The sequence below is a fragment of the Mesoplodon densirostris genome, chromosome 2, assembly GCF_025265405.1.
Source record: "Mesoplodon densirostris isolate mMesDen1 chromosome 2, mMesDen1 primary haplotype, whole genome shotgun sequence".
NCBI lineage: Eukaryota > Metazoa > Chordata > Mammalia > Artiodactyla > Ziphiidae > Mesoplodon > Mesoplodon densirostris.
This window is the reverse complement of record NC_082662.1, coordinates 41,097,453-41,227,131: the sequence shown is the minus strand read 5'-3', so window position 1 is coordinate 41,227,131 and position 129,679 is coordinate 41,097,453. Positions and strand designations below refer to the sequence as shown.

At 41.5% G+C, this 129,679-nt stretch overlaps 2 protein-coding genes across 3 annotated transcripts in view; one reads left to right on the top strand and one right to left on the bottom strand.

Moving 5' to 3' along the window:
* Positions 1–9,240, bottom strand: part of SLC5A9 (solute carrier family 5 member 9) — a 20,124-nt gene extending 10,884 nt beyond the window's left edge. The window contains exons 1-8 of one of the 2 annotated variants that reach the window (XM_060083302.1): positions 9,079–9,240; positions 7,009–7,080; positions 3,533–3,637; positions 3,327–3,389; positions 3,068–3,232; positions 1,586–1,691; positions 692–772; positions 160–365 (exon numbers count right to left, since the gene is read on the bottom strand). In XM_060083302.1, coding sequence (XP_059939285.1) covers positions 160–365; positions 692–772; positions 1,586–1,691; positions 3,068–3,232; positions 3,327–3,389; positions 3,533–3,637; positions 7,009–7,080; positions 9,079–9,240 — 960 coding nt within the window. The remainder of the gene's footprint in view (positions 1–159; positions 366–691; positions 773–1,585; positions 1,692–3,067; positions 3,233–3,326; positions 3,390–3,532; positions 3,638–7,008; positions 7,081–9,078) is intronic. The other variant, XM_060083312.1, reaches the window with a different exon arrangement.
* Positions 9,241–35,761: 26,521 nt separating this feature from the next.
* LOC132502878 (selection and upkeep of intraepithelial T-cells protein 1-like) lies at positions 35,762–100,830 on the top strand (the record flags this gene model as incomplete). Its single annotated transcript, XM_060119139.1, is given in 9 exon segments — positions 35,762–36,128; positions 37,717–37,950; positions 37,953–37,991; positions 39,990–40,106; positions 41,746–41,853; positions 45,689–45,811; positions 98,178–98,384; positions 99,770–99,990; positions 100,681–100,830. Coding segments are annotated over 9 exon segments (1,566 nt in total), but the record flags the coding sequence as incomplete, so codon positions are not given.
* Positions 100,831–129,679: the final 28,849 nt, after the last annotated feature.

The following is a 129,679-nucleotide window of genomic DNA, read 5'->3' as shown; positions in this document are numbered from 1 at the left end:
CTCGGGTTTCTCTCGGCTCCGGCGAGCCCCAGCATGGGGACTGTGCCCCATACCTGTTCCCGAACCAGTCCCAGCCCTCTGTGCATCCACATGCCCAGTTTGCCCGCAGGAGCCACCCCAGTTTGTGGTGGGCTGGGCCAAGCTTGGTTAGGGCATCACCTGGTCAGTGCACCAGCACCATGTGGCCAGCACCGTGAGCCCGAAAATGAGGCCTGGCCAAGGGATGTCTCCGCTCACAGGGTCCCGGAGCATGTGGAAGGCGTCGGGCTGGGGGAGGTGACAAGTGGTGTTGGGGACTGTGACATTAGGGATGGCCTGCCTGTACCTCTGCTCCAGGCCTGGGTACCAGCCCACCTCTTGAAAGCCTGCAGGGAGAGACCACTGCGAGTGAAACAGCCCTGAGGCCCCACTGGGTCTGTCACATGCCCCAACTCGCTGGATCCCAGTGCTCTGTGGGACCCCTGAGCTTGGAACTCATATGGGACTTGGGAATGAGAGATGGAGTGGCACTCAGGCTCAAGACCCCTGGTTTGGAATAGAGGGAATCCTGCTGTTTGGGAGGCCTGGCCTGGAGGGGGGACCTGGCTCTGTGCTCTGCAAAGTTCTGATCAGACCGTGATGGTGACAGCCAGAGAGAGATCAGAGAGGAGTTTACAGGGGAGGGTGGGATGTATTCAGGACTCTTCCTTACCCAGAAACATGAGGACCAGGGCTCCCCCCACCATGATCACCGTCTGCAGAGTGTCTGTGTAGATCACGGCCGTGAGGCCCCCTGGGGACCCAAGGAGAGGGCTCATCAGCACCAGCAGGGGGTTTCTCTCAAGGTGCCCGCCCTGTGCTGGGCCACACTGGGGAGACCAGAGAACACATGGAGTCCTCAGCGGATGGACCCTGGCCACTGCCTTCTCCGCCTCTCGTGCTCCATGGGCCCGCCCAGAAGGTAGAGGCTGGTCCAGCCACCGGCCCTCAGGTCCCTCTCTTTCCGTCCCGACGGCCTCTGGCTGTTGTTGGGTAAAATATCCCAAGTCTTTTCCTTTACTGTGCCGTTAGCTCCACCAGGAGGCCCGCCTCCCTCCCCACCCCAATGCCCATTTAAACTCCCCCATCTTTCCAGGCCACCTCAGCCAGGAGTAAGTCTGCCGGAGCCTGTGTCCCGGGAGCCCAGGCCTGTGTGAGGGGCTCTGGAGGAGACGGGAGAAGGCATGCTTTTGGCTCTTGTCTGGAGCAGCCCGTGGTGACTCTAGCCCGGGTGACAGTCCCCCGACCTCCACCCTATTCCCTGCTGTCGGTCTTCCTCTGCATCTCCTTCCCTGGCTCTCTCGGGCTGGCTGTTTCCTCCTGTTCCTGCCCTTCCTGTCTCCCCTTTTCTCGGTTGCACTGTGTCTTTCCGCCTTTTCCTCTGATTCTGCATCTCTGTCTGCCTCTCTCTTTGTTCCCTCCAGTTTCTCTTTCTCACTCTCCCGGTCAGTTTTCACTCTGTTCCTCCCTGGACCTCTGTGTCCCTGCCACCCGGGGCTTCCCTCTCCACCTGTCCCTGTCTCTGCTCCTGGCACCTGCACCCGACGTGACCTCCCCTCAGCCCTACCTGTGATGGTATAGACGGCCGTCACCACCAGCAGGATCACAGTGGAGAGGTAAAGGTTCCAGCCCAAGGCCATCTGGATGAAGAGGGCTCCAGAGAAGATGTCAGTCTGCAGAGACAGCGACCCAGGAGTCCAGGTCACCCAAGGCCCTCCGTGTGGTCACCGGGGTATGTCACCTTCCTGCTCAGCAATACCAGGTGCTGTCGGCCCACACGGTGCGATGAAGATGAGCCTTACGTGCCATGCTCAGGAGGATGGGCTTGGCCTACAAACACTGAGGCGCTGTGGAAACTGTAAAGCAGAGGATCACCGTGGACAACTCTGAGCCTGAGAACCGTGTGATCTCGCAGCACTGCCAAGGTCATGTGCTGGCGGGGAAGGGATGACGTGGCACACCGAGGAAGTGAGACGGGACCTGGGGTCGGGGGGCGGGGGAAGAGGCCACTGCGGGAGAGGGCGGGAACCTAGGGGGTTCCAGACTTGTCCCTGAAGGAGCACCAGCCCACTCAACTGCCAGATGGGCCCGTGGCTGACCTGACGGGCAGGCGCCCCAGTGCAGATGACACAGGTCCTGGATACCCACATGTTTGGGTTTATTGGAGGACTTGGGGTCGCAGCCTTTGCCTGAGCTGATTTAGGGTTATTTACAAGCATTGATGGAACAAGAGGCTGTAATTTTTCCAGCCCTGGACCTGGCAAACCTGAATGATTCAGTTCCCTTCAGGACATGCTTGCTGGTCCCTTTACATGAGTGTTTTGTGACCCATGACAAGGGCTACTACATGAAAAAGCCTCAGGAGACCTCAACTTGGCCACAGAACCCAAACGTTAGTTCCAGCCCCAGAGCTAGTGCTCTGTGTGGACCTGGGCAAATCGTTTGACCTGGGTTTGTCTTCTGAGTTTAGGTCAACAGAGGAAGAAGAGGTCCTTTCTAATGGTAACATTCTAGGCAATTAATGCTCGGTGTTGAATGAAGAATCAATGAATGGGAAGATAAATGAGTGAATGAATTCTAGATTGTGACTTCTTTGGATAGAGGGACTCTCATTCACTCAACAAACATTTATCATTCATCTCTAATTACCCTACTGCTGAGGGGGGGCATGTGAGGAAGGGGTGTGGATTTTTTTTTTTTCGGTACGTGGGCCTCTCACTGCTGTGGCCTCTCCCGTTGCAGAGCACAGGCTCCTGACGCGCAGGCTCAGCAGCCATGGCTCACGGGCCCAGCCGCTCCGCAGCACGTGGGATCCTCCCGGACCGGGACATGAACCCGTGTCCCCTGCATCGGCAGGCGGACGCTCAACCACTGCGCCACCAGGGAAGCCCAGGGGTGTGGATTTATCCTCCCTTTCTATTATCCTTCCTCTTCTAACCATCCATGCATTCATCCATCCATCCATCCATCCATCCATCCAGCAACAAGCCGTGCCCTCTCCTAAGCATTTTCAGAGAGACATGATGGCCACACGGGAGCAGGTACTCACTGAAATCTTGGTGAAGATGTAGAGGATGAGAGAAAGGACAGACATATACACCTGGATCCTCTGGCCCCCGAATCGCTTCTTCAGGTACTGCGGCATTGTGACCACACCGGCTGTGATGTACACGGGGACGAAGACCCAGCCGAGGGCCAGAAGCAGCCAGGTTGCCTGGGAGAGTGGGGAGAAGAAGGGATCCATGTTCTAGGTGCAGAGGGAGGGGTGGTCTGTGCAGAGGAGAGCCCTGGGCGGCGAGGTAAGGGACCAGAGGCCTGATATCAGTCCTGTGTGACCTCTGATGAGGTCCTCCAGGCTTTGGTTTCCTCATCTGTAAAATGGGTTCTCGATTCAGCATGCAGCTTCCCCAAGTGCCTCTGAGGTTCCTCTTAGCACTAAGGCCGGGGAGGGGGTGGGGTGGGGTGGGTTAAGACCCCCGTTATCCATGAGAATCCTCCAGGCCAACTTCCTTACATTCCACTCAAAGCCACCCACAGCAAGGCCTCCAGCGGCCCCTGTCCCAGCCAGGCCGATGAACAAACCGCTGCCCACATTGCTGGACATCAGAGATGCTCCGATCTGCAAGGCACAAGTGGGGTCAAGGGTCAGAGGTCAGTTTTCATTTGAATCGATCTGTAGTCAGGACTATGGGCTTCAGGATCTGGGAAAGAGGCAGAGAGAGAGCAAAACCTGAACTCAGGAAACGTGAGATCAGAGGGAGGAGATGCAGTGGGGGAGCAATGAGAAGAGGAATGGAACTGATATTTATTAGGCACTTACTGTATGCCAGAGAATGTGCTAGGCATTTTATAGGCACGAATACACTTAATCTCCACAAATATTTAGAGGGATGGGTATTTTAATATTTCCACTTTACAGAGGAAGGAGCTAATGTTAGGAGAAATGAAGTCACTGCCTCCAGGCCACCCAGTGAGGGAGAGGCGAAGTGGGAAAGAAGAGAAGCCATGGGAAGCAGGGTCCATGTAGGGAGGATAAAGCTCTGCTCTGGGGCCATGGATCTAAGGGCCTCCAGAGAGAAGGAAGCTGAAGGGAGAAGGGGAGTCCCCCACGAGAGGGATGGGGGAGGCCCTCTGCCACCCGGTTCCGGCAGGTCACAGGGCAGGGCCAGGCAGCGGGAGGAGCCGCGGGGTTGAGCACAGCCCAGGCCGGTCCCCCAGTTAATTCTTCTCCAGGAGGCAGCCAACTCCCCGAGGCAATAGGAGGCAACACCAGTTAGATAGACGATGTCCACAGTCCCAGCAGCCAGTACTTGAATGGCACGGCCAAGTGCCTGCTTCTGTTCTAAATACATTAACTCACGAACTCCTCACGCCAACCCCATGAGGAAAGTTCTGCTATTATCCCCATTCTACTCAGGGAAACTGAGGCACAGGCAAAAAACTTGCTCAAGTTCCAGAACTGATAAGTGACCGTCGAAATGAGGATTTCGACTCTGGCCATCTGCCTCCTGTAATCACTGCTTGATGGGTGCTAGGCCTTAGTAAGCATCCATTAGCATTATCTGTTATTGTCAGATGGGATCCTGCATTGGGAGGGGTGAGGAATGGGAGCTGGAGGGGAAGAGCCTGTCTTGTACCCTGTGTCACCTTAATACAATTGTGGGGCTGGGCAGTAGAAAGTGAGAACAAGGGGGCTTCCCTGGTGGCGCAGTGGTTGAGAGTCTGCCTGCCGATGCAGGGGACAAGGGTTCGTGCCCCGGTCCAGGAAGATCCCACATGCCGTGGAGCGGCTGGGCCCGTGAGCCATGGCCGCTGAGCCTGCGCGTCCGGAGCCTGTGCTCCGCAACGGGAGAGGCCACAACAGTGAGAGGCCCGCGTGTCACAAAAAAAAAGAAAAAATAAATAAAAAGAAAGTGAGAAGAAGGGAAAGCACCGAGACATTCAGCGAAGAGGCAGCGCAGTGCAAAGGCGCAGAGATAACAATCGGCCTGACGTTGCTGAGGACTTTGAGCCACCCCTCCGCCCCTGCGCGCACACAACACGTACACGCACACACTCCCTCCCTCTCGTAGGTGGTCCTGGGGATGCTGCAGGCTGGGCTGGATCACTCAGTCACAGCAGAGAGCACTGGGCCTCCTACTGTGGAAGAAGAGGCTCCCCAGGCTGCTCTCGAGGACCCTGCCCAGGGCTCCCAGTGCATCACTCAAGGAGCCATCAACAAGGTCGGCAGGGGACCCCACAGGCCCCTCTGAGACGGGGATGCTGCTGCGCCTTCTGCTATCAGCCCCCAACCACACTCCTCTCAGGCCACAGGGAGGGGAATGAGGCACCTCTCAGGACTGGCTGAGTAGGGAAGCGCGCAAAGCTATTAGACGATCATCACAGACACCAGACGCACACGTCCCAGCGGGGCAGTGGGACTGAGATTCCCTCACCCACAGCTGGTTCTGCCCCGGCCTTGGGCCAAAGCTGCTCTCAATGCAGGCGGCTCAGCTCACAGCCCCGTCCCCCCGAGGAGGGCACCACCACATCCTCTTTCCCACGTGCACATGCCCACGTCCCACTCCGCCACCATCTCTGGGGCACCCCCTCCTGCTCGGAGGCCTCAGGGTTCCTCACACCCCAGAGCTCTGCTCTCCGCAGGACTGACCCTCCAGGCCAGCCCCCTACTGGTTCTCCTGGATGGACCAGAGGACACCTGATCTGTCCCAATTCTGTGCCTCCCACTGACTCGTTTCCAGGGCTGTGATTTGGGGGTGGGGTGGGGGGACCAGATGATCAGAAAGGCTTCCGAGGGGTTTTCATTCTTCTGATGAGGGGGGTCTGACGGCACCAGAGACCCTGTCCCCATCCCTGTGAGCTGCCAGGCCCACAGCACCCTGCATCCCTGGGGATTCTGTCATGCTCCTTTTTTTTTTTTTTTTTTTTTGCGGTACGCGTGTCTCTCACTGCTGTGGCCTCTCCCTTTGCGGAGCACAGGCTCCGGACGTGCAGGCCCAGCGGCCATGGCTCACGGGCCCAGCCGCTCCGCGGCACATGGGATCCTCCCAGACCGGGGCACGAACCCGCGTCCCCTGCATCGGCAGGCAGACTCCCAACCACTGCGCTACCAGGGAAGCCCTGTCATGCTCCTTTTGTCCTCACCTCTCCCTGTCCCAGACACCTGAACCTTTCAGAGAACCTGCAGGCTTCCTGGGTTCCTCTGCTCTTCGGTGAGTCTGTCGCCAGCGGTGGGCAGGGAGGGTGGCGAGAACAAAGACAGGGACGTGCAGAGGGCCGGTGGTGTGTGGGTGCGTGTGCGTGTGTGCACTCACACACCATGTGTGAGGTGTGCGTGCCTGGGCTTGTGCCCAGCCTCAGTGGCCCCTGGGGCTGAGGACTCTGCTGTTAGTTTGGAAGCAGGCCTCACCTCCCTCTGTCCTATTTCAGGAAGAAGAAGTTAGCTTTGAGGACCAAAAGGAACAAGTGGGGAGGCCTGATGTGAGGGACTGGGGTTCAAAAGATCAGTTCCTGGGGTGGGTGGGATTTTACCTCTAGGATTTCCCTCATTTAACTGCTCTTCAGTATTTATGTGTCACTTTCCCAAGAAAATCTTTCCTAATCCCACTTCCGCTGTCTGGAGGTTAGAGGCCTCCCCCAGACATTCACAGGCCCCATGCTGCCCTCCAGCTCGGCAGCCATCAGGTTGTTTATGAGTCTGTCTGTCCCGCTCAGCCCTGAGGTCCTCTGGGATGGGAACACTCTGAGTGGCTCTGAGGTACAGTGTCCAGGTCCAGTGTCCGGCCTGGGACCCACACTTAGGAGGCGCCCAGGGCACGCAGGTCCAAGCTGTGGGTTTGCAAGGTCTCTCAGGTTGCTTGGTGCCTCTGGAACAGAGAGAAGGAGCACAGAGCCAGGAACCCCCCTGGGGGCTGTAGCCTTGGTCCAGGCAGGAGTAGGTGAGGCGGGAGATGGGAGATAGGGGGAGGGGCGGGAGGGAGGTCGACTCACTGGCCACCAGCTCATGGACCTTCCCGCCAGGAAGTAGCCGCCAATGGTCCCTCGGCTGGCACGGATGGACGACTGGAAAGGAAATGACAAGAGTGAGGATTTCCCGAGCCTCCCCCAGGCTCTGCCCTCTGCCCCAGATTCCCTGCCCCTCAAGGTAGGCACCGTGGGGACACTGGGGGTGAGAACTGAGGCTGAAGCATTCGCCATCTTTAAGCTACGTGGCTTTGGGGGTGTCAGCTCCCCTCTCTGGGCCTCCCTGCTCATCACCCAGGGCTGGTGTGAAGAACAAAGGAGCTAATGGCGTGTGTGTGTGTCTATGTGTGTGTGTGTGTGTGTGTGTGTGTGTGTGTGTGTGTGTGAGTGAAACGCTTTCATGAACGTACAGCGCTGTTCATGTGCACAGATTATTGCCATTGTGCACTTTTGTGTCCTATCCTGCTCCCCCGTCCCCGTCCAAACGTTGCTTCAGGAAATGAGTTGGGGTCTCATCCTCAGGCTACCGTGGCAGGGAGACTGCCTTGTCCCCTTCGCCCAGCCAGACTCCCACTTGGGGGGCTGGGAGGATGCAAAGCACTCAGGCCCCAGACAGAGGCAGGACTCTCCTGGGGGGGAATCTCCTGCTCCGGCCTGATGTCAGACCACACCACTGAGGTCCACCCATGACCCTGGAGCAAACCCTCTCCTGCAGTGGGAGGTGGTCAGTAGTGGCCTGTTTGAGGAATTACTCCGAAGACTGAAAGGGGGTGGGGAATGAAAGAACTTTCTCTCGGGTGCAGGGGGTGAGTACAGGGCAGCGGGTTGGGGAAGATAAATTTAAAGCCCTTATTGGATGCTGAAGCCAGGCATCTGATTGGGTCTGCAGACAAGAGAAATACCTGAAGGAGTGGAAGGGTGAGGGAAATTGAAAGAAGCTTCTCTTCCCCCAAGAGAAAGTGACAGATTAGTCACTAGGGCATGACTGGTGTGCAGGGCTTGCTGCCTTGGACTTTGCTGTGCCACCTCTGGTCCTTGGGGAGGACAGATGAACAGAAATAATTTACGTTACAGGTGAGGAAATGGAGGTCCCCTAATGGGAAGCAACTTGTCCAAAGTAACAGGGGAGTTTCTGCTTTTCACGGCTGTCCACCTCCCGGGAGCCAGCAAGCCTCTGTTTGCCCATCTCTTCCTCACACACCCTGGGAAGCTCGGACAGTTCATCCCACTTTACAGATGAGGAGACTGAGGCCCAGAGATGGTTCTTGACCTTGCCACAGCCTCATAAGTGACCACCTGGGGCTCAAATCACTCTCTGCCTCACAGTGGAGTCTAAAGGTGCTGGCATTTCCCTCGAATGCTGCAGAGATAACAGCAGTCATTTATTGCTGCAGGCTGTGTGCTGGGCGCTGTGCCAGATCCTTAAATGTGTCACGCTCCTAAATGGTCAGGGCCACTTTACCTCATAGACCTTTATACTCTCATTGACCAGATAAGAAAACTAAGGCTCCGTATGTTCCCAGGGCCATGTGGCCCTACCTGTTGGAGTTGACATCTGAACTCAGAGCTCCCCAACCTCCCTGGCGCCCGTCCAGGGCATTGAGGCTCTGGTGAGCAGTGGAGAACAGAAGCATGTTGGGATCCACCTGGCTCCCTTCCTGTGAGACACGCACCCCAGCTCCTTTAGAAAGCACAGCTCCTTGCCAAGGCACCATCTGGTGGAAGGTGTGGTGGGTCCAGGAGTCAAGCATTCGCATAGCTGGGGATGCTGGCATGTGGAAGAGGGCAGGAATGGGACGCGGGGAGGCCAGGGATGCATGGGGCCAAAGGAGCAGATGCACAGGGATAGGGAGTCGGGCGGGAGATGGGGGCTCGCTGTGTGAGCTCTGGCAGGTCACACCCATTTCTGGGCCTCAGTTGCCCATCTCTAAAAGGAGGGGTTGGAGAGGATGATCCCTTAAGGTCCTTCCACATCAGCCCCTGTGCTTCCTGGACACGCCTTCCTTCCGCCCACCCCTGCCCCCAGCTCCATGACCAGCCATCGATGAGAGCCTGCCTTTGCCTCCCTTGCCCACCCCCAACCTCCGGGCTACTCACCCAGACTCCCACGCCAATGACGAAGACAAAGTAGACGACCAGGACCGCGATGTCGTAGGCATGCAGGCTGCCTCCAGGGCCCGGTGCTGAGCGTGGAACTGTCGCAGTGCTGACCCCGTTTCCCGAAGCTCCAGGCCCCATTGCTGCCAGCTCCACGCTCATCTACTAGTCAGTCACCACCAGGCTGGACTTTGAGGCGCTCCTGGTTTCATTCCTTTCCTTTAATGATTAAACAGCCCCAAGCGCCACTGGCCAACGAGAAAGCTCTGAGCCCCATTGGCACATATAGTCCTGGCCTGCCTTTTCCCCTTACTGCCAGCTCTATCTTCTGCAGGCCTCTCTCCCTTTCTCTGACGCCACTACACACACACTTGCACACTCACACACACATGCACATGTACACATGTGCACGCATGCACGCTCCCACCCCGGAGAGGAGCAGGAACAGGAGGGAGAGCAGAAAGGAGCAGAGTCTTGGCAGCCTGGACCGGGGGGACTTCAGAGTCAAGGTGCTCGAGCTCCTGCTTGTGTGGAGGAGCAACTGAGGCCCAGGGAGGAAAGGGATGCAGGGAAGTAAAGGCAGAGCTGGGCCTGGAGTCGGGGTTTCTTTTTTTTTTTTTTGCGGTACACAGGCCTCTCACTGTTGTGGCCTCTCCCGTTACAGAGCACAGGCTCCGGACGTGCAGGCTCAGCGGCCATGGCTCACGGGGCCAGCTGCTCCGCGGCATGTGGGATCTTCCCGGACCGGGGCACGAACCTGTGTCCCCTGCATCGGCAGGCGGACTCTCAACCACTGTGCCCCCAGGGAAGCCCAGGACATTTTCTGTCTCACTTTTGTCTGAGGTCGAATGGGTGAGGACAATATAACAGGTGCCTAGTACCCTTACTCCAATTCTAAAAGTGAGTTAGGACACTCAGGGAGCCATGCCACAGAGGCCGTGGCAATGGCTAAGCCCAGGGCCCCTGCTGCCCCAGCTGACCCTGTAGGTATTGAACACTCGCCCTGAAATCTCACTTGCCTGGCTGCTCTCAGCCAGTGACTGAGCCCAGCTGATGCCGTACATGCTCTTTCCTGCAGGACATGTGGCTTACATAATGGGCATTTTTGGCTGGAGGACACTCCTTGGACCAGCTGAAACTTTCTTAGAACTGCACTAGAGCCCCGTGGCAATTGCTTTGCAAAACGTTGTTGGAGTGACCCAGCGACCCCTCTTCTTCCCCATCTACAGGGTGAGGAGGCGGCCCCTTTCAGGCTCTAGTGAAGCCAAGAGAGAAGAGTGTCAGAAGGTCTATGGCAGAATTTTATGTGTGTCCAAGGGCCTGGTGACTTAAGGAAAACAATGGTCTAGGCTGGGGACATCTCAAAAGGGGGAGTGACACCAGCAGAGGGTTAGGCCAAGGTCTGGAGCCTGGAAGCTGGACAGCGCCCATCGGGAGGCTGCACAGAGGGTTCCTGCTCCGGCACAGGAGACTAGGGTGTTTAAGGCCCTGGCTGCACTGCCCTTGCCCGTCCTGCTGCTGCTGGGGGGCCACTGACCAAGAGATCATTTCTTGCCTCCCCTCCTCTCCTCTGGCTGCTCTTTGCTGCCTTTCCTGGTGCCCAGGCTGGGGGTCATGTGCTCCCTTTCACAGCACTGACCACACTGGGCTGCTCCTGGCTGTGTCCACAGCTAGGGCGGCCGTGGCTCTGACGGGTCCCTGTGAGCTAAGTCCCTGTGAGCTAAGACCCCGAGCAGCCTGGGGGCTCCCCGAGGATTCAGGGAAAGGACCGCGGGAGGGTGGTGAGTGCCTGACATTGGCTGTCTTCTCTGCAGACCTCACTTTTATGAGGAACCAGAGCTCAATCCAAGAGCAAACAGCTGAGCCCGAGTGGCAGAAGGCAGCAGTGACGCAGAGGAAACAGGGGTGGCCCGGGAGCCGGAGAGCTTTGCTTCTGCCACCAGCACGTTGGTGACCCCTAACGCACGGATGCACGTGGCACACATCACTGCGAGCGCCTTTCCTCACCTGTGAAACGAGATGTCTGGAATCGCTTGTAATGACCTTGGAGCGCTAAAGTGCTACAAAGCAAATTACTGACCTGGTCTCCTCTAGCCTTTCGGTTCTAAGAGTCCTGGGGGAAGTGGGATCCAGCTGGAGCTGTGATTGAAAAGTGGGAGAAGGGTGAGGGCTCGAGTCCATAGCTTTAGGCCAGGCACCCCTGGACCCCGCCCGGCCCTGGTACTCATGAGTTGTGCTCTCAGCCTCCGTGTCCTTGTATGTGGAGTGGGGATAATGAAGTTCACCTCGCAGGGGCATCCTGAGGAGTGTGTGCAAGGCACAGAGCCCTCGGCCGGCGCAGGGCTGCTCTATCACGAGCCATGTCACTGGCACCGTGCTCTGTGTGGCGAGATGGCTCTGTGGGACTCTGCCCTGGTGTTCACCTAGAGCACTCAGGCCCCTGGAGATGTCCTTGGTCCTGACAAATTCCAGAGCCCCAAGAGGCCCCAAGTGGGGTCGGGGGGTGGCTTCATGCCTGAGCCACTGCCACCCACCTTGCCACGTCCTCCTCAGAAAGCAGAGCCTGAAGCCACCCAAGCAAGGCTCTGGAGCGCTCGCCAGCGAGCATCCGGATCTTGCTGGGGAGAGACTAAACAGGTGGCGAATTCTCTGCCGCCTCACGCGAGAAACAAGCCAAGGAGATTCAGAGGATCCTGGGATTAGCAACTAGAGGCAGAGCCTGGGACCAGGGCTCATGCTCCTTCCACCGGCCCGTCCCCACCCCCGCCATGTCCTTTTCCGGATTCTGGGTTACTTGGTACCCACGGTTGCCTGTTCCTCCCTCCATTATAACTCCTACCAACTGTGCTATAATTGCTTGTCTGTTCCCCCTGCTAGTGGGGGACTCCTGGAAAGCAGGGGCTTTATCAGGTTCACTTCTGTCTCTAGCACATGGCAAAGGGCCTGGCACACCGTGGATCCTCATTACATTTTCATCAAATAAATGAATGAATGCATATTACATCAGTTTCCTCCTTTCCCATGCAAGCTCTTCATAAACTCAAAAGCTCAAAACCATGCCAGTTGTCACTAGCCACACCACCTATATCAGCTAGGGTTAAGTTTGGCTGTGATATACATGCAACTTAAAAGTTGCTTAAATAAGAAAGTTTTTTTCATGTTCATTTCTAGAGATACAAAAAACAGGACCGGTAAGGCGGTTCATAATTTTTTAAGAGACCTCAACTCCTTTTTTCTTGCTGTTCTACCATCTTCCATCTCATTGTTTAAAATGGAATTCCAGCCATTGCCTCTGTATTCCAACCATTGCCTCTATATTCCAGTGTACATTTCCTGGAAATGGCACACAACACTTCTGCTAATATCCTGTTGCCCAGAACTTAGTCATGCGATCACACTTAGCTACAGGGAAAGACAGGAAATGCTATCATTATTTGGGGTGGCCTGTGCCCTGTCAAGAGTCTGGTTTTTTTACTCATTAACAGAGAAGAATGGATGCTGGGGGGACATTAGGAGTCCCAGCCATGCCACACTTTATAGTCTAAATGGCACACCCTTCTCTTCCTATCTTCACCCACAAACCCTGTGTGGTACTTGGGAATAAGAGGCATTATCCCCACTTCACAGTTGAAGGAACAGAAGCTCTGAGAAGTCAGCAAGTTTTCCGAGGCCACAGAGTGAATTATGGCAGGGCTGAGATGGGCACCCAAGGCTGCCAGCTACAAGGTTAGTCCTCTTTCCTCTTCATCACCTTGCCCCAGGGCTTCTTGGAAATGGTAGAGCTTGGGCTCCTTCCTCACAATTCCCTCAAGAAGCATCCAGCAGACACCTGCTGTGTGTGCAGAAAGCACCGAGTACTCGGAGAGAAACCAGACCCAATCCCTCTTGAGGACCTCATGGTCTGTCTTTACACAAGTCTTAGAATACAGTGTGATGGCTGGAGTGTTGCTAGCACAGACAGCTCTCTGACCCCAGAGCCAGGGAAGCCAATCCTTCAAGCTGTGTGACATTCCATTTCAGGTTCTTCCAGCCTCCAGTTTTCTGTCTGGAACCAGAGATGGGGTTGGAGAATTCGGGCTGAGTTCAAACCTCAGACAAAGGACATTGGTGTTTCTGTTTGATGGGATGTGGTAGTACAGCTAAAAGTGTAGGCTCTGAGATCAGAAAGCGCTACTTCTCTTTTCATGGAAAACAAGTTACAGTCCTGTTCTTCATGTGAGAAAACTGAGGCTCAGCGAGTTCCAGTCTCTGTCCAAGGCAAGTGTGTGTCGGAGCGAGACTTGAGCGCAGTCTCCTGATGTCTAAGCTGGACCTCCTCCAGCACAGGGCTTTGGGCGGCTCTCCAGACCACTCCCACTGCTCCAAACCCTGGCTGGGGCTCACTACCTGCCAGGCTAGACCAGGCCCCCCCACCTGGATTTTATTCTGCAGCTAGAAGCCTGATCACCTGTAAGGAGCTGTCGGCATCGTGTCTGAACAACTGGAGAGAGGGAGTCTCACCAAGGGAGAGATTTGCCCCTTGTAAGGTGTGTAATGTTTGCTCTGTTAGACTCCATTGTGTGAGGCCAAGACTCTGCTCTGGCTAGTCTGTGGCATTCATCCCTCCTCTCCTTTTTCTGCAGGAATTATATCTTGAAGTTTACCCACTTCTGTAGGGCTCCTGGCTCCTCTGTATCCTGATGGCAGCAAATGGGATGGGAAAAAAATTGCCTTTGTATCATGCAGCAAATGGAGGTATATCATATCTCAGTAGCCTCACCGAGCCTGTTAGTTTTCAGGAAAACCGTCTGGCTTTCTAAGCAGTCACTGACCCCAATTAGGCATTGATCAATAATGATCAATAAATGATCAATCAATCAATCATCAATTAGTTTTTGTTTTTTAAAAGTATTTATTTAATTTTGGCTGTGTTGGGTCTTCATTGCTGCACGCAGGCTTTTCTCTAGTTGTGGTGAGCGGGGTCTACTCTTCGTTGTGGTGCACGGGTTTCTCATTGAGGTGGCTTCTCTTGTTGCAGGTTTCAGTAGTTGTGGCTCGCGGGCTCTAGAGCACAGGCTCAGTAGTTGTGGCACACAGGCTTAGTTGCTCCGCGGCACGTGGGATCTTCCCGGACCAGGGCTCGAACACCTGTCCCCTGCACTGGCAGGCGGATTCTTAACCACTGCACCACCAGGGAAGTCCATCAGTTAGTTTTAAAGTATCAGCATTCACCAAGTTTATACTGTCTATCCAACCCTGTGCTTGGCCTGTGACTGGCAGAAATAAAGGGGAGCCTGGTTGCCTTCCTTTAAGGGAATTCAGCTGAGAGATTAGAGGTGGAAACAGAGAAAAGAATGAGGGACTTGAAGTAAGACAGAGGTAGGTGTGAATGACAACACTTCAGCTTATTAACTGTGTGACTGTAGGCAAGTGCTCAGGATACCTGGCTTGCTTGTTGTGAATATTAAAGGAGAGAATAGAAAACACTTTGCTCACTACTGGATCCATGGGAAATGCTCTGTTGGTGGTTAAGTGTCAAAAGCAGGATGAATGCACACAACTATAACTATTTAAATTGAGACAGGAATTCAGAGAAGGGAGATATTCATGTGTGAATTCTCTTTTAAGGCCTAGACTTGTAGAGCAGGTAATTTGGACCCTGGCAGGTCTGGGACTGGGGCCCTGAAAGATCCTACTTTTCAGAACGTGCAGTACAATGGATGGCCACAGGGGGAAGACATAGGACAAATTTTAGCATCTTCCATTTCACCGTCCCTCTGGGCAGAGAAACCAGTAGGTTTCCACACCCATGTTATAATCAGAGCTAAACTTCCACACACAATATCTGTAGATAGATGAGGGATTCGCGGGGCTTTTCAATTGCAATAATATGTCAAAAGTTCTCTGAGACATTCCTGGCACATAGGAGCCATTGTGTCAGAAAAGTCTTTCAATCTTGCTCTGATTTTTTTTTTCACATTCTCCGATCAAGTCTCCCAATATATCTCTGAAATATGCAAATATCTATAGTTTTCTGTATCTCTCTTAAACTTTTGGGACACCAACTATCTCACTGAAATATTCTGAAACTCCTTGAAATGCTGACTTTCTATAAATCTCTCAAATTATAGATCTCTGTGTGGATGTCTTTTTTTGACCCTCTCTACCCTTTGACAGCACACATTCTCTCTGAATCTCAGAGACTCTCAGTCCATCTGTCTACAACAGCTTGTTATCATTTTGCAAGTGGATATCGGACAAAGACAGACACGTGCTATCTGTGCTAAACTCCAGGAATTTGCACCTCCTAGTTCCAGGCTACAACTGTCTTTGTTCTGAAGAAGGTGGACATCAGAGCCCTTCCCACAGGAAGTTTCAGCTAGAACTGGAGCCAGAGAAAAGAGCCAGGCATTTGGAGTCAGGCAAACCTGGGTTTGATTCTCTATTCCTCATCTTACTGTGTGGCCTTGGCAAACTGCGTTTCCCTCTCCAAGTCTCTCTTTTCTAATCTAGTAAAATAATCCTGCAGCCTTCGAGACTGTTATGAGGACTAGCAGCTGTATGAGGTAGTCAAGTGTAAAATGCCTGGTGAACGCCCATGACTATCCTGACTTTAAGTAAGATGTGAGTCCGGAGGATGGAGAGATTCATGTGTGTGTTTCATTAGCCCTTGACATGGAAAGGAAGTATTCAGTCTGCTGCATTTAAGAAGTCGCTTTGTGTAAGCCCGCGTTATTGCTTCCTTTACAGATTCTGTGGGGCTGTGGACTTGCAAGAATTAGTCGTACTTTTCCCCCCACCCAACTTTATTGATGTATAATTGACAAATAAACTTGTACTATATTTAAAGTGTACAGCGCAATGATTTCATATACGTATAAACTGTGAAATTAGTCCCACAATCAAGTTAATTAACACATCTATCACCTCACATAGTTACCCTTTTGTTTTGGTGAGAACGCTTACTATCTACTCTCTTAGCAAACTTCAGGTATACAACACAGTATTATTAGCTATAGTCATCATACTGTATGTTAGACACTCAGAACTCATGCATCTTACAACTGAAAGTGTGTAGCCTTGACAAACCTCTCTCCATTTCCTCCAGCCCCCAGTCTCTGGGAACCGCCATTCTATTCTCTATTTCTATGAGTTCAACTTCTTTTTGGTTCCACATACAAGTGATAGCATATGGTACTTGTCTTTCTCTGTATGGCTTATTACACTGAACATAATGCCCTTCAAGTTCACCCATGTTGTCACAAATGGTAGGAGTCCCTTCTTTCTTGAAGAACAATATTCCCATGTGTGTGTGTGTGTATCTATATATCACATTTTCTTTACCCATTCATCCACTGGTGGACACTTAGGTTGTTTCCCTATCTTGGCTATTGTGAATAATGCTGCAGGGAACACAGGAGTGCAGATATCTTTTTGAGATACTGATTTTGTTTCCTTCAGATATATACCCGAAGTAGGATTGCTAGGTCACATGGGAGCTCTAATTTTAATTTTTTGAGGTACCTCAACACTGTTTTCCATAATGGTTGTACCAATTTACATTCCCACTAACGGTGTATATCCTCAACATCTTCAACAACACCATCTCATGTCTTTTTGATAATAGACATCCCACCAGGTGTAATGTGATATCTCATTGTGGTTTTGATTTGCATTTCTCCAATTAGTGATGTTGAGGATCTTTTCATAAACCTGTCGGCCTTTGTATGTCCTTTTTGGAAAAATGTCTATTCAGTACTTTGCCTATTTTGGGGGGGAGGGGGGAAGGGAATGTCTATTGAGGTCTTTTGCCCATTTTTAAATTGGATTTTTGTGGGGTTTTTAGGTTTTGGTTTTTTTGGTTTGTTTTTTTGCTATTGGGTTGTAAGGTTTCCTTATGTATTTTGTATATTAACCCTTTAATGGATATAATAGTTTTGATACAATCCTGATTATTTATTTTTGCTTTCATTGCCTGTGCTTTTGGCAAGAAGATTCAAAAATTGCCAAGACAAATCTCAAGGAGATTGTCTCTGTTTTCTTCTAGAGTTTTACAATTTTAAATCTTTCCTTTAAGGCTTTAACCAATTTTGAATTGATTTGGGAGGGACATGATGTAAGATAAGGGTCCAATTTCATTCTTTTGCATGTGAATATCCAATTTTCCAAACACTGTCTGTTGAAAAGACTATCCTTCCCCCACTTGTGTTCTTGGTGTTTGTCAAAAATTAATTGACTGTATATGTGTGGGTTTACTTCTGGGCTCCCTATTCTGTTCCATTGTTTTGGGTGTCTGTTTTAATGCCAATACCACACTGTTTTCATTACTATAGCTTTGTAGTATGGTTTGAAATCAGGACATGTGATACCTCCAGTTTTGTTCTTCTTGCTCAAGAACAAAACTTTAACTATTTGGGCTCTTTTGTGGTTCCATATGAATTTTAGGATTTTTAAAATTTCTGTGAAAAATGCCATTAGAATTTTTATAGCAATTGCATTTCATCTAGAGACTGCTTTGGGTAGTATGGACATTTTAACAATATTAATTCTTCCAATCTATTAACAGGGCATATTTTCCCATTTGTGTCTTCTTCAATTTCTTCTGTCAACGTTTTATAGTTTCCAGTGTATAGATCTTTCACATCCTTGGTTAAGTTTATTCCTAAGTATTTTATTCTTTTTGACACTATTATAAATGGGATTTTTTCTTAATTAATTTTTTCAGATAGTTCGTTTTTAGTGTAGAGAAATACAACGGATTTTTGTATGTTGACTTTGTAACCTGAAACTCTACAAAATGCATCTATTATTCTAACAATTTTTTGGTGGCGTCTTTAGGGTTTTCCATATATAAGATCATGTTATCTGCAAACAGAGGCATTTTACTTCTTCCTTTCTGATTTGGATGTCTTTTCTTTTTCCTGTCTAGTTGCTCTGGCTAGGACTCCAGTACTATGTTGAGTAGAAGTGGTGACAGTGGACATCCCTGTCTTGTTCCTAATCTTAGAGGAAAAGCTTTGAGCTTTTCACTGTTGAATACTTCTGTTAGCTGTGGGCTAAGTTCAAGGTCTTTATTACGTTAAGGTACAATACATTCCATCTTTACCTGATTTTTTGAGTTGCATTTCATTTATATCTAACTTGTTGAGAATTTTTATCACAAAAGTATGTTGAGGTACATTTTTATCTAGACTTGATTTGTTGAGAGGTTTTTTAAAATTTATTTATTATTATTTTTTTATTTTTACAGCACGTAGGCCTCTCACTGTTGTGGCCTCTCCTGTTGTGGAGCACAGGCTCCGGACGTGCAGGCTCAGCGGCCATGCTCATGGGCCTAGCCACTCCGCGGCATGTGGGATCTTCCTGGACCAGGGCACGAACCCATGTCCCCTGCATCAGCAGGCAGACTCTCAACCACTGTGCCACCAGGGAAGCCCAAGAGGTTTTCTTTTATCATGAAAGGGTGTTGAATTTAGTCAAATGCTTTTCCTGCACCTATTGAGATAATCATATAATTTTTATCCTTTATTTTGTTAATGTGATGGATCACTTTTATTAATTTGCATATATTGGATCATCCTTGCATCCCAGGGATAAATCCCACTTGATCGTGGTGTATGATCCTTTTAATGTGCTTTTGAATTTGGTTTGCTAGTATTTTGTTGAGGATTTTTGCATTTATGTTCATCAGGGATATCAGCCTGTAATATTCTGTTATTGTAGTGACCTCATCTGGCTCTGGTATTAGAGTAAACAAGCTTTGAAAAATGAGTCTGGAAGTGTCCCTTTCTCTTTGATTTTTGGGAAGAGTTTGAGAAGGATTGGTAGTAATTCTTCTTTAAATATTTGGTAGAATTCACCAGTGAAGTATCTGTTGTAATATTTCCTCTTTCACTTATGATGTTATTTATTTGAGTCTTCTCTCCCTTTTTCTTAGGTATCCTAGCTAAAGATTTGTCAATTCTGTTATCTTTTCAAAAAGCCAACTCTCAGTTTTGTTGATTTTTCTATTGCATTTCTAGTCTCTATTTCATTTATTTCTGCTCTAATCTTTGTTATTTCCTTCCTTATAATAACTTTGGGCTTATTTTGTTCTTCTTTTTCTAGTTACTTGAGGTATAACATTAGATTCTTTATTTGAGATCTTTTTTTCTTAACATAGGCGTTTATCACTATGAATCACTTACTTTGAATGTGCAATATCAAGAGTTGGACACAAGCTGGGGCAATAGAGCAGATTTCAGCATCTTCCACTGCAGTTTACCTTTAGTGATGAGGAGTAAAGCCTTTGGTGCACTTCATACACTATCTTATGTGCGACCCCATCTGCCTGCAGTGTTTAGCATCGGTGGGGATTGTGTGGGCAGCTGGAAATCTGAGCTGTTGTTTGACAATATGTCTCTGTATTTAGCATTTAGACTAGTGTGTTCCAATAGAACTTTCAGCTATGATGGAAATATTCCAAACCTGTGCTGTCCAAAATGGTAGCTATTTACCACATAGGGCTATTGAACACTTGAAATGTGACTAGTACAACTGAGGAACAAAAACTTTAACTAAGGGGCTTCCCTGGTGACGCAGTGGTTGAGAGTACACCTGCCGATGCTGGGGACACGGGTTCGTGCCCCAGTCCGGGAAGATCCCACATGCCACGGAGCGGCTGGGCCCATGAGCCATGGCTGCTGAGCCTGCATGCCTGGAGCCTGTGCTCCACAACAGGAGAGTCCACAACACTGAGAGGCAAGCATACCACACACACAAAAAAAATTTAACTTAATTTAATGTTAATTAATTTGAATATAAATATTTAGCTACATATAGGTAGAGGGTTCTGGATTGGACAGCACAGAATTCCAGACAACTTCAGTTTATCTAGGAGTGAATGAACACTCTCCATCCCAGCCTCTTTCTGAGGCTGAGCTAAGATTAATTAGTGAAATTGTCTCCCAAGGAGCTCACAGTGGAGGAGTGGTGGGAAGTGGGCGAGGAAGCAAGGATGAATTCATAAACACTATAATATAAGCAAGCCTAATTACTACAGTAAGAGATATAAATCATACTGATGGTTGCTTCCACTTTTGAGAGCCTAACCAGGGGCAAAACACATTATAGTGTGATGTAGGTCTCAGGGCATCCCTATGAGATTTTGCAGGTGAGGAAACCAAGGTGCAGAGTGACCAAATGGTTTATTTATGACAATTTAGATGTCAACCTAGATGGATGTCTTACTCTAAAATCTTTGTATAATGCTTATGAGGAACCTAAAAGAGGACTACATCACATCGAGTGAGGATACTATTCAAGCTTTCTAAAGGAGTTTGGGTTTCAGCTATAGCAGGAAGAATAAATAGGGTTTTAGTAGAAAAGGAGAGAAGACAGAGTCCAAGCAAAAGGATAGCATTAATCAGTGAGGCAAGAAACCTTGGGGGCTTTTTCTGCTCATTAACATTGTAATTAACCAAAATTTGGGCTTGGCCTCTCCTTTGTAACAGGTTTGGCTGAGTCCAAGAAGAGGAGATTGGTCCCTGACTAGAGGAGTCTGTGCGTATGAGGTAATTGAGAGGGTGTTGTCCATGGAACAACATCATCTAAAACCACTGGTCTGGGAGGGAGACTAGAGAGCCCCCAACAGGGCTGGAGGGATGTGGAGCCCAGGGTGGAGGGCAGCAGGGGCGGGGGAGAGGGTGTCTCCCTTTGAGGTGAGTAAATACATGGAGTGCAAGCATACACCCTTGTACACTTAAACATCAAAGGAGACTCCCAGCTTCTTAAAGATGAACTGTGGATACTGGGAGAGAGACACGGGGAATGACGGGAACCATGAGGTTCAAGTCGTGTTAGACTCACTCTTTTGCCTGTATTTTCAACAGATGTAAGAGAATCTATTGATGGAACAATCAAGTTCTTTGACATCAAATATGTGGTGGAGTCAGCAGACAAAGTTTTTCATGTTGGGATTTCAAAAAGACATTTTCCATAATCTCTTGGAGACACGATGGTATGTTTGGTGGACTTGTGATAGTTGACGCTACTATGAAAACCTAGAGGCAGGTCTCTAGCGACTTAACCGTTCAGCTCTATTCTTGGCCATGTTCCTAACAAATGTACTGCATGATCTAAATAAAGACATTGGCTAAAGGGTTATCCTATTTGGTAAAGAGAACTAAATTGTTTTTCAGAGAATCAAAAGCCAAGAAGTTATTGTCTTCTGTAATTGATTTGACCCTATCAAGATTGTATTTAATTATGAGAGCTATAAAGTGTAGCATTTAGCCTCAGGAAAACCAAGTTGAGAAGGAAAGGAATGTTTGATTTGGTAATGTCAGTCTCAGTCAAACTTTTTTTTTTTTGCGGTATGCGGGCCTCTCACTGTTGTGGCCTCTCCCGTTGCGGAGTACAAGCTCCGGACGCGCAGGCTCAGCAGCCATGGCTCACGGGCCCAGCCGCTCTGCAGTATATGGGATCTTCCCGGACCGGGGCACGAACCCGTGTCCCCTGCATCAGCAGACGGACTCTCAACCACTGCGCCACCAGGGAAGCACTCAGTCAAACTTTTTTAGTGCTTGCTGTAGGGATTTTATAGTGAATAAACCACTGTTCTCACTGGTCATACATTCCCCACATCAGAGCCGATAGAATCACTTTTACACTTGCTACTTAAATGGGGACTACAAAATCTATAGTGACTTATGGTGTGAAGTGGAGTCCTGGCTGTGAATAAACCCAGTGGTAGCCTGGCTTTTCTGCTGGAAATATAGAATGTTTCTTTAAAAACTGGTTTAGGATTTTTAAGTTAAAAAAATAAAATGTGATGGGGGTGTGGGGGGGGGAGGTGATTGTCCTGTACTATTTTCCCCCTAAAGGCAGATCGCTGCTTAGAGAAATGAACAGACGATTATGAAAGCCCGGGTTTATTTACCAGGCTCAGTCCCAAGGGGTGTCTCCCCAAAGCAGCAGCAGATGGGCCAAAGACACACGTGGACAGAGGGAAAGACCTAGAGCTGCTTGAGTGTGAGGTCAAGTCCTCACCTCAGCTATGTCCTGCCAAAGGGTGTGTCCTGGCGCAGGCCAGAGGGAGTGTTTTTAAGTGACTTTTAAGTGCTTGCAGTTCCACTGACCTGGCCTTTCCTCCCTCCTCCAATCTGTTCTCCACACTAAAGCCAGAAAGACCTTTTCAAATGTAACTCTGAGCATGTCATGCAACCTACTCTCTGCTTAGAACCTACCAGTGTTTTTCCAGGAATGTCAGCACAGTTCACTGGTGCCTATGTGGTTTACCCTGCAGCTTCATTTGCCCCAAAGCTCCCTCCTTTTCACTCTCCACTCACTGTAGTCTTGTTTCCTGGCAACATGCTATGGCCTTCCACTGTGGGGCCTTTGCACATGCTGCTGCTTTTGTCCAGTGAACTTTCCTGGACACACCCCTTGCTTTGTGCTCTCATAGATTCATATTCTTCCCATAAACTACACAAAGGAGGGGTTGGCCTGATTCTGCTCATCGTATTATCCCTAGCATAATGCCAGTCACATAGTCAATAACTAGTTATTGAAAGAATGACTGAACTTTCTAGAGTGAAAGACTTTCATGCTATCAGATTTCGCTTCTAGGAAAGTATGTCATATTGATCTTCCATTCCCTTTTAATTTCTCAGGGTGGGGTGGGAGGGAAACCTTGAATCATGGCTGGGAAGGCTTAGGCATTGGCAAAGGGCCAAGGAGTAGGTGGGGGAGGTGGGAAGGCTTTTGGAGTGTCATGCAAAGGGGGAGGGAGGACTTTTTCCAGGCTGTCCTAAGGAGCCATCTACTTTGCCAGTGACTATGTTCTCCCCTGCCAGGCTACCCTGGGTCCCAGGAATTTAATCTTAATGAGTAGATGATAAGTGGATAAATACATAGAGCCCTAAAGGAGCTGGGACTCTTCACCAGCAGGATTCTCATATAACCTATGCCTCTTATACCTCACGTGACTTCAAGCCATGATGTAATCTCTGTAAATCTCTTTTCAACCCAATTGTGATCCAAAGCAGGATGAATGGAGCCAGAGGAAACTAAATTTGAGTGTCCGCTCAGCTACTTACCAGCTGTGTGATTTCAAACAATCCTGTTTGAAAACCTGTTTTTGCCACTGTAAAGTGGTGTTAATAATAGTTCCCATTTCACTGGGCAGCAGTGAGTATACATCAAAATAATGTTTCTAAAACACTGAACACCACTCTCGTCTCACTGGTTTGACACACAGAGGTTTATTTCTTGCTTACACTGCAGTACTGTGCCATGAGTAGTGGTGGCGGAAGTGTAAATCTCTGCATCCTTTCTGGAAGACAACTGGACAATATGTATGAAAAGCCTTAAATTACTAGTCCAGTAATTTCACACTTCTAGGAATTATTCCTAGCCAAATAACCAGAGACGCAGATATACCAGTTGATGTACGTGGATATCCTTATAACTTATTGACAACAATGGGCCTGGAAAGACTTAAGTGTTTAACAGTAATGGGGGAGGGCAGGAGGGATGGCAGGGGTGGTTGTAAGGGCTGTGATTCTCCCAACAGCTGACGTTTACTTCCTTGTGAAAGCAGCTTTTTCTGTTACTAGAGTAATTCCCGTGGCCTCTCTCTACCTCCTCACTTACTACTCACCATGCTTCCGTGGTATAAATTTGGGATCAGGAACTGAGATGTGTCTTCCTGAAACTTCTTCCCATCTATCTAAGGAATAGGCAAACCCCAGGAAACATGTGTTCTCAATTGCTTTCAGCCATGAAGCAAGTTTAGCAGTTAAGTCTCAGTCTCAATGGGACCAGGCTATCACTGCCTGTAATTGGGCAGATAAATCAGCCCAATACTGGAATTCATCATTAGGTTGTCCACCCACCCATTCACATATGCTAACTTTATTTTATACCAATGATTTATAAAGATGACATTTTAATGCACAATCTGCCTTAATCTTTTATTTCTCACTTAGTTTAGTTTTATTTAGGAGAATATAATTATGGTGTTTATCACTTATTCTAAAGGTGTAGTCTCTATATCAATAGTATCAACGTTACCTGGGAACTTCTCAGAAATACAGATTCTTGGACTCTACCTAGATCTACTGAATCAGAAACTCTGTGGGTGGAGCCCGGTGGTTTGTGTTTTAACAAATTCTCTAGGTGATTCTCATGCATGCTAAAGTTTGTAAGCACTCATTTTTTAGCACACATGCAATACTGGATGAAAATATACCAAAATGTTTCAGATACCGAATCAGGACTGGCTCCTTGCTGCTGGAACATCAATACCCAAGAAGTAGTTGTTGGTAGAAAGGAAAGTTGCTTTTAATCAGAATGCCAGCAATCTGGGGAGATGGTGGACTCAGTGTCCCCCAAAACCACCCCCGAAGATCCTGCTCGCCCATGAAAGTTTTTAAAGGGAAAAAGGGAAGTAATCTCAGTTCATTATTGAGATAGGGGGTCAGTATAGTCTTCATCCCCCACTGTGTGCAGGTTTGTTGATATATTGTACTTTTTCTTTAGATGCTGTCTTGTTCATACAGTTTGTTTACCAGGTTACTGAATGGGAAGCTAGGGAAGAGATCTGGTCATCTGTTAATTACTTATTCTTCATTTCTACTTCTTTGATCTACAGAAAGAACCAACAGATTAGACAAGGTATTGTGTGATCAAAAGATGTGAAAGATGTGCTAGGGCTGGAGATGGGGGTGCCTGTTTTAAGGTTAGTGACAAGACAAAGGCCTCCCGTAGGGAGCTCTTTCTTGCAAAAAGCTCTTTCCTGCCAAAAGCTACTTACATTACTAGTAATTTTCTTTGAGAGGTGGGGCTGCAGATGTGTGTGTTTCGGTATAAGTTAATTTTAAAATAAATTATCTTAATTTTCAGATATCTTTGTGGATTTCTTGGCTTACATCCCATCAATAAATCTCATAGGGTGGAGCAGCAATTCTTGATGTCATTCAATGAATTATCAGCTTTTAATTTATCAAAAGTAGGCAAGGTTACAGATATTTGTAGTTTATGAGAGTAGATAAATTTTTCCACTTAAGAATTTTAATTTTTAAATAATTACATATTCACAGGAAATTGCAAAGATAGAATCAAAAGCAATTGATTTCTGTATATTAACCATGTATCCTACAACCTTGCTATAACTGCTTATCAGTTCCATGAGTTTTTTGTTCTGTTTTATTTTTGCAGTTCCTTGGGATTTTCTTTATTGAGAATCTTTTCATACGCGAACAACATATCGTGTTTTACTATTGCTTCTGGCCAATGTTCAAAAACAAAATTCTCTAAGCTTTCCCCTAGTCAATATTTTCGCCTTTATCCTTTGTATCTTTCCCACTCATACCTCAGGAATGGGCTCTGGTAATTGTCAAGGAAATTCTAATGTAACATAGAGACAGGTAAACATCCCCAAGGGAAAGAAAAAACTAGTGGGAAGTGGAAAAATTCCTATTCTGAGCCAACTGATTATCAACTAATTTATCTTTCCCCACCCCTGAAAAATGGGGGTAGTCAGTAGAATCATTCCCGTGTTTATAATCAAGGTATAATTTAATACTACAGTGAAACAAGTAGACAAAAAAATGTGCAGTTCAATGAATTTTGAAAAATGCATATGCCTGTTACTTGTGTCCTATAACACATTTCCATTATCCTAGAGAGTTCTCTTACCCCTTCTAGGCAACCCCTCACTCCTCCAGTGACTACCACTCTACCATTTTGCAACATAGATCAGCTTTGCCTGTTCTAGAAGTTCATACACATGGAATCATACTGTACATATTTTCTGGTGTCTTGCCTCTTTTATTCAGCATAATATTTTGACATTCACCCACATTGCTGCAAGTATCATTAGTTTTTCTTTGTTGCTGCTGAGTAGTATTCCATTGTCAGAATACACCACATTTGCTTGTTGATGGGCACCTGGACTATTCCTAGTTTTTGTCTATTACGAATAAGATTACTGTTGGTTTGCGTTCTGCAGGCCTGCAAGGTCTGTACTTGCCCAGCTTCAAGACTGAAGAAAGAGCCTGGAGTCAGCAACAGACACATCAGTGGTTTAATGGATGGGGGAGCTTACACGTCTGAAGCAAGGTCCTGGAGCCACACCCCACCATGTGCTATGGATGGCAGGGCAGGACATGGTGGCAGTCTTTACTCCCGGGGGGCAGGGGGAGATTACCAGTTATAGGAGGAATTGATATCAGGTGGGCTCATTGGTTACCAGGGAAACCAGCAGAGGGGCATGCCCCTAACCACCCCTTTGATAAGCATAGTGGAGAGTTCTTATCTAAAGCTAGAACAATCATTAGCTGGGGCCTGGGCAAGTATGTAAGAAATTCAGTCATGTGAGCAGCGTGTAGGTGAGGCAGGACCTGATGGAGCAAGGGATGTACAGAGAGCAAGAGCACAGCCATCGAGTGGCCTGACCATACAACTATGAACATTCTTTTTTTTTTTTTTTTTTGCGGGCCTCTCACTGTTGTGGCCTCTCCCGTTGCGGAGCACAGGCTCTGGACGCGCAGGCCCAGTGGCCATGGCTCACGGGCCCAGCCGCTCTGTGGCATGTGGGATCTTCCCTGACCGGGGCACGAACCCATGTCCCGTGCATTGGCAGGCGGACTCTCAACCACTGCACCACCAAGGAAGCCCACTATGAACATTCTTATACAAAGAGATTTGTGGATATGTTTTCATTTCTCTTCGATTAATGCCTGAGAGTAGAATTTTGGGGCCATTGGGTAGATGTATACTTTATAAGAAACTGCAAATCTTAGACACAACAGCCGTGTATGAGAGTTCCAGTTATCACATCCTTGGCAACATATCGTGTTGTCAGTGTTTTCATTTTAGCTATTTCAGTGACTCTGAGGTGAAATCTTTTTTTTTTTTTTTTTTTTTTTTTTTTTTTGCGGGCCTCTCACTGTTGTGGCCTCTCCTGTTGCGGAGCACAGGCTCTGGATGCGCAAGCTCAGCGGCCATGGCTCACGGGCCCAGCCGCTCCGCGGCATGTGGGATCTTCCCGGACCGGGGCACGAACCCGTGTCCCCTGCATCGGCAGGCGGACTCTCAACTACTGCGCCACCAGGAAAGCCCTGTTTGTAGATTTTTTGATGATGGTCATCCTGACCGATGTGAGGTGATACCTCATTGTGGTATCAGATCCAGTTAATTGTTAGGAAAAATTAATTATCTCTAATCAGCAAGTCTTCTTTATCATGTACCCAGATTTGTGTTAGGTTCCAGGGAGAAGAAACAAATAAAGAAGACCTAATACTTGCCCTTGAGAACCAATATTCATATTTAGGAGACATGATTTACGTACCACTTATACTGTGAGGAAGTGGTCTAAGCTGCAGATCCATACTGGAATCCATGTGAGTTATCAGTGAAGTAAGGTGTCAGACGAGGAAGGATGGGATGGGCTAGTGGAAGCTTGACAGGTGATGAAAATTCACATTTGTCAAGGGATCTATGCAGAGAAGAAATAAAGATAACGTATTTAGAGATAGGTAAAAGAAAGCCTGAGACAACAAATGGAATATAAGATTTTAATGTTTCTAACAAAAGCTGCTTATTAAATGACGAACTCTTAGTGATGCACATTTAGGTGCTATCCAGCCTTTGGCTAGTAAAATAATGCTGCCACCAATCCTTGTCCACATGTTTTGAGCATGCTTGTGAGTACATAGGTAGGAAACATTCCAGTGAGTAGAACTGCTGCTCAAAGACTATGTACCATTTTATTATATATTGAAAATATCATTCTGAAATAGTTACTAGTCTACATTTCCACCAACAGATGGTATCACTATCTCAGATATTACAGGTATCAGAGTTTTTTATCTTTTCCAAACTTACAGATGAAAAGTAAATTTTCATAGTGATTGTATTTTACCCTTTTTATTAACAGGACTGAGTATCTTTCAGAGAAATTTTTTATTTCTTTTCTCTGAACTGCCTGTGTAGGTCTTTACTCCATGTCTCCTTTGCATTGTTGGTTTTTCCCTCATTGTTTTTTTTTTTAAATTATGAAAGAATCACCTTTTATTTTTTAATTTTTTTTGGCCACACCATGCAGCACATGGTATCTTTGTTCCCTGACCAGGGATTGAATCCACGGCTCCTGCATTTGAAGTGCAGAGTCTTAACCACTGGACTGCCAGACAAGTCCCTCCCTCATTGCTTTTTAAGAACTCTTAAATTTTTAGGAATTTTTATCTCTTATACCTATTCCACATGTTTCTGACTAGTTTATAATTCAGTCTGTTGACATATTAATTATATTTTGAACATCCAGAGGGGTTTTTTTGACTTTTTATTTTATTTTGTAAATTATGAAATTTCCCAAGTCCCACTTTATTTTTTCCTCCTTTTTATCCTCATTGACTTTTTAAATTTTACTACTTTATTTTCTAGACCAGTTTTAGAGTTACAGAAAGAATGTGCAGAAAGTACATAGAGTTTCCATATAACCAACCCCATTCTCCCTTCCTCACCCCGCCACTCCAAAGTTTCCCCTACTACTAACATCTTCCATAGTGTGGTATGTTTATTACAACTGATGAACAAATATTGATAGGTTATTATTGAATAAAGTTTACATTAGTGTTCACTCTTTGTGTTGTAAAGTTCTCTGGGTTTAAACAAATTGTTATATAAATGAGCACAAGTAGCCTCTGTATATTGGCCCTGTGTTACTTATTTCTTTAAGTCAGGCTGAGACCCATTAGCTCAAAAGCCTGCCAGTGCCAAACTCAAATTTTTACACATCCAATTGTTTTAGATATATCCCTGATAAGCATACTTTTAGCTATGTAATGCCTGTCTGCTTTGTGTGTCCTGTGAAACTGCACCCAACATCTGCTAGCCATAGGTAAGATAAACTCTGTAGCTACAGAGACCCCAAGCCACTGCTGCCCTGCAGAGCCCTCAACTCTTCACTGTTCTGTGATGTGACATTACTAGACACATAAGCCCTCTCTCCAACCCATCTCCTCCCTGGGAGTTCCCTTGCCCTCCTCCCCTTCTGCATGGTGTTCCCTGTGCCTCCAAATGGTCTCATACTGTGGGGATTGTCACCTGCGAAATCCTGTCAAAGTGCTGCTCAAATAAAGGCTTCTTGTGTGCTACCACCACCTCGTGGTCATACCTTTTTCCTTGATCAGCCCTGAAATCCTCAAATTTACTACATTAATACATGCATAATGCCATGTTTCTACCATTTCTGAATCATACAGAACCACTTTACCACTTTAAAAATACCCTATGCTCCACGTATTCCTCCCTCCCTCTTCCTAAACCCCTAGCAACCACTGCTCTTTTCACTGTTTCCATAATTTTGCCTTTTCCAGAATGTCATATAATTGGGATCATACAGTACATAAGCTCTTCAGACTGGCCTCTTTACTTAGCAATATGCATTTAACATTCCTGCGTGTCTCTTCGTGGCTTGATGGCTCATTTCTTTTTATCACTGAACAATATTCCATTGTCTAAATGTACCACAGGACATATTGGTTGCTTCCAGTTTGGAGGCAATTATGAATAAAGATGCTGGGAACATTTATGTTCAGGTTTTTGTGTGGATGTAGTTTTCAACTCATTTGTGTTATACCTAGAAGCCTGATTGCTAGAACATATAGTAAGCACATATTTAGCTTTGTAAGAAACTGCCAAACTGTTTTCCTATGTGGCTGTATCATTTTGCATTCTCACCAGCAATGAATGAGAGTTTCTTTTGCTCCACATCTTTGTCAGCATTTGATGTTGTCAGTGTTTTGAATTTCAGCCATTCTAATAGGTTTTTGGCAATATCTCACTGCTTTAATTTGCAATTCCTAATGACACATTATGTTGAGCTCCTTTTCCTGTGTTTGTTTCCCATCCATATATCTTCTGTGGTGAAGTGTCTGTTCAGATGTTCTATCCATTTTTATGTTGGGTTTTTTTTATTGTTAAGTTCTGAGAGACTTTGTATTTAGTAGTCCCCATCCTCATCCGTGGTTTTGCTTTCTGCAGTGTCAGTTACCCAAGATCAACCATTGTCTGAAAAAATTAAATGGAAAATTCTAGAAATAATTCATAAGTTTTAAATTGGGAGCCATTCTGAGTAGGTTGATGAACTCTCATGCTGTCCTGCTCTGTCCTGCCCAGAATGTGAATCATTCCTTCATCCAGGGTATCCTACTCCTTAGTTACTTAGTAGACATGTTGGTTATCAGAACGACTGTCACAATATCTCAGTGCTTGTGTTCAAGTAACCCTTATTTTTCTTAATAATGACCCCAAAGCACAAAAGTAGAAATGTTGGCGATTTGGACGTTCCCTTACTGTGGCTAATTTATAAATTAAACTCCATCATAGGTATGTATGTATAGGAGAAAACATAGTATATATAGGGTTTAGTACTATCTGGGGATTCAGGAATCCACTGGGTTCCTGGAATGTATCCCTTGCAGATAAGGAGGGACTACTGTATTTTGGAAATAAATCCTTTATCTGATATATCTTTTGCAAATATTTTTTCTCAGCCTGTAACTTATCTTTCCTTTCTCATAACAAAAGCTTTTGCAGATTAAAAAAAAAAAAAAAAAGCTTTTCCAGAGCAGACTTTTTCATTTTAATGAATTAAAATTTTAATTTAATGAATTAATGCTTGATCTGTTATACCTTTTATTGACCTTTATAATTCAATTTATTTACTTATTTTTCTGTTGCATAATTCAATATTTCTTCTATTCATGGTTTCCAGCTGGTGTGTTTGCTTAGAAAGAGTTTTCTAGGCCATGTTCCAAGTTATACAGCCACTTTTTCTATTTATTTTATGTTTGCAAATTAATCTATGCAAAATGATTTCTATTATAAAGATTTTGACAGAAATATAACATTTTTTTTCCAAAAAATACCCAGTTGTCCTTCCAGTTATTAAATAATCTATCTTTCTGTACTGATACCAAATTTCATCTTTGTCATAAACTAAAGTCCTCTATGTATTTGAAATTATAAACTGTTTCATTGAGCTCTCTTCTCATGAGCCAAATTCAGATTTTTCAAAAATGATAATATTTATACATTTTTCTAACTTATAGAACAATTCCATGCTCAGTACCTTTTTTAATAAAATATTTTTTCTATAAAAGTCTATAGAAAACAAAACAAACAAAACATGTTTTGCTTTATGAACAGGTTCAAAATATTTTTATTTGATGACCTCAAATTTCCACACTGAGTTACCTATGCTTTACAGTTGTTCTTAATAGAAAATGCTCTAATATTTTCCATTATATCTTTGAGAATAAATTTTCACTTTTTTCCTTGTTTCCTGTAAGATTGTTAAACCTGAAAATTTATGAAAATATGTATTATGTAACCTTAAAATGTATCAAATTATAAATCCAGCTAAATATAAAAATGAGTAGAAAATAATGATGAAATTATCGTTATTATTTTATAATAGATATAAAGGTAACTGGTAGTTAGCTTGTAATCACTCTATTTTATTTGTTACATAATGCACTTAAAACACATTCAAAATAATCAGTGTTTTGGATCCATAAGTAAAGTTTAATTGTTTAAGGGAATAAAATTAACTTCATTGGCAGTGTTCAAATAGCTCAAATTATTTTCAAATATTATTATACAAACATATCATAAAATGGGGATTAGACAGTTTACACCTAAAATAGTATTCCTTTCCACATACAAAATAATTTTTAATATTTTATATGTTAATTGATTAATCAATCAATTAATTAGTTGACACATTGGTACTGAGACTCTTCTGGCCTCAAGGATGAGAAATCCTAAATTTATTTGGTGGTCTTTTTCAAGTGGCGATATAACAGGAGGGATTGGGAGAGACAAGAAGGCCTTAATGTGGGGGAAACAGAGAGCCCTAGAGTTTCAACTATGTCTGCATCCTCCCCTCAGTGAGTGGGGCGGGGACAAAAATGTGAGGGTCTGGCATGTGTCCTATTCCCACACCTTATTCTAGTCAGGAACTAAATGTCAACTTTGAGAATTTCTGACTCTCTAAACTGAAAGAACATCTGTGGTAGCCCAGTTGTATCAGAAAGGCAAAACAAAAAATGAAATATTTTAACATGGGGACACCCATAGGAGCAGGCAGTGGTGGTTTAAGACATCTGCTGGTAATACCCAAGAGAGTTGAGAGGTGTTGTGTGGAACATAAAAATTTTATAAGAGCATATAGTGAATAAGAGAAGTAATAAAATTAAACATTTGTTTGGTGAGAATTTTCTGTACTTGAAGAAAGATGAGAATTATCCAATTCAAAAAGCACTATCAAGCTTAAGCTAGAAAAAGAAACATAAATTCATACATAGATTCATTACAACTAAAGTGCAATAAATCTTAAAAGCTGTCTGAGAGAAAGAATGTGAAGGAACAGTTATCAGAGTGGTAGCAGTTTTCTTAATGGCAGCAATGGAAACCATATATCATATTTCTTAAGGGAAACAGTCTGATGAACTAAAATTCTGGTAAAGTACAAAATTAAGGCATCTTCAGGAAAAATAAGAGACTTCACCCTCAACAAAGGAAGCTTAAAATTGATATATTCTCAAAAAATTAATCATGACTGATCAGTAAAAACGTGTTTTATTAAATGAGGTAATGTTAGTAAATTGGACAGTTTTATGTAAAAACAAAAAAGGATATTTACCAAATTTTGCTCAAGAAAATATAGAAAACCATTTAACGTCAATGTCCATTTGAGTTTGTAAAAGGGAAAAATACTTGTTGAATAACTATCCCAGAACAACTCAGAATCTAGATTTATTGTTGCACTTTTTAAAATTTTGCAGTTTTCACGCTTTGTGAGGAACTCAAGAGTATAAATAAAAGTAGGAAGGATTTTAGATGATATCACATTAACTATATAATTCTGATATCACAATCTGATAAATGAATTCTTAAAAAAGATAAATTTCACTATGGGTGTAAAATTAAACCTATTAAATAAAATATTATTAAACCAAATTCAAAAACTTGTTTAAAGTAATATTTAACAATTACTACATTACACTAATCTTCAAATTGCTGAACTTCACTGCTAAAAAAAATTGTGATTTAATACCGTATATTAACAATCCTAATTAGAAAAAAAAGGTGCAATTTTTTTTTTTTTTTTTTTGCGGTACGCAGGCCTCTCACTGTTGTGGCCTATCCCGTTGTGGAGCACAGGCTCCGGATGCGCAGGCTCAGCATCCATGGCTCACGGGCCCAGCTGCTCCGCGGCATGTGGGACCTTCCGGGACCGGGGCACGAACCCGCGTCCCCTGCATCCGCAGGCAGACTCTCAACCACTGCGCCATCAGGGAAGCCCCTAAACGGTTGAATTTATATTAAAGATTTTTAATATATTCAGCCTCCATTATATTTTCTCTTCTTCTTCCTCTTGTTCATTCTGCTTCCATATTCCTTATTCTTATGCATCCTCCTCTCCCTCTCCCTCAGTTGTGTCTTGACAATTCTTCAGCCTTTGCACATCGACATTGATTTGTGTCAATTTGTCAATTTATGGGAAAAAAAAACTATTGGGATATTGGAACTATCCTGAAATTATAATTTATCGGGGGAGAAAGATTTGAAACTTTTAAAGAAATGATTCTTCCCATTTACGAACATGGTATATCATTTTTCATTTACTTAAAATTTTCATGCTTAGAATATTGCCATGCACATTGTAAGTGCTCAATGTGTTTTAGCAATTATTGCAATCTTAGCGGTATCTGAACTTGTCTTTACTTTCCTCCCTACTCTGTTATTGGATGACGTGTGTCCAAATGTGAGCACTATTCCTCTATCATGCAAATTTTGGACACTTTTACTTTCCTCATTTAAATAATTCTGTATTTTAAAGTATTTCGGTATGAATCTATAATACAGCATAATTACAAAGAAATAAATTTAAAATGTTTACATGAATAAAGAAATATATTTTGTTCCTTATCACATAAAGGTTTACCATACATCCAAGTCATATTTTCTCCTTCAGTGAGTTGTATGGTATGTGGCTTTCTACTCTGGGGAAAAAAATCTAAGAAACTCATTTGGAAGAAATAAATTAATAACTTAGTAAACTTTTATTTTTCTCTGAGTCCATAGATTACAATCCCCCACCAATAGTGTAAGAGAGCATAGTCTAGATGAAGCAGAATTCCCCACAATGAGATCCTACAGAATCTGTTAAAGGGAAATATAATCCTTTAAGGGATACAGAGAAAACATCTTTTTTTTAAAAAAGCCCTACCCATACAGATGGCCAAAAAACACATGAAAAGATGCTTAAACATCACTAATCATTAGAGAAATGTAAATCAAAATTATAATGGAGTATCACCTCACACAAGTCAGAATGGGCACCTTCAAAAAGTCTACAAACAATTAATGCTGGAGAGGGTGTGGAGAAAACGGGACCCCCCTACACTGTTGGTGGGAAGGTAAATTGGTAAAACCATTATGGAGAACAGTACGGAGATTCCTTAAAAAACTAAATATAGAACTACCATATGATCCAGCAGTCCCTCTCCTGGGCATATATCCAGAGAAAACCATAATTTGAAAAAATACATGCACACAAAAGTCATGGCACCACTATTTACAATAACCAAGACATGGAAGCAACCTAAATGTCTATCGACAGAAGAGTGGATAAAGAAGATGTTGTACATATATACAATGGAATATTACTCAGCCATAAAAAGAATAATGAAATAATGCCTTTATCAGCAACTTGGATGGACCTGGAGATTGTCATACTGATTGAAGTAAGTCAGGCAGAAAGACAAATATCCTATGATGTCGCTTATATAAGGAATCTAAAAAAAGGTACAAATGAACTTATTTACAAAACAGAAATAGAGTCACAGATGTAGAAAACAAATGTATGGTTACCAGGGGGAAAGAGGGGTTAGGGATAAATTGGGAGATTGGGATTGACATATACACACTGCTATATATAAAATAGATAACTAATAAGGACCTACTGTATAGCACAGGGAACTCTACTCAATACTCTATAATGACCTATATGAGAAAAGAATCTAAAAAAGAGTGGATACAAGTATATGTATAACTGATTCACTTTACTGTACACTTGAAACTAATACAAAATCATAAATCAACTGTACTCCAATAAAATTTTAAAAAATAAAAATAGAAAAGCCCTACCGAGAAATACATTTTTGAGTTTTAAAGGGATGAAAGGAGAAATCTATCAGATGTCAGGGTCAGTGTGGATTTTTTCAGTCGAAATAAAAATGGTTGGTGGTTGGCCTGAGGTTAAGAGAAAAGGCAAGAGTAATGATCACACATATTTTTTAGAGAAGACTTTATTTGCCTGTGCAAATCAGTCAGTCTACATTATTTGATTAGGCACTTAGTGAGTGCAGAGATCTTTATTAAGGACTGAGCCTGATGGAATATCCCTCTTTTAACTGGTCTCTTCTTTATTTTCTTGAAATTTCTATCTTAATCCTATTTAAAGAGAATCAAATAAAAGGGAAATTTTGGGAGTCTCTGGAAAGATACTAGAAAGGTAAGGCATCCCTATAGGTGGTATTTGGAAGGAATGTTAAGAACCCGTTGATACCTAGAAAGCTAGGAACTCATCATGTACCTATATGAATCAAATACACAGTGACTCCTGGTTCATACTCTCACCTTTTGGTTACTGTCTTCCTTCACAGAGCAGTTCACAGTGAATGGCATTCAGGGGCCAATCATGGCTCCATTAGGTGGAAAAGTTGAGTTCAGTAGCCAGGTGTCCCCACCACAGAGTGCAGAACACATAGAAATATGCTGGTTCTGGAACCACTACACAAAACCTGTTCACCTGTACTAGAATGGTAAAGACTTGTATGGAGAAACCATCTCCAAGTATGTGGAGTGGACAGAGCTCCTTAAAGAAGCCACTGGAGAGGGTCAGGTGACCCTCAGGATCCTTAATGTGAATGCTGCTGCTGATGGGTGGTACCATTGTTTCTTCAAAGATGGTGATTTCTGTGATGAGGTCATCAGAGAAGTGAAGGTCACAGGTAAGGATGGATCCCTCTGAGGCTTCTAAGCATCCACGATTCTCAATCCATCTGAGGCTGAGTATTAGGAATATCCTTAGTGTTTCTGACCATTTTGTATTACAGGGTTTGGTTAGCAAGTTCAAATTCATTCATTTAGTCTTTAAATGGGGAAGAGTGTAGGATTAAGAATGCAAATTGTGTCTGTGCACATATTACCTTTATCAGCAAGAACTGTCTGTTTTCCCAGGTCCATGTGCACTGTTAGATCTTTAAAGTATCAACAGAATCCTTTCAGGGTTTGTTACTATTTGTTTCAATTATTTTTGACAACACTTTAGTAAAACTTGACTCTTTAAACCACCTAAATCTTTACAACTGTCTCCTTAATGATCATTCTTATTCCCATTTCTCCCTGACTCAATTTGCTGACTACTTAGTTCTTAAACCTAGTTCAGAAAGCCTTCATCTATAATCTTCTGTGTCCTCCAATATCACCTCAGTCTCAGTTTTCTGAATAACAAAGAAATGGTGGCAAGATGGAGGATTTGAAGTAAACTGAAAGGCTTCCAAATGTGAGGGCACAAGGGTAGGCACCTAGGCCCATTCACATTTAACATTTTCATTAGCTATTGTGACGCTCATCTGTATTGCCTAGAGCTAAGCTATTCAATATGATAGCCACTAGCCACATGTGGCTACTTACATTTATATTTAAATTAAATAAAATTAAAATTAGGCAAAATTTAAAGTAAAAAATTAAATAAAATTGAAAATTTAGTTCTTTAGTCTCACTGACCACATCTTGATCTTAGCCAAAAGGCCAAGAAGGGATCACTGACCACATCTTAGGTGCCAAAGTCTCACGTTGCAAAAAGCTACTGAATGGACAGCACGGATATGGAATATTTCCATCACTGCAGAAACTTTTATCAGACAGAGCTGCTCTAGAGTAACTCTTTAAATCTCTACTCATTCTTTCTTTGCCCACACATTAGGCAATTCTTAACATCCCCAGCAATGTCCTGAAAATTTTCAAAAACTTGTTTATTTTCTCTAAACTGATATCTACTGCTTTATTTTGATAATAGTAGTGTGTTACCTGTTTTATTCAAAGAGCACATAAATTAAAGTTTCAATTAAAGTTGCAAACTTGCCTTTATGCTATTTACTGCTTATTAATAAATTATGGTAGCTCATATGTGACTAATGACGAATATACAAGAAAAAATGTTACACTATAAATTCTATGAGGACTGAGATCTTGATTGTTCTTGTTCATCATTATGTCCATGGACCTAGCCCAGTCTCCTAGATTTAGTAAATAATCAATAAATATTTTTGACTAAGTGAATAAATGAAACAAACAGGCATTTCCTCTCCTGACTTTTTAGGACAAGGTTGTTAATTTGGATATCATAACCCTTCAGTCTGACTTAGCCTTTTTCCCTTTTGATTAGCTTGTAGAAGCCATCAGAGCCCCACAGCGCTTGACTATCAGTATATCTAAGGGCATAAGGTTTAAAGTAGAAGAAGGGGACTTTTCTTTCCCTCTAATGTTTCCCCATCCCTTCACCTAAATATTGTTTTCCCCTTTCTTTCCAACCAGCTACAAGCCTGGAAACGCAGATTCTTGTGCATCCTTCTAATACCAAAGGCCTTTTAGTGGAGTGTAATTCAAGAGGTTGGTTCTGGCAACCTCAGATGGAATGGAGAGACAGCAGAGGAGAGATCATTCTACCTTCATCAAAATTTTACTCACAGGATACTCACAAATCATTCAATCTGAAGATGACCCTTCTTCTAAGATGGAGCTCCTATGGGAATGTCACTTGCTACCTTCAAAACCTGTAACTGGTCAAGAGGAAGGAACAAGCATTGTCCTATCAGGTGAGATCTGTGTGTTTGTTCTTCAAATGATGGCCATTGTCATCAAATTTATAAACTAAAGAGAAAAATTAATACACTTTCTTCACTTGGTTTTTAGGATATTATATTCTCTTGGCTTTGTTCACCATCTTGCTTGTCTTCTTTCTTATTCTTTTCTGCTACTTCATATTTTTCACTCCACCTTCTTGATATATGAGTTTCCCAGGGCATAGTCTTTGAGTCTTTTTTCTCTATTGTGACTTAATTCTATCTCATGGCTTTACATAAAATCAATATGATAAGAATTCCTCGAATGATATCTTCTACCCAGATCTCTCTCCCAAACTCTAGTCTCATCTCTAAACTCAACATCTCAGTGTGGAAGTCTAGTAAATATCCTGAATCAAACAGATCAAAAACTAAACTCTTAATCAGCTGTCAACTTGTGTGATTTACTGCCTTCCCAGTCACACTTCTTATTTTTATTTTCTCAGAAAAAAATCCTTGAAGTCATCCTTGACTCCCATCTTTCTCTTATATTCTACATCACACGTGTCGAGAGATATGTCGAGAGATAATACTAGATTTACCTTTAAAATATACCCAGTGTCTCACCACTTCTTACCACCTTTGCTGTCCTCCAAGTCTGAGACACCATCACCTATGGTCTGAACATTGGCAATAGCAACTGAAAAGTTCTCCCTACTACTTCTCTTGTCCACTATGGTATATTCTCAACACATGGATAGGAGGATCCATTTAAACCATGAGATATATGTCACCCTCTGTTCAAGACCCTGCAACTGTTCCCCATTTTATTCAAAGTAAAATGCCCCACAATGTCCTGCACTATCTCTGCCCCCGTTACCTATCTGACCTCATCCCCTAATGTTCTCTGTGTCTCCTCTAGTCTAGTCACACAGAACTCCTTGCTGTTCCCCAACCGTGACAGAACTGCTCCTGCCTGGGGTCTTTGCTCCAGTTGCTCCCTCTTCCCAGAATGCTATAATTCCAATAAATTACCTATCTCCTTCAAATCTACACTCAAGTCTCACTTTGTAAGTAAGGACCACTTTGACAAACCAACTTGAAAAAATGCAACCTTTACCACCCCTTCCACCTGGCATTTCCTATCACCCTACTCTCTTTTAATTTTTATTTTTTATATAGTAGTATCACCTTTTAACTTGCTATGTAACTTATTTATTATGTTTATTGTCACTTATCTATCTCCCTTTCTAAAATATGAAGATAGAGATCTTTGTTGTAATATACCCCAGTTTCTTCAAATATTGCATGGCACATAGTAGGTAAGCAATAAATAATCAATACTTGAATGATTGAAATAAAATAAAATGAGTGCCTTGGAAACTGCTGAGTAAATGTACATGTATTAGTATTTGTATATGTCTGTGAAATTCATGTTGGACAGATGCTGAGAGGGTTATGCCAATTCAAGATTATTATAATAGGAATAAGTCCCCAACAGGTTTAGCAGTTTACTACTTTTAGAACATTTTTGTGTTTATTTCTCTGGGCAGAAAGACATCAGATTCCCAAACAAAGTGATAGGTGTCTATGCCCAGTATGTGCAAACCAGCAAACCAAAGCAGATGCTTGTTCACATGAATAGGAAAGGAGGAAAGCTTACATAAACGTATGTCTCAAAGTATTCAAGAAGAATAATGCCAGACCCAGTGAATACATTGGAGAATTCAGAACTGCGCATATATTGGTTGCTTAGACAAAAGGACTGAAGGACTGAGTTGGTCTGAGGCTTAGTAGGAAGAACCCAGCTCTGCCTTAGGGAGAACATGAGACAGAATGGATGGGAAGAATTGGGGTGAGCAGCCTTCATTCACCTTTGCTCCAGTCTTAAACTAATCACACTTGGCTCAGTCCCACTCCAGACCCTTTGTCACTTTTCACTCACCCAATTATAACTACCTCCCCAAACTGGCTTAGGTCTAATATCCCACTGTCATGGGGTCTTGAATGCTTTGGATGAATCTATTTCCGATAAACTGTTTCCATGGAATACAATTTAGATACTGATTCTGGTCATAATTCTGGTTCTGCTGCTGACATTTATCATGGTGCCCAGTGTCGATTTATATTACAGATTACAAGGTAAGTGGGCTTGAAGGGCAGGAGATATAAAGTGGGGGTGGGAGAGCTAAAGCTGCCTGACCCTTGATTCCCAAGCCCATCTACCTCAGGAAGTTCTAAACTCTCGGGACAAATGTTAGACATACGCCCTTCATCCTTCCTTGGTCCTAGATATTCTTTAGCCGTGGAGCTTCTGACAATGCTGTTTATCTGAAAGCCTGGGCTTTCTTGTACCTCAGTCAAATTGAAATCCTTTTTTTTTGTCCTGTATGGTGATAGCTTTCCCAACAAACTGGGAGATCTTCTTAACATTTAGCATTTAACATGTAACACAGTTTACACCTATTTCTTACTTGACTCCTTAAATGGTCCAATGACCCCGTCAGGGGCAGGAAATAAAGTGCTAATTACACAGGACAGAAACAGTGGAGCAGAGGTCACTTAATAGTCTGTGGAATCAGGAAAATAGAACATGCAGGGAGAGTTACACCAGGTGGCCTACCCTTCCTAGGGAGAAAGTTTTCATCCATCTCAACTATGTTGTATTGGGGGAAATGGACTTGGAGGATTTGGGGGGAAATTTTAAGACACAATAAAATAGCTTTTTGATTTGAGGGTGTGCTCAATTTTAAAAGCTTCAAATGCACAGATCCTTTCTGGTATAGCTCTATCTTTCAAGACTACATTCTTCTGAGGTCTCTTTCTGCCTGAAAACCTGGACTTCCACAAAGACTCTCTCTTTGGTAGGTCAACGTTCTGCATGTTCTCCAGGAGCACAGCTGAGAGGAGCCACAGTTCACAGTCTCTTGTATGTTCCAGAGCAGGTACCAAATACTGTCTGCTTATTACCTGACACACAGGTGAGCAAGACTCCTCCCGGGCCCCTTGGTGTATGGTGCTGTGTCCCACAAATCCTATAGAGGTACTTCTGTTTATGCATGGATGCCACATTTTTCTTGTTGATGGGGAGATAAAAATGAGGGCTATCTTATGCCACCATGATGCTCATGAGTCTTTGTATCCCATATTTTAAACACTAAGTTAGACTGTGCATAATACTCTCCAGCAGAGGACTGGGCACGACCTGTGGTAGTAAGCCCCCCAGTCATAGACTATTTTCATGGAAAGACTATATAGCCAAGTGATACTACGACATGTGCTGAATAAGATTTTAAACAAAATGCTGTCTAACCACACTTCCATTGATGAAATTCTTACTTTCAGAGCTCTTATGATCTCTTAGGCAGTTCAGACATCTCCAGACCTATCCTACTCTGGCCTATTTTGAACCTAGACAATACAAGGACTAGTGCATAACTTTGCCTCATCCTCCAAATGAGGGACATTGATTGATGGACTAGATAGAGAAAAAGAAAGATAAGTCGCTTTTCTCTGGGTCTGTTTAGGCTCAGCCCAAAACTGGTCCCATCTTAGAAACAGCTCTGCTTATTGTCCCAGTGACAAACAGCTTTAGACCTAAGACTTTAGATCCTTGGGATCCTCTAGTCCTAAGCCTTAGCCATATTTTTTTCCCTTGGTCCTATTCTAAATAAATACAAAGGGATGGCATTAAAATATAACTCTTGCTTTCTTGGTGCATTTCCCCCAGTGCAAAGTGTCTCCACACCAATTACTGATGATTATCTCTTTTTTCCTTCAGATTGCTCCTGCAATGTGATACCTCCTTGGCCAGTGGGCATACCGGTATTCTTGACGTCAATATGTGTGACTGTCTTCCTCATTATCTATTTGCATCACAAAAAAAGAGGTATGTGGGACAAGAAAGATGAGAACTTCATGAAAGTATCTCCTTTCCCAAGTGTTTAGTAGCTGGCAAAACATTTAGCTGAAGAAGAGTAACAGGCTATTTATCAGAAAGCCTGGGTTTCTTGTACCTCAAATATTTGTTTGAATTACATGAACAATAAACTTTTGGATCTCATGTCATTGAGTTTGGATTCCAGCCTCCAGAATTTATGGGCTTAATGATACAAACTGATGATGCTTCTCCTCCATAGCAAAAGAATATATTTCTTTCAGTGTAATAACTATATTTTTGCCAAAAATCCAGCCATCATTTCACATAATAAAATATGCCATTCTTCCTGTACTTTAATCTTAGAGGAGATAATAATTCAGTATATCTTAAACTTTTGGGGTCATAGATTATTTTAGAGACTGATGCAAAGTAAAAAAGTCCTCTTCTCGGGGGGTTCCCTGGTGGCGCAGTGGTTGAGAGTCCGCCTGCCGATGCAGGGGACACAGGTTTGTGCCCTGGTCCGGGAAGATCCCACATGCCGCGGAGCGGCTGGGTCCGTGAGCCGTGGCCGCTGAGTCTGCGCGCCGGCGTCCGGAGCCTGTGCTCCGCAACGAGAGAGACCACAACAGTGAGAGACCCGCGTACTGCAAAAAAAAAAAAAAAAAGACCTCTTCAAATAATTCATATGTCCACAGATATTTCACTTAAGTTTATGGTCTGTATGGACAACTGAAACTGATCCTTCTCCTCTTTGACTCTTTTTTTTTTGTGGTACGTGGGTCTCTCACTGTTGTGGCCTCTCCCATTGTGGAGCACAGGCTCCGGAAGCGCAGGCTCAGTGGCCATGGCTCATGGGCCCAGCCGCTCCGCGGCATGTGGGATCTTCCCAGACCGGGGCACAAACCTGTGTCCCCTGTATCGGCAGGCGGACTCTCTGACTCTCTTTGAGGGTGAAATTGAAAAGGTAATTGTGAAAGTTTGAGGATAACTGAACCCAACATATTTTAAAATGTGTCATCAGCTCTATCTTTGAGGTCCCCAAGGAAATTATGTATACATGTCAATGATCAGCAAGGTAAGGTAATTTTTTATTATAGCTGGAGCTGTAGCTATAACCAAAAATCACAATGCGGACGTCACAAAGTAGTGGTGAACAATTCAGAGGATTTTATTTATTAATTTTCTCCTATGAAATAAAGACAAAATACCCTAAACCAGACCAGACTGAAAGTGCTTTTATATTTTACTCTAAGAAAGTCCATACCTGAGTCTTGCTTATTAACCATGTTAGCAGACTAAATGCCATTTCCATCAGTGCTGGAGGAAAGGAGCAAGATGCTATGATAATAGCTAGTATATTTTAAATATTTATTATGTGCAGTATGCATTTTATAAGATTAATATATTTAATTTTCAGTGAATTAGATTTTACCTGTGATAAAACCTGGTACACAAAGAAGTTGAATAGCTATTCACACCGTTAAGTGATGGTGGTGCCAGGACCCCAACCAGGCACTTAGACTCCTTAGCCCTCTGTTTCAACAACTGTAGTGTACTGTTCCTCTATGAAAAGACTAAAAATAGAGTAAAAAAGAAAGAGATATTTAGTCATAGCAGCCTTGTGAAAAGGAATTTATCATTAAAGGGAAATATAGCCTGGGCATTTAGTGATTTATGAGGCTTCCATTGGATGTAACTGAAAGCCCCAAGAATAGGCAGCAGGTCACTGTCATTGTTGAAGCAGACCCAGAATCCTTAAGAATGAATCTGGGAATTAAAATTTTATTTTTGCTTACTCTACCTTGAGGACCTAAAATTGAGTCATTGATCACTGAGGCCTCCACCCACACTGCTCACAACTCCTAGTAATTATGCAGGTAACACCCATCCACTAACCTCTTTTATAATTGCTACTGAACTTTCTTCTCTTTACCTAAAATGGACTTTCCCCTGAAGGTAATGCTTCCTCTACAACTATCTCATTTAGCAGCCTTCTTCCCTATTTAGGCAACTTTCTGTTTGCTGTGCCTTTCTGGACTGATTTTCCTTCTTGAGGTTTATCAATTCAGAAATCTGTTATCAGTTCATTTAACAAATATGAATTGCCAGGAAATTCCACAAGCATTGTACATTTTAATTCTGCAAGAGATGCAGAAGACACTCAATCTGCAAGAGATGTATACCATTTATTTCCAAGAATCAGTGCCAGACTAGCGTCAGACTTCTTGGCAATACTATTACTTGTGTGAACTTGGGAAAGTTATTTTAAGTCTCTGAACTGCAGTTTCCTCATCCTTAAAATATTGATGATGATGCCTACTTCATAAGGTTATTTTAGGTTAAATTAGTCAATATATCAAAGTCATTTGGCCTGGATTCACACATAGTACAAACAACAATAATGTATGATATTATTGTGACTATCATTACTATTAGCATAATCTAGGGATTCTGTCTCAATTCCCTCTCTGATGTCTCACCTGCTACATGTGTTTGCCATCATCCTTCTCCCCTTTTCTCCTAAGCTTATGGTATGTCTTTCTTCACTCGCGCCCCACCATCATCTTAACTTTCCTTTTAAGCATGGACAGCTTTAGCCATGCTTAGAAACCATGCTTCCTAGCCATGTAGGAAGGAAAGAAAATTAAAAACTCAACTTAGATTTAAACACACACACACACACACAAAATCCTTTGAATAAATACTCTTAGCATCTTTGTACTATCTTCCAAGTTTTTCTTTCAATTTTGTTTTAAATTATTTTCTATCCCTTATGAGAAGAGGTTTGAAGTTCTCCTAAATGTTAATGTGAGAAAAATAGAGGTATGTGACCAAGAGAGAGACTTACAGACTCTCCACTCTCTGATCCTTATGCACACACTCCCAGGGCAATTTTGCTATTTTAAAAACTTTATGCTATTACCCTTATAAAAGGGATCTCTGATCTAGTTAAGGGCAGAGAATTTATATCAAATTATAGGGGAAAGTAGATATTAATTAGGTGAACACTTTACCCTTCATTTGTACAGTCTAAAACCATATGGAATATATCATGTGGGCAATAACCTTGGTGACTTCTGAGTTTTCGCTTCTCCAACAAGAATATTATCAATTATTTCAACTGTTATTTCAAGAACATGGATTTAAGACTCCTGACTTCGGCTTCCTCATCCTCACCATCTTGGTTGTCTTTCTCTACATGGTAGTATGAATCAGTGAACAATCATGTTAGTGAAACAAACTAGGGTTGATATACGAAAGTAATTTTTAATAGACATAGCTGTCCAGTAATGAAACAGATACCCTAACTGTTGGCAATGGTGTTCCCATCACAAGACATATTAATCAATATTATGAGTTAGGGGTGTTTTCCACTTTTATAATCACCCAGAAAACATACTTTACAGAAGACTTCTGCTCCAGATAAGAGGATAACTTTTGAGAATTGTAAGATCTCTTTCATCTCAGAGATTCTGTTCGTCTTAGACTATTCTATTTCACCATACTCCTCAAGAGGTCTAGAATTCCTGAGGTGCTACAGCACCACATAAAGAAGATAAAGGTATAATGTGTCTATATCTGTCCTTCAGACCCTGGCCAACCAGAGCAAGTGTCATGATGCTTGGGTGGAAGAATGGGTATCTTCCTCTTTGCAGCCTTCTTCCAGACTTAGGCCAAATGTACTCATCTCCAGGATCATCCACATAACCTAGCCTAATTCTCCTTCACCCTCACATAAGCCCAGAAGAATGGAGCAATAGGAATGTGAAAAGTAAATTTATTGGTCTGTAATTCAGTTCTCCTTTCCCTCTGTGACCCTTTTAATTCTTGCATCTCTTTCCAGTCCCCATTTCAGATCCACATTTCCAGTTGGATGTCATGTATTTGGAAGATATGACTCTGATCCTGTGTGTTCTGATGGTCTTTATCACCATGGTCATTTCCTTTATTTACTTTAGATTCAGAGGTAAATGAAATGGGAAGGGTGGTAACTCAGAAGGCATCTTTCTTCCAACTGGTCTCCAGATACAATCTCAGATTGTAGCCTTCTTGAGGCTCCTGGGGTTTCTACAAAAGTGACCTTTCCAGTCTTTGTGCCTTAATAACTGGGGAAAGGAACAAAGACCTATAGATTTTCTCTTGATCTGTTAATGTGCAAAGCTCTTGGTGGATTTGATGTGAGAATAATACACTAGAGATTTTCTTGCCAGAGTATGTACTTTTCTAACATGATATCTTTGGCACCTGTAATGAAACTACACATGTAATGAAGCTGCCCAAGCCAGGATGCAAATATTCTCAGGATAACTCTAAATTCAACTAAATATGATTATGGAGGAAAGAAAAAAGAACTGAGGGGGGTACCCTGTTTATTAAAACAAAAAAAAAGAAAGAAAAAATAAGGTGATTTTGAGACCAGGTTTTACTCAGGCTAGAGAAAAAAGGTTGCTTAATGAAAAGAACATAGTTTTTTGGATCCAGAGAGTTGGGTGTTTATCCTGTCTTAACCATGCTGAGTGACCTTGGGTTAATGGCTTATCCCTTCTGATCTACTTTTATTTCCTCCACGAAATGTGGAAGATAATTATGAGATTGTGAAGATTAAGAATTTTTATGTAAAACCTCTAACATTGTTCCTGGTAAACACTCAATAAATATCACATGCACACACATGCATGCATATACCTGCACATACACACACATCAGGTAGGCAATCAGAGGGGGAGAAGACCAGAAGTGGCCAGATTCTACCCCAGTGAAATCTGTCTATCTATCTCTTCCTCTCTGCTTCTATATCTCTTGAAACATCTACCTCTACTGCCTCTCACTGTCTCTACCTGTTCTCTCAAAATCTCACAGAGGTATCAGCTGATATCACTGAAAGAAATGCACACAATATAGTCCTTCTTAAAAAAGGAAAGGAAGAGAGAAAGAAAGAAGGAAAGAAAGGAAGGAGGGAAGGAAGGAAAGAAGGCAGGAAGGAAGGAAGGAAGGAAGGAAGGGAGGGAGAAGGGAGGGAAAGGAGGAAGACTTATGCCTTATAAGGACTTTCTGATTGTAGCTGCCTTGAGGCTCTGGGGTTTCTACAAGTACCATATTAGTGCCTCAAACTCCAGTGACAGTCTCATTTCTGACTTCACACCTCTGATAGTTCTCTCAAGTAAAAGTGGAAGGCCCAAGTGTTTCATCCAGAAATATTCAATACTGAGCTCTTTGTGAGGTTTAGATGTTTTCTTCTATTTTGATCTCAAAGGCAGAATTAAAAATTTAATATCATAGTTAATAATAATAATTTAATATTATAGAAACTGGTAGATGTCCACAAAGGCTGGACAGGAACTGTGAACATATGTTCACAGTAAGGCATGTGAACTAATGAAATCCCCTAACTAATTTGAAATCCCCTAACTAATGCCCAACGATGAAAGTCCTGGCTTTGTTGTGCAGATATAATCTTCTTATGAAAATGGAAGGAAATGTAGAATTAGTCACACGGGAAGAAACATTTTAATTCTCGTGTTCCACCAGTAATCTACAATCCTAAAACGTTCCATTAAAAAATGTATGCAAGGTTATGAAAACATGTACTGTTAATTACTAGCAGACTTTTCCCCCCGAATACAATGCAAATCCGTGATAAGTTATTATGGACAATACAGAGAAATTATTTTTACTTAAACCAACTAAAGGCCTATAACCTAGAACCACAGAAATGGGTATTTGTTTTTTCATCTTTACATCCATTGACTCTTGGCTTTCTCTGTACTACCTGTTGAGAGCTGCTAGATGTTGACGTGGCCAATTAGGACAACGAGTAAAACTAAAAGTAACAGTCAAGCTTTTATCCCCTTATTATGGGTGTATAAGAGGCCAAAAAAGGAAAGCTGTGGTGGCTCCTTACAGTTCCATTTCCCCCATAGAACAGCACTGGGTAAGGGTCAGGTGACATGCAGCACAGGTAGGGGAAATTGTGTCTCACTATAAAGAACAGTGAACAAAAGGCTCCTGCCATTTTATGGACCCAGGGGAGAGCACATGGGGAGGAGAGACAGAGAAGGGCTAGAATGGAAAAATACTGAGTCAGAGAGGTGAAGAAGCTTTTAGTCAAGACATCGTCTCCCAATAAAAGAAGGTCTCAGAAGAGGCGACTAAAAAGCATCTCAGCTGAGGACCCCAATAAGGAGGCCTCCAAATGGATGTACCTGGGCTGGGAATGCAGGTATGCATATGAGCATGGCTGCTGGGGGCCGGAGACCTAGTCCTTGACTGCAGCTCCCTCCAGAAATTGCAAGGCATTGACTGTGCACCAAGTCTGGTGTGGGGAGGACAGCTTTCCCGCACGGGGCCTGCTACACGAAGCCTTTGTAATTTCCTATGATCAGACATAAGGAATCACACATGGGAATCTGTCCTGGAGTGAGACCCTCATTACCTCTCCAATGTGGAGAAACATTCCACCCTTTGAGATTAAACAAAAGCGAGGACAAGTCAATGATTCCTACAGTGCAGATTTATGCTTCTCATGCCTAGTTTCTGCCACTAAGGAAAACAACCCAATCAATATCTTTGCATCCAAAGGCACGGGTTAATGATACAGGGAAGCAGAAAGGAGCCTGTACCCAGTATTCATCCACTCAAAAGTAAGGTTTTAATTTCATTCTTTTACATGTAGCTGTCCAGTTTTCCCAGTACCACTTATTGAAGAGGCTGTCTTTTCTCCATTGTATATTCTTGCCTCTTTTATCAAAGATAAGGTGACCATACGTGTGTAGGTTTATCTCTGGGCTTTCTATCCATTCCATTGATCTATATTTCTGTTTTTGTGTCAGTACCATACTGTCTTGATTACTGTAGCTTTATAGTATAGCTTGAAGCCCAACAGCCTGATTCCGCCAGCTCTGTTTTTCTTTCTCAAGATTGCTTTGGCTATTTGGGGTCTTTTGTGTTTCCATACAAATTGTGCAATTTTTTCTTCTAATTCTGTGAAAAATGCCATTGGTAGCTTGATAGGGATTGCATTGAATCTGTAGATTGCTTTGAGTAATATAGTCATTTACATAATGTTGATTCTTCCAATCCAAGAACATGGTATATATCTCTATCTGTTTGTATCATCTTTAATTTCTTTCATCAGTGTCTTATAGTTTTCTGCATACAGGTCTTTTGTCTCCTTAGGTATGTTTATTCCTAGTTACTTTATTCATTTGATTGCAATGGTAAATGAGAGTGTTTCCTTAATTTATCTTTCAGATTTTTCATCATTAGTTTATAGGAATGCAAGAGATCTCTGTGCATTAACACCATACACAAAGATAAACTCAAAATGGATTAAAGACCTAAATATAAGGCCAGACACTAAAACTCTTAGAGGAAAACATAGGCAGAACACTCTATGACATAAATCACAGCAAGATCCTTTTTGACCCACCTCCTAGAGAAATGGAAATAAAAACAAAAATAAACAAATGGGACTTAATGAAACTTAAAGGCTTTTGCACAGCAAAGGAAACCATAAACAAGATGAAAAGACAACCTTCAGAATGGGAGAAAATATTTGCAAATGAAGCAACTGACAAGGGATTAATCTCCTGAATATACAAACAGCTCATGCAGCTCAATATCAAAAAGACAAACAACCCAATCAAAAAATGGGCAGAAGACCTAAATAGACATGTCTCCAAAGAAGATATACAGATGGCCAAGAGGCACTTGAAAAGATGCTCGACATCACTAATTATTAGAGAAATGCAGATCGAAAGTACAATGAGGTATCACCTCACACGGGTCAGAATGGCCATCATCAAAAAATCTAGAAACAATAAATGCTGGAGAGGGTGTGGAGAAAAGGGAACACTCTTGCACTGTTGGTGGGAATGTAAATTGATACAGCTACTATGGAGAACAGTATGGAGGTTCCTAAAAAAACTAAAAATAGAGCTACCATACGACCCAGCAATCCCACTACTGGGCATATACCCTGAGAAAACCATAATTCAAAAGTGTCATGTACCACAATATTCATTGCAGCTCTATTTACAATAGCTAGGTCATGGAAGCAACCTAAGTGTCCATCAACAGATGAATGGATAAAGAAAATGTGGCACATATATACAATGGAATATTACTCAGCCATAAAAGAAACAAAATTGAGTTATTTGTAGTGAGGTGAGTGGGCCTAGAGACTGTCATACAGAGTGAAGTAAGTCAGAAAGAGAAAAACAAATACTGTATGCTAACACATATATATGGAACCAAAAAAAGGTTCTGAAGAACCTAGGGGCAGGACAGGAATAAAGATGCAGATGTAGAGAATGGACTTGAGGACATAGGGAGGGGGAACGGTAAGCTGTGGCAAAGTGAGAGAGTGGCATGGACATATATACACTACCAAATGTAAAATAGCTAGCTAGTGGGAAGCAGCCACATGGCACAGGGAGATCAGCTCTGTGCTTTGTGTCCACCGAGAAGGGTGGGAGGGACACGCAAGAGGGAGGAGATATGGGGATATATGTATATGTATAGTTGATTCACTTTGTTGTAAAGCAGAAACTAGCACACGATTGTAAAGCAATTATACTCCAATAAAGATGTTAAAAAAAAAATGTCAGGTTTACCTGCTGACCCAGTGGGATTAAAAGAAGGTTAGAATCAAGGAGAAATTTTACTGTCAATTCACAGTGGAGGGGGCCAGAATTGTTAAAAACGAATCCTGTTTTCATCCACTTGGTTCCCTAAGGCCATTTCTAAGCACTGCTCCTCTGTATCCCATGGAGACCAACGAAATAGTTGTGCTAGCCGCTCAAAGATTTTGTCAATTATCTTTTTGGTTTTCCCAGATTTCTACTTTAAAAAATTAAGACAGGGCCTCCCTGGTGGCGCAGTGGTTAAGAGTCCGCCTGCCGATGCAGGGGATACGGGTTCGTGCCCTGGTCTGGGAGGATCCCATATGCCGCGGAGCGGCTGGGCCCGTGAGCCATGGCCGCTGGGCCTGCGCATCCGGAGCCTGTGCTCCGCAACGGGAGAGGCCACAACAGTGAGAGGCCCGCATACCGCAAAAAGAAAAAAAAAAAAAAATTAAGACAATACATTAATTGATTTGAAAGAGAGATTATACAATGTAGTCAACTGAAAAGACCCAGTTCGCTCTACTTCTCACCATTTACACTCTATTAATATGTCTTACATTGCTAATATTATAGAGTTTATAGCAGCAACCTCATGACAGGCCAAAATTGAAAATGGTCAAACTTGACCATAAATTGAAATGCTCTAAATTAGCTATGAGATTTTTAAATTTAAAAAAATCAACGACTTCCCATAATCAAGTCAATTTTGTTTTACAAAGAAAAAATAATTTCCCCAAATTCATTTTCTACAATTTTTCTTGATGTTTTCTCTGGTTCTACCAAGTTTGTGTTAGGGTTTTGGTATGAATCTCATTGTTTTTTCAATAACTGATTTCTCTGCACCCTTTCATTGAATGAGTTTAGCTCTTCTCCTGTGTTGAAAAGTTGATTATTCCATTTTGATGTCTCTTATGTTTCACAATTTTTCAAGTTCCAGAAGGGTAAGGGAATGCATAAGAATATTTAGAAAAATTTTAAAAGCAAATCCACAAATCCACTGCAGTTTCTGATGTGTCTTATGATGTAAGCATCACTATTATTGTGCAATAGCCTTTTCCAAGCAAACAAACACAACATAGAGTGATTTATTGTTATCTGAGTTATGGGGGTACAGGAAGAGAATGGAGGAGGGAGAAGACAGAGGGAAAGAAAGAGAGAGAGAGTGAATATATATTATTGATTATATTGTCACCAGGGTATTCATTTACTTCAGTTGCAAAGAGATACTGTGCAAATTAAATCAGACTCCTTTCTAGAATGCGTTTATTCCTTGTACACTTTCTCCCAGCAAAGGTTACCCTCTCATTGATTTAAGCCAGGGAATTCAAGTTAATGACTTCTACATAAAAGTTTTTTCTCATGGCTTTTCCAAAGATGCTTTTGGCATCTCAGAGGAAATCAATTTGTTCTCAAACATGTTTTATTTCAGCTACTTGCCTTTAATAAAATTTGAATTTACAATACCTCAAGTACATTTTATTTCCTTGACAGGTTTCCTGCAAAATTAAGGGATTAAACAAGCATCAAATGTTTCATCTGGGAGAGTGGATAAAGAGACTACAGAGGAACAATATGCTAAGATTTTCAAAGAAATTAACTGTGGCTTTACAATTTTATATAAAGCCAAATAATTGCCAGGTGGAAAGCAAGTAAAATATATTTGTACACTCAAGTTTGCATTTTGCTTGTAGCTCTTGTGCAAACTATGTTAACTTTAAAAAAAAAAAGGATAGAAAGTAATCAGAAGACAGAAGGCAGCAAATTAGGGGAATGACTGGAATAAAAACAAATAATCTACAGGGCAAAATGGAAGTAACTCTGAAAATAGAAATAAATCTATACCCATCAGTAATTAAATGTCATGTCTATCCGTAATTAAACATGTCCATTGAGAGAAAACTATTTTCAAATCTATGATGTTTACAAGAGACTTAAGTAATGCTCAATGACAGAAAAGTTGAAAATACAGGGATGCAAAGACCAAAACTATGCAACTTTTACCAAAATATATGTTGAAAGATATATTAATATTCTGTAAAAAAAAATAATTAAAAAGAAATAAGCAGGAATAAAATGGTCATCCACAAAATAAAGATAAGAACCATGAACCAAAACTTTCTAAAAATTAGTTCATAGTACATAAACACTAATAATGCACTCTTAACCTTCCTACACTGTTGGTGGGAATGTAAATTGGTGCAACCACTATGGAGAACAGTATGGAGGCTCCTTTAAAAACTAAAAATAGGCCCCGGAGGAAGATGGCGGAAGAGTAAGACGCAGAGATCACATTCCTCCCCACAGATACATCAGAAATTCATCTACACGTGGAACAACTCCTACAGAACACCTACTGAACGCTGACAGAAGACCTCAGACCCCCCAAAAGGCAAGAAACTCCCCACATACCTGGGTAGGACAAAAGAAAAAAGAATAAACAGAGACAAAAGGATAGGGACGGGACCTGCACCAGTGGGAGGGAGCCGTGAAGGAGGAAAGGTTTCCACACACTAGAAGCCCCTTCGCGGGCGGAGACTGCAGGTGGCGGAGGGGGAAAGCTTCGGAGTAGCGGAGGAGAGCACAGCAACAGGGGTGTGGAGGGCAAAGCGGAGAGATTCCAGCACAGAGGATCGGTGCCCTCAGGCACACACCAGCCCGAGAGGCTTCTCTGCTCGGCCACCGGGGCGGGCGGGGCTGGGAGCTGTTATCGGGTTTCAGTCGGAGCGCAGGGAGAGGACTGGGGCTGACGGCAGGAAGAGAGCCTGAAGGGGTTCGTGCACCACGGCTAGCCCGGAGGGAGTCCGGGGAAAAAGTCTGGAGCTGCCGAAGAGGCAAGAGACTTTTTCTTCCCTTTTGTTTTCTCGTGCGCGAGGAGAGGGCATTAAGAGGGCTGCTTAGGGAAGCGCTGGAGACGGGCGCGAGCCGCGGCTAAAGGCGCGGACCCCGGAGATGGGCGTGGGACGCTGGGGCTGCTGCTGCCGCCGCCGCGGGGCCTGGGTGCGAGCGCTGGTCACTGTCCGCCCCGCCTTCCGGGGGACCTGTGCACCCCGCCACTGCCGGAGTCCCGGGACCCAGGGACGGCTTTCCCGGGAAAGCGCACGGAGCGCCTCGGGCTGCTTCAACGTCACGCCGGCCTCTGCCGCCGCAGGCCCGCCCCACACTGCGCGCCCCTCCCTCCCCTCTGCCTGATTGAGCCAGAGCCCCCAAATCAGCGGCTCCTTTAAACCCGTCCTGTCCGAGCGAAGAACGGACGCCCTCCGGCGACCTACGCGCAGAGGCGGAGCCAGGTCCAAGGCTGAGACCCGGGAGCTGTGAGAGCATATAAGAGACAGGGAAATCTCTCTGTGCAGCCTCGGAGGCAGCGGATTAAAGCTCCACGGTCCACTTGATGTGCCCTGTGTCTGTGGAGTGCATGAATGGACAGCGAATCATCCCAAATTGAGGAAGTGGACTTTGAGGACAAGGTTTAAGACTTTCCCACATTTCCCTCTTTTTACAACGAACTATCCCAAACTAAGGAGGTGGACTTAGAGAGCAAGATTTCAGACTTCTCGCCCTTTTCCTCTTTTTACAACGAATTATCCCAAATTGAGGAGGTGGACTTGGAGAGCAAGATTTTTGATTTTTCCCCCTGCTCTCTTTTTGTGAATGTGTATGTGTATTCTTCTGTGTAACATTCTCTCTGTATAGCTTTGCTTCCACCATATGTCCCAGGGTTCTATCTGTCCGTATTTTTTTTCAATAATTACTTTTTAATTTTAATAACGCTACTATATTTCATACTTTATTCTATTTTACTTTACCTGCTCTTTCTTTTTTTCCTACCTTCCCTTCCTCCCTCCCTTCTTCCTTTCACTCTTTCTTTTTCTTTCCTTCCTCCCTCCCTCCCTCCTTTCTTTCTTTCTTTCTTTCCATCCTTCCTCCCTCCCTCCCTCCTTTCTTTCTTTCCTTCTTCCTTCCTTCCTTTCCTTCCTTCTTCCTTTCTTTCTCTCTCTCTTTCTTTCTTCTACTAATTCTTTCTTTCTACTTTTTCTCCCTTTTATTCTGAGCCGGGTAGATGAAAGGCTCTTGGTGCTGCAGCCAGAAGTCAGTGCTGTACCTCTGAAGTGGGAGAGCCAACTTCAGGACACGGGTCCACAAGAGACCTCCCAGCTCCACATAATATCAGCGGCGAAAATCTCCCAGAGATCTCCATCTCAACACCAGCACCCAGCTTCAGTCAACGACCAGCAAGCTACAGTGCTGGTCACCCTATGCCAAGCAACTAGCAAGGCAGGAACACAACCCCACCCATTAGCAGAGAGGCTGCCTAAAAACATAATAAGGCCAAAGGCACCCCAAAACACACCACCAGACGTGGACCTGTCCACCAGAAAGACAAGATCGAGCCTCAACCACCAGAACACAGGCACTAGTCCTCCCCACCAGGAAGCCTACACAACCTACTGAAACAACCTTAGCCACTGGGGACAGACACCAAAAACAACGGGAACTACGAATCTGCAGCCTGCAAAAAGGAGACCCCAAACACAGTAAGATAAGCAAAATGAGAAGACAGAAAAACACACAGCAGGTGAAGGAGCAAGATAAAAATCTACCAGACCTAACAAATGAAGAGGTAATAGGGAGTCTACCTGAAAAAGAATTCAGAATAATGATAGTAAAGATGATCCAAGATTCTATTTCCAAGATCCAAAATCTTGGAAATAGAATAGACAAAATGCAAGAAACAGTTAACAAGGACCTAGAAGAACTAAAGATGAATCAAGCATCGATTAAAAACACAATAAATGGAAGGAAAAATACTCTAGATGGGATCAATAGCAGAATAACTGAGGCAGAAGAACGGATAAGTGAGGTTGAAGATAAAATAGTGGAAATAACTGCTGCAGAGCAAAATAAAGAAAAAAGAATGAAAAGAACAGAGGACAGTCTCAGAGACCTCTGGGACAACATGAAACACACCAACATTCAAATTATAGGGGTTCCAGAAGAAGAAGAGAAAAAGAAAGGGACTGAGAAAATATTTGAAGAGATTATAGTTGAAAACTTCCCTAATATGGGAAAGGAAATAGTTAATCAAGTCCAGGAGGCACAGAGAGTCCCATACAGAATAAATCCAAGGAGAAATACGCCAAGACACATATTAATCAAACTGTCAAAAATTAAACACAAAGAAATCATATTAAAAGCAGCAAGGGAAAAACAACAAATAACACACAAGGGAATCCCCATCAGGTTAACAGCTAATCTCTCAGCAGAAACTCTACAAGCCAGAAGGGAGTGGCAGGACATAATTAAAGTGATGAAGGACAGAAACCTGCAACCAAGATTACTCTACCCAGCAAGGATCTCATTCAGATTTGATGGAGAAATTAAAAGCTTTACAGACAAGCAAAAGCTGAGAGAGTTCAGCACCACCAAACCAGCTTTACAACAAATGCTAAAGGAACTTCTCTAGGCAAGAAACACAACAGAAGGAATATACCTACAATAACGAACCCAAAGCAATTAAGGAAATGGGAATAGGAACATACATATCAATAATTACCTAAATGTAAATGGATTAAATGCTCTCACCAAAAGACATAGACTGGCTGAATGGATACAAAAACAAGACCCATATATATGCTGTCTACAAGAGACCCACTTCAGACCTAGAGGCACATACAGATTGAAAGTAAGGGGATGGAAAAAGATATTCCATGCATGGAAATCAAAAGAAAGCTGGAGTAGCAATTCTTATATCAGACAAAATAGACTTTAAAATAAAGACTATTAGAAGAGACAAAGAAGGACACTACATAATGATCAAGGGATCGATCCAAGAAGAAGATATAACAATTGTAAATATTTATGCACCCAACATAGGAGCACCTCAATACATAAGGCAAATACTAACAGCCATAAAAGGGGAAATCAACAGTAACACACTCATAGTAGGGGACTTTAACACCCCAATTTCACCAATGGACAGATCACCCAAAATGAAAATAAATAAGGAAACACAAGCTTTAAATGATACATTAAACAAGATGGACTTAATTGATATTTATAGGACATTCCATCCAAAAACAACAGAATACACATTTTTCTCAAGTGCTCATGGAACATTCTCCAGGATAGATCATATCTTGGGTCACAAATCAAGCCTTGGTAAATTTAAAAAAATTGAAATTGTATCAAGTATCTTTTCTGACCACAATGCTATGAGATTAGACATCAATTACAGGAAAATATCTGTAAAAAATACAAACACATGGAGGCTAAACAATACACTACTCAATAACGAAGTGATCACTGGAGAAATCAAAGAGGAAATAAAAAAATACCTAGAAACAAATGACAATGGAGACACAACGACCCAAAACCTATGGGATGCAGCAAAAGCAGTTCTAAGGGGGAAGTTTATAGCAATACAATCCCACCTTAGGAAACAGGAAACATCTCGAGTAAACAACCTGACCCTGCACCTAAAGCAATTAGAGAAAGAAGAACAAAAAAACCCCAAAGTTAGCAGAAGGAAAGAAATCATAAAGATCAGATCAGAAATAAATGAAAAAGAAATGAAGGAAACGATAGAAAAGATCAATAAAAGTAAAAGCTGGTTCTTTGAGAAGATAAACAAAATAGACAAACCATTAGCCAGACTCATCAAGAAAAAAAGGGAGAAGACTCAAATCAATAGAATTAGAAATGAAAAAGGAGAAGTAACAACTGACACTGTAGAAATACAAAATATCATGTGAGATTACTACAAGCAACTCTATGCCAATAAAATGGACAACCTGGAAGAAATGGACAAATTCTTAGAAATGCACAACCTGCCAAGACTGAATCAGGAAGAAATAGAAAATATGAATAGACCAATCACAAGCACTGAAATTGAAACTGTGGTTAAAAATCTTCCAACAACCAAAAGCCCAGGACCAGATGGCTTCACAGGCGAATTCTATCAAACATTTAGAGAAGAGCTAACACCCATCCTTCTCAAACTCTTCCAAAATATAGCAGAGGGAGGAACACTCCCAAACTCATTCTACGAGGCCACCATCACCTTGATACCAAAACCAGGCAAGGATGTCACAAAAAAGAAAACTACAGGCCAATATCACTGATGAACATAGATGCAAAAATCCTCAACAAAATACTAGCAAACAGAATCCAACAGCACATTAAAAGGATCATACACCATGATCAAGTGGGGTTTATTCCAGGAATGCAAGGATTCTTTAATATATGCAAATCAATCAATGTGACACACCATATTAACAAATTGAAGGAGAAAAACCATATGATAATCACAATAGATGCAGAGAAAGCTTTTGACAAAATTCAACACCCATTTATGATAAAAAACCTGCAGAAAGTAGGCATAGAGGGAACTTTCCTCAACATAATAAAGGCCATATATGACAAACCCACAGCCAACATTGTCCTCAATGGTGAAAAACTGAAACCATTTCCACTAAGATCAGGAACAAGACAAGGCTGCCCACTCTCACCACTCTTATTCAACATAGTTTTGGAAGTTTTAGCCACAGCAATCAGAGAAGAAAAGGAAATAAAAGGAATCCAAATTGGAAAAGAAGAAGTAAAGCTGTCACTGTTTGCAGATGACATGATACTATACACAGAGAATCCTAAAGATGCTACCAGAAAACTACTAGAGCTAATCAATGAATTTGGTAAAGTAGCAGGATACAAAATTAATGCACAGAAATCTCTGGCATTCCTGTACACTAATGATGAAAAATCTGAAAATGAAATCAAGGAAACACTCCCATTTACCATTGCAACAAGAAGAATAAAATCCCCAGGAATAAACCTACCTAAGGAGACAAAAGACCTGTATGCAGAAAATTATAAGACACTGATGAAAGAAATTAAAGATGATACAAATAGATGGAGAGATATACCATGCTCCTGGATTGGAAGAATCAATATTGTCAAAATTACTACCCAAAGCAATCTACAGATTCAATGCAATCCCTATCAAACTACCATTGACATTTTTCACAGAACTAGAACAAAAAATTTCAAAATTTGTTTGGAAAAACAAAAGACCCCGAATAGCCAAAGCAATCTTGAGAACGAAAAACGGAGCTGGAGGAATCAGGCTCCCTGAATTCAGACTATACTACAAAGCTACAGTAATCAAGACAGTGTGGTACTGGCACAAAAACAGAAAGATAGATCAATGGAACAGGATAGAAAGCCCAGAGATAAACCCACACACATATGGTCAACTTATCTTTGATAAAGGAGGCAGGAATGTACAGTGGAGAAAGGACAGCCTCTTCAATAAGTGGTGCTGGGAAAACTGGACAGGGACATGTAAAAGTATGAGATTAGATCATTCCCTAACACCATACACAAAAATAAGCTCAAAATGGATTAAAGACCTAAATGTAAGGCCAGAAACTATCAAACTCTTAGAGGAAAACATAGGCAGAACACTCTATGACATAAATCACAGCAAGATCCTTTTGGACCCACCTCCTAGAGAAATGGAAATAAAAACAAAAATAAACAAATGGGACCTAATGAAACTTAAAAGCTTTCGCACAGCAAAGGAAACCATAAACAAGACCAAAAGACAACCCTCACTGGGAGAAAATATTTGCAAATGAAGCAACTGACAAAGGATTAATTTCCAAAATTTATAAGCAGCTCATGCAGCTCAATAGCAAAAAAACAAACAAGCCAATCCAATAATGGGCAGAAGACTTAAATAGGCATTTCTCCAAAGAAGATATACAGACTGCCAACAAACACATGAAAGAATGCTCAACATCATTAATCATTAGAGAAATGCAAATCAAAACTACAATGAGATATCATCTCATACCAGTCAGAATGGCCATCATCAAGAAATCTAGAAACAATAAATGCTGGAGAGGGTGTGGAGGAAAGGGAACACTCTTGCACTGTTGGTGGGAATGTGAATTGGTACAGCCACTATGGAGAACAGTATGGAGGTTCCTTAAAAAACTAAAAATAGAACTACCATATGACCCAGCAATCCCACTACTAGGCATATACCCTGAGAAAACCATAATTCAAAAAGAGACATGTACCAAAATGTTCATTGCAGCTCTATTCACAATAGCCCGGAGCTGGAAACAACCTAAGTGTCCATCATCGGATGAATGGATAAAGAAGATGTGGCACATATATACAATGGAATATTACTCAGCTATAAAAAGAAATGAAACTGAGCTATTTATAATGAGGTGGATAGACCTAGAGTCTGTCATACAGAGTGAAGTAAGTCAGAAAGAGAAAGACAAATACCGTATGCTAACACATATATATGGAATTTAAAAAAAATGTCATGAAGAACCTAGGGGTAAAACGGGAATAAAGACACAGACCTACTTGAGAATGGACTTGAGGATATGGGGAGGGGGAAGGGTAAGCTGTGGCAAAGCGAAAGAGAGTCATGGACATATATACAGTACCAAACGTAAGGTAGATAGATAGTGGGAAGCAGCCGCAGAGCACAGGGAGATCAGCTCAGTGCTTTGTGACTGCCTGGAGGGGTGGGATGGGGAGGGTGGGAGGGAGGGAGATGCATGAGGGAAGGGATGTGGGAACAGATGTATATGTATGACTGATTCACTTTGTTATAAAGCAGAAACTAATAAAAAAAACTAAAAATAGAGTTATCATATGATCCAGCAATCCCACTCCTGGGCAAATATCCAGAAAAGACAAAAACTCTAGTTTGGAAAGATACATTCACCCCAGTGTTCATAGCACCACTATCTACAATAGCTAAGACATGGAAACAATCTAAGTGTCCATCAACAGATGAATGTTTAAAGAAGCTATGGTATATATATCTGCATAAGACTAATCATGTACAAGGGAACCACACTCTTCATGGTTGACTTATCAAAATCAGTGGAGGATGTAAGGTAATGAGAGGACATATTCAAAGTGCTGTTAAAATTTCAAAGAATTTGCATATACTCCTTTAATTCTCCCTGTTTTTATATCGAGAGAGTCAGCCCATTTATTCTCTTTTTTAAAACTTTAGCCAGGTGTAATGATGTACATTATATCTCACACATTTAAAGTGTACAATATGACGAATTTTGACATATCCATACACCCTTCAAACTATATAATTAATATCCATTAATCCAAAAATTTTCTTCATACTTCTTAAAAATCCATTCTTTACTCTTTCCCCACCACCATCCTCAGGCAAACATTGATATGTTTTCTGTCAACAGAGATAAGTATGTATCTTTTTCCAAAAATACATTTATTTATTCATTTTTGGCTGCGTTGCCTCTTCGTTGCTGTGCACGGTCTTTCTCTCATTGCGGTGTGTGGGGGTTACTCTGTTGCGGTGTGCGGGCTTCTCATTGTGGTGGCTTCTCTTGTTGCAGAGCATGGGCTGTAGGTGTGCAGGCTTCAGTAGTTGTAGCACGTGGGCTCAGTACTTGTGGCTCAAAGGCTCTAGAGTGCAGGCTCAGTAGCTGTGGTGCATGGGTTTAGTTGCTCTGCAGCATTGGGGATCTTCTCAGACCAGGGCTCGAACCCATGTTCCCTGCCTTGTCAGGAAGATTCTTAACCATTGAGCCACCAGGGAAGTCCCTAGTATGTATCTTTTAGAATTTCATTTAAATGGAGTCATAAAGGGCATATTCATTTTTATCACACCTCTTTTATCCAGATTTATTATTTTCAGATTTGTCCTTGTTGTTAAATGTACAGCTGAATAGTGTTCTATTGTATGGACATGCAACTCTTTGTTTAACCATTCAACTGTTGATGGACTTTTGGATTGTTTCCAGTTTTTTTGCTGTGACAAATAGAGCTGCTGTGAACATTTGCGTGTAAGTTTTTGCATGATTGTATATGTCTTCATTTTCTTTGGTTAAATATTTAGTAGTGGAATGGCTAAGTCATATTATATGTGTAAGCTTCACTTTTTACAAAACTGCCAATTATTTTAAAAGTGGTTATACCATTTGAAAGTCGTACCAGCAGTGAATGAGAGTTTCAATTGCTCCACATTCTAGTCAACACTTGTAAGGCCAGTCTTTGCATTTTTAGCCATTCTAATGTGTGCATAACGGTAACTCACTGTGGTTTTAATTTGTCTTTCCTTAAAAACCATGATATTAAACATTTTTCATGTTCTTAACTTTCATTTCATTTTAGTTCTAAAAGTAACTACTACATCTAATAGCAGTAACTTTTATTTTCCAAAGTCATTTCTTCTGTTTATAAATCTTTGGTTTTTATTTACTTTCCTGAATATCTTAAATCTGTTACACTACTGTCTTCTAGCCTGAAGTATTACTATTGAAATATCTAATCATAATCTGATTTTATTTTCCTTTCATGTTACTTGTTGTTTGGCTAGGTGACCAGAGGGATATTTTTCTTTTACTTTAAATGTCCAGGAATTTTAATAGGACGTCTTGTTATTGATTGTTTTGAGTCTGAATTCTTCTGCATGTGATGTGCTTAGTTAATATGTAGCATCAAATCTGGGGGTTTTTTTTCGGAAGGTTTTCTTGAATTATAGTTTTTAGTATTTGTTTTTGATCTTGTTCTTTTGATTTGGCTTTGCATTCCAATGTCTGCTATTATACATATTTTGAATCTTCTTTGCCTGTATTCACTTATTTCTCACATTTTCTCCAATCCTTTTTATATCTTTATTCATGAATATACACTGGCACTTAGTTTTTGTTGGTAATGTTTCCCAATAGATTTTGTTTTAGCTATCCATTGGGTTGGCCCAAAAGTTTCTCTGTTTATTATTATGTGGGGAAAGAGGAAGATTTATGTTCTAGGTCACATTTTCTATCTTTCCCGAATTTCCTTTGTGTGTGAATTTTTATATATAATTTTCTTTATACCTATAATTATTTAAAATATTTTTGAATTTCTAAAAGACTTTAAATTGTTTTAATTTTTTTAAAAATTGATATCCAACTAAATTTCAGTGTCATCAGAAATGTGGCCTGTATGGTACTTATTATTAAAGTTTTTGGACTTCTGTAATTATAATATGTGATTACTGTTTGTTAATGTTTTATTTATGGTTGGAAGGAATGAAGTTTTTATCATTAGATATTGAAACTCGGTACTTCTTTCATCTTATTTTGTATATTATCCAACTATATCAGATTTCTTTTCATTATTACTTAGGGATTATTTTTTCCCTAGCATTTTATAATTAAACCTTCTGTAGTATTAAGTTTTAATTAGATTTAATTTAAGTAGTATACTGCTGGATTTTTTTAACTCATTTTTTAAGTTTTACTAGAGTTCCTAGTCCATTTAAACTTATTGTGATTATGAAGATAGTTAACTTTACTTCCACTATCTTATTTTGTGTTTACTATTTGTCTCATCTTTTCTATGCTTTGTTATTTATTTTCCTTAATGTTCTGTTTGGGATAGATTGGATTTTTCTCAGTATATATTTTTCTTCTCTTTGTTCAAATATTTTAATTCTACTTGTGCAATATTAGAGACCCCTTTAGAGATTTGGGAATTTAAAATTAAGTTTAAAATGTATACAATTTATCAGTCTATTAATTATTTTTCTCAACAACAAAGTTTCCTGAGCATTTTAACTTTGTCCATATTCTATCAATTTTTATGCTTTTTTCCCCTACTACATTAGTTTCCATCTGTCAGTTTTAACCAATGAGAAGAGATATTAGTGGCTTATAAAATATTTCTTAAATTGGATCTCACAGATATATTTTTATCTTTACATAAATATCATCAATCTAAATAGTCATTTGAATATATTTCAGGATTATAATGCTTAATACAAGTGAATTTTCAATTTCCCCTTTAACTCTGAGTTTGCATGTATTATGCCTCCTGTCATTTTCCTTCATTATTTGATCCATTCATGAAGATACTTGGCAGGTATATTTTATAAATGGCAGCTATATCAAGTAAAGCTGAAAATTCAAATAGCCTTTAATTCTGAAATTCCACATATTGTTATACATCTCATTGAAGCTCCTATACAAGGAGACACATTGAATAATTTTCTTAGCAGCATTGCATTTAGTACCAAAAATTGGAAATAGGAGAATGCCACACAAAGTGTTACATGCCAAGAATGCTGAGAAAAGTGCCTTAAAATGAAAGCTTAAATAGACATATGCATACAATGTTATAAAATATACACACACACTTATAAATTCACAGTAAAGATGAACCTTAATTCCTGCTTAATGCTGATAAGGGCGTTGAAGCAATAAAATTGTTACTGAAAGCAACCCCAAATAGCATGAGAACCTGGATACCTAGAACTCAACCAAGACTACTGAAGTAGAAGATCTTGGAAATGTAACCCAGAACAATGTTTTTCCTATCTGAACTTATCTGAGACAGGGAATCATATATCAATGACAAACAAATCTCAGAGGACTTTAAAATGAGGCAGAGAAAGAATACCTCAGAGCACCCACATTATCTGCCATGCACATTTATCAGTCCAAATAATACAGTAATAAAATTAGCATGGCTATACTAATCATGAGTATAAATATGCTTTATAGCACACTTTTCATCCAATAAGCATTTGGTGGGAATTGGAAATATGGAAGAAAGAGAAAGGAAATGTAAAAATTAGGAAAGCAGGATTTTCTAATAGGAACATGTTGAAAAAGCAGTATTAACCCTCATCTCTAAGTTCTTGTTTACTTTTAGTTCTATATGGAGTTATTTAGAAATTAGGATCAGTAAGGAAGAAGAGCAAGACCCAGAGATGTGGCAGAGCTTAGAGTTTCAAGTGATTTTGAGTAGAGCCAGCATATGGCTGTAATTATACATCACTCCCTGCATACAGATGTACTGAAAGATATGGGAAAATCACAGCTGTGGCTTAAGGATTTCTGAGGATGCTAAGATAAAGTAATTGGAGTCCCATAATAACACATAGACAAAGGACTTCAAACATCAATTTACCTAGCATAGGGAAGAAATTCTGTTAATTTCTTTTATCTTTTAATTAGGCTGTCAATTATTTGCTTGAATACTTCCAGGTATGGTGAACTCACGATTATCTTGAGACAGACTTCTTCCTGGCTGGAGAATTCTGAATGTTAGAATTTTCTTTCTAGGGTATGTTAAAATCTACATCCATGTAAAGGGGTAAGGAGAGTAAACTTTAAGACAAATTCGAGTAAATAATCATTTTGGAGAAGAAAATCAGACAAAAATTCCTAAGCAGAGAACTCTAAAAGACAATTCTCTACATCCTTCAATTATGGTTTATTGGTAGTTTTGGAGCTCATAAATTACATATCTATCAGAGGAAATCTGACATCAATCAGGGAAATGCATCAGAGGGCTGTTAGCATGAATCCACAGTTAAAAATTAAATAAACAGATAACAGGTCTCTTGTGCATTGAACTAAAAGAATGATTTTGTAAAATAAGTGTAGGAGGCATAAAGTTTCCAAATGAAGCCAGAGTACTTACTCTGATAAGTGACACAAGGGAAAATTTTAGTATATAAATTTATTTCAGGGTTGGCTTTCATAATGACTGAAGTTGTAACAAAGGCCAAGGGCAGAAACAAGTTCCAACTATAATCTAGAAGAAACTTGGAAGAAGTTTACATTCAGAGGGAGATCCACATGGTAGATATCAGGGAGATAGTCTTCCTAAAAAGTTAGAAGTCTTGAAGCAAAAATACTGACTTACAGAAATACAGTCATTGACTGAGCTTTTTATGCCAGGATAAAGGCATATAATGTTGTTTAATTTGATTCAAGAACCAGGAGATTTGGTTGTCTGTAAATTTCTCCTTAAACTAAAGTAGAATTACTTCTCTAAGGCCACTATGGAATCATCTTTATTTAACCTGCATTTTTAAAGGACAGTGTCATCTGGAACAAAATCCTGATTGGAACTTAATTCCTTCCAATGTGTCAAATAGATAATTCCATTATTTTCTGCCTTTTGTATTATCTGTTGAAAAGTCAGCTATCTGTCCTATTGTTGCTTCTTTGAAGACAATATGCCTTTTATTCTCAGACTGCTTTAAACAGATTTGTTTCAATTTGATTTCCATAGTCTGACTACGATGTGTTTGATATGGTTTATCCTGCTTGAGGTTCACATACCTCCATGAATACATGGGTTTAAAAATAGCATTCTAGTCATTATTTCTTCAAATACATCTGCTTTTGGGTGTCGAGTTACATATCTGTTAGATCCTTTCACTGTTTCTCTTATATCCCTATGCATTTTTCTTTATTTTATATTCTTTTTCCTCTCTGTTCTTCAGTTTGGATATTTACAATTAAATAGTCTCCCAATTCCCTAATCCCATGTTCTTTCTGCTGAATATGCTGCTAAACTCTTTTTAGTGAGTTTTTTTATTTCAGAAGTTATATTTTCTCCTCCTGGGAATCCCCAATATTTTCCTACCATAGATTCCACTTCTATGGTAGTGTTATCTATCTCTTCCTCTGCATGCTTGAACAAATCAATTAAAGTTATTTTAAACTTATCAGCTAATTTCACTATCTTAGTAACTTCAGTCTGTTAGGTCTGTTTCTATTGTCCATTTTTTCCCTTAGTTTAAGTTCAGAGGGTTCTGTCCTTTCTCATATGTAAAAATAAAAAATTGATCTAAGGACATTGTAATCGTGTCCTTAAATGTGTGTCAACTTGACTACACTTTCCAGAATGCCCTTTCATTTATGTTTCCAGTTAGGGTAAGCCATAAGGAAAATTACTGGGAGACGGAGGGTGGAAAGGAAGCAGCAGCCATTTTTGTAGCTTGTATATTTTGCTGCTGATCTGCTGATTCCTTTCATTGGCATGATGTGGAAGCTAGACCTGCAATTGCTCTACTTTCCCATGAATCCTCCTTCAACTTCTATGAGTCCTAAGCCAAATGTGTGTGTGTCAATTGTGATGAAGGGCTCTGGCTTCTGCAACATACTCTCTTCAACAAGGTCAAAAGCAATAAGAATACATATGGATTTCAGTCCATCCTAGTGAGGGTCTAGTTCATGCAGTGGGTTCCATCCTGCTTGCACCTTTGCTATTGAAGTCCATTCTACACCCTCTTCCAGTACTAATAGGGGAATTCAGGCTGTTATTTTCAAGGTTACCACTGAGCTGGAAAGCAGGGGATAAGAACAGGTTAAGTTAGAATGCCAGTTAGAATGCCACAAAGCTCACTGTTCTTACTGAAATTCAGCTATTTTTTTCTGATTAAGTGTTCCCCTGGCTGCAAGCTTGCAGTTAGTTTCCAGAGTTCTGAAAAAAGTTGATTTCTGGTGCATTTTTTCCTAGTTTACTTACTGTTTCATAAAGGGAAAGTATCAATCAGCTCAGGCTGCCATAATAAAATACCATAAACTGGGTGGGTGGCTTAAACAACAGGCATTTATTTTCTCACAGTCCTGGAGGCTGGAAGTCCCACATCAGGGTGCCTGCATGGTTAGTTTCTGGTGAGGCTTCCCTTTCTGGCTTGTAGGTGGCCACCATCTTGTTGTGTGCTCACAAGACCCCTTCTTTTTGTGCAAGCAAGGGGAGAGAGAGAGAGTGCATGAGTTATCATGTCTCTTCTTATACAGACACTAATCTTACTGGATCATGGCCCTATCTTTATCATCTCATTTAACCTTAATTACTTCTGTAAAGGCCCTATCTCCATATAAATTACATTAGGGGTTAGGGTGTCAACATATGAATTTTGGGCAAGGGCGTGGACCACAAACATTCAGTCTGTACCAGGGAAGGATTTTTGAAGTTTCTTACTTTACCAATTTCACTGATGTACTCAAGCATTTTATAAATATGTGTTTTATTCATCTTTTTCAGTAGTTCTCAAAGAAGAGTTCAGGAACCACTTGTTCTGTCATGGCTTGTGGCAGAACTATCTACTCCTTCCTGTTATATTTTTATATATGACCTGTCCCTTTTTTTCATAACAAATCTTAACAATGGTGTGTGTCTGTTTTACTAGGGGAAAAATCAGTTCTTTTTGTTGGGAATCTGAACATTTTTATTTGATTTCTGTTTTTATATTAATTGATTCTACATTTTACTTTCTGAAATTCATTTTCTAGTTTCTTGGTTTTTATCTAGCTTCTTGATTTGGTAAGGGTATACTCCCAAATGAAACATGACCCCTTTCTGGTGTATATAGAGTCAGAGATCTTCACCTCAGACTCCACTAGAAGTGTAGTATCAGTCAAGCCACAGGATACTCAGACCTTCTTCCAAAGTTTTTACCAATGGTAGCCAATATAAACAACATCTCAAAAATACAGGGACTTTTAGCTCTTTGATCTTGGACTCATTTTAAAATTCTTAGCCCATCTTAGCCCATCTCCTACAGGCATACCTACCTACCTTCTTAAATGAGTTAATGCCAGGAATAAGGAACATTCTCTCTAGCTACTTAATAATAATAATACTTGATATTTCCAATACTCTCTTTTTGAAAGTTAATATATGTAGTGTTAAATAGACATTTTACTTTTGATTAATTCTTGAGTTAGGAACTCATTTGAAATGTAATAACTCTAATGGCATCAACTGTATTAACATTATCATATTTTTCATCAGAATAATTGATGCATTATATTATGCTAATAAGTTTCCTAATAGTAAAGATCCTTCTGATCCTCTACTTGGATGAGCTAGAAGTTAATTTTCATGTAATGTTTAATTTCATTTACAAGTATTATATGTATAATTCTTGGCTAAATTCAAAAGTTGTATTTTTTTTTTGGTGCTCTTTGACAGTGTGCATATCAATATATGCTAGCTTTGTCAAATAATTAGGAAAATTTGCTCCTTTTTTTCCCCCTTCCTTTCAAGAAAAAAAAAGTGCACCATTGAAAAAGCTGTTATGAAAGATTTAAAAAAGAGTTATTTAAAAATAGCTCATCTATAACCTACTTAAGAGACAATTCTGTATGTTTTTAAATAAACTTGAGGTATCAAGAAATATATTTGTTGTAATCTATGACTCACAATATACTGTCACTAATATTCAATGTCTGCCCTACCTCAAACTCCAGGAATAGAATTTTGGCAACCATTTGTACCCCTTACTTTTCTAAGAATCATCCCTGATATACTCTGGTTGATATAATATGATTTTCAGTATTTTAAGTAAATTCTGTTCATTTATCTTTGTCCATAAAACAGTCTCTATCATCAGAATAATAGTTTTGAATAATATATTATTAATCATTTTCTTATATTTCACTGTCTTCATGTAATTTACCCCATTTTTTAAACATTTTTGTGGTATATTTTACATTTTATTTTAATTTGACAGCTAGGGTTGTCATCTGGAGATTTTTCAAATGCATGGTGTTAATTCCTATCCCATCCCTGTTCCAAAATTTCTAATATACTTGCTCTCCTCAGAGTTCCCAATGTGATTCATTAATTCCTTATTAGTGAGAAGTACTTCTAAAAGGCATATTTTGAGGGAAAAATGAACAGTACTGATTAAACAAGTGGATGTGTTGGGGGCAGGAAAAGAGTCTGAAAAGGTGAAAAAAGTTAAGAGCGATGCCCAGATTTATTTTTTGAGAGATCGTAAAAGTAGAGATACTAATAAGCAAGATAGAAAAATAAGAGTGTGGAAAACAGAATTACAGAGCATTGAAGGGGAAGGCGTACCAATTCTGGGTATTGATTTTGATGTGTCTATGGTAAAGAGAGGTAGCAGGCAATTGGATCGGGATCTACTCTTAGGTCGTGACAAGTGAGATAATAAAATCATCAACTTAACAGAAATATGTGAAAGCGGAAAATTAGATGATGTTGCACAAGAAAACAAAACTATAGAGTAGTAAATGCAAAAGAGTTCTCTGTAATACTAATATTTTAGAGAACCATCAGAATAGGGGATGGTGGGTACAAATATCTGAGACATATAGGGTTATTGAAGCCATTACTGCTTTTATCAGAAGCTTTGCTAAACTAAATCTCATGTTGCTCCTTTGGTGCAAATTGCTGACTGCTAAAGAGTTGCTCAGTCAAATAAATCTCCCTCTTGTGACTAGTTGTGTTGGCCATGATTCTTTAAAATCCAGTTCACTGAATTTTATACGACTGCTTTAACCAACCTCAGACGACTACTAAAATGTAATGGGACATTGCGGTAGAATATCATGTTTCAGGGATGACAAAATACTGACACTTCAGTAAAAATTAGTTTATCAAAACTCAGTAATGACCAATGAGGAAATGAGGCCCAAGGCAAGGTGACTTTAATGAGTTCATTTATTATCTTGTCACACATCTTGGCCATGAAAAACAGTACCGCATCTCAATTAATTGAAGTTCTTTTAGCCAAGAAGCAACATTGATGTTTAAATAAGTTTAAACAGTTATAGATGTGCCCAAGGAGAGGGAAATAAACAAATATTTTCCTAAGTCATTTTAAATATTTTCCATAACTTAATATAGTGTTTGTGATTCTAAAATTTATGTGTAACAATGTATAATAATGTATTAATATATATATTTTAAAATCAATATGTGAATTACTATACAGACCATGATTGTTTTAGGCTTAAAGAAAAGGAAATGAATAATCTGTGTACCTGTACAAGCCTAGAAAAAAATGCCCTTTTCAATTTACTCTTCAGACCTAATAATATTAAACAAAATATTCCTATTATGATAAAAATTTAGTCCTGCCGGAAAGCCAAGGATTTCCAGATACAACACATTCTCAGAAATATGCTGAACTCAGACTCTACAATTCATTTAACTGTGTCATCAGAGAAGTACATTAGCATGTTCCTAGTTCTCATCCACCATGCAGATCTTACAGAGGAACTTTTCAAGTCACCGGGGAACTAAGAGAGAAGCAAGACTGCTTAAAAACAAGCCATTCTTACAAAAATTCTATCCCTCAGCATCACTAAGTGTTGCCCCCTCTTGCTTTATTTTCTCCTAATTTCTAAGCCCAAAACATTAACTATCTTAAAAGTCCAATTTAAACCCCACCTTCTCCAAAAATCTTTCTTTGAGTTGTTAGATCCATGTCAAACTTTTCCTTCTCTGGTATTTTGGATTAAGGTATAAAAGTTCACTCTCTTAAAGTCTCATGTAGACACTCATACCTTTCCTTGGATTCATTTTGCACTGAGAAGACAAGTATATCATGTTTAAATGTATTCCTTTTCCCAATACATTTCACTAAGTTATATTTGTAGTCATGACATAAATACAAATTAAGACCCAGTGAGATAGCACCACATGCCAACCAGAGTGGCTAAAATTTAAAACACTGGCACCTATTACTAATGTGTAGCAATTATATTTTCTGTGTAATTACCAGTATTAATATCAGTATGCAGCATTATTTTTCAGGTATTTAGTTTTTCATCCCTTTACACTGAAACTGACTTCATCATTAAGTTTTAAGCATACACTCTAGTCAGGATTCTCCAGATGTAACAGGACATATGTTATAGGAATTAGCTCATGTGGTTACAGAGACCACGAAGAACCACAATCTGCCATCTGCAAGCTGGAGAACCTGGAAAGCTGGTGGTATAATTCAGTCCAAATCCAAATGTCTGAGAACCAGGGGAGCTGAAAGTGTAACTCCCAATCTAAAGCTAATAGCCTAAGAACTGAGGGTTATTGGTGTTAAGTCCTGGAGTATGAAGGCATGAGAACCAGGATCTCTGATGTCTGAGGGCAGGAGAATATGGACATCTCAGCTCAAGAAAGACAGAACTTGCCCTTCCTCCACCTCTTTGTTTTATTGGATTAGATGATTCAACAGATTGGGTGATTCCTGCCCATATTGGAGAGAGCCATCTGCTTTACTCGGTCTATTAGCTCAAATTCTAAACTCTTTGGCAACATGCTCACAGACACACCCAGAAATAATGTTTTATCAGTTATCTGGGCGTCCCATAGCCCAGTCAAGTTGACACATAAAATTAACCATCATAGCATATGCCCTGAAAACCAACCATCTTCTATTTTGTAATTTCATCCAATTTGAGTCTCAGTTTGAAAATCAGAGATTTTAGTCCATTTATATTTCTGATTATGGTACATTTGAATCATTTCAGGGAAATATTTAGATTTTATGATACATTTATTTGTTTCTTAACTTACCACTTTTCCTACATATGAGATATTCTCCCAGCTTGAGATCTTAACTATGGTACAATTACATTTGGCTCAGGTAATTTCTCATGTAAATTTGCAAAGAAGATACATAGGTAATATATTTTAGAAGTCTTTGAACATCTATGAAAATTTTCATTTGCTCTCATACATTGGAAATTATTTGGGCTTGCACAAAAGTGCAGGCTCTTAGTCCAAAATGCTTTTTCCTCAAAGTTTTATTTTACTGGGTCTACTGTCTTCAAGTGTCTTATATTTCAGATGAGAAGTTGAATGTCCATCACTGTAGAAAACCTGTTAGGGAAGCAGTGAGCATTACTAAAGGTGTATAGATTCAAGCCTAATTAAAGTTAGATATGGGGGAGAAGTGTACATCAGAGGCCATGCTGGTACTCACTGACATCCATAGGACAATGAAGATCAAGGTGAAAATCTACATTTTCTAGATAGAACAAAATTGGAGAAAGAAAAGAACCCCTTTGACTGTAATGTTTTGCACAGTTAAGTTCTAGAGTGTAAACAAGTACAAACAATCATTTTCATGTAAATTACAAGTGTCATTCAAGAAGCCTTAAATGATGGAGAGATACATAAAGACAAGCAAAGATAACGGTTTAAGTATCATGCAAGCTACAAAATTTGAGAGCTGCCTACTATAAACTTGGAGAATACAATTTTGAAAAGGGAGTAGAGTTTCTCCCAAGACATGTACAGTTCTAGTTCCACATTGGGATATTTGTAATACATTTGTCAGGGAAGAAGTTAAGTGATATGGTTTGGAAGTAGAACATTAACTCAAATATCATAGCTATGACCCATTCCTTTGACAATTGCAGTCCAAGTAAAGGAAGCCTGATACCTCTGCAATTGCTTGACTTAGATAGAAACAAGTCAGGACAAGACACACACTTTGGCCCCTCTCAGAAAAGGGGCATTCCTTCCAGACTTCCGGGTAAGATGGCGGAAGAGTAAGACGCGGAGATCACCTTCCTCCCCACAGATACACCAGAAATACAGCTACACGTGGAACAACTCCTACAGAACACCTACTGAACGCTGGCAGAAGACCCCAGACCTCCCAAAAGGCAAGAAACTCCCCACATACCTGGGTAGGGCAAAGCAGAGAGATTCCCGCACATAGGAGCGGTGCCGAGCGGCACTCACCAGCACGAGAGGCTTGTCTGCTCCCCCGCCGAGGCGGGCGGCGCTGGAGCTGAGGCTCGGGCTTCGGTCAGAGCGCAGGGAGAGGACTGGGGCTGGCGGCGAGAACTCAGCCTGAAGGGGGCTGATGTGCCACAGCTAGCCGGGAGGGAGTCCGGGAAAACTCTGGAGCTGCCGAAGAGGCAGGAGACTTTTTCTTCCCTCTTGGTTTCCTGGTGCGCGAGGAGAGGGGATTAAGAGCGCCGCGTAAAGGAGCTCCAGAGACGGGCGCGAGTCGCGGCTGAAAGCGCGGAGCCCAGAGACGGGCGTGGGACGCTGGGGCTGCTGCTGCCGCCGCCAAGAAGCCTGTGTGCGAGCGCAGGTCACTGTCCACACCGCCCTTCCGGGAGCCTGTGCAGCCTGACACTGCCGGGGTCCCGGGATCCAGGGGCGGCTTCCCTGGGAGAACGCACGGCGCGCCTCGGGCTGGTGCAACGTCACGCCGACCTCTGCCGCTGCAGGCTCGCCCCGCACTCCGTGCCCCTCCCTCCCGCCCGGCCTGAGTGAGCCAGAGTCCCCGAAGAGGCTGCTCCTTTAACCCTGTCCTGTCTGAGCGAAGAACAGACGCCCTCCGGCGACCTACATGCAGAGGCGGGGCCAAATCCAAAGCTGAGACCCAGGAGCTGTGAGAACAAAGAAGAGAAAGGGAAACCTCTCCCAGCAGCCTCAGAAGCAGCGGATTAAAGCTCCACAATCAACTTCATGTACCCTGCATCTGTGGAATACATGAATAGACAACAAATCATCCCAAATTGAGTAGCCAGGAGTCAGTGCTGTGTCTCTGAGGTGGGAGAGCGAACTTCAGGACACTGGTCCACAAGAGACCTCCCAGCTCCACATAATATCAAACGGCGAAAATCTTCCAGAGATCTCCATCTCAACACCAGCACCCAGCTTCACTCAACGACCAGCAAGCTACAGTGCTGGACACCCTTTGCCAAACAACTAGCAAGACAGGAACACAACGCCACCCATTAGCAGAGAGGCTGCCTCAAATCATAAAAAGTCCGCAAACACCCCAAAACACACCACCAGACGTGGACCTGCCCACCAGAAAGACAAGATCCAGCCTCATCCACCAGAACACAGGCAGTAGTCCCCTCCACCAAGAAGCCTACACAACCCACTAAACCAACCTTAGCCACTGGGGACAGACACCAAAAACAACGGGAACTACGAACCTGCAGCCTGCAAAAAGGAGACCCCAAACACAGTAACATAAGCAAAATGAGAAGACAGAAAAACACACAGCAGGAGAAGGAGCAAGATAAAAACCAAGCAGACCTAACAAATGAAGAGGTAATAGGCACTCTATCTGAAAAAGAATTCAGAATAATGATGGTAAAGATGATCCAAAATCTTGGAAATAGAATAGACAAAATGCAAGAAACAGTTAACAAGGACCTAGAAGAACTAAAGACGAATCAAGCATCGATTAAAAACACAATAAATGAAATAAAAAATACTCTAGATGGGATCAATAGCAGAATAACTGAGGCAGAAGAACGGATAAGTGAGGTGGAAGATAAAATAGTGGAAATAACTGCTGCACAGCAAAATAAAGAAAAAAGAATGAAAAGAACAGAGGACAGTCTCAGAGACCTCTGGGACAACATTAAACGCACCAACATTCGAATTATAGGGGTTCCAGAAGAAGAAGAGAAAAAGAAAGGGACTGAGAAAATATTTGAAGAGATTATAGTTGAAAACTTCCCTAATATGGGAAAGGAAATAGTTAATCAAGTCCAGGAGGCACAGAGAGTCCCATACAGAATAAATCCAAGGAGAAATACACCAAGACACATATTAATCAAACTGTCAAAAATTAAACACAAAGAAATCATATTAAAAGCAGCAAGGCAAAAACAACAAATAACACACAAGGGAATCCCCATCAGGATAACAGCTGATCTCTCAGCAGAAACTCTACAAGCCAGAAGGGAGTGGCAGGACATACTTAAAGTGATGAAGGAGAAAAACCTGCAACCAAGATTACTCTACCCAGCAAGGATCTCATTCAGATTTGATGGAGAAATTAAAACGTTTACAGACAAGCAAAAGCTGAGAGAGTTCAGCACCACCAAACCAGCTTTACAACAAATGCTAAAGGAACTTCTCTAGGCAAGAAACACAACAGAAGGAAAAGAACTACAATAACGAACCCAAAACAATTAAGAAAATGGGAATAGGAACATACATATCAATAATTACCTTAAATGTAAATGGACTAAATGCTCCCACCAAAAGACACAGACTGGCTGAATGGATACAAAAACAAGACCCATATATATGCTGTCTACAAGAGACCCACTTCAGACCTAGAGACACATACAGACTGAAAGTAAGGGGATGGAAAAAGATATTCCATGCAAATGGAAACCAAAAGAAAGCTGGAGTAGCAATTCTCATATCAGACAAAATAGACTTTAAAATAAAGACTACTAGAAGAGACAAAGAAGGACACTATATAATGATCAAGGGATCAATCCAAGAAAAAGATATAACAATTGTAAATATTTATGCACCAAACATAGGAGCACCTCAATACATAAGGGAAATATTAACAGCCATAAAAGGAGAAATCGACAGTAACACAATCATAGTAGGGGACTTTAACACCCCACTTTCACCAATGGACAGGTCATCCAAAATGAAAATAAATAAGGAAACACAAGCTTTAAATGATACATTAAACAAGATGGACTTAATTGATATTTATAGGACATTCCATCCAAAAACAACAGAATACACATTTTTCTCAAGTGCTCATGGAACATTCTCCAGGATAGATCATATCTTGGGTCACAAATCAAGCCTTGGTAAATTTAAGAAAATTGAAATTGTATCAAGTATCTTTTCCGACCACAATGCTATGAGACTAGATATCAATTACAGGAAAAGAGCTGTAAAACATACAAACACATGGAGGCTAAACAATACACTACTTAATAACGAAGTGATCACTGAAGAAATCAAAGAGGAAATTAAAAAATACCTAGAAACAAATGACAATGGAGACACGACGACCCAAAACCTATGGGATGCAGCAAAAGCAGTTCTAAGAGGGAAGTTTATGGCAATACAATCCCACCTTAAGAAACAGGAAATATCTCGAATAAACAACCTAACCTTGCACCTAAAGCAATTAGAGAAAGAAGAACAAAAACATCCCAAAGTTAGCAGAAGGAAAGAAATCATAAAAATCAGATCAGAAATAAATGAAAAAGAAATGAAGGAAACGATAGCAAAGATCAATCAAACTAAAAGCTGGTTCTTTGAGAAGATAAGCAAAATTGATAAACCATTAGCCAGACTCATCAAGAAAAAAAGGGAGAAGACTCAAATCAATAGAATTAGAAATGAAAAAGGAGAAGTAACAACTGACACTGCAGAAATACAAAAGATCATGAGAGATTACTATAAGCAACTCTATGCCAATAAAATGGACAACCTGGAAGAAATGGACAAATTCTTAGAAATGCACAACCTGCCAAGACTGAATCAGGAAGAAATAGAAAATATGAACAGACCAATCACAAGCACTGAAATTGAAACTGTGATTAAAAATCTTCCAACAAACAAAAGCCCAGGACCAGATGGCTTCACAGGCGAATTCTATCAAGCATTTAGAGAAGAGCTAACACCTATCCTTCTCAAACTCTTCCAAAATATAGCAGAGGGAGGAACACTCCCAAACTCATTCTACGAGGCCACCATCACCTTGATACCAAAACCAGACAAGGATGTCACAAAGAAAGAAAACTACAGGCCAATATCACTGATGAACATAGATGCAAAAATCCTCAACAAAATACTAGCAAACAGAATCCAACAGCACATTAAAAGGATCATACACCATGATCAAGTGGGGTTTATTCCAGGAATGCAAGGATTCTTCAATATACGCAAATCAATCAATGTGATACACCATATTAACAAACTGAAGGAGAAAAACCATATGATCATCTCAATAGATGCAGAGAAAGCTTTTGACAAAATTCAACACCCATTTATGATAAAAACCCTGCAGAAAGTAGGCATAGAGGGAACTTTCCTCAACATAATAAAGGCCATATATGACAAACCCACAGCCAGCATCGTCCTCAATGGTGAAAAACTGAAACCATTTCCACTAAGATCAGGAACAAGACAAGGTTGCCCACTCTCACCACTCTTATTCAACATAGTTTTGGAAGTTTTAGCCACAGCAATCAGAGAAGAAAAGGAAATAAAAGGAATCCAAATGGGAAAAGAAGAAGTAAAGCTGTCACTGTTTGCAGATGACATGACACTATACATAGAGAATCCTAAAGATGCTACCAGAAAACTACTAGAGCTAATCAATGAATTTGGTAAAGTTGCAGGATACAAAATTAATGCACAGAAATCTCTGGCATTCCTATATACTAATGATGAAAAATCTGAAAGTGAAATCAAGGAAATACTCCCATTTACCATTGCAACAAAAAGAATAAAATATCTAGGAATAAACCTACCTAAGGAGACAAAAGACCTGTATGCAGAAAATTATAAGACACTGATGAAAGAAATTAAAGATGATACAAATAGATGGAGAGATGTACCATGTTCTTGGATTGGAAGAATCAACATTGTGAAAATGACTCTATTACCCAAAGCAATCTACAGATTCAATGCAATTCCTATCAAACTACCAATGGCATTTTTCACAGAACTAGAACAAAAAATTTCACAATTTGTATGGAAACACAAAAGACCCCGAATAGCCAAAGCAATCTTGAGAACGAAAAATGGAGCTGGAGGAATCAGGCTCCCTGACTTCAGACTATACTACAAAGCTACAGTAATCAAGACAGTATGGTACTGGCACAAAAACAGAAAGATAGATCAATGGAACAGGATAGAAAGCCCAGAGATAAACCCATGGACATATGGTCACCTTATCTTTGATAAAGGAGGCAGGAATGTACAGTGGAGAAAGGACAGTCTCTTCAGTAAGTGGTGCTGGGAAAATTGGACAGGGACATGTAAAAGTATGAGGTTAGATCACTCCCTAACACCATACACAAAAATTAGCTCAAAATGGATTAAAGACCTAAATGTAAGGCCAGACACTATCAAACTCCTAGAGGAAAACATAGGCAGAACACTCTATGACATAAATCACAGCAAGATCCTTTTTGACCCACCTCCTAGAGAAATGGAAATAAAGACAAAAATAAACACATGGGACCTAATGAAACTTAAGAGCTTTTGCACAGCAAAGGAAACCATAAACAAGACGAAAAGACAACCCTCAGAATGGGAGAAAATATTTGCAAATGAAGCAACTGACAAAGGATTAATCTCCAAAATTTATAAGCAGCTCATGCAGCTCAATAGCAAAAAAACAAACAACCCAATCCAAAAATGGGCAGAAGACCTAAATAGACATTTCTCCACAGAAGATATACAGACAGCCAACAAACACATGAAAGGATGCTCAACATCTTTACTCATTAGAGAAATGCAAATCAAAACTACAATGAGATATCATCTCACACCAGTCAGAATGGCCATCATCAAAAAATCTAGAAACAATAAATGCTGGAGAGGGTGTGGAAAAAAGGGAACACTCTTGCACTGCTGGTGGGAATGTGAATTGGTACAGCCACTATGGAGAATGGTATGGAGGTTCCTTAAAAAACTACAAATAGAACTACCATATGACCCAGCAATCCCACTACTGGGCATATACCCTGAGAAAACCATAATTCAAAAAGAGACATGTACCAAAATGTTCATAGCAGCCCTATTTACAATAGCCCGGAGATGGAAACAACCTAAGTGTCCATCATCGGATGAATGGATAAAGAAGATGTGGCACATATATACAATGGAATATTATTCAGCCATAAAAAGAAATGAAATTGAGCTATTTGTAATGAGGTGGATGGACCTAGAGTCTGTCATACAGAGTGAAGTAACTCAGAAAGAGAAAGACAAATACTGTATGCTGACACATATATATGGAATTTAAGAAAAAAATGTCATGAAGAACAGAGGGGTAAGACAGGAATAAAGACACAGACCTACTAGAGCATGGACTTGAGGATATGGGGAGGGGGAAGGGTAAGCTGTGACAAAGTGAAAGAGCGGCATGGACATATATACACTACCAAACGTAAGGTAGATAGCTAGTGGGAAGCAGCCGCATAGCACAGGGAGATCAGCTCGGTTCTCTGTGACCGCCTGGAGGGGTGGGATAGGGAGGGTGGGAGGGAGACGCAAAAGGGAGGGGATATGGGAACATATGTATATGTATAACTGATTAAATTTGTAAAAAAAAAAAAAAAGAAAAGAAAAGGGGCATTCCTGATTCACAAGCTTAGGGCACTGGTAGATATTTTGGACACCACCAAATTAGGACAATTTGGAATCTACCTGATCCTCTTTTGAGAGAAGGGAAAAACCTAGAACAGTGGCAAGAAAGGGACAAAATGAACTTATGTTAGAGTGAGCACAGCCCGTTTCTGGCTCTTATGCTGTTTCTTTTGCTCTTTCTTTTTGTTGGCATGCTATTCTTACATGGACATTGTTTACTATTTGGATGATATGCTACCTCTCCCTGTATGTGGGCCTTCATTTTCATCTCTGGCAGGAAGCAGAGCCTTAACATAAGACTCCACTGGGGCAAACACACTTTTGTCCTGTCTTTCTTACCCTTGTCCTGATTTTCTTCCTGATTGCTGTGCCTTGTTGTACTAGCCTTCCTTCACAATTGTAGTAGTAAAGTCAACAGGGCAGGTCTTTGTTGAACTTATGGGTCTAAACCATTTGGTGCCATTTTAGTTCATGGTATGAGGCTTAACTCAAATTTAAATAGCAGTAGGCCCAATCTCCACTTGCTGAAGTTTAACTCTTTTGGAGAAAGTTCTTAATACTATGGAGTGCTAATTTTCCTAGCCATTCCTCTGTTTATTACTTCCCTTGGCAATATTGTCAGTATAATCAGTGGATAGTAAATAACAAGAAGTGAAGATTCAGATTCTGTAACCCTGCCCAAATATCTCTACCTCTTTTCTATTTCCAGTATCTAGAACTGGAAGAAATCATTATAAAAGAGACTAAAGTTTAGGTATCTATGGCCCACATGGGAGAAAAAACCTCTAGAATTAATTGTCGAACTTTAAGCAAAATGAGAGAAGTTTCACTACGTGGGATTTTTTTTTTTAAGTTTTATTTATGGGCTTGAAAGGGCAGAGTATGAAGCTTAATGTGGTCTCCATTCTTCCTCACTATGTAACCCCCAATTTCTTAAAGGAACTACACTTATTTATTAGTCCCAGAAAAGTACAATGGTTGAGTGATTAATTAGGGTTTGGAGCTATGGCATTCAGAAGGGTATGAAATGAATCTGCTTTTGTTGCTCTGGCTCTTATGCTATTGCATCTGCTCTTTCTTTTTGCTTACATGTGACTCACATGGGAATTGTTCATGATTTGGTTGATATGCTACCCCACCCTTGACATGTGTCTTCATTACCGTGTCATAAGTTTTAGGTGAAGGAAGAGTTACATGGAAATGTCAAAGAGGACCTTCCTGTGGAAAGAAAACTTTCAGCAATTAATTGGTCACCAGCTAGGTATGGCTGGGCTGAGGTCTTTCTCTGCTGATGCTGAGTCTTTAATGTAAATGTTAAAACCCCTATTGTCACAATTATGTGTTCTTTTACCAGTTAAGGGGGATTTTGGAATTTAGTGGAATGAGCACTTAGCAAGACATGAGGTAAACCCTAAAATGTCCTTGTTCTTCCTGCTGATGTAGAAGAAAACATTTGAATAACCCACGCTACCACTTTCTTCTACAGCTTATTTAATCCTGTAACAGAAGTTTTAAGAGTGTAGGCTTAACACTCAGGGGATTCAGGTGGGGTTATAGGAGACAACATCCTCAGAGCTCCTACCCTTGCTGCCTCCCTTACCCTTCAGGGTTTGCAGTAGATGAGAAATGAGTATGGCAAAAAATATCATCAGTACAGTCAGGATTACATGTATATCACACATCCAAGTATGATACAATGGGAACAGGTCATTGGAAACAGAGACTGGAAAAAAGATAAGATTAAAAAATATATATTTTTTAAACAAAATGAAATGGAGACTGGAAAAGATGCACAAATAAGGGAAACAGATGTGTAGAGCCCCCTAAACAAGGAGAAGAGGGAGCATTGACAAAGGAAAATCTGTCTTCTAGCCCTCATTTACTTGTCTTTTCTGAGCCTATTTTGTGACAGCAACTCCAGGCTTTATGACAAGATAAGACTTGGTAGTTTGGATGAGCCAGAGGGTGCATGCAATTTGGGCTGAACCATGAATGCAAACTGTGAGGCGCCATCTCTACTCACTTATCCACAGGTAACCAAAGACAGACTCTTATTTGCTTTTATACTCTTGGCTAGGAGCTGTAGAAGCAAAGAGTTCCAGAAATGTCATAGAGATAATACAATGGGCCACTGGGCAGTTCGATAAAACAAAATTATTTGTAATTGCAGCTCAGTGGTAGAAGGCAAAATTTGAATATGCAATATGCACTAGATATCATCACAATGTTGAAGGAGTTGTCAATGTCAATCTATTTAAGTAACAAATGGACAAATAGTGATAAAGAAAGAGCCATGATCATTCAATTCAAATCTTTAAAAGTCTGTCATATTCATAAGACCCTGATAGGGCCAATAGAGAAGTTAGAGATGGTAGTTTTCATTTCATTAATGCCAAATGTTGTCACTAAAATGTAAACTCTAGAAGGTCAGGATCTTTTAACTTTTTGTTTATTGTTGAATCCCCAGTATTTAGAAATATGCCTGGGGCTTCCCTGGTGGTGCAGTGGTTGAGAGTCCGCCTGCCGATGCAGGGGATGTGGGTTCGTGCCCCGGTCCGGGAAGATCCCGCATGCCATGGAGCAGCTGGGCCCATGAGCCATGGCCGCTGAGCCTGTGCATCCGGAGCCTGTGCTCCACAATGGGAGAGACCACAACAGTGAGAGGCCCGTGTACCGCAAAAAAAAAAAAAAAAAAGAAAGAAAAGAAAGAAATATACCTGGCACATAGTAGGCCCTTATTAAATATCTGTTAAATAAATTAGAGCTAGAAAGACAACGTTCAGCAGAAATCAGAAACAGATCCAAAACAATTTTAGATATTTCAATTATAAGACAGAATATTATAAAACACCTATACATATTATATTTCAAAAATTGAAAGAGACAAGCTAAGAAATATATGTAGGACAGAAAATGATAAAAAGTAACATGAGCAATGGTACATGTGAAAAGTAGTAAATAGAACTGATGGTGCTGAAACATAATACCTAAAATAGAGAATTTGAAGGATGGGTTTCACAACAAAGTAGTCATATTTCAGGAGGTAATTAATAAGCTGGGTATAAATGGGAAGACATGAACATGAAGAGAAAACGTGGCAAATAAAGAAGAGAAGGAAAGAGCCATATATCATGGAGTAGAATTTTCTGACTGATAATTATCTAAAGTTGTAAAAGAAGAAGAGTTAAAAAATGGAGAAAGGGATGTATTTGAAACAATGGTAGTTGATAATTTTTGAGACCGGATAAAAAACACTAACTTAGAAAATCAGGGAGCCCTACAAATCTCTATTATGAAAAATTAAAAGAATTCCACACTGAGGCATGCACACACACACACACACACACACAAAGGCAAATAAAATCTCTTTAATCAGCCAGAGAATAGAACAATTCACATTCAAGAGTCACAATCAAACCAACAGCAGATTTCTCAATAGAATAGCAGCAGTGAAAGCCAAAAGAGTGAAATAATATATTCAATGTACTGAAAGAAAATAACTTCCAACCTAAAATTCTGTAGCCATTGAAATAAAGTTGAGGTAAAGGTTGCCAGATGGAAAGAAAAGTCTGAACTGCAAGAAAGAATAAAGATTTTTTTTTAAAAGCTGTAAATATATGGATAAATATAAATGAAAAATGTTATATAAATCATGATTATAACAACCTCTTATGAGGCTTAACTATACCTAGAATTAAAATCCCCAATAACCACAGCATGTAACTGAATGGGGTTAAACGTTATTAAATTATTCCAAGGTCATTTTATAATCTGAGAGTGTTTAAGGTATTCATTCACTTTAAACTTGATAAGTTAAGTGTACCTGTTATAATTTCTAAGGGAATAACTTAAATAATAGAAATACTGTAAAAATTATATGCCAATTATAAGTGATAACTGATAGAATGATTGAAATTGTAAAAATAAAAATGGAATTACTAAAAATACACAATAAAATAAAAGTGAATGTAAGAATGGAAACATGTATATAAAAGAGGAAGGTCAAATAAGCACAAAGATTGTTAAAGATTTGAAACATCAATAAGCAAAAGAGATAAATGATCCATTTAAATGACAATTGTCAAAATAGATTTACAAATTAAAATTTAATTATATGAATTTTACAAAAGGAACATAAAAGCATAAGCACACAGACAAGTTTAAATATAAAAGATTTTATAAGATTGAAGGTTAGAAAAAGATACAATGCAAATATAAATCAAAAGACTACTTTGTTATAAAGCAGAAACTAATAAAAAAAAGAAAAAAAAAGAAAAAGAAAAAAAACAAAAAACAAAAGACTACTGGCGTAGCTGTACTACATTTGACAAAATAGCTACTGAGGTAAGAAAACATCATTAGCTACACTGTAATAATGAATGTTCTCTTTCATCAGTAACATGTATCAATTTTAAATGTGCATATACCTAATATGGCTTCAAACATGTAAAGAAAAAATTGACAAATTAGATAATTTATATTCAATGTAATTATTGATATGTTTGGATTTAAGTTTACAGTTTTATTATTTATTTTCTATATTTTCCCTATTTCTTATTTCTGTTTCTGTTCTCCTGAATTTTTGGAGTACTTTGAACTTTTTATTATTACACTTTATATTTTGTGTTTTGAAATTTATTATTTTGTATAGTTTTTGTCCATTTGTTTGGTTTCAGTGGTTGCTCTAGGTATTAAAATATACATACTCAACTTTCTACAACCTACTTAGAATCCCAATTTTACCACTACAGTTAGGTACCTCTACTGTCCCTATTTATGTTGTAGTTGTCTTATATATTACATCTATATCTAGATACATTAAATCCAATCAGACAATATTGATTTTTGCTTTCCACCATCAAACACGTTTTAAAGGTTTTTTTTTACTTACCTCCACTGTTATGGTCTAAATTTTTGTGTCCCTCCCAAAATGTACATGTCAAAATCCTAACACCAGATATGATGGTATTAGCAGACTTTCAGAGGTCATGAGGTTGGAACCCTCATGAATGGGATTAGTGCTACTATGAAGGAGATCATACAAAGCTCCCTGAATCCCTTCTTCCATGTTAGGACACAGTGGGGAGGTGCCAGCTATGAACCAGGAAAAGGACCCTCACCAGAATGTGACCATCCTGGCACCTTGATCTTGAACACTTCAGCCTCCAGAACTGTGAGAAATAAATTTCTGTTGTTTAGAAGCTGCCAGATTTGGGGCATTTTGTTATAGTAGCCTGAATGGACTAAGACATACAATTTGCTATACACTTCCTGTGACTATACCTTAATTGTATCCAGAGCCAATTAGTAGGACAACGTGGAGAAAAATAGTCAATGGTTTTTCAAGAACTCAAGAGGAGAAGAACATTCTAACAGATTTACCCAAATATTTACCATTTCTCTTACTCTTCCTTAATTCCCAATGTCCACATCTCCTTCTGGCATTATTTCCCTTCTGTTTGAAAAATTTCCTTTAGCAATGCTTCTCAATAGCTCAAAAATAACTTAAAAATAATGGTGTGTAGATACATGACAGATAGATGATAGATAAATAGATGATAGATAGATAGATCGATAGACAGATAGATAAATAGATAGGTATTGCAGCATATTTGTTGTAGTCTGAGGGTGGTTTAGGGTATTCAGACCTCCCATATGGCTGGAACAGAATTCCATTTTGTACACTCTTACATATTCTTACTACTTTCTAATTGACCTCATAGATCTGTCCTTTGTGTTCATCTTTGTTAAGATTTGAAACTTGAGTTTATAATTGGAGCTACAAAGAGATGTAATGTGCTTTGTTTGGGGGTGTTCAGAAATATGTAATAAATTTGAAAAAGCCTTATTAAATAATAAAGTGATTATTTTGCTTACTTTGATAGTCATTGTCTTATGTAAATACTTCCCAGTGACTGCAAAATAATGAAAGGTATTGCTAAATTCTCAGACACTATCACAATAAGGCATATGATATAGTATAATCTCACTTCTAAATGACTTCTAAATACATAGTCAAGAGGGTTAAATGATAGATTTCAATAGTCTTGAAACTGAATAGGAAATAAAATAAGTAAAATTTTGTATTTTAATTTTTTCATTAATTTCTCAAAGAAGATCTCTAATCCAAAAATGCTTATGAATCATGACTTGGAGCCAACCTGTAGGTAACATCAATAATTGCGTTTTATAATGGAAAAAAATATGAAAAGGATATATATATATATGTATAATTCAACCACTTTCCTGTACAGCAGAAACTAACACAACATTGTAAATCCGTTATAGTTCAGTAAAATAAATTTTAAAAAATAATTGCGTTTTGTCCCAAGTGCCCATCAACAGAGATTAGTTTAGGAAGGTATGAGAGGCTGCCAAGGGCCAAGGCCGCAGCAGCCCAGAGCCACTCCATTGCACATCCTTGGGGCCAGTTGTTCCTACGAGCAGCTGGGAGGGAAGGGAGGCAGCCTAATGTCTCAAGACAATATTGGGAGGATTAACACACATCAGAGCATTGTGACTATACCAAGGATTAGCACAGATGTCTTTTGTCAAAGACTCATGCATAGGAGGACCTTCAAGATGACAGAGGGGTAAGAGGTGGAGATCACCTTTCTCCCCACAAATACATCAGAAATACATCTACATGTGGAACAATTCTTACAGAACTCCTACTGAATGCTGCAGAAGACCTCAGATTTCCCAAAAGGCAAGAAACTCCCCACATACCTGGGTAGGGCAAGAGACAAAAGAATAGGGACAGGACCTGCACCTTTGGGAAGGAGCTGTGAAGGAGGGAAAGTTTCCACACACTAGGAAACCCCTTCAATAGTGGAGATGGGCAGGTGGGGGCTGGCGGGGGGAAGCTTCGGAGCCACGGAGGAGAGCACAGCAACAGGGGTGCAGAGGGCAAAGCGAAGAGATTCCTGCACAGAGAATCGGTGCCGACCAGCACTCACCAGCCCGAGATGCTTGTCTGTTCACCCACCGGGGCGGGTGGGGGCTGGGAGCTGAGGCTCGGACTTTGGTGGTCAGATCCCAGGGAGAGGACTGGGGTTGGCTGCATGAACACAGGCTGAAGGGGGTTAGTGCGCCACAGCTAGCCAGGAGGGAGTCCAGGAAAAAGTCTGGAGCTGCCGAAGAGGCAAGATACCATTGTTTTGGGGAGCGCGAGGAGAGGGGATTCAGAGCACCGCCTAAACGAGATCCAGAGATGGGCGTGACCCGCCGCTGTCAGCGCGGACCCCAGAGACAGGCATGAGATGCTAAGGCTGCTGCTGCAGCCACCAAGAAGCCTATGTGCAAGCACAGGTCACTGTCCACACCTCCCCTCCCGGGAGCCTGTGCAGCCTGCCACTGCCATGGTCACGTGATCCAGGGACAACTTCCCCGGGAAAACACACTGCGTGCCTCAGGCCGGTGCAACATCACACTGGCCTCTGCCGCCGCAGGCTCGCCGCTCATTCCCTACCCCTCCCTCTCCCGGTTCTGAGTGAACCAGAGCCCCCTAATCAGCTGCTACTTTAACCCCATCCTGTCTGGGAAGGGAACAAACGTTCTCAGGTGACCTACACACAGAGGCAGGACCAAACCCAAAGCTGAACCCCAGGAGCTGGGCAAACAAAGAAGAGAAAGAGAAATCTCTCCCAGCAGCCTCAGGAGCAGCAGAGTGAATCTCCACAATCAGCTTGATGTACCCTGCATCTCTGAAATACCTGAACAGACAATGACTCATCCCAAAATTGAGGTGGTGGATTTTGGGAGCAACGATATATATTTCTTTTTCCTTTTTCTCTTTTTGTGAGTGTGTATTTGTATGCTTCTTTGTGTGATTTTGTCTGTATAGCTTTGCTTTTACCATTTGTCATATGGTTCTGCCTGCTCATTTTTTGTTTTTTTTGTTTTTTAAGTACAATTTTAGTGCTTGTTATCATTGGTGGGTTTGTTTTTTGGTTTGGTTGCTCTCTTCTTTTTGTTTTCTTTTTTTTCTTTTTATTATTACTTTAAAATTTTTTTATTTTTAATAATTATTTTTTATTTTAATTATTTTATTTTATTTTATTATCTTTTCTTTCCTTCTTTCCTTTTCTCTCCATTTTCTTCTGAGCCGTGTGGCTGACAGGGTCTTGGTGCTCCAGCTGGGTGTCAGGCCTGCACCACTGAGGTGGGAGAGCTGAATTCAGGACATTGGTCCACCAGAGACCTCCCAGCCCCACATAATATCAAATGGTGAAAGCTATCCCAGAGATCTCCATCTCAACGCTAAGACCCAGAACCACCCAATGACCAGCATGCTACAGGGCTGGACACCCTAAGCCAAAAAACTAGCAAGACAGGAGCAAAACCCCATCCATTAGCAGAGAGGCTGCCTAAAATCATATCAAGGTCACAGACACGCCAAAACACACCACCAGATGCAGTCCTGCCCACCAGAAAGAAAAGATCCAGCCTCATCCACCAGAACACCTCCACCAGGAAGTCTACACAACCCACTAAACCAAACTTAGCCACAGGGGGCAGACAGCAAAAACAATGGGAACTACGAATCTGCAGCCAGTGAAAAGGAGACTCCAAACACAGTAAGTGAAGCAAAATGAGAAGACAGAGAAACACACAGCAGATGAAGGAGCAAGGTAAAAACCCACAAGACCAAACAAATGAAGAGGAAATAGGCAGTCTACCTGAAAAAGAATTCAGAGTAATGATAGGAAAGAGAATCCAAATCTTGGAAACAGAATGGAAAAAATTCAAGAAACATTTAACAAGGACCTAGAAGAACTAAAGAGAAAACAAACAATGATGAAAAACACAACAAATGAAATTAAAAATATTCTAGAAAGGATCAATAGCAGAATGAATGAGGCAGAAGAATGGGTAAGTGACCTGGAAGATAAAATAGTGGAAATAGCTACTGCAGAGCAGAATAAAGAAAAAAGAATTAAAAGAATTGAGGACACTCTCAGAGACCTCTGGGACAACATTAAATGCACCAACATTCAAATTATAGGGGTCCCAGAAGAAGAAGAGAAAAAGAAAGGGACTGAGAAAATATTTGAAGAGATTATAGTTGAAAACTTCCCTAATATGGGAAAGGAAATAGTTAATCAAGTCCAGGAAGCACAGAGAGTCCCATACAGGATAAATAGAAGGAGAAACACTCAAGGACACTTATTAATCAAACTGTCAAAAATTAAATACAAAAAAAATATATTAAAAGAAGCAAGGGAAATACAGCAAATAACATACAAGGGAATCCCCATAAGGTTAACAGTTGATCTTTCAGCAGAAACTCTGCAAGCCAGAAGGGAGTGGCAGGACATCTTTAAAGTGATGAAAGGGAAAAACCTACAACCAAGATTACTCTACCCAGCAAGGATCTCATTCAGATTTGACAGAGAAATTACAACCTTTACAGATAAGCAAAAGCTAAGAGAATTCAGCACCACCAAACCATCTTTACAACAAATGCCAAAGGAACTTCTCACGGCAGGAAAAACAAGAGAAGGAAAAGACCTACATTAACAAACCCAAAACAATTAAGAAAATGGTAATAGGAACACACATATTGATAATTACTTAGATGTAAATGGATTAAATGCTCCAACCAAAAGACATAGACTGGCTGAATGGATACAAAAACAAGACCATATATATGTTGTCTACAAGAGACCCACTTAAGACCTAGAGACACATACAGACTGAAAGTGACGGGATGGAAAAAGCTATTCCATGCAAATGGAAATCAAAAGAAAGCTGGAGTTGCAATTCTCATATCAGGCAAAATAGACTTTAAAACAAAGACTATTACAAAAGACAAAGAAGGACACTACATAAAGATCAAGGGATCAATCCAAGAAGATGTAACAATTGTAAATATTTATGCACCCAACATAGGAGCACTTGAATACATAAGGTGAATACTAACAGCCATAACAGGGGAAATCGACAGTAACACAATCATAGTAGGGGAGTTTAACACCCCACTTTCACCAATGGACAGATCATCCAAAGTGAAAATAAATAAGGAAACAGAAGCTTTAAATGATACATTAAACAAGATGGACTTAATTGATATTTACAGGACATTCCATCCAAAATCAACAGAATACACTTTCTTCTCAAGTGCTCATGGCATATTGTCCAGGATAGATCATATCTTGGGTCACAAATCAAGCCTAGGTAAATTTAAGGAAATTGAAATCATATCAAGTATCTTTTCTGAACGCAACGCTATGAAACTAGGTATCAATTACAGGAAAAAAATCCGTAAAAAATACAAACACATGAAGGCTAAACAATACACTACTTACTAACCAAGAGATCACTGAAGAAATCAAAGGAGAAATAAAAAAATACCTAGAAACAAATGACATTGAAACACGATGACCCAAAACCTATGGGATGCAGCAAGAGCAGTTCTAAGAGGGAAGTGTATAGCAATACAATCCTACCTTAAGAAACAGGAAACATCTCGAATAAACAACCTAACCTTGCACCTAAAGCAATTAGAGAAAGAAGAACAAAAAACCCCCAAAGTTAGCAGAAGGAAAGAAATCATAAAGATCAAATCAGAAATAAATGAAAAAGAAATGAAGGAAATGATAGCAAAGATCAATAAAACTAAAAGCTTGTTCTTTGAGAAGATAAACAAAATTGATAAACCATTAGCCAGACTCATCAAGAAAAAAAGGGAGAAGACTCAAATCAATAGAATTAGAAATGAAAAAGGAGAAGTAACAACTGACACTGCAGAAATACAAAATATCATGTGAGATTACTACAAGCAACTCTATGCCAATAAAATGGACAACCTGGAAGAAATGGACAAATTCTTAGAAATGCACAACCTGCCAAGACTGAATCAGGAAGAAATAGAAAATATGAACAGACTAATCACAAGCACTGAAATTGAAACTGTGATTAAAAATCTTCCAACAAACAAAAGCCCAGGACCAGATGGCTTCACAGGCAAATTCTATCAAACATTTAGAGAAGAGCTAACACCTATCCTTCTCAAACTCTTCCAAAATATAGCAGAGGGAGGAACACTCCCAAACTCATTCTACGAGGCCACCATCACCCTGATACCAAAACCAGACAAGGATGTCACAAAGAAAGAAAACTACAGGCCAATATCACTGATGAACATAGATGCAAAAACCCACAACAAAATACTTGCAAACAGAATCCAACAGCACATTAAAAGGATCATACACCATGATCAAGTGGGGTTTATTCCAGGAATGCAAGGATTCTTCAATATATGCAAATTAATCAATGTGATACACCATATTAACAAATTGAAGGAGAAAAATCATATGATCATCTCAATAGATGCAGAGAAATCTTTCAACAAAATTCAACACCATTTATCATAAAAACCCTCCAGAAAGTAGGCATAGAGGGAACTTACCTGAACATAATGAAGGCCATATATGACAAACCCACAGCCAACATCATCTTCAACGGTGAAAAACTGAAACCATTTCCACTAAGATCAGGAACAAGACAAGGTTGCCCACTCTCACCTCTATTATTCAACATAGTTTTGGAAGTTTTGGCCACAGCAATCACAGAATAAAAAGAAATAAAAAGAATCCAAATCGGAAAAGAAGTAAAGCTGTCACTGTTTGCAGATGACATGATACTATACATAGAGACTCCTAAAGAAGATACCAGAAAACTACTAGAGCTAATCAATGAATTTGGAGTCATGTACCACAATGTTCATTGCAGCTCTATTTATAATAGCCAGGTCATGGAAGCAACCAAAGTGTCCATCAACAGATGAATGGATAAAGAAGATATGGCACATATATTATATACAATGGAATATTACTCAGTCATAAAAAGGAATGAAACTGAGTTATTTGTAGCGAGATGGATGGGCATAGAGACTTTCATACAGAGTGTCGTAAGTCAGAAAGAGATTAACAAATACTGTATGCTAACACACATATATGGCATCAAAAAAAAAAGTCATGAAGAACCTAGGGGCAAGATGGGAATAAAGACGCAGACCTACTAGAGAAATGATTTGAGGATATGGAGAGGGGGAAGGGTTAACTGGGACAAAGTGAGAGAGTGGCATCTACATATATACACTACCAAACGTAAAGTAGATAGCTAGTGGGAAGCAGCTGTATAGTACAGGGAGATCAGCTCGATGCTTTGTGACCACCTAAAGGGGTGGGATAGGGAAGGTGGGAGGGAGGGAGGGAGTTGCAAGAGGGAAGAGATATGGGGACATATGTGTATGTATAACTGATTCACTTTGTTATAAAGCAGAAACTAACACACCATTTTAAAGCAATTATACTCCAATAAAGTTGTTTAAAAAAAGAGTACATATTGTATGATTCCATTTGTATAAAATTTTGGAAAATTCTCAGCCATTCTATCTTTTCATATTGCTTCTCCCTCATTCTCTTATTACTCTCCTTCTGTGATTACTGTTACATTTATCTAAACCCTATGACCTAACACTCACGTTTCTTACATTCTGTTGTGTTTTGCATTTTTTTTTAATCTCTCTGTGCTTCAGTTTGGATACTTCCTATTTACTAGCCCTTATGGACATTTCTGTGCTCAGCTGACTCTTATTTCATCCACTGAGTTCTTAACTTCATATAGTCTTTTTTTTTAATCTCACTTAAATCTTTTCATAAATGCCAAATCTCTGTTGAAATTTCCTTCTACTCATCTATTTTATCTTTCTCCTCTCTTTTCTTAAGCATATTAATCATAATTATTTTAAAGTCTTTGCTAACTTCAACATCTGGATTATCTCTGGGTCAGCTTCTATTGTTTGCTTTTTCTCTCAGTTATTTATCCTAAGGCCCTGTTTCTACATATTCCTAGTAATTTTTAACTAAATGTCAGGCATTGTGCATTAAAAAGTATAGAAGTTCTCAATGGTGTTGCCAGGGGGTTTACCCTTTCTTCTGCTAGGCAGATAGATTAAATGAGGTGCTCACCTTAATCCAATCAGGTTAACCCCTCATCCTAGACTGCCTCAACTGATCCCAGACTGGTTTGGTTTGCTAATATATATTTTAAAATTTTACATTTACTATGCTGAACCATATAAAATTGTCATTTTTCTAGGTTCAGATGTTTAGATATCAGCAATTTCATGTTGTGCAAATTGTATGACTTAGGTCATTATTGGCTTGTAACTCCTATTTTATACTGAATTTATCAAGTTTGATATAAATGTTATATTGGAGAGTTTCCAGTTCTTTATTTTTTTGATGTACTTACATAAGGTTTACATAATTCCCTCTTTAAATATTTGGTAGAATGTAACATTTAAATCACTTGGGTTTGCAATTTACTTTATGTGTTGGTGGAAATGTTTATAATTTCTTGAATTCATCATTCATATTTTTTGCATCATTTTGTGTTGGTTTGGTCAAATTTTTGTGCCTAGAAATTTGTCAATTTCATCTAAAGTTTTAATCTTATTAGTATGACATCTTACTAAATTTTAGTGTCTATAGGAATCTTATTCAACTTTCATGATTTACTGTATATTTTACCAATGTTGATGTCTATGCAATCTATAATTGTGTTCTCACTTTCATTCCTGATATTAATAATTTGTGTGATCTTGTTTTTAAAACAGATCAATGTTATTAGTATTAATTTTTTTTACCTTGATTCCCTATATAGTATGATTTTTTTATTTCATTAATTTCTGCTCTTCATGTATTTTCTTTGAGATAAATTTGCTTTTCTTTTCTAACTTCTTATGATGGATATTTAGATCATTGCTTCAGCCTTTTATTTCCAGTTATTTATCTTTAAGCATATAATTTTACCATTGAACAGGGCTTTAGCTACCCTAAAATTTTGATATGTTGTGATTTCATTATCATCCAGCTCAAATCTAATATTCACTATGGTTTCTTTTTGATCCCAGGATACTTAGATGTAGATTTTGTAATTTTCCATACAATGTTTTCTAGTTATCTCTTTGACATTAATTTCTAGCTTAATTACACTGTGGTCAGAGAATATACCTCATATGATTTCAATTTTTATAATTCGTGGAAACTTACTTCATAACTCACTGGTAATTTTTTTAATGAATACTTGAAAAAGAATGTGTATAGCTGGTCTGATGAAGTCTTTCTGATGAGAAATCTGAAAGTGTTTCTGATAAGCTTATCTACTTAACTAAATTTTTCTTCTGTGAGAATCTCTGTCTCTCTCTCTGTCTCTCACTCTTTGAAACTTTTAGGATCTTCTTTTGAACCCTGCTGTCTTAAAATCTTATAACTATTTGTGGGTCTTTATTTTTTAATTATCCTACTTGATTGTTTCAATTTTTAAATTTCTTTACCCATTTTACTCTGGTAAATTATCTTTTTTTTTACCTTTGAATAATTTCCTCCCCTTTACTTTTCCTCATCTCTTTCTGGAAATCCCATTTCTCAGATGTTGAACTTCCTAGATTTACTCACCGTACTAATTTTCTTTTCTCATTTATTTTTCACTTTATTTTTTTCTTCTATATTTTAGGACATTTTCTTGACTCTTTCTTCCCAATTTCCATTAAATTTTTATAAACTAAATTTTAATTTACAGTAATTTATTCTGATTCTTTAACCTTTATTTAATAACTTGTCTTTTTAATGTTATTGGAGATAAAAGGGGAACTTATTTTTTGTTCATTTGTGTGTCTGATTCTGTTCTGTTCTCCAAATTTCTCTTTGTTTCTTTCTGTTTTCTGTCTTTTAACGTTGGTCTTTTTTCACATTGCAGGCTTTTCTCAAGTATCTTGTAATCATTTTACCAATTTACTTTTAAGACTGAAGAAGATTAAAAGGTAAAGTTAGAGTTCTGTTAGTTGAGTGAGACATGGACGATCAAACCTTATCAGCTGATGGGGAACGAGCTATTTCTCTGGAGCACCCTTCTCCTAGAAAAGCAACAGGATATGGAGAGCTTCACCTAGATAGAAAAGAGCTACACTTGCTATTCAAGACTTCCACATATGGCTTGTTCCATATCTTTTAAAAGGAATCAATGTTTTATTTGTTTGTGGTCTGTTTGATTGGTTGGGTTTTGCCAAGGGATAAATGCCGGCTAAAGGCCATGTTGTGAATAGGGGTAAGGGTGCAAATTGACTATTGCATTTACAAGGGTTCAATTTATCTCCCTGTTTCCTTCCCCACTTTTCATTCACATTCTTTCCTGTGCATAGAGTCTCAAGCCTTTCTAGGATTTTACCAGGGAAGCCTATTGCCTTTAGCTGCAGCTTCCTTGGAACTAAGAACGCCGACACAGAGAGTTGGTTCCTTCTCGTTGTTCAGGTTTCAGCTCCATTTCAGCTGCAATGTAACCCCAGAAAAGTCTATCATGACCACCTCAGCTAAATAAACCCCACCTCTAACCACTCTCTATCATGGCTCCCTATTTTGTCATCCTTATAACATTTATCATCACCTGATCTTGTTATTTATTATTTATTCCCCTCTTAAAATGTAAGCTCGAGGATAGGAATTTGTTTATCTTATTCACAGCTATATCTTCAGTGCCTCTACCAATTCTTATAACATGAGAGGTGCTCAGATATTTATTAAATAAAGGCATAGCCATGAGTTACTGGCAGGGTGGGGAGAAGGAAAGATGCTTCGGTTTCAGCAAAATATTCAACCAGCCCAGGCTGAGCCCCATTCCCACAACTTCTTCTCATCCAACCTCAAATCCACTCAATCCTCTCCATGGCTAGAGAATCAAGGATGATAGGATCTCACTTTCACCAGCCTTTGCCGCACCTCCAGTTCCTATATCCCTAGTTTGTTGTTTGTTACATCTCTTTGGTACATATTAGAATCTCTGCTTCTCGTGACCTCTCCAAACACAATGCTCATGATTGTGATCTTGACCCTGCCTTACTTTCATCCTGTCTACCTATGTGTGTTTCAAAAGAGTAGATTAGGTAAGAACAAGCAGAGAGTGATAAATATGGAATTAAAGAAGACAAATTTCCTCTGCTTGTCACTTGAGACAAAACAGGTACATTACCCCAGGGCAGGGCCATGCTGGGATCTTGTCCCTTCATGCTGTGTCACGCTGGCATCAGAAGGACTATCTCAAAAGCATCTGTGTCATCTGCCTCAAATATGTATCATACAGGACGCGGGACTGTCCAGTCTCAAATCCTTTTTAGGCTGAGAGGAGGTATACCTGAATGAAGTAAGAATAAACAAGATAAAAATGTGTTTTTCTCTGGTATTTTATTAATCATAAGTGGACACCCTGACCTAGAGAAACACAGATACAAATTTGGACAGACGTTGGCCAGAACCACTGCTTGAGTTCCTTTGAAAGCCAAGCTTATAAAAGCTAAAAAAGTACATGAGTGCCATCTAGGGTTAAAACTCATACTGCAGGCTTTCTAAAGTCTTACAAAAGGGGTCACAGAGATTTGCTCCCAGAGACCCTAATCTTCTCAGTCTGATGGGCATCAATAAGCAAGTTATTTCACGTCTTGGGTCAAAATCTGCCTCCACTTCCCTGACCACTGCAGACTACAGTAACCTCCCTTTCCCTGACTGTTTCTAGTGTATTTTCATTATCATGAATTCAGTCCCAAGTCAGAACACTTTCAATCTTCAACAAATACTTTTTAACCCATTTTTTGTGCCAGACTGTGCTCGACAAAGAGTTTGTCTGCTGACTCACAATGAGTCAGTCCCTGGGATGGAAGAGACATTGTGCAGCCCCCTGGTCCCCTCGGCAGGAGCACCTTATACAACATATCTGAAATGTGTCCCCTGCCCCTGTTAGGACAGGACCCTCTGGAAAAGCACGTCCCACCATATCCAGGACAGGTGAACATTTGCAGGCAGGTCACTATGCTGTGCAAATCGTGGGTTTGGGAGTGAGTGAGATGTGCCATTGAATCCTAGCTCTGCCACTTACAGAATGTGCAAACTACCGAATATTGAGCAAATTGCTCCTCTGAGATTTGATTTCCTAGCTTGTTAAATGGAATGATAATATTCACCTTGTGGTCTTATGGTAAGGATTAGCGATAGTATTTATTATTTATATAGGACCTAGCACAGTTCCTGAAACAAAAAAGGCACTAAGAACTTACTAGCTTTTTCTATCACTCTAATAATAATAAAAATTCGAACTATGAGATTAACTCTCTTACCTTACAAAATTGTTGAAAGGATTAAATTATGTGCACATGCATGATAGACTGCCAAGTGAGAGAGCACTTAAGATTTTTTCATCAAGAGAAATTGCCAGTAATTTCTACCTGACAAATATTGTAAGTTTTATTATCTTGCAGTAGATCTTCAGTTTTCCTTTGAATACCTAAGATGTATGTCTTAGTTATTGCAAAAAAAGACCACAAAGTACACACTGAGATGTGGGATGGGTGTAACAGGAGGCTTTAGGCTCACAAAGATTGTTCTTTGCAAAAGCTCCCAAGATCTGACTATTTAGGAGAAGGAGATGAACTTGCATGGAGTTGAGGAATCTCTAGGAAGATTAGAATCTCCTTGATAGATTGAGTTCACTTGGAAGCATCGCCAAACCCTTTGTGCTACATGACATTCTTGGAAGTTGTTGACATTCTCATACCTCAAGGAGGATAGATATTATAAGCAGGTAGGCTTTGAACAATTAATTAAGAAGTAAAAGGCTTGTAAATCTTTTTTATGCTTCAGACTGTTGAAGGGGGTCATTCAAGCATTGCACCTGGACAATGGCAGCTCTTGATTAATGGTGGTTCGTAGAACTGAGAGGATTGTTCCTGGTGGTTTCTTGCTAATCCAAGTCAGAGCTCGTGTCATTTGGCAGCAGTCTCATCTGGATCCCCTTAGCATCCTCTCTGTGACACCCACTCCGTGGCTAGGCCAGAGGCCTCTCAAGATTGAGAGAGAGACTGCAGAGCAGAGGGGCAGGCCAGGCTGCCAGATTCGAGAAATACCTCAAAATAATACTTGCCTTTTGGACATCTCTAATAAGAACAACTTGTTCTGGGACTTCCCTGGTGGTCCAGTGGTTGAGGCTTTGCCTTCCAATGCAGGGGGTGTGGGTTCGATCCCTGGTCTGGGAGCTAAGATCCCACATGCCCCCTGGCCAGAAAACCAAAACAGAAAACAGAAGCAATATTGTAACAAATTCAATAAAGACTTTTAAAAAAGGTCCACATCAAAAAATTCTTAAAAAAAAAAAAAAGAACAACTTGCTCAGAGTGGTGAATCTCAAGAGTAGCTGCCCAAGCTGCGGACTGTTTTCCCTTTTCCTTCCCCCACTACCCTAGTGTTCTGTTTCTGGCACATTTTGCAGGATAGAGGGAGAACAAACAGGGGAGGGGATGAAGTAATAGTTCTCGCGGATATGACGAAGTCCAGAGGCCTCGAATCGTCTCTTGAGTGTGTTGTACTTTCTCTCCCGGTGGACTTCCTGTGTTTGTTACATGAATAATGCTCTTTTAATAGCTTGAAACAACACTATGGTAACCTTAACAAAATGGCAATTAGAAGGTAAACTGCCATTACTAATTTGCATCTCAACAGTATAGCCTTCTTTATACTGCACACTTAATTACATTAGAGGCATGGGGAATAAATCAAATTCCCATCGCCTATTGATGGAATTACCCTATGGACACAAACATCCAGATCTATCTTGAGGTTTACTGGTGACAAATATCAGCTCATTGTCCTAATGGTGAAGTAACATCATCTACTACTACAGGATACAAATTAAATTTAGTGAAATACCTTAAAAGCAATCTCAGAATTACAGGCAATTGGAGTTTGAGGGGTCCAGAAAAATAACCCACGCCTTTCTCAGCCGTGGCGGCAGACTGTAATCACCTGGGGAGATTTTAAAAATAGCAATGCACAGGCCCCACCTCAGACCTAAAAAGTCAGAGTCTCTAGGGCGAGGGCCCAGTTATCAGGATATTTTCAAACTTCCCACGTGATTCATAAGTACAGCCCAGAATGAACACCGCTGACATAAATCAGCCCCGCGATTTTGCAGGCAGAGCCTCCGAGGCCCTACAGTGGAGGGTAACTAACTGGTCCAGGGCTCCCAGGGGTGGCTGGAGAGCAGAGACTGGAGCTTCATGCTCTGCCCAGCTGGCACTCTTCCCCCTTTGGTTCCCTCTTCCCCCTGCGAATAAGGAATGTTGCCCGCCCTGTCAGTCAACAAAGGGTGCTGCAGACGTCACAGCAGCCACGCCCGAAGGTGAGCCCCATGGGAGCTCAGGATGGAGACAGACGGGCTCCCTGCTGGCCGGCCCCCAGCCACTGCAGCCACCCCAGGGGTGCGCCCTGAGTGGACTCAGGATGGGAAAGAACAGGATACTGGCTCTAGATAGCTAAGGTGAATATCAGAGGAATGATTTCAGTGAGCCCAGACTCTTGCATCTTCCCTTACATAGAAAAGCGCTAAATTCATTTACTTGAGATATCTGGTTTTCTTTAATGAACAGTGATCTTTGATGTTTTCACTACCTGGTCGTTGTTGCAAAAACTCCTATATATCCTGGCTCCTCCCTTACCTCTTGGGAGTAGTCCCTCAGAGCTATCTGAGAGGCTGCCTCCCAGGGTTGAAGTCCTTAGAAAGTCCTCCAAATAAAACATAATTCTCAACTTTTAGGTTGTGCTTTTTTTTTTTTTTTTTTTAGTGGACACCCCGATGGCCCCTCCACCTCCAGGTCTCTATTTCATTCAGTGACTCAACAGGTTTGTATGGCGCACCTACTGTGTACCGGAGAACTCCACTTCTGGAATATGCTCTTAGCCAAACCTTTCCCACTGCAGAGATTTTCTCAACATTCCTGAAAGGCTTGGCTCCTGACTAATCCAACCGCAAGAGGGAGCCAAGCACCCTCACTCTTTTTTTTTTTTTTTTTGCAAATGGCCTAATTTTATTTTTTTCACATCTTTATTGGAGTATAATTGCTTTACAATGGTGTGTTAGTTTCTGCTGTATAACAAAGTGAATCAGCTATACATATATATATATATATATATATATATATACCCCCATATCCCCTCCCTCTTGTGTCTCCCTCCTACCCTCCCTATCCCACCCCTCTAGGTGGTCACAAAGCACCGAGCTGATCTCCCTGTGCTATGCGGCTGCTTCCCACTAGCTATCTATTTTACGTTTGGTAGTGTATATATGTCCATGCCACTCTCTCACTTTGTCCCAGCTTACCCTTCCCCCTCCCCGTGTCCTCAAGTCCATTCTCAACTGAGTCTTTACTCCTGTCCTGCTCCTAGGTTCTTCAGAACCATTTTTTTTCTTTTTTAGGTTCCATATATATATGTTAGCATATGGTATTTGTTTTTCTCTTTCTGACTTACTTCACTCTGTATGACAGTCTCTAGGTCCATCCACCTCACTACAAATAACTCAATTTCGTTTCTCTTTATGGCTGAGTAATATTCCATTGTATATATGTGCCACATCTTCTCTATCCATTCATCTGTCGGTGGACACTTAGGTTGCTTCCACGTCCTGGCTATTGTAAATAGAGCTTCAATGAACATTGTGGTACATGACTCTTTTTGACTTATGGTTTTCTCAGTGTACATGCCCAGTCCCACTCTTTTTTTATACAGACCCACAGGTGAGAAGAATCAAAGAGAGGACTGGCTGGCGGGGAGGGGGCCAAGAAATGACCTCTGATGAACTTTTAGGCAAGAGGCACTGTACTATCCACCCTGAAGAAGGCAATGTGCTACCCAGAACCCAGCAGGCTTTCCAGCCAGGCCTACCTGGGGCCTTCCTGGTTGAGAGTGCATCTCAGACCATCATCTGTGAAACAAGCACAGAGGCTTGTGTGAGGAGGAGTCAATGTGACTAAGTTGTGAGTGTGCCTGGAATCCAGTAAGCGTCCACTGAAGAGCAAATGCCACCTTTTGATGTCCCTCCCCTGCCCTTTCTCCCCTCTTTCTTATCCTCATCTGTTGTAGACAATGTTTATTTCCCCTTTGAATTCATTTGTTCAGATCCTAACTTCCAATGTGATGAGCCTTCGGGAGGTGATGAGGTCATGAGGGTGGACCACTCATGAATGGAATTAATACTCTTACAAAAGAGACCCCAGAGAGCTCCCTTTCCACCATGTGAGGACACAGCAAGAACACAGCCCATCAATGAACCAGGAACCAGGTCCTCACCAGACACCAATCAGCTGGCACCTTGATCTTGGACTTCCAGCCTCCAGAACTGAGAAATTTCTGTCATCTATATACTACCCATTCTGTAGTATTTTGTTATAGCAGCCCAAATGGACTAGGACACCATCCTATTCTCTTGCCTTGCCCGAAAGGCCAAATCATGCAGGAAAAGCCTGAGGCACAGAGTATCCACACCTCCACTGTGAGTAGAAATTCATTGGGTAGCTTCCCCTGAAGGATTGTCCTATAAACTTTAAACTGTAAACTTGACATTCTCCAGTTATGACATGAACGGTCCCTCACATGGCCCTGTCTGCACCAATCCTTTCACCAGATAATTCCTCCGTCAGGGGATCTGCAGCATCATGGCTCTGCCCTCTCGCCCCTCTGCTGGCCCAGTCCCACTGATGAGCAGTCCTCGGCCTGCAGACTCCATTGAACACTGCCAGATTTGGAACTCTCAAGGCAGCCCACTGTTAGGACAGCTGTCCCTGTTTTAAGCTAAAGCTTGGCTCTGCCTTGGGCCCTTCAGAGATTTGGAGTCAGAGATATGGCCCCCAGGGTCTTCTCTCCTTCAAGCTTCTTCTTGGCCTATTTCTGTGCCCCCAAGAAACCTGGGATCTCGGGGAAGCCCATCATCAGACAGTATCAGCCTCACCGAGGGTCCTTCAGTCCAAGGATTTCCCGAACAATATTATAACTCGGTTGGCCTGACTCCAGAGCCTGTGCTTGGAACTACTGTGCCACACAGCCTTTAGCGCTGTCAGCAGTTCGAGGGCTCCTGTGATGGAAGCAGCATTCTCCAGCCAGGCTGTTAAGGTCATGTGCTGCAGGGAGGATCACAGGAGGGGGGTTCAGCCTAGCTTCAAGAGGAGGCAATCACCCTTGTCAGAAAAACCTCCCAGGCTGGATGACTGCATGTGAGGGAATTCATTCATTCATTCCTAGAAAAGAGGCATTATGGAACGTGGTTCCAAAGGTTCTAGAGTCAGACAGAATTAAACCTTGGCTTTGCCACTGAAAACCTCTGTACCTCAGATAAGTCACTTGAACCCTCTCCCTCTCACTCGGTTAAATTTAACAATGATTATATCCCTATTTCAAAAGTTGTTGTAAAGATTAAATGAGATAATGTGTACGATGTAGTCATTTAATCCTCACTAAAGTCTGACAAGAGATATCGTTACCCTCATTTTACAGATGAGGAAACTGAGGCACTTTGGAGGGGAGGAAGTTGTCCAAGTGTAAACAGCCTGTTACTGGCAGAGTGGGACCCAGCGCGCAGTTCTGGCCAAGGCAAACTGTCCTCGGGGCCCTCAGAATCTGCGGCTGCCCTCTTCCCTGGGCTCCTTTGCAGCTCCAAAAATGGACTGGTCCCTGCTCTGGTTCCCTGCCAGGTTTGGGGAGGCCAAAGCCCCACTCCTGCCAGCAACATGTGCATAATTAAAGGCTGCCTTGCTCCCTGTCTGAGGTGGGCAGAGCCTGAAGCTCTCTCCTGCTTCCCAAAATGACCTCTGTAGCTCTCTGCTGCCCTGGAAGTAAGGGAGAGACCTAGTACTCAAAGCAGGTGCCAATCCATCTCTCTGCCTTTGGCAGCCACTCATCTCAGTGGGAGCTCACCAGGTCCCTCTCAAGGGGCCCCACCCCACCCACCTTCTCTCTCCACCTCTCCCATCTCAGGACAGGGCCTCCTTGATTTCACAATTCTTCTGTCCCCTTGTCTGGAGGACAAGCACTTCTCTGGAATTCGCCATCTCAACATGATGAACAAAAGGTAGATTTTTATGATTCTCACAGATGGTGAGAGCATGAGAATCACCATAGATAGTTGTTTAAAATGATCCCCCTACAAGAGATTTTTATTTGGAAGAGCCCGAAGCCAAAGAAGCTGCAATTTTAATCGCGGGGACTCCTGACACCAGCCCTAGGGAACACGATGCTTTAATGCCCCGACTCGGGGCCTTGGGGCAGGACACCAGCCATTAAAACTCAGTCAGGATCCCCGACCAAGGTGAAACTGACAAAGCCCAGGCTTCTGCATCATAGAAGCTCAGTTCACATCCCAGCTCCACCACTTTCCAGCTATGAAGTTTGGGTCCAATGACTTAACATCTGTGAGCCTCAATTACGCTGTCCCTGGGTCTCCCTCCCTCGTGCCTATTTTTAGAGTTATCATGAGGATTAAGTGAGGTATTACATGTTAACTGAATGTTCCAGAGCTTGTGAAATCAAATTCCCTGTCTCTGCTTGCACCTCCACCACAGGGATCTCACTCCATGTCTCTGGCTTAGCATTTGCGATAACAGATTGAGAATGTCTGGGAGTGTCTGTCTCTCTCCCCAAGGGGCTGCGATCTCCATGAGGACGTGGGTTGTCATAAAGCCCTCTTTCTATTTCCAGGGCCTAAGGCAAAGCCCAGCACACAGTAGGGTCTCTGTGAGTTGCAGGAACTATTAAAATAGAGAAGATCTTCCATATGTTCTTCCACCCCTGAACCTTCAGTCAGTTCACGCAAGAATAATAAAACCTACCAGGCACTGGGCTGAGGGCTTGGTACACCTCGCTTCTAATCTTACAAAATCCCCAAGGGTACCAATTACTAACCCTGATCTCCCCACCCTCTTTTTTTCTTTTTTAACTTTGGAGGTGACTGTGGTTCAAAAAGATAACGTATCTTGCCCAGGGTCACACAGCTAGAGGATGTCAGAGTTAGGACCAGAACCACACCCGTCTATGCCTTTCTCACTACAGCAAGAGCCTCACCCCCATCATCAGGAGCCAACCCCTCTGCCCACAGCTCCTCTTCCACCCCCAGGACTCGTGAAGGTCACTGTGAAAGGCAAATCCCGGGGCCTACGGCAGGCCTGAATGCCCATCTGATGCATACTCATCTAAAATTATCCGCAGGCTGAGACCATAAAAACTGGAGCCTTATTTAGTGTTTCTTCAAATCTAGCTCTGAGGCAGCTCCATAACTCTTGGCCAGGAATATTATTTCAAATAACTCATGTGGACAGCTGAGTAACCAAGAGGAGAGATAGATGGGTCCCTGAATGCCCCATTGTTATAGATCATAACCCCCCACTCCCGCACCCTCCCCCAAGCTGCCCGGACAGAAAGGGTCAGTGATTAATTATGCTAAGATAAACAGAGTTAATTTTCTTCCTGGATAAAACTAATTACAACTGTGTTTGTTTTGGTAGGACATGGAATTACTGTCCCCGGTGACAAATCTTCCTAATTGAAAAGAGTGTTTACTTTAAAGGGGTAAGGGTTGGGGTCACTAAACAATAGTTAGCTAGCGTTTTCCCCATTTTTCATTTGAAGAGGGACAGTGATCAGGTGTTGACCTCAAAGGAACAAGCAAAATCTCTTTCTCTGGGTCCCCCTCCCTCGGGCCTTTTTGAGAGCCAGGCAACAGCCGGGGAGAAGTATTTGGCAGTTTGGAGGAGGTTTCCTGGATGTCATGGCCTGTGGTTGATTCACTCTTAGGGAATGTTGGATGAAACCAGGGTAGCATCCTCTTTGGCAGCCCAGGTGAGGAAGGAGTGTTTTGAATCCCACTCCCCACCAACATCACAAAGACTGTGGGAGAATGTGTGACCCAACTCAAATAAATTCTTGTAGCGTCAAGCTGGTCAGATTCAGGGCTAAGACACCACAGAGAAAGAAAAGAGAGGGCTTCCCTGGTGGCGCAGTGGTTGGGAGTCCGCCTGCCGATGCAGGGGACACGGGTTCGTGCCCCGGTCTGGGAAGATCCCACATGCCGCGGAGCAGCTGGGCCCGTGAGCCATGGCTGCTGAGCCTGCGCGTCCGGAGCCTGTGCTCCGCAACGGGAGAGGCCACAACAGTGAGAGGCCCGCGTACCGCAAAAAAAAAAAAAGAGAGAGAGAGAAAAGCAGACTCCTTGCTCTCAAGGCAGCAATGACCAAACGAGGGGCCCAGGAAGAGGCATAAGGCCCTGCAGGAGCAGAGGGGTGAGGCCTGGAGAAGAGGTGGGGGTGGGGGACGGGAAGAGCCTTCATGCGGAAGGAACGGCACAAGTGAGGGTGTGCATGTATCTGGTGTGTTTAGAGAGCTGTAAGCGACCCAGTGTGGCTGGAGTAGTGGGTACATGACTGCAGATGAGGCTGAAGATATACAGAGGTTGGTAGTTGATATTTGGATCATGACAGGTAGTATTACCTTGCTAGGGCTACAGTAACAAAGTACTACAAACTGGGTGGGTAAGACAACAGAAATGTGTTGTCTCACAATCCTGGAGGCTGGAAGTCCAAAGTCAAGGTGTTGGCAGGGCCATGCTCCCTCCATATTACCTAGAGGATGATCTTTCCTTGATCTTCCCAGCTTCCGGTAGCAGCCCCAGGTCCTCATAATGCCAATCACTGCTTCCGTTTTCACATGGCCTTCCTCCCTCTGTGTCTGTGTCTGTGTCCAAATTCCCCTTTTATAAGGACCCCAGTCATATTGGATTAAGGGCTCATCCTCCTCCAATATGACTTCATCTTAACACATTTGACTTAATCGCATTTTAACTAACCCATTCCCAAAGGTTGCATCCTGCGGTACCAGGGGTTAGGATCTCCACAGCTTTTGCAGGGGACACAACTCAACTCATAATGCAGGTTACAGAGGCCACCTTTAGAAGCAGGAAGCTCACTCTGCAGGCAAAGGGGAGACACTGAAGGGCTGTAAGTGATGGGCTGGCTTTGTTTGCTTGTTTGGTTTTGAGAAGAGTTCTCTGGATCCAGTGTGGAGGACTGGTGGGTGAGCTTGACCAAAGATTGGAAGACCAGTTAGGTAAAGTTTCTCAGAGTAAGCCAGGTGAGAAAAGATGGGTTGGAGAGAAAAGAATCTGTGAGAAGGACAGTTAGAGCTCCAAGGTTCTATGATTCGGAGAACGTCATGATTACTGGGATGCTGGAGGAGAACAGGAGAGGGGGGTGTCAGGAATGACTTCCAGGTTTCTGACAGCCTGGAGCTCAAGGAGCAAAAGCTGGTTGGGAGGGAAATGAGGTGTTTCGGACAAGGGCAGTTGAGCTATCTGGTCACAGATGTTCCGGAGGCAGGTGCATGTGAGGGTCCAAAGTTCACAGAGGCTCTTCCCCCTGCAGATACAGATTGAAAAGCATGAAGAAGTGGATGATCGTGGATGACCTCAGGGAAACAGATGAAAATGCATAAAACAACATAGAGTGAGAAGACGGTCCAAGACAGAAGCCTGAGGAACCCGGCATATTGGGGGTTAAAGAGAAAGGGAGTCAGAGATTAGGCTGAGGGAGCACCATTGCAGAGGTGGGGGGAGCACAGCACAGTAGCCTCCCAACCCCAAGCCAGACTGCCTTCCTGCCACCGTGCACGCAGCTGTGCTGATGTAGCCCCTACACCTTCTGCTGGATGCTTAGTGTCCTCATCGGGTGTATGTGTGTGTCCGTGTGTGTGTGTCCATGTGTGCATGTGTGTGTGTCCATGTGTGCGGGTGTGTGTGCATGTGTGTGTGTCCGTGTGTGCGGGTGTGTGCATGTGTGTGTGCTTAGTTTCCTCATCGGGTGTGTGTGTGTCCGTGTGTGTGTGTGTGTGTGTCCATGTGTGCATGTGTGTGTGTCCGTGTGTGCGGGTGTGTGCGCATGTGTGTGTGTGCGTGTGTGCGGGGGTGTGTGCATGTGTGTGTGTCCGTGTGTGTGTGGTGTGGGTAGTGGATTGTGTGTGGGGGTGTGTGTGAGGGGGGTATGGGTGTGTGTGTGTGTGTGTGTGTGTGTGTGTGTGAACTTTCTCAGACTCTGCCATCTCCCTGAGGTCAGAGGACATGGATCATGTCCTTCTTTGCTTCTCTTGGATCCCTCACAGCTTCCCTGAAAAGAATTTCACACAAAGTGAGTGCTTTTTGCTAAATACGTGATTCAATGAAATAAATAAACCACCACCAAACGCTAACTTAGTACCTATTATGAATGAGGTTCTCTAACAGCAACCTAACACAGGTGCTCACTAAATGCTGATGGAAGGAAAGCAGGAAAAGGGGTAAGGGGAGATGACCAGCTAGCAGTCAGGAATATTTAAAATGATAATCGTCAGAGGCTCCGTGGAATGGCTGCAGGGCCATGTGCCTGTGATATGGAGGAAAGGACAGGGGTCTGGGAGTGAGGTCACCTGGATCCTAATTCCCCTGTCATAGTAACTCAGCTTTCTGGGCCCAGTTTCTATAAACTTAAGGGTTTAGGCTATAGATTTTCCAAGGTCCTCGGCATCTGGGAAGCCAGAGTCCATCTTCAAAGTATTGAAAGTCAGAGAGCATTTAGAGGCAAGATAAGATCTAATTCTTTTCTACAATTACACACAGCAGTGACTATGTTTTCTCACATAATCATTATCCCTGTCTCACAGAGGAGGAAACCGAGGCAGGGAAAAGTCTTGACTTGCCCAAGGTCTCTGAGAAGACAGGGCAGGAGCAGAGGGGGGCATAGGGGGGGGGGGGGGCAGGGAGAGTGCTCAGGCAGTGGCAGAGGGGCAGTGATGCAGGGCAATTAAGAACATGGTCTCTGGGACCAGGCCACCAGGGGGTGAATCCTGATTCAGGCAAAAACATGTTCAGACAGTTTTGAATTATGTGGGCTTAGAGTTGTTCCAATAGCAGCTAAAGGCACTGATTCGGGCAGGAAGGTCCTTCCTGTAGCTTCCCCAAAGTATTCTCAGATCCCTGGGCTAGTGGGGAAGTGAGAGCACTGTAACCACAGAGCAGGGCTCTGACAGTGGGCAAGTCCTCCCAGCCTCAGTCTCCTATGCTTAGTGCTATATCAGTGAGCCGTCAGGTCCCTGTCAATTCTGACATGCTGTAAAACCTCTCACCCTCTGAGGTCCAAGAGCCCAGGGTGGTGATCTGTGCTGCACTTCGTGCTTGTGTGTAGCTGCCGTTCTCTGGAATACTCTAAAGCAGTGGCTTCTGACTTCCAAATGCAGGTCTCTGCAGCAAGCTGAATCATAATTCCCTGTGGAGCCTTTTAAAAATGCATGTGCTTGGGTCCCACACCAAACCCACAGTATCAGGATCCCAGGGCCAGGGCCTAGGCACCCATGTGGTTAGAAATCTCCCAGGTGATTCTGGTGCCACCAGCAGAACTGGTTGTGCAGCAGACTCACCTGCATTTCGGATGCACACCTGCCGCCTGGTGCACTCGGAAGGTACTGCAGGGACCCACGTGGCCACACAGCCCATTGCAGAGAAGGCAGGACTCCAGAATTTCTCATCTGGGTAACCAGACAGAGATGGGCTTAACTACTGACTCTGACATCCTCCAGCAATGTAACCGGAGGTGTACTCAGGAAAGCTGGGCAGAAATCGTGTCAAATGTGGGTTCTTTCCAGAAATAGGCAAAAACGTTCCCCTTCTTTCTCTTATGAGTGGGGAGAGTGGTTTTGCTAAGTAAAGGTATGTTTCTTGGGGTGATGATGGAGATGGGGTCATGAGGGAGGAGACAGTGAAGATGTGGAGAAAAAGGAAATGCATATGTTTAGGTTCATTCAGACATTTTCTTTCAGCAGCGGAAGGGAACTTACCCAGTAATAGAGGGCAGATAACAATAACGGCTAATCATTGGATAGAGGAGGCCAGATACTGATACAGGGCTTGGCCTATACTGACACTTTGTTCTTCACAACAGCCCTATGGACTAGGTACTATTTCTGCTATGGTCTGAATGTTCGTGCCCCCCAAAATTCATATGTTGAAACCCTAACCCCCAAAGGTGATGGTGTTAGTAGGTGGGGCCCTTGGGAAGTGATTTGGTCTTGAGGGCAGAGCCCTCATAAATGGGATTAGTGCCCTTATAAAATAGGCTAGAGAGGTCCCCAGTGCCTCCTGCCCTATGAAGATACAAAAAGGAGTCTGGACCTGGAAGAGGGCCCTCACCCCACTATGCTGACACCCTAACCTCAGACGTCCAGCCTCCAAAACTGAGAAATAAATTTCTGTTGTCTATAAGCTTCTGGGGTGTGGTATTTTGTTAAAGCAGCCTGAATGGACTAAGACAATTACTATCCTCATTTGACATATCAAGAAACTAAAGCACAAAGAGGTTAAGTGACTTATCCAAGACCACCCACCTATTTGATGCCTCTCACTCAGACATGAGCCCTGATCCAACATTTCATCTTCTTAAAATGAAAGTTTTCCCATAATGTCCCCTTTGCTCAGCCACCTCCATCCCAGCATCTGAGCTGACCTGGTCTCCATAGGAGATGGATTGACAGAATATAGCCTGGGGAAATGTAAAAAACTCTGAACACAGGCAAAATGTTTAGGAAAGTATCATGAGTAAGAGCAAAGAAGCTGAGTAGAATGGGTTTTCCCTAGACTGGAGTGATACACATGAAATTACTCCCCTCAGTTTCTCAGATCTGAAATTTCTACACTCTATATGTAAGCAAGTCAGCTGTGCCTCAGTTTACCTCATCTGCAAAATAGAGGAAATAAAATGGTAACTATCTTGTAGGTTGTGAAGAACAAATATGGTAAGCACAACACTCAGCATGGTGTCTGTCTCAATATTTGGGAGCTATCATTAGCCGATCAGATCGTTAGCCAATCAGATTTGGGAGCTATTGTTAGCCGATCAGCCAGTTTACTGAGAAGACTTGATTCATAGGGGTATAAATAAAGATCAATTTATTTTCTCCATTCACTGCAGGTAGCTAGCTCTGTCCAGTCTCTCAGTCTCACCTCCTAAGGATTCCTCCAGGCAGATCCCATAGCTTTCCTATCAATGTCAGTTACTCAAAGTCCAGTCCAGTTCACAATTTCAATATCATATCCAAGTCTTCTCCCCCACTCAAAGGTTGCCAGACTTGTAATTCAAGTTCCAAGAGTTGGAAGGGGACCTGATCTTGTCTTTTACTCCTCCTCTTTTTTTTTTCTCAGTCTCATGCCTCTCACATGGAGGGAAGAAGGGAGAATAAAAGGGTTAGAGGAAGTCACCTTAAATAAGTGGCTTCTTGTCACTGATGGAAAGAAGTCCCTGCTCTCACATTGGCTTGATCTGTTTCTCTCTGTTGTTGATGGCTTCTGGCAATGTGTTGGTCTCCTATTAGATAAAGTGGGGTGTCTTTGGAGGAGGAGGTTCATCTCTATACCATCACTTTCCATCGCTGAGAACCCCAAGAGGCGGGTAGCCATGTCTCCCTTTGTCCTAGAAACAATCTTGCCCCTCAATTCCTCTCCATCTGGATGCCATCTTACTTGGTCCATGGCCACCAGAGCTGCCACCTTCTCCTCTGTACTCTCATTGTAATGGAGCCCTGAGAGACATGGAGGTTTTTTCTGCACTCTCCAAGGGCTGAAGGGAAGTTGGTGAGGTGGATACAGAGCAGAGAATTTTCTTCTTCCCAGAAAAACTTAACAAGAGTACATACTCTCCCTTCAGAAGTGGGTCACTCTAACAAGCTTGCTGATATCAGAAATCGATGGTAAGAAGCAGATGCCAGGAGATTTCCACCTTTGCCCAAGATAGTTATTGGATTGGATTTACCTTCCTGCCTTAAACAAACAAAAAGAAACAGACAAAATATCTTTTAAAAAAACATCAGTTTTCAAGACACTTGACAACAAAGGACAGTGATACTTGAGAGACAAGAAACAACTGAGGTAAGCCTGTGATCATCCCAGCTTGATGCCTTGAGAGAGTTTCCAGGCTGTGGTGCAGGGAACAAAAATCTGAGTGAAAGAGATGAAGCTGAGAGTTGGGAGAACCAAGTGGGCTGGAGTCCAAAGGACAGAGTAACAAAGAGGAAGAGCTGTACAGAGGGAGAACCCCAAAGATCTACAGAGGATCCCCCTCTGATATTCAGGAGGGTACTGATCAATGAATTCATGTAAAGAAACATAGAGGCCAGGGAAAAAATAATCTGAAAAGATTAGAAAACAATGTCCAACACTCACTCAGGGCTGGAAATATTGCATATTCCTCCAGCCAGACTGAAATGAATCATAATTCCTGAGTACTGGGTTTGAGTACTCAAGAAGGTTTTGCTCAGTAGTGGGGAATAATTCACCCTAGACTGCTGCAGGTATACAAAACAAATCATAAAAGCAAGACCCAAGAAGAGCAAATTGTTTCCAAGTAACATCCCAGAACAAACTCAAGAAGATTTATAGGAACAAAAAAATCCACCTCCCAACAAGGTAAAAATCACTGTTTCCGGCATCTAAGCAAAGATTACCAGGCATGCAACAAAGCAGGAAAACACAGTCCCTAATAAGGAGAATAATCAATCTATCAAAATAGTCTAAGGACTGAGACAGATTTTAAAACCAGCAGACTAAGATTTCAAAATAGTTGTTATAACTGTATTCTATGTATTGAAAAGTTGAGACATGAAAGATATCAAAAAGACTCAAATAGAAATTCTAGATATGAAAAATACGTCTTTGATGAAAAATACTCTGGATGGAATTTAGGGTATATTTAACACAGCAGAAGAAAAGATTAGTTAACTTGAAGACATAGCAGTTAAAAGACAAGAGAGAGCAAACTAAACATAAAGTAAGAAGAAATAAAATAATAAAGTTCAATGTGGAAATCAGTAAAATAGAAAACACTAAAACAATTTTAAAAATCATTGAAACCAAAAGCTGGCTCTTTGAGAAGATCAATAAGATTGGTTAATCTCTTACCCAGCTTGAACAGGAAAAAGAAAGACAAAAATTATAAAATCAGGAATGCAAGAGGTAACATCACCACAGATTCCACAGATATTATTTTAAATAAGAGAATATTATGAATAACTTTATAGCTATAAATTTGACAATTCAGCTGAAATGGACCAATTCCTAAAAGATATAAATTACCAAAACTTAGTCAAGAAAAAATAGATAACGTTAATAACTCTGTATCTATTAAAGAACTTGTAGTTTAAAAACTCTCCCTTAAGGAAAACTCTAGGCCAGATGGCTTCACGGTGAATTCTACCAAACATTAAGAGAAGAAACAATACCAATTCTACACAAACTCTTCCAGAAAATTGAAGAGGAGGGCATGCCTCCCAACTCATTATCTGATGCCAGCATTACTGTCATGCTAAAACCAGATAATGACATTAACAGAAAAGAAAACTGCAAACCAATATCTTTCAAAAACACAACTGAAAAAGCCTAAACAAAATTTTAGCAAATCAAATCCAACAACATATAAAAAAGGTATAAACATATAAAAAAAGACCATCATGGTCAAGTTGAATTTTTCCGAGGAATGCAGGGTGATTTCTGAATGTTTAACATTTAACATTCAGAAATCACTGCACATTCTGAAGGTCTGTTGTACAGAAATGTGAATATAATTAACACTTTTAAATGGTTAATATGGTAAATTTGAAGTCATGTGTTTTTTTTATCACAATTAAACATTTTTTTAAATCAATGCAATTCATCATATTAACAAACCAAAGAAGAAAACCACATGATCATCTTAATAGATGCTGGAAAAGCATTTAACAAAATCCAACACCCTTATAAAATCCAATCAATCTGGATAAAGATCCTCAACAAACTAGGTATAGAAGGGAACTTCCTCAATCTGAAAAAAAGTATCTACAAAAAAACTACACATAACAGTCTACTTAGTGGTAAAATTTTTTAAATTTCCCCTCTAATATCAGAAACAAGAAAAGGATTTCTATTATCACCACTTTTTTTCAACATTGTACAATACAATATTTAAATAAAAAGAATAAAAGGAATCCAAATCAAAAAGGAAAAAATAAAATTGCTCTTATTCCCAGGCAAAATGAGTGTCTATATAGAAAATCTAAAGCATGTGCAGAAAATCAACTATAACTAATCAGTATGTTTAGCAAGATTGCAGGATATAAGATCAATATAAAGAAATCACTTGTGTTTCAATGTGCTACCAACAAACTATCAGAGATAAAAATTTTAAAACATTTACAAAAGTATCAAAAATACTACATAATTCAAGGTAAATCTGACAAAAGATATGAAAGAACTGTACACTTAAAACTCCCAAACATCACTGAGAGAAAGTAAAGATGACCTAAATAAATGAAGATATACACTGTTGGTGGGTTAGAAGACTCACCATAGTTAAAATGTCAGTTATTTCCAAATTGATCTATAGATTCATGAAATCCCAATCAAAATCCTGAAACTTTTTGCACAAATTGACAAGTTGATTCTAAAATTCATGTGGAAATGCAAAGGACATAGAATAACCAAAACAACTTTGAAAAAGAACAATGTTGGTGAGATAACTTTACCTGATTTCAAGATTTACTATAAAGTTACAGTAATCAAAAGCATGGCATTGGAATCCAAATAGGCATTCAGGTCAATGGAACAGAGTAAGGAGTCCAGAAATAGATCCAAACATATATTGACAACTGATGTTTTGACAAAGATATAAAGGCAATTCAGTGGAGAAAGAAGAGTCTTTTCATAAATGTTGGAACAATTGGATGTGCATAAGCAAAAAACAAGAAAAGAGGGGGGATTCAGTCCATAACTCACACCACATACAAAAATTTAACTCAAAATGCATCACAGACTTAAATGTAAATCATAAAGCTATAATATTTTGAGGAGAAAGTCTTTGTGACTTTAGAATAAGCAAAGTTTTCTAGATTCAAAATCAAAGTACAACCTATAAAAGAAAATTTTAATAAGTTAGACCTTTTCAAAATTTAAAACTTCTGTTATACAGCCTGAGGCATCTGCTTACAGGGGGAGAAAGAAAGTCCTTTTTCCTGTCAAAAAGCTTCCTAGTCAGGTATTAGCAATTAACATGAGAAAAACAATAGGGACTAATAAATATACACAAAATGTTCTACTACATTAAGGAATCAAAGAAATAAAAACAAAAAATTATCATTTTCAGCTATTAAATAGGCAATGATACTTTAAAATAATATTGCGGGTCAGTGAGGATACATTTTTTTAAAAATAGGCAATAGCTTTTGAAAGTTCTTTTTTTTTTTAAACATCTTTATTGGAGTATAATTGCTTTACAATGGTGTGTTAGTTTCTGCTTTATAACAAAGTGAATCAGTTATACATATACATATGTCCCCATATCTCTTCCCTCTTGCTACTCCCTCCCTCTCACCCTCCCTATCCTACCCCTCTAGGTGGTCACAAAGCACCCAGCTGATCTCCCTGTGCTATGAGGCTGCTTCCCACTAACTATCTATTTTACGTTTGGTAGTGTATATATGTCCATGCCACTCTCTCACTTTGTCCCAGCTTACCCTTCCCCCTCCCCGTATCCTCAAGTCTATTCTCTAGTAGATCTGTGTCTTTATTCCCGTGAAAGTTCTTAAAATGTTTAAAATGCTTACACTAAGTCCAGTTAAAAGAAATTATCTTATGTGTAATCAGATACGTGCACAAAGATTTATATTCAAAGATACTCAGTATTGTTTCCCAGGTGAAATTTTAGAAACAACCTCAATGACTGATAACAAAAGCTTGGTTAATTATACTTTTGGCACACTTAGAGGTGATTACTATTATGCTAGATATACAGTTACATAGAAAAGGATAAAATACATAGAAATAAATTTAACCAAGGAAGTGAAAGATCTGTACAGTGAAAACTATAAGACGGTGATGAAAGAAATTGAAGAAGACACAAATAAATGGAAAAATATTCCATACTCACTGATTAGAAAAATTAATATTGTAAAAATGTCCATACTACCCAAAGTGATCTACAGATTCAATGTAATTCCTTTCAAACTTCCAATAGCATTTTTTACAGAAATAGAACAAACAATCTTAAAATGTCTTTGGAACCAGATTAGCCAAAATGTCTTTCCAGATTAGCCAAAGCGATCTGGAAAAAAAAAAAAAAGAACAAAACTGGAGGCATCACACCTCATGATTTCAAACTACATTACCAAACTATAGTAATCAAAACAGTATGGTAATTGAAAATCAACCATATTTCAATTAAAAAAAGAAACAGCATGGTACTAACATAAAAACAGACATATAGGTCAAGGAACAGAATGGCGAACCTAGAAATAAACCCAAGCAAATATGGTCAATTAATTTATAACAAAGAGCCAAGCATATACAATGGAGAAGACAGTCTCTTCAATAAATGATGTTAGGAAAATTGGACAGCCACAGGCAAAAGAATGAACTGGACCTCTACCTTACACCATATACAAAAACCAACTAAAAATGGATTAAAGACTTACATTTAATACCTGAAACTGTAAAACTCCTAAAAGAAAACATAGGGAATAAGCTCTGTGACATCAGTATTTGCAATGATTTTTTGGATTTGACACCAAAAAACAAAGACAATAAAAGCAAAAATGACCAACATCAAACTAAAAAGCTTCTGCACAGTGAAAGAAACTATCAACAAAATGAAAAGGCAACCTATCAAATTGGAGAAAACATTTCCAAATCATATGTCTAATAAGGGGTTAATATCCAAGAAAAACACCTATATATATATAAATATATATATATATATATATATATATATATTTATATATATATATATATATATACTCACACAACTAAATAACCAAAAAAACAAACAACTGGATTAAAAAATGGGCAGAGGAACTGAATAAACATTTTCCCAAAGAAGACATCCAAATTGCCAACAAGTACATAAAAAGATGCTCAACATCACTCATCATCAGGGAAATGCAAATCAAAACCAGAATGATAGCACCTCACATCTATTCGATTTGATGGCTGTCATCAAAAGACAAGAAATAAATATTAGAAAGAATGTGGTGAAAAGGGAACCCCAGTGCACTGTTAGTGGGGATGTAAATTGGTGCAGCCACTATGGAAAACAGCATGGAGGTTCCTCAAGAAACTAAAACTGAACTACCATATGATCCAGCAATCCCACTTCTTGGTATATATCCAAAGGAAATGAAAACAGGATATGGAAGGGAGATCTGCTCTCCCATATTTATTGCAGCATATTCTTAATATGGAAACAAGTGTCCATCAATGGATGAAGAGGTAAAAACAATCACACACACACACACACACACACACACACACACACGGAATATTATTCAGCCACGAGAAAGAAGGAAACCCTGCCACCTGGGACAACATGCATGGACCCTGAAGGCATTATGCTAAGTAAAATAAGCCAGGCAGAAAAGACAAATACTGTATGGAATCACTTACATGAGGAATCTAAATAAAAAGTCAAACTCACAGGAAAAAAAACCCAAAAACTTCTGCACTTTAAAAGACACTCTTAAGGGAATGAAAAGACCAGCTACAGACTAAGTGAAAATATATGTAGAGTGTACTTTGATAAAGGACTTGTATCCAAAATCTATAAAGAATTCTCCCAACTCAGCAAAAAGAAAATAAGCAACACAATAAAAAAGTGGACAAAATATTTGAAAAGACATTTCACCAAATAAGATATATCGCTGGCAAAAAAAACCCCAAAAAAACATGAAAAGGTGATCATCATCATTAGTAACTTTAAAACCACAATATGATACAACTACACAGGTATGAAAATGACTATAATTTAAAGACTGATCTTGCTGAGTGCTGGAAAGGAGGCAGAGGAACTGGAACTCTCATACAGTGCTGGTGGGAATGGAAAATGGTATGACCACTTCGGAAAACAATTTGGTGGTTTCTTAAAAGGTACAGCTACCATACGATCTAACCATTCCACTGAAGATGTATGAAAGCATGCATATACAAGACTCACACATGAATGGACATAGCAGCTTTATTTGTAACAGCCCCAAACTGGAAAGAACCCAAAGTTCCATAGACTGGGGAATGGATAAGTAAATTGTTGTATATACATACAATGGAATGCTGCTCAGCAACAAAAAAGAATGAGCTAGTGATACACACAACAACGTGGGTGAATCTCAAGATATTTATGCTGAGTGAAAGAAGCCAGATGAAAAGAGTACGTACTGTATGATTCCACTTATGTAAAACTCTAGCCATTGCAAATGAGTTCTGTAGTAACAGAAAGCAGTTTGATGGTTGTTTGATGGAGGCTTGGTGTGGAATGGGATGAGGGGAGTAATTTACAAAGCAGAAAACTTTTACAAAGGAAAATTGGGGATGATGGCTCTACTCACTACTTTCTCTATAGTGGTGGTTTCATGAGTGTATACATACGTCAACACTTATGAAATTGTACAGTTTAAATATGTGCATAGGTCAATTACACCTCAATAAAACTCTTCTTGAAAAGAAGCAAGCAGGACTTCCCTGGTGGTGCAGTGGTTAAGAATCCGCTTGCCAATGCAGGGGACACAGGTTCAAGCCCTGGTCCTGAAAGATCCCACATGCCTCGGAGCAACTAAGCCTGTGCACCACAACTACTGAGCCCACGTGCCACAACTACTGAGCCCATGTGCCACAACTACTGAAGCCCATGCGCCTAGAACCCTCACTCTGCAACAAGAGAAGCCACCGCAATGAGAAGCCCGTGCACCACAATGAAGAGTAGCCCCCGCTCACTGCAACTAGAGAAAGCCTGTGTGCAGCAACGAAGACCCAACGCAGCCAAAAAAATAAATAAATTTTTAAAAAATAAAATAAAAAGAAGTAAAAAAAACCCTAATTAATTAATTATTTATTTTTATAAAGAAGTATCAGTCTCTGGTTTATGCATACCCTCAAATTCTAGCAGACAGAGGTCAAGCTCTTCATAGAACCTTCTCTCATGTTCTGCTGTGCTCTCATAGCAAGAACTGGAAGTAGCTGCAAATTCAGCACTTTAGCAAACATCCAACCAGGGAGTTAACTCCCAGTCCTCTCTTCCTGTACACACTCCCAATCTCTAGGGGTCTCTCTCTTGGAACCTCCTCCATCACTGAGATTAAGTTAGGGGAGAGCGGAGGGGAGGGAGTATCCCCTCCATGAACACTGCACTTCCCATGATGGTTATGACAAATTTCCCTTCCTTTCCTGACCTTCTTGTGCAGGCTTGCAGGGTGGAGTGCTGCAAAGCTGCAGGGAAGATTGGGTTTGGCTGGGATGTTTATTTACCTGGGAAGGATGTATCTGATCCCAGTTGTTAGCAGCTGCAGGGCAATCTCTTGCTCAGATTTAAAAAAAAAAAAAAAAAAAAGAAAGAAGTCCAGAGGAGAAGCTGGATGGAGGGAGCCTTACTGTTTGTCCCAGGCCGTTGGGGAAGGAGGGGGCTTCTAAATGAGGAGAGGGTAAGGGCAGCTGTGGCCCCAGAAAGCTTCAGGCTGCATATTGAACTAAGTCAACAAGTCTTTAATGACGGCTCTCTTGGGGGGATTAAGACTTGGGTCAGCCAGATCTTGAAGCCAGCAGTTTCATGTCTTCCCCCACATTCTTCCTCCCTCTGTCTTTCCTCCTTTCAGCTCTTGGCATTGCTGAGTAGAGAGAAGAGACAACTCTTTTATGTCTAATGTTTTTCCACTATGTGTTCTTTTTGGCACACAGTTTTTTAGCCTTGACTTAAGACAATTAAAGTATCAAATCATGGACAGGTATACCTCTGGGATATTGAGGGTTTGGTTCCAGACCACAGCAATAAAGCGAGTCACACAAATATTTTGGTTTCCCAGCGCGTATAAAAGTTATATTTACATTATACTGTGGTCCATTAAGTCTGCAATGGCATTATGTCTAAAAAACAAAAGTACATATTTTAATTTTTAAAACTTTATTATTTAAAAATGCTAACCATCATCTAGCCTTCAGCGAGTCATAGTAGTAACATCAGAGATCACTGATCACAGATCACTGTAACAAATATAACAATAATGAAAAAGCTTGAAATATTGCAAAAATTATCAAAATGTGATGCAAAGAATGAAGAGAGCAAATGTGATTGGAAAAATGGCACTGATAGACTTGCTCGACACAGGGTTGCCACAAACCTTCAAATTGTCAAAAAAGCAATATCTGCGAAGCTCAATAAAGCAAAGTGCAATAGTACAAGGTATTCCTGCACATGTCATGTCAATCCAGGTAGGTTTTAATGATGCCTGCTGTATGCTGAGGTCTGTTCTGGATGAGAGAGAAGAATGAGGAGAAAAATCGTTGCAGGGATTCCATAGAGAACTCTAGACAGTTTTCTCTCTGAGCTAGAGTCTAGAGTCTATCCACTCTCCATGCCCACAGACTGACCTCTCGCTTCTCACCTGACCTGAAATTCTCTGCCTCTTTCTTTGAGGCTCTTGAGCAGGCCTTGCAAGGATGCCTGAGACCCTGGCTGCCAGGCAGACTGTGGTTAATGTGGAACTTTACATGCAGATCTGCCAGGAAGCATTTCTCTGGGCTCCCAACTTTGCCCACATGGGCCACATCAGTCACTACTGAGACTGCCTTCTGAGGAAGAGAGGATAAGGGCTTGGTTAGCTATGACAACCTCCTGAGGACTTTCCTCTGCCAACTGGGTTCTCCAGGAGGGGAGATGGTCATTAAACTCCCACCTCTGCTGTGCCCTTCCTTTATAAACAAGATCCCATTCTTCAAGTGGAGACCGTTGCCGAGAAAGTGGGGAGAGGGGCCAAGGGAGGGATATACAAGGGGAGACAAGCTTACATTGAACCTTAGAACTATTAGGAAAGTCACCTTGCCAACTTCACAGCAAGGACCCTAAGGCCCATCCCGGGAGTGCCCGAGGCTGCACAGATAGAGAGGCAGGCCTGAAACTAGGGTCGAATGTCCCCCCGCTCAGTCAAGGGCCATTTTTTGCAGTCATTTTCATTTTCAAAACAAATTTCTGAGTAACAGAGACTTCTCAGAATCCTGCTTTTTAGTAACCCTGGATATTGAAATTTCTTCTTGAAAACTTCTTCCTTCTCCTGTCAGAGAGCTGAGTTTTGTGATGAGGATGAAGTTTCATTTTCTGGAATGGGGTACCTCAGAATTTTCTTCTGAGTGGACAAAGGAGGGATCACTTTCAGAATGTCGGTAAAGATAGAGCAGGAGAGGGAAGCAGCTGCATTGCACAGGGAGATCAGCTCAGTGCTTTGTGACCACCTAGAGGGGTGGGATAGGGAAGATGGGAGGGAGACGCAAGAGGGAGGAGATATGGTGGGGATATATGTATATGTATAGCTGATTCACTTTGTTATACAGCAGAAACTAACACAACATTGTAAAGCAATTATACTCCAATAAAGATGTTAAAAAAAAAAAAGACAGAGAAGGAGAAACCCTCACAGCAACCCCTGGGAGGTGAATTCTGTTACCTCCATGTTGTACATTAGCAGAGGACCAAAGAGTTAAAGCAGTTTGCCTAAGTCAGTATTGAATTCATGGTTGATCAACCTGAATGATTTAAGAAGTAAAAGAGCATATAGATAGAGAATGAAACAGTACTTTTATTGGCCACAGTTGGAGACAGATGTGTCTCATGTCAGAACCTGGACAGATGCTCAGCAAGCCTGCTCCCCTTCTTCCTGGCCATCAACCTTCTGCACTTCCCAGCCTCATTCACTGTTGGGTGTTGTCATGTGACTTAGTTCTAGCCAGTGGACTTTGGGCAAAACCAAAGCAAAGTATACCACTGCCAGGCAAGACTCATAAACTCCCACATGTAATTCTCCATCCCACCCCCCTTTCTTCATCTGCTGGTAGAATGTCCCAACAAGATTTTTTAACCTCAGCACTATTGGCATTTGTAGCCAGATAATTCTTTGTTGTGGGGCCTTCCTGTGCATTGTAGGATATTCAGAAGTGTCTCCGGTGTCTATGCATGAGATGCCAATAGCACCCCCACTTGCCAATGTGACAACCCAAATATCTCCAGCCACTTCCAACGGTCCTCTGAAGGGCCATATCATCCCTGGTTGAGAACCAGTGCTCTATAAGACGCCAAAGTCACACAGTGGAAGGACTGGATGGAGCAGAGAACCCATCCCACATTTGTCAGCAACATGAGCAAGAAACTAACTTTTACCGCATAAACCCACTGCAACTTAGGAGCTGTTGGTTCAAAAGTAGCTTCCCCTGACTAATATAGTACTGCTAAATAATCCCCGTAAATAGACAGACTTACCCAACAAGGCAGAGTACTCAGACCAGGGACCACCCCAGCCTACATGGCCCAGGTCCCAGAGGAACCGCAGCAGTCACTTCCTGTGAGTAGACAGCTCCCAATATAAAGAAAATGGCAGACCTGAGCTCTACATGCCTAGAACTTCTGACCAAATTCATCAACCAGATAAGTCACTTCACATCCACAAGGACAGAAAAGTCTGAAATGTGCTTGGAAGAAAAGCTTTCTTCTCGAAAAGCCCCTGCTCATGAAACCAAGAGGCTCTGCTCTGGGGAACTCCAGAGCCCACTGTCTTGTTCTAACCCTAGAAGATCTGTTCAGTACAAAAGATGGCCTGCTCAATACAAAATATGGCCTGTGTTCTAATTTTCTCACTAAATGCTTTATCTTATTTTGTTATTGAAGTCAAGGCTTAGGCTTTGGCCAAGGTCAAGCATTGGTCTGTGACCAGACTGAGGCCTCACTTTGTGACCAAGGTCCAGGTTCAGCCCAGCAAGCTCAGGACTTGGTCTGAGATAGAAAGACAGAATGGGCCACAGAAGAGTAAAACCCACAGTCTTGCCCTGAATTAACTGGTGAATTTTGTCTAGAGCTCCTATCACACAATCCATTTCCTTTCTTTCTTGTCCTTTACATTTCTATTTACTAAATATCCCAGTGATATACTACCTGCTTCCCATAAACCTGTCAAAGGAATGTGGTGAGTGACCTCAGTCCAGGAGAGGCATATCAGTGGAAGGGAAATAACTGGCTGGAAGTCAAAAAACACAGATTTCTGTCCAGATCTGATCTGTCACCAACTGATTGTTCCAAACTGGACAAATCACTTTCCTTCTCAAGACCTCTGTTTCCTCACCATAAAGTGAGAACACTGGATTGGGCATCTCATCATTTTACTGTTAACTGCTCTGAGAAGCATTAAATCGAGACTCTGTTTATACACCTGTTATTAAGGGTAACTATGTGTCTTTTCCTCCCCCATCTCCCACATGCCCAGCTCAAGCCTTGGACGCTGTCATACTCAACAAAAGTTGCAATAGCCTCTAACAGTTCTTCATTAGCCCAGACCCTCCCCAAATCCCAATCTATTCCACTATGAGCGAAACTAAATTAGATATATTCTTAGGTCTCTTCGAGCTATACTATCCTAGAATTCTAGGATCCTACGATTCTAGTAGTTTATATCTTTAATATTCCAGATCCTTGTCTAAATATCTGGGAGTCTAAAATTCTAGAAGCCTAAGAGTCAAATTCTAAAGCATTAACAGCCTAGAATTCTAAGTATAACTTGAATTTCTCCAGGAAATAAGTGAGGCTACATAATAGTAATAACTCATATTTTTACTGGCTTCTGCCACCATATGCCCCATATTCCCCATCAGTATCTCACACATCCTCCTCATGACACATTTGGTCAGCTAGAAGGCAGCACCTTCTCTGCCTCGCCCTGGGCCATTAGTAAATGGAAACATGAAGGACAATGAAGAAAGGAAATGGATTGCCCTTCCCTGCCCTCCTGCCAAGTTTACACACACCAATTAGTGATATATATTCAGCCTTGTCTAAACCGCCATGGTAGACAGAAGCCTAGACGTGATATACTTATCATTCAATGTTGTCGTCCTCCGTATTTCCAAGTTTCAGAACTCCAAGTTTCTCAGTTTACAGCCAGAATATTCTTGGATATTAACAGTCTAGGCTGAAAAAAATTTTTTTGTTTTTTTTTGTTTTGTTTTTTGTGGTAGGCGGGCCTCTCACTGTTGTGGCCTCTCCTGCTGCAGAGCACAGGCTCCGGACGTGCAGGATCAGTGGCCATGGCTCACGGGCCCAGCCGCTCCACGGCATGTGGGATCCTCCCAGACCGGGGCACGAACCCGTGTCCCCTGCATCGGCAGGCGGACTCTCAACCACTGCGCCACCAGGGAAGCCCTGAAAAGATTTTTTTAGATTCTGAAATACTATGATTCTAGGAGAGTGGCAGATGGTAGAGTGTCTGGCACCTGCTCTGGGAGGCTCTGGGATGAAGGAGGCAAGGAGGCCTGAGCCAGTTCAGAGCAAAGTTGTAGGAGGCATTAACAGGTCTCAGGTGTGAATACACTCGTCTGGAAGGAGGGATGTAGACCCTACACAGAAGGAACAGCAATCAAGTGTCCAGAGTGGTTACACCCTAGCAGGCTTCCCAGAGCCCTGGCAGGCAGTGAGAACCAATTTAACAGCTTCCAATCAAGGATGTTATTTATTTCACAAGTAACTATAAACAGCAAAATAAAACCGAGAATTTGTATCCGTGAGCAGGGCCCAGAGTTTTTAAAGGTACTTATTGCTGTACAGTGGGGAGGTTCTACCCCCATGGATGAGGGTGGACCCCTGGCCCCATGCAGGCCTGGTCCTAGCCCCACATCTCCCAGCGCTTGGAGTTTTGGAGGTTTGATCCTTCCCAACTTGGCTACCCACCCCTCTGGCTGTGGAGCGGGGAGGGAAGGCAGGGTAGGCTTCAGAGCAGAAGTGGTTTAGCCCTGGGTCAGGAAACTGAGGCGTGACCTGAATCTCAGGTTTGACAGGAAGCCCAGGGGGCTGGCAGAAGTTCTTGGCCCAACACATCCTGAAGCCAGGAGCACCCCCTGCAGCCAGAAGCAGTGAAGTTCCAGCTTGGAGGAAATTGAGGGCAGAAAGAGAATCTTCTCTGCTCAGCAGGGCTGGGCCTGCAACAGAAATAACCCCAATATACTGTCTGGTGCTCTGGAGAAGTTTTGACAAATGCCTTTATCAACCAATTGGCTGGTTTTAATAAGCACCTACTACGTGCCAGTCACCATAAAGGACAGGACGATCTCTCATTCTTGAAGACCTGACATAGGCTAGTGCCTCAAGACAAAGCCCCAGACCATAGTCTGGTCTTCAAGTCTTTTATGGCCCAACCCCAAGTCCCCTTCCAGTCTCACATCTGGCCCTCTCCATTGTGAACCCCACTGGTCCCCCCATATCCCACACTGCACCAGCACACTTGTCTGCAGTCCCTGTTTGCCCAGCCAGAATGTCCTCACCCCCTTCTGATGCTCACCCCCTCGACCTCAGGACTAGCTCAAGTGTCTCCTCCTCCCCTAAGAATCCTGCTGTGATGCCCCACAGGCTTGGGATGCACTTCTTTGAGTTCCATCATGTTCCACTTAAATGTCAATCTCCCCAGCTTTTCTCATATCTGTATCCCCAATCCCTAGCACAGGGCCTAGAACAATATTTTATTTAGGATATTTGCAGTCACAGAGGAGTGGGAAGTGTGGTCAAAGCACATCTGAAGAAAGTGGAAGAATCTGCAGATTCAGTCAAAGCAGAGTGACATCTAACCGGACAGCAGGAGTGAGGCAAGAGTGAGACATGAGGACAGATGGTGCCGGGCTTTCAATCCCAGTGAGAGGCCTAGGCTTTTACCCCTGGTTCCTCCCTTTACTAATGGGATGACCATAAACAGATGACATTAGTAACCTCATTGTCTCCTCTGTAAAATGGGGGTGGTTATGAGGATTAACTGAGCTAATACATGTAAACTACTTAGCACAGTGCCTGGCACATCATAAGGGTTCAGAAAAGATTAACTTTGTTAGTAGTAATAGTAGCTTGAGAAAGAGCAGTGGTGGGAGCTGTAGTGTCCTCGTCTAGGGTATGAGGCAAACAGAAGGTCTTACTGGCCAGGGTGAAATAGGGTTGGCTTCTAGTGGAAGCTGGAGCTTCCCCACCCCCAGCAATGTGACCTGCATGGACAAAGGTCGAGTGCACCCCTGAGCCACAGAGTGAGGGTAGAGCTCACAGTGTGTTGACAAGCACTCAGGCTGTCACATGACATGGTCTGTTTGGGACATTATTTCCTTGTCAGCCTCAGTCCTGAGCCTCTCTCTCTCTCTCTTCTCTCTCTCTCTCTCTCTCTCTCTCTCTCTCTCTCTCTCGATTTAAGAAGAAACGCTTTCTTTCCATTAGCTCTCCTTTTCCTTACGTTTGTCTTTCACTTGGCTTTCTACCTCTCTCTTCTACCTGAAAAAGATGACTAAAAACAGAGTGAACTGCAAAGATACTGGGGAATCAGAAGGCCTCAGCTTTGCCTGTAATATCTGGTGGATCCTGGGCAAGTCCCTTCTCCTCCCTGAACCTAAGGGCTTTTTCTCAACAGTGAAAACATTGAGCTGCATGTTACGCTAAAGTCCTTTCATTCTGAACGTCTGTGCGTCTCAGCAGCAATGTTCTCTGTATGGAAATTCCTCTGCACCCACAGGAATCATGCAGAGAACTTGGTTTTATTCATCATTCAGCCAATATTCATTGAGCACAGATAATAGGTCGGGCATTATATCAGGTACTGGGGATCATGGGGTGACCATGCCAGACAAAGTCCCTGCCCCCAAGGAGCTCACATTTGAGAGGGTCTAGAGGAAGACCAGATGATAAACTTGTTACTTTGCAATCATGGATCCCTTAAGAGAGGACAAAACTGATGTGTCCTGATGCCTCCTGTGGGCCAGGCCGTGGGCTAGACACCTCAGCCCGGGTCATTTTGGTTGGTCCTCTCAATCACTTTATGAAGTAGTTATTGTCATTCCCATTTCAAAGGAGAGGGACACGAGGCTAAGAGCCATTCAGTTGCTTGGTCAATGTCACCCAGCCAAGATGCAGTGGAGATAAGTCCAGTACACACCGGGTGTCCTCTCCACAGAAGCAGGCTCCTCTGTCTGACTGGCTCTGAACTCTGAGGCCAGAGCACACCCACTGGGAGAGAGAACTCCAGGTCCTGCTTCCTAGGGAGGTGCCCAAGGCAATCCCTCCGGCCTGGCTAAGGCTTCCTGGGGCCTCTATGCTGCCGACGGCTGTAGCTCACTCCCTCCGTCCCACCCTCTCATCAGGGAGAGCTGTGAGATTTGTAGCCACATTCTGCCCTCCTGGACCATAACCCTATAAAATAGCAAGCAGCCTCTAAGATACAAAAAAAAGGGCGGAAAGACTAAAAAATAACATTGATGAAGATTAAAAATGACTAGTGAGTCTCAGGGATTTACGTCTCATAAAGTGAGATGGTCAAGGAGGCCAGACAGGGAGCAGACAACCCTGACGCCTCTGCCTGGTGGATAATTTATCCCAGAAAGTAGAGGCCTCTGTTTTCAACTTACACAGGCCAGGGTAGTTCTCTGGGTTCCCCCAGCCCCCTGTGAGGAGAGTCAGGCTGAGTCAGAAGTTTTGTTTTTCCAGGCCAAACCCACACGTCTGATACTTTTTCAATCTTTTTCACATCTCTGATCTCGTCTGAGAATCATCTTACACTCCCAGGGAGGCTGGCAGGATGGGGACCCTCACCCTCACTGGTCAGATGAGAAAACTGAAGCTGGCAGAGGACAGTTCATCCAGGATCTCCCAGGGAGTCAGGACTCTGATCCGAGCCATTGTTGGTTGATATGACAGCCCCATTAGGTACATATTTCCTTTCCTTCTCATTCTCCTTCCTCAACTCCTCACCCATTCTCCAATGAACTGTCTTCAGCCAATGAATTGATTCAGCTAACCTCTACTGAGTAACAGTATTTACTAAGAACTGTTGCAAACACAGAGGTGAGTAAGATTAAAGCAGATGCTAACAACAGATGAACACTTTTTAAATATGTGGTGTTGGTGATGATGTTAATGGAGGGTCTCTCTCCAGTGTAATAGAAGAACTGAAAAAGCAGGAAAAAAATTTTTTTAGAGGAGCTGGGAAGAGGGAATCAATCTTGAGGTCAAGCACAGGAGAGCCTTCCAAAGCAGTTCCCTGGACATCAGGAAGGATTTTATCCTGGATGACTTCCCTTCAAATGAGTTTACGGGTTGGAACATGTTTTAAGATTAATAATTAGCTGACAGTCACCATGGATTTTGATGGTGGTGCAGGGCTCCCGTGTGCTCTGTCTGTAGGATGGGCTGTCAAAAATTATGCTGTCCCCCAACTGCCGCAGAGGTTAAGCCTCAGTCTTCGTAGTAGAGTGGAAAGAACTCAGGTTTTATTTTCTGTTTGTTTGGTTTTTTGGCCTCACTGCTCAGCTTGTGGGATCTTAGTTCCCCAACCAGGGATTGAACCTGGGGCACCACAGTGAAAGCCCAGAACCCTAACCACTGGACCCCCAGGGAGCTCCCAAGGAAAGAACTCAGGTTCTAGAATCCCAGTTTTCAATCCCAACCAGTTGTATGCTTGAGAGTTTCTTGGCTTCTCTGAACCTGTTTTATCATCCATTAAACGGAGACAGCAATACTATCTCAAAGTTTTGCCTTAAAAAAAAAATGGAAAGAGAATCTTCAAATTTAACTACATTAGTTCAGACTTCATGGGAGGCCCTAAGATAATGGATAACCCACCCCTAAGCGAAGTGCAAGACCACCAAGCAAGGGCTGCGAAAGGTGCTGTTGAAAACTGTCTTTGTGGTTCTTTGCTGACTACCCAGCTCTGGCACATAAAAGAGGTGGGAGGGGCCAAGAATAGAGCAGGCATTAGATAGGGGATTTCTGGAACAAGCTGTAAGTACATTGTGCATCTTCGTGTACTCCCTCCCTTAACTCAAGCCTGACAAAAGTGATTTTAATGGGATAGTTGGAGAGCTTGAGGTTTCCATTATTTGGGGGACATAGTGGACTGGAATCTGACTCCCACTGCTACATCTAAAGGGCAGAGGCTGGCTGACCAGCTCTTCTAACAGCAGAGTAAAGGGAGGTGTCTGCACAGTGGGCAATCTGCATTCTCAGAGCTTACCAAGCAGAGGATACCGAAGTGTTTTCTCTGAGCCAGATCTGGACCAAATGAGAGGGAGATGGTCTAGGTCAGCTGGACCCTGTCAGAGGACTCTGTAGAGAGAGGAAAGACCTCATCAGAAAGAGGTTGGTGGTGCTGGCAGATGCCTAGGGGTTGGGAATGAGTCAGAAGCAGCCAGCTGGAATAGAAATGCATTTACCCACATCAGGGTGTAACCTGTATGGGGAGGGGGATGGATTTTCCCCAAAGAACCCACATAAACGCCCCATGAGAGAACAAGCAAGGTTAAATGCCTGCCAAACCCAGAGAGCATTGACCTTGGATCTTCAAGTCCATACTAGTCAGGTAAGAACTTTGCTATCCCCCTTTCTTTCTCTGTCTCCCTCTATCCCTGACAATGGAGAGATCAAAAATCCACAATGGTTTGCAAGATGAAGAAGGAGAACTGATGCTCTAGGTAGAAAAAAAAATAGAAGAAACTGAGCCTTGTTCTCACTGCGGGAGACTGGCCAGCCGCAGTTACAGGTCCAAGTGGAGAAGCGTTACCTTTAAATGAAGTTTGAAGTTTATTAACTATCAATACTATTATTGCTAAATAGTAGTAATAGTACTACATTAGACAAGATATTAATTATGGACCAGAAATGATGTTTTGTGAATTTAAATAAATGGGGAACTTTGTATTATCAAAGAGAGAAAAAAAAGAAACAAAACATTGTAAAGCAACTATACTCCAATAAAAATTAATTAAGCACTTCCCTGGTGGTGCAGTGTTTAAGAATCCATCTGTCAATGCAGGGGACACGGGTTCGAGCCCTGGTCCAAGAAGATCCCACATGCCGCAGAACAGCTAAACTCATGCTCCACAACTACTGATCCTGCGCTCCAGAACCCACGAGCCACAACTACTGAGCCCACACGCCTAGAGCCCGTGCTCCACAACAAGAGAAGCCACCACAATGAGAAACCCATGCACCACAACGAAGAGTAGCCCCCACTCGCCACAACTAGAGAAAGCCCGCGCACAGCAACGAAGACCCAACACAGACAAAAATTAATTAATTAATTAATTAATTAATTAATTTTAAAAATTAATTTAAAAAAAGAAAAAAGGAGTCATGGAACAAGTTCAAGTTTTCATCCAATGTGGTGGAAAAGATCCAGCCCTGAAAAATTATTGATAAAAGTTGTTTCTTGATTATACTTCCATGAGTCTCACTTGTTCAATGTGACAGTTACATGACATGACACATGTCACCCCTTGCATATAACTGGACTTGAGTATGTCTGAGTTTGCTTCCACCATTTCTCTGGGCCTGGTTGACCAGCAATGGGCAAGATCAATCACCTGAGGTAACTTTGAGCAGCTACTGTGTATCTGACCTATACGCCATCCAGGGGTAGAGATAGGAGGAGAAGATCCAGTCTTAACTCTTGGTGGAGACACAGTTCACAGGACTGAGAAGTCCTTAGGGATGTCCAGATGGGGTGACAAAGATCCAGAGAGGAGCAAGAGCTTCCCAAATCCATTGTAGAGCCAGATATGGAACCTGGCCCTTTTCTGCCCCTCTTCCACACCTGTCCCATGACTTCATATACCCTCCTCTTAGCAATCTAAGACAGAGTGGAATCAAGTGCTCAGTTGGCTATTCTGATGGTATCTATCATTTATTGAGCTCCTTCTATGTGTCAGGTTCCTTATGTATGCTAGTCCTACTTCTCACAATAACTTGCCAAGGTAGAAATATCAGTAGCATTTGCACAGATGAGAAAACTGAGACCCGTATGGTTAAGTGACTTGTCCAGAGTCATATGGCCATTTAGAGGTAGAGCTGGGGTTCAAACAGGTCAGTTTGACTCCAAAGCTAGATGTCTTGTAACCCAACTTTACCACCTCTTCCAAGGGCCGCTGGAGTCAGGAAAGAGGTTACAGCAGGGTTACTGTCAGGTCTGGGTCCTCAGAGCCCCAGATGGAGCCCCAAACTGTCCTGCAGTGCCATCTTTGTAAGAACCAGTCCAGCTGTCCCAAAACCAAGACAGCTAGAGGAGATTTGCACTTTCCCAGTTCCTTCCAAGGAACAAAAAGTGATGCAAATTTTTTTTAAATCATAAAACGGTGTGAATAATGTTTTAATTAGTTGGCAAATTATATGGCCGGGGGCCTTACTCTGTTCTCTGAAGTAGATATGAACTTTATTAACGTTTTTTTTTTTCCTTTTGCAGATTAAATTGGCTCTTTGTGAAGGTTGGGTGTATGGGGGTGTGGAAAGTTCTCATTACATTTGGCAGGAATCTTGGCTGGGGTATACAAAGAAAGTTACTTTGAGATTTTACTTCGGACGGTGAACTTGGCCTCCACCACTCCCTCCTGAAACCCAACTCTTTGTAAGCGGAAACAGGGGATAAAAAAAAGATAAGGAAAGAAATAAATTAGAGTGGGAAACAACTGAAGGATAAATAATCCTCTTAAAACAGTCACTGGGAGAGGCAATGGAGAGAGTCCTGGATGGGGTGTGGCGTGAATTCTGGTTGGGTTCACTTACTTGGTGGCCTTCTGACCTTGGGCAGAAG